The sequence below is a fragment of the Cupressus sempervirens genome, chromosome 7 (assembly GCF_028749045.1).
Source record: "Cupressus sempervirens isolate cs-2001-9-10 chromosome 7, ASM2874904v1, whole genome shotgun sequence".
In the NCBI taxonomy this organism is placed as follows: domain Eukaryota; kingdom Viridiplantae; phylum Streptophyta; class Pinopsida; order Cupressales; family Cupressaceae; genus Cupressus; species Cupressus sempervirens.
The window spans coordinates 775642701-775786879 of NC_143124.1; the positions used below are offsets into that span (position 1 = coordinate 775642701).

Genomic DNA, 144179 nt, shown 5'->3' on the forward strand with positions numbered 1-144179 from the left:
TTGACCATGATATTGGGGTTTGTAGAGGATGAGAGAGTTTTCAGTGCTTTGGGGTTCCTAAAGTCAGAGGTAAGAAATAAACTAGACAAGAATTTGGAAAATTGTTTGAGGTTGTATACATCCAGATATGAAGTCAATAATTTTCCTTACTAAAGGGCACTGAAATTGTGGCAGAAGAGATGTCAAAGAAGAGGTTTGGGCAACATTTCAAATAATGATATCACTAACTCAAGTAGTGGTATTGGTATTGGTAGCATTGATGTTGAAGCTAAGGATTAGGCAAGTAAAGGTATGCAAACTAGAGAAAAAATGGAGCATAATGAAGGACTATTTGAACTTAATGGAAAGGAATCTGAAGATTCACATGATAAGATGTTGTGTCAAGTCTAATAGTTATGGTATGATGTGTCAACTTTGAATTTATTACTTATTAGTAATTATTAAAGTCTACATTATGGATTCTAGACATTATTATCTGAATGCAATCATGATTCATGTATCATGCATAGTAAGTTATATAATTTTCTAAATATTTAATGTCAAACAAACATGTACATTTTATGTTAGATGATGCCATGAATCAAGATTCATTCAAATTTTATGATAAAGGGTGCTCCCCTTAATACTATAAACACATAACATAAACAAAGAAATAATAACAATTTGTGAGAACAAAATATGGGCTTCTTACTATCATCGCAAATGTAGAATTATAGATATGCTAACCCACATGGGCACCTTCATTATAGTAATCTACAAGAAAAAGTTGTGAACTATCACCCAAAGCTACCCTACACAATGTTTGATCATTTCTTAAATAGGCAATTTTATGCTACCCAGGAAGGTTCTAGTCACCTAGAATTAATACCTAAGGCTAACATACCCTAACAATACATATAGAGTTAGCCAAATACATTTTTGACATTTATTTTGGAAGTTTTTGGTAGCCCAACTTCGGAAGGCCATGAATTTTGAACCCTATCTCTGATTGGCTATTATAACCACTTTTCAAAATCCCTAGCTCCTGATCCACAGACTTGGACCGACACAAGCACCCATCTATCAAGTTTTTAAGCCTCATCTGGGCACATTTAGGCCTCCAATGGTGAGTCAAAAGTTTTTATACAAAAATTGCACACCAAAAATTTGTAATAAATCCATGAATACTCATGATATGATACTGAGCCTCAACTGGTAGGTTGATATATCCAAGATGAATACCCACCTCTAAAATTAGGATAATCTGAGCTCGTATGATTGACTTACTAAGAATAAAGCCTCCAAAAACAACAACTACATTGAGACAACCCTTATTCAAGAAAAAAAAAGGAAATCTTTTTGGGTGATGCAAGATTGCTCTTATACCCATGAGGCTCTTGCATCATGATACCATTACTATTGTTTTGTATTTGCATTATTATGCTCATATGCTACATTGTTATGGTACAATCTTTGATGATTTTTATGAAAATTTAGCAATTCAAATGATAAAATTCATATTCATCCTCATTAATTTTTTTACACATGATAATTGATACAATTCAATGAATTCATGTTCCAAAAGTTAAATTTGAATACCCAATTTCATAGTCATGAGTTATAAGTGTAGACACCCAAAAATTGGCAAAGACCCAAATCGCGCAATTTCAATCAATCAATGCAAATTAAAGAGAAAATCAAGAGAAACACAAAAAACTTTCAAATCAAAAATCACATCAGGTCATTAATTATCTATCAAATCGAAAAGACCTAAATCAACTTTAAAAGAGGAGAAAAACAATTCAAATTCATAAAATGAAATTCAAAAAAAGGAGGAGGAAAAAGACAAAATGTTGAGAATAAATAAGATATTTATTAAAACAATAAAATCATTTATCTTCAAAAAATTGAAAATCTCCCTTTTTTCATTTTAAAATAATTAGAAATATCCTCAATTATCCTCAAAACCAAGTCTGTTGGACTCTTCCTCTTGGTCTCTTATGAGATATTTTCAGTTTCACTTTCACCCATCAGTCAAAGGTGAAAATCCTGATTCTTACCCCAACCCCTTCCAAAATCCTATAAATAGGAGGGAAATCCAAGAGGCAAAGGACCCAAATTTTAGGCATCTGCACTATAGGCACATTTTGATTCATCATTTTAGCAAGTTCATAGCATTTTAGCATTGTTTTTATGTTATTTAGTATCATTTATTGCATGTCCATTTTGATAGCATATAATCTACATTATAGTCATAGATCTTGCATGCATTCTTGTATATCTGCATTCTAAGCATACTCTCGTTCTAGAACTATCACTGAGACGCTGGTCTGAGAGCTTCCTTAGTAGTTTTAGTTAGGGAAACATGAGACATTCATAGAATTTACATTTTGATAATGATTTCTTGGGTTTAGTCTAGTTTGTTGTTAGTCTATCTGCATTCTACATTAAAGTTTCATGAAAATGCGTTTACACCGTGTACAAGTTGGCACCCACCGTGGGGCTTTAACTAAAGGCCTCTCTATTTTCAAATCTTTTAGTCTAATCTTTCACTTTTAGCATAGATCTACGTTTCTTGCTATTTTATTGTTTAGATATGATTGATTATAGGTTCTACAATGTTTGGGAGGCCTCATATTAGCGAGAACAACATCCTAAAGCCTTCCCTAAACACACAAGGGCCGGATTTGAATCTTCTGATGCCTTTGAGCTCTATTTTAACACTTTCGAGAGATATTCTGACACTTCTGAACTTTGTTTTAACACATTTAATCTTCTTGAAGTTCATTTAAATAGTTCTATAACACATTTACATATTTTTGTAGTGCTTTTGAAGAGTTCTGTAATGCATATGATCATTTTTGAAGTGTATATAAAGTGTTTTACAACACATTTGATTTTACTATAGTGCATTTGCCAGGTTAAATAGCACATACAAGGCTTTCTATAAAGCATATGAGTATTTCTGTAGTGCATATGGTAAAAATTACATTTTCTTGAATCTAACTTCTAGATCTAAATATTGTTTGCTTATAGGTTCCTTCCAAGTTAACAAAAAGCTCTCAGATTGCAGACAATGCGTGATAGGAATGAAGACCCTCATAAAATGTGCCTAGCCTCTGCTAGCTTTGAATTAGGTAAGTGGACCTCGAATCTTGGTGATTTAAAGTGTGACATTTCTAAGCTCCAAACATAGCTTAATAGAAATGTTTGATCTCATTGATCTGAAATAGAAGTAGGCCTATGATATCAACTCCTTTGAATTGATCAGAATGCCCAACCTTCTATCAAGATCAGTCACAATTGGATGAGGAAAGAATCCACACATGGCCTAACTAGGAGTCCCTATGTCTTCAGTAGTATAAGGGCTGGTAATTAAAACTTTGTATCTATTGTGTTTGATAATTCAAAATAGTAGGGATATGCTCTCATTCTCCATGAGTGATCAAACTCCCAAACCTGTTGTGATTTCCATTTCCTGCTTTCCACTAGGTAGGATTATCTTTACATAGAAAGGCTACCTCCCGAGTTGCCTTAGCAGGGCCGGTGAGAGGGATTGCCTCCCAATCTTGCATTCCCAATTGAATGCAAGCTACCTGTGTTTGGAACATAGCCTTCCTCTAGTAGTCTGATAAGAGATTGTGCCAAACCTCCTTAGCATTGGTGGGAAGCTCTCTGTCACAAGAGAGGTAAATCCGAACATAGCTGGTTAAACACTGAAACCCACTAGTCACCAGCTTTAGATAACCTTGTTAAGAAGCCATTTTCTTCCATTTTCTTGGTGCGTGTGGTTTTACATTTTGTTTTTGTTTTATTGCTATTGTTCTTGGAAGTGCTTTAAAACTTAATAACAAACACCAATGCAGATCACAATCCTTCTAGAAAGACAAACTTCAAACTAGTATTGAGAAACCAAATCCAAAACAAGAGCATTGTTGAACAACCCTAAAGTAGCACATATACTCCATAAAATAGCACTTTTGAACCTTCATGTAACACTTTTAATCTCTATTATAATGCATATACCTGTGAAACAACACATCTAAACCTTTAAACAATGCATCTACCCAGCCAAATAACGCATATGAATCATGGAATGATGCATATGATAATTTAAATAGTGCATCTAATTTAAAAAGTGCATATGATCAATTAAACAGTACATTTGATGGCAAGATTGATCAATTAAATGGGCCCTTATAGTATGGTTGATGGAATAGGAATAGAAAAATTGGAATACGATTTTTATTTTCTGTTTGGTTGATGGAATAGGAATAGAAAAATTTGGAATATGATTTTTATATTCCCATTTTGCCTCTAAAATGAGCTTATACCATTCCAAAAATAGTTGTTATTGGAATAGCCATTCCTATTCCCAATATTACATCCCTATTCTCCATTCCTATACCCGTGACCAAACAGGCCCATATTTTTATTTTTTTGATGAATAGTCCTTTTCTATTAATGAAATATACTAAGAATACAATTCACAAAAAAGGGGCTGGGGAATATAAGATCACCCCGCGAAAGAGTTCACACGACCGAAGCCAGACTTTAAAACACGGCCTCAACCAGAAACAACAACTATTCATCAAAATAAACAAAATAAACAACCTCACACTACCAAGGCAGTGCCAGCCGAGGGAGGAGGATCATCCTTATCAAGGAATCCCCACATATCAGTGGGATTATGGGGTAGATTGGGAACATTCCATCCATCATCAGCAGCAGCAGGATCAGTGGTAGCCTTCGCATCCTTAACCTCTAGCCGCAGAGGAGAAATTGCCAAAGCCAAGAGAGGATATTTCCTAGATTGCGCCCACTAAGGCCCAGGAGGAGGAGCCAGGGACCAGCCAGAACCACTGTAGGGTGGAGAAGCAGAGTGGTGCCTCTGTCTGCCATCACCACCACTGGGAGAGCAGTGGTGAGAAGCTTGGGAGCGCAGCGTGTGCGAGTGGCGGCCTGAGGACTAGCGGTGAGAATGGCGGCCATGAGGCGTAGAGGCATCAGCCGAGGCATCCGAAGGAACTCTGGCAATGGTGCAAGGAGCATTTCCCCAGTGATTTAACAATTCTTGTAAGTGAGCAACTTCTAGGGCAACTTTATTAGCTTGCACCTGGATCTGCATAATTACATTGTTACAAATGCATGCCTTAGTGTACATAGTAATGTTAACATCCAAAAAACTATGAATGAACAGAACAACATTTCTATCTTTCCATAGAGAAAACAAAATTTCCATCCTGAAGGTATGCCAAATCTGAGTGAATTTTCAAGAAATTCTGGGGGAATCACCCAACAGGATCATGTGCCATGAAAATGGTTCAGGCCTGAAAGGCTTGAAAAAATCATGAATCCAGTGCCAATAATTTTGAGCACACTTACTAAACCAAAAAAATGCAAAAGGACTCAAGTTGACCACAGAAGGGGCATTTGGGATCAGGAACCCCAATGTGCTTGAGCCGAGGCCCCAGTGGAAGACCTTGGAAGGCAAGGCACCAAGCAAAGTGGGCAATCTTGGGTTCTGTAATAGCACTCCAAATGGTGTCAAAACGTTTTCTTCATTGAGAAAGTGAAGATTGCAAATGCCACCATTGGTTAAGCGTGTCAACCATCAAAAGATGGGGCGAGAGCCATTTGTACCCCATATTGGGCTTATAATTGGCAAATGGAGTGGCAGGATACCACTTCCAATCATGCCACCAAGGCTGAAGAAACTGAATCCCCACCTTATGAACTAGGTGCATAGGGATGGAAGACAACAGAAGGTCAAAAGTCTGTCGATCTGTACTGACAAGGCGGTACTGAACTTGCATATCTTTCCATGACCTAAAACTCATGGTGACTCTTGAAAAGAGATCCTTAGGAGTTTCGATGCCACGTTTGAAAAAATGCAAAGCACTCGCACCTTGAATCTTGGCGAGAGGAGTACCCTGAATTGCAAACACGGGAGACCACCAAATGTTCTATTGATTCAAGGAGAGCCCATTACGAAACTCATCTCTAGCCCAACGAAGCCACGACTTAAGAGCTTCCCAGGCTTTCCAGATACTCTTAATAACAAATGAGCCCTGAATGGCCACTGGTTCACGCATGATGAGAAGGGTTTGAAAACCAATCCCCTTCCACACAGGCCTATTAACAGGGAAGCCGAAAGAAATATAGTGCCTTACCAGAATCTTCCAGGCTTCATCCCCAGAAATAGCTCGGATAATCCATTTTGCACAGAGAGCAAGGCCCTATTTTCGAGTGGAAAGCAAGCCAAGACCATTAGAATCCCTTGGGAGACAACAAAAAACCCAAGCAACTCTATGAAAACCATGATGGTCAGAACTAGAAGCCCAAAGAAAATCTCTAAGCAAACGTTCCAGCTTGAGATAGGAAGCTTTGGAGTGCACCCAACAGGAAGAATAGTACATGAGTGGTGGCCAGAATCTTAGAACAAATCTGGAATTTACTAGCAAGAGAAAGCGGCTTGGTGATCCAATAGTTAAGCTTTTTGCTAATCTTGGCAAGCACAACATTCCAAAACTCCATAGGAGAGGCCTGGAAGGCAAATGGAATGCCAAGAAAATGGAAGATTTCCCCGTGAGTAACCCATTTCTATTGGAACTGGTTGAGCCAAGGTGGAGCTGGCAAAAAAGACTGGCGGTAGCAGAGCATTTTATGCCATTGGATGGCAGAGCCAGAGGCTTGACAAAAGGTGTCCAAACAATTTAAAGCATTTTTGATGTTTTATTCATCCTCAAGAAGCGTAAGAAAGGAATCATCAGCAAAATGACCATTGACTAATTGGGAGGAAGATTCAGGCAAGGAAATGCCATAAACTAGCCCTGAAGACACAGAATGAGCTAGCAAATAGCCAAAACCTTCAGCAGCAAGGACATAAAGCACTGGAGCTAGAGGGAAACCTTGCCTGATTGAACAAAAAAGTCCAAAAGCCTCATATTGTGAATTATTGATGGTAATGCAAGCATTAGCATCACCAAAGAGCATCTCCATGGACTGAAGAAAATTGGGACCAAAATCCAAAGCCTGAAGAATAGCCAAGATGAAGGGCCATTCAATGCAATCATAGGCTTTAGCAAAATCTATCTTTAAAAAGATAGCCTGTTGCTTGGACTTGTGAGCCCATTCCATACGTTCCTAGACAACAATGATGTTGTCAAGAATATATCTGGACTTGATGAAGCCAGTTTGCTCGGGCCACACAATTAAAGGCAACATTTGCCTGATTTTGAGAGAGAGTGCCTTGGCAATGATCTTATATAAGACACATTCAGAAGGGTAATGGGCCTCCAATTGCATATGTCCTTAGGATCACCAACTTTAGGTATGAATTTGATATTCCCTTTATTTATTATCGCTCCTAAGCTTTTAGTATGATACGCTTTGAGATAGACTTTGTGCAGGTCAAGACCTATTTGTTCCCAGAGGTGTTTGTAAAATTCACAAGGAAAGCCATCACACCTAGGAGACTTGTCATCCGCCATGGAGTAAACTGCCTCTTTAAGGTCTCTGAGGGAAAGAAGTTTCTCACAAAAAGCATGTTGCTCAACTATAAGGTGGTTTGGAGTAACAGAGATACACTTTCTGAGAGCTTCCTCCCGAGCAACTGAATTTCCCTGCGAAGCAAAGATGTTCTCATAATGATGAACAAATGCTTGCAGGATGTTAGGGAGATTGGACATAACAGTCATTCCCTATTTGATCTTTTTAATCCCAACATTGGTATGATGGGCCCAGAGAGCTTGAAAGAACTCCTTCAAGGCTTTATTGCCAACCTCCAACTAGTGGAGACGGGCCTTGATTTGAACTCCACAAATAGCATAGCTGTCAGCAATTTTCTTGTCATGGCGAAGCTTGGCAAGGTGAATTTGCAAATCCACATCAAAGGGGTTGAAGGTGAGCCTCAAAGGCTTTTTTGAGGGTGATGGTGTTGGCTTCATAAGAGCGTTTCCTAAAAATTGCTAGCTGGCACCCATAGATGTGCAGAAACTGAGCAATTCTGGTAATGGCATCATTCCACCATTGAATCCATCCCCGCTGGGATGGCAAACGTGGCTCCAAATTCCAAACACGTTGGATGTGCAAGATGGTGGAAGCATGCAACATCACAGACGTGTTGAGGAAGAACTGAGACTTGGCCACCTTGGGGACAGCTATTTGCCAAGAAATGACAAAATAGATGGGATAGTGGTTGGATAATGTCACATCTGTCAGGGGAATGACAGGAAGATCTCGATCTTCAAAAAAAGAGAAAAAAGATTGCACAAAGATCATATCACAATCGAGACATTTTAAAATGCGGTCAGAGCTAGCTCAAAAGTTGGACCAAGTGTGCCAGACCCCACTACCCTGGCGGCGGTTTGTATTGAGATCAAAAGGCCCAATTTATTTTGCATGTAGTACCAGGATTCTCTTTCCCCAGCTATCCACCAAAGGGGCAGAATGCCATTTTTCTCAGATGCCACTTCAACCATATTGAAGTCCCCACACATGACCCAAGTAGCAGGAGGCAAGTTGTCAGCTAGCCAAACCCACATCTAGGACCTTTCCACAACATCATTGGAGGCATAAACATTAATGACTCCAAAAGAATGATTGTGAATGGAAAGCAAAAGCTAGATAATTCTATGCGTGGGGTCAAAATCGTGCAAAATAATAGCAGAATGAAGGCAAGGTGATAGGAGAATAACTACACCACCTTGCCCAAGTTCATGCCAAGAGGAAAACATAACACCATCCTGCCAAATGAAATGACACGCTATAGAAAGCATGAAACCAGAAATCTTAACTTCTTGCAGGCAGAGAAAATCTAAATTACCAAGTCTATGACGGGTGTCCCGGACATAGAATTTTCTAGGGAGGTCTGAAAGACCTCGAACATTCCAGGAGAGGAAGTTCATGAGAACTCTTCCATAGCATCCTCATCCTCAAGAGAGGAGTAGCTATTCTGCAAGAAGGTAGAAACCGGGTGGAATTCAGATGGGAAATCCTCTGACCTTACAGCTTGTCATTTCACTTCTAGTATCTCTGCATGTCCAGGAGGACTGCAAGAATGCCTTGTTGTTGATGATACGATGGAAGAAACTACAAGAGGAGCACGAACCCCAGCTAAGGCAAAAACCTTGGCGGCTACCTTAATCCCCTGCGTATTAGCAGGGTTTGGAACCTACGAAACCCCCAAAATAGGTGTTGTGGAAGCCACTTGTGTCCCCACGCTAGCCGATGTGGATGCTCCTATGGGAATAGGAGGAACTACGATGACCGTCGCATAAGATTGCTTGGGGGACAAGGGATTCAAGGGAACCTTGCCCTTGCACCCAACAATAACCTATTCTTCCTTTTTTCCTTCGGCCTATTTGGCAGGTGCTTCTTTAGGCATGGGCTTGACCCTAGGCGTAGCCAGAGGGCAATCCTTGATCTTGTGTTCCATAGACTGGCACCTATAACAGGTGTTAGGTAGATTCAAGTAAAGCACCTTCTAGGAGAAGGTTTGAGCTCCAATCTGGATTTCCATAGAATCCTTGAGATCCTTGGAAAGATCAACTTCGATGTAAATGCGTCACTATGGGTGAGCATTAAAAAATTTCTCAAGCTCCTTGGTGACAACTTTGCCAAGGGCTTTGGCAATAGACTCAATGAAAGGCTAGCATGGCAAGGGAAGACCTGAAAACTCGACCCACACAGAAACCCTAACCTTTTTATCATCTGAGACTATGAAGTCTCGAGACCATTTTTGGAAAACAAGTAGAGAGGAAAGCACAGACCAAGGTCCGTTGTTAAAGACCGCGTCTATTTGTGACAGGTTAGTGAAGCGAAAAAAAAAAAAAAAACATCAAGGTGGACTCCATGAGGAGTCCAACATTTGTTAACTCAGTCTCAGAGCATAGCTTTAGGAGGAGTCCTACCAACAAAATAATCTATCAAGGTATGTTGCTCTAACTAGTCACAAGCAACATCAAATTCTTGCAAAGGAAGGATAATGTTAGGATTACCTCCTGAAAGACCTTCAAGACAAACTTGCATGGGTGTTTGTTCTGAGGCGGCGCCATGGCAGTCTGAAGCAGCAACGTGAATACCAAAAACAATTGGTTCACCATTGGCTAGAGCCATTATATCCTAACCTAAAAGCTCCCGCAGTAAATGTGGTTTGCCAAGTGGTGCCTACAAAAGGAAAGCTCAGACGAAGAGTCATACACAAGAAAACTAACAGGCCCATATTGAGAAGTATCTTATGCCCATAAATTGTTTATGCATGCACTGCTTGTAAGGTTGGCTTGAAAATGGTGCCCATAGGGTGAGAAAGGACAACAAGAGGCTTTGTTGCGCGTGTCAACACGTAGCTACTTGGCTCTTGCACCATGGCAGGTACGTGACCTACCAACTGGTGATTAGAACTAGCATCTCATGTAGCAGCAACAAATGCACAATTGCTCATATACTTAGTAAGGAGTTTGGCGTGTACCATAGAACTTTCTGATATTGGCAAAATACTAATCATCCAGTCGACACGGCCAACATATAGGCCACAGAGCTAACTATTGAGCCAAAAAGGTGCTTGTCAAGAATGTGTTGAGACACAAAGATGCTTCTAGCTACTATGACACAATAAAGAGATAATGATCGCAATTGTGTCAGCTATTGTGGAGAAGGGCAATATTATAAGACCATTGTTTCTTGCAAGTACCATTTGTTCCATCATAGGTGTCATTATGATTTGATTTTGTACAATCATGGGACAAATTTGTGATTTTTTGTAATTTTTCTCATAATAGTGAGATGACATGGGGAATTAGCGCTTGGAAAATCTATTGGGTTTTGAAACCATGTTGTGGGTTATTTTAGCTTTGATTTTTTGGTATCTGGGAATGTTTTTTCTTTATGAGACGAGGCTTCTTTTGTACTTCATTTGTGAGCCTTATTTATTTCCTACCATGATCTATAATGTCATTGTTTATATGAGTCTGAATTCCTTAAAAATAAAATATATTATGCTCCATCGAACCTGGGTGTTGTGCCAAGGGTTTTGAATATGTTTTTAATTTTTTTGCTCTACAATATGTTTGTTAGGTGCTTATTATGTAATTATTAAGCCAATAGGCTTTATCCTTATGGGACTTTAGTCAATTTTTTTTTATTTTCTGATGTTGTCGAACACGAAAAAAAGAGATTCGTTGCCACAGTTTGCTTCAGCGGTTGCTTCATTGGGGACAAAATTGTCGCATGCTGAAGAGAAGAAAACCCTATTGGAGAATGTGTTTCTTCACGTTTCTTTTCTTAAGATACTTTCTCACTATTTGTATTGCAATATTGATACTAGTGAAATTTATGGCACTACTACTCTTAACGGTTTGTTTTTCCTTGCTACATCTGCTCAACCAATTTTCAAGAAGAAATAAATACATTTCCAGGCACAAACGCCAATAATTCCAGCTATGCAGGCAACATTAAAGACCCCAATTGCTGCAAAAGATGAGATTTTGTGGTCTGTGAAGAGAAGGGGAAATTTAATTTAAGATTGTGAAACATGTTCAAGACAATCCAAACTTAAATCTGGTATGTTCAATATTTTTTGTTTGGTAAGTGTACGTTAAGTGTACCTTATTTGTTATTATTATATAATGAAAAAATGTAGCATGAATTAAAAATGTAAGAGCTTTGGGCTTTTTAGTACATACATGTTGTGGAGGTTTTGAAGTAGAAAATCCTTTAATGCAAACAGATTTCCACAATCCATGATAGTTATACTGAGTTTTTGGATTAGATTATGTGTAGAAAATTCTATTAAATTGTGCCTATATTTAATGTTTCTAAACATAAATCAAATAATTGATGGTAATTATAATGCATATGTGACTATTTTTTTTAGTTTTACATGTACAAGGTAATCCAATGGTGAGTTACCAACTTATCATACCAAAACTCTATATTGGATTTTTAATTTTTCTTACAAGTAGTACAATATAATTACATAATTAAATGTGTATAATGATAGTTTGAAGTTTTAGTTTGATAAACATTACATAAAAAAAACTAATATCATGGCTGTGTAAGTACAAAGTACACAATTTTTTCTCTTTTAAAAAATTATATAGTCTGTATGTGATGATGGCTTACTCCCTATGGGACTTTAGTCAGAATTTTCTAATTTTCTAGCATTTTTGGACGACGAAAAAAGAGAGTCATTGCTACAGTTTGCTTCAGCAACTACTTCCTCGGGGACAAAAATATAATAAGATAACAATTGTTGCAAATGTTTTGATTCACATGGGCATGCCAGATGTGTTTTTGGGGATTCGAGCCTGATGACTAAGATGACATGAAAGTCAATATGGCAGACCATCAACTTGTTCTAAATCAATATACAACGCTACAACCGTTGACGCTCTACAGATCACTTATAGTGAGATTGGCATGCAGAGAAAGGATTTTGATCTACAAAAAATTGCTTGATTTTTTATGGATTTGATTAGGGTTTGGATTTGACAGTTAAGCAATATCGTTTAGCACATAAACAAAAGATATCTTAACACAGTCCACAACTCAAGTTGGTTTTATGGTAAAGTCTATTTGTTGGAGAATTTTATTATTATTCTGATGATGGTTCATAAAATAATAATAATGTGATATTTTAGATTATGTTTATGGATTATGGAACAATGTGATATATTATCAGATAATAAAATTCTTAGTATTTTGATGATAGATTATGGAAACTATAATAACAAGACGAATGACAAATGGAGTGAGTGATTATAATTCTGATTATAGAATGTCATTTCTAACCATTCATATAAGTATAAGATTTCATTTCATCTTTGTCTCATTGGTCTTCTCAATCACATGGTGTAATAATAGAGCATCAATTGAAAAATCAACCCTAATAGAAAATGGTGCAGGCTAAAACAATGAGATGATTTGATTTCTCAGACTCCATTTGTCGTTAATCAAGTCACTAGGGGCAATAATTACACCACCCTTAAAAAAACATCCCACCCTAAAAACCTAGCAGATTAACACTGACCGACTTGGATGGGAAAAAAAATCATTTAACATGTGTGGTGTTTATATAAATCTATTATATGCACGAGAATGCAACCAAAATGACTTTCCTAAAAAATAAATTATTTAAAAATATGCTTAATTAAATGATATTCTCGACTTAGCAAAGACAGACAAAATTGAAGGATCCCGTGACATCCAAATCATATATTTAATCCCAAATTAATACGGAGTGTAGAAATCACATGTTTACAATTTATTATAAAAAAAACTAATGTGACATTTTGATATATCTAAATCAGGAGGTTCAATTGGCCAAAAGTTCAATCATAAATGTACAATGTAGCATTACAATTTTGGATATTCATAGTTAAATATATTATTTTCAATTTAATATAAGAATATATGCTATTTATTATTATGTTAAATGAGCAAATCACCTCTTCCTAATTTGTGACATGTAATAGCAACAGAGTTATGAATTAGTTCTAACGCATTGAAGTGAAAAGATTATTCATCTTTGTTGAAGTAGCATCTACAAAGATAACAGTTTGATTATTAATACATATTGATTGCATAAGATATAATATATTAGGTAGAAACATTACTTTGTGATAAATAAAAACACCATACCAACTTAAACCATTAAACATCGGACATTGCTAAGAAAAGAGGAAAATTAAGATATTAGAAATTGATAATTCTCCTGTTTATCTAGGTTAGCACCTGCACTATGCCCATTAAACAATATATGCCTTTTTAATCTTCTTCTTCTCTTCTCGTGGCCTTTTTTTCTTTGGAAAGTCATTGATATTTATTAAGAAATAGTGGGATGTATTGGAGAAATTGTACTAGAGATATATTTAGTATGATTAGAGTTGTTTTGAAATTTAATATAGTTGACTTAAGTACATATACATTATCTCTTTGAAATGATAGTTCATCATTTCCTCTATATGATAAAAATTATTAAATTCTAAACCCTCCAAAAATGTAGTTTTCTTTTCAATAAAATAATAAAAATTGACTCAATAATGTTTTTTCATATGATAATAATAATATGATTCAAAGATAATAATTATGAATCTAGAATGAGAGGTAACATATAACAAGAGTTGTTATACAAGAATTAAGATTGAAAAGAAATATGCTTTGACGACTTGATATTTATTTAGCTATATGTGCATCATAATAGAATTTTTTATGCAAAAAACTTAGTCGGTGGAGTATCAATTATTTTGTTCAATGACCTCACACAACTACCCCCTATTATGGACAAACTAGTCTATACATCACATTCAAGTGCTAAGTTGATTTGGGAGCAGTTCACTACAGTTGTTACCTTGCAGACTATCTTTCGAAAACAAGGTGAAACTACCACACAAGCATAATTTCATCATCTTTTACACAATATACGAGAAGCAAACCCTACACAACATGATTGGAAGCTCTTAATGAGTCATACAGACATCCACTCATGGACAGATGAAAATGAAGAATTTAATAGATCTATACATCTACACGCTACAAATGATGAAGTGAAACTACATAATAAGAAAATACTAAAATCATTAAATCATCCAATCGCCACAAGCATGACAATAAATTTTGGATGCAAAGCTAAGAGCGAGGTGTATGACAAACAATTGGAAAAACACATGTACTCCTCTCTATAGGACATCACATCACATCATGCTTACAATAAACATGTCGATAGAAGCAAGACTCATTAATGGAGCAATTGGTGAAATCAATAGTTCATTCATAAACTATTTAATAAAAAAATTGGTTAGTGTTTGATAATGTCAAATGAAAACTTACTAGCCTATAGTGAGCTTTCCAGTCGAAGAAATTACTAGATAAATGAAATATTTTAGAGGATAAGATCAAGGATAGGGAAAAAAGAAATATTATAAGAAGAAGTGGAGTTTATTGATCTATGAATGAGTTGGATTTGGTAAATCAAATGGTCTTCAACTTTTCAATTTTGGGGAGGATCATAGTATAAGAGATAGTTGAACTACTGGTCTAATAGTGGGAATGACAATTTGTTGAAGAGGAGTTTATTGATCTATGAATGAGTTGGATCTAGTAAATCAAATGGTCTTAAACTTTTCAATTTTGGGAAAGATCATAGTAGAAGAGATGGTTGAACTATGTGTCTAATAGTGGGAAAGACAATTTGTATAGGTCCTCAAAATGTGTTTTTTTCCTATTAAGTTTTTGCATCTTACTCACCATTGTAACTATATGGATCATTTTGAAAAAGTAGCCATAGATAATTTTTTCTTGGTTGACTATATATGGCTCACCATTGTAAATATACGGGTCATGTTGGAAGAGGAGAAGCAAAGACAAATAACTATTTATAGCTACTTTGTAAGGGCATTGTTTTCCACAAAATTTGATGACATAATATATTGCTATAATCTAGAGGCAAGAGCATCATCAAAAGTATAAATGACTATCGGCTTAACCCTTGCACTTTCCAAATGTGCAAGCACTAGTTGTATTAGACGCCCCATTTTAAATGAATATGTTGCACATAAAAGCTTAATTTATTTCTTTTACATTTTTCCATATTTGATATGTCTTTCCTATTGGCATTATGTTATATTTGTCATTAGTGACAACACTTATTCGATTCTGAATGCTTACCGAGCTCATCACTCAGTCCACAGTTTATACCGAGCATTCAGTGGTTACCTTGTAAGTTCAACAGTTAACCAGTTCACACCAAGCATTCCTGAAGCTACCGAGTGAGTGTACAGTTCAACAGTGTATACCGAGCTTACAGTGGTTACCAAGCTTCACAGTGTCTACTGAGTCATCAATTTGCATGATGCAAAGTCAGTTTCTATCGAGTAATGGATGTGTAGTGTTTACCGAGTGACAACAAGGTAAATGAAGGATTCAGTTTCTGCCGAGTAACACTATATCTATCGAGTCTCCAATGGCTACTGAGTTCCAAGCTACATTGTGTGATTAGTATGGACTGTGCTTCTACTTCTACCTAGTGCATGACGATGCCAAGTAATGCAATGGACACCAAGTATCAGAAGGTCACCGAGTCAGCTTGAAGAGCCCGAGTTTTCTACTGTTTGGCCAACTCAATAATATTTTGTTTACTTGTGTTTTGGCCGACCTTGCAATCATAATTATTGGAATAGTATATATGTAATGTATTGTATCATTTGCAATGAGACAATAATGAGCATGCTAAGGAATGAACATGTAATGTTTTGAAGAATGAATGCAAATCAACAACAGAACAGAGTATTCAACAAGATCATTAAGAAGCAGCAAAGACATATCAGTCATAAGAGGTGATCTATACTTCAAGATCTATTCAACAATCAAGTTGTAAGTCAGATCTACTATTTCATCCTAACAGGTGAATCAATTTTATAAATCCTTTAACAGGGTAGACTTAACAGTCTTTGTATAAATCTCCTAACAGAGTGCATACTTCATTGTATGTTTGTAAAACCTCTAACAAGGTGGACCTAGCAGTCCAAATTGCTCTTGACAAGGCAAATCATCAGAAGTGGTCAATGTAAGTGCTAACAGGCCAACTTTATACTATAGTAGTGAAGTTTTGTGGCTATCATCCCCACCCCAGTTTTACTTTCTATTTGGAAGGTTTGTGGGTCACCAATATACTGTGTTCATGTGTTATAAATGTTTATCTTTTCTCATGCATGCAGTAGATTATAAGAATGAATGGTGAATGATTTATATGATTCAATATAGGATTGATTTAAAGTTTTTGAGGTTACTGATTCACCCCTCCCCTCTCAGTAACCTAGCTAGTCTTGATTATTTCCAACAATTGGTATCAAAGCTTTGTGGTTCTTAGGATAAAATTTTGACAGCTTGAGCAAAGATCAAGGACAATGGAGATATTTAGACTTGACAAAGCTATTGAGAACGAAAAGCTAGATCTAGAAATGGCCATAGCTCAACTCAAGGAAGCAAAGGAGCATCTTTCCCAATCCCTGAAAAAAAGGAAGGAACTTGCAAGAGAAATGAATGACCATCAGTATGTTGAAGAAAAGATTGAAGACTTTTTTCCCATCAAGCAGTTCAGATGAAGTGAATGAGGCAATCAAAGAACTCCTAGCAAAGAATGGCTCTCTACAAGAAGAGGTAAGAAAATTGAAAAGAGAACAAGAAGTTTAGTCAATAAGAATGTGTGAAATCTTAGAACAAAGGAATAAAACAAGTGAAGACTTGGAGGCAAGGAACGATGCAAATCAAAATCAATCCCTTCAGTAAGAAATTCTTATGAATCAGCTCTCTAATGCAAATGAGGAAATCATGAATCTGAGATTTGAAAATGAAAGCTTAAGGAATGATCTAATCACTGAAAGACAGATCAATGAAAGACTGAAAGCTGATCTAATTTCTGAAAAGCAACTCAATGAAAGGATGATGAAGTCACAAGAAGACATGGATCAATTGAATCAACAAAGTGAGCGGAATCTTCATAGGCAAAAAGGTAAAGCAGGACTTGGTTACAAAGAAGAAGGTGAATCTTCCCAACAAGGTGCCCAAAGGAATCAAAGACCTACTTGCAATCATTGTGGTAAGTTAGATCATACATCAAACAAATGTTGGAGTAATGGAAAAGCAAAATTCAATGGAAAATGTTACAATTGCAGTAAACATGGTCATAAAGCTAATGAGTGCAAAGAGAAACTAGAATTTGAAGGCAAATGTCACAAATGCAAGAAACAGGGTCACAAGGCAACTAAATGTAGATCCAAACCATTCAATCTAGCTGAACAATTTGTCAAAGCAATATTTGGTTGGGATTACAATACTTGGTGCAAATGTCACTATTGTGGAGAATATGGACACATTGGCATAGATTGCACAAGGCATCACTTGAGAAAAAGAGATTCAACAGTAAGATGTTATACTTGCACAAAAATTGGTCACATAGCTAAAAACTGCATGAATATTAAAAGAGTTGAAAATGAAAAGAAAGCTAAAGATGATAATATCAAGAAGTAGATCAGATAGTAGTGGATTCCTAAATCCACTGAGCAAAATAGTTCAAATGATGGCATTATCACTCAAGAAGTGGGTGACTCCACCATTTCAAATTAGATTCTTCAAAGGAAGGATTGGAACTGCATCTTCAAGCTAAATCTTGAACAGTTCCAAATGGAAGAAAGCAGATGATCCAAATTAGTATTTTAGATGCAAAAGGATCACATGAGTTTAGTTCATACCGAGCAAGTTTAGTCTCAGACTCAACCGAGCTAGGTCGAGAGAAGTACAATTTTGTTTAGTCATCGAGTTACAAGTTACTACCAAGCTAATGAGTGGATGATAGTCTGTCACGCACTACGTCAGTATGGTACCTCACATTAATGGTGAATTTTCATCAAAAGGGCAGAATTCGACTCCATTTTTCATCGCGTCTTCAGTATTCATAGAGCAAAGAGATTTCCAAGTGCACTCTAGCAATTCCAAGCAATTTCGAGCGATTTTCTAGCGAAGAATTTGTTTGAAAATTTCTTTCACTTACCGAGCAGCGATGACATCTAGAAGCACTAGTAGTAGCAAGGAAAAGAGAGGTTCGAAAATGTTGGTTAAGGGTGTAGAGTGAAAAGCGCCGAATTTCAAGTTAGTTCTAGCATTGGCGGAGGTACTTGACCTTAATGGTGCATAATCCCAAATTCCACCAAAGGTACTTTTAATTAATGACATTCAAACTCATTTTAAGTGTTCAATTTAGGAGATAGGAACCCTAGAAATGGATAGTGCTTTAGAGGAAATGCATGTTGATGGCTCATTGAAACCCAAGCATAAGAATCTTGAAACAAAAGGGTTGATCCATATCTCACACCTACCAAGAAGTTTCTATATAAAATGGATTAGGTATATTCTTAGTCGTGTGCACAATGACCAATTATGGTTAGAACAACCCATGTTGATCACCAAAAAGATGATTCATAAGATTACTGGCCTTCCCGCACTAAGCAAAGCAAAATCTACCAAAACCCTAGGTCGAGATGAACTCCAGAAGAAAACCCTAGCCGAGTGGGATGGTAGAGGTTTGAAAATTAGCATCATTTCTGATGTGGAGTTAAGATTTGGTATTCATGTAATTGCCCACAAGATTTACAACTCTAGTCAATTGAACAACATATCATGTGAGGCAGTGGACTTAGCATTTAAAGTTGTAAAGAAAAACATGGAATTTGACCTGTCAGAGCTACTACTGAAACAATTGAACAAGAATATGGACAACATCCGAACATCAAAGAACAACCCTTGTAAATTTGGTTCTTTGTTGACGTGTCTTATCTTCTATGTGCAAAAATTCTTTCAATCCAAAGGTTCTGTTATGTGGAGAAAGGATGTTCCCATTTTATATCAGATAAATGAGTTTATTGCGGAAATGGGTGTAAATTTTGACATTATAATGGACAATTTTTTTGAAGATTTTAAGGAAAGAATGAACAATAGGTTCAGGATTCCTCCTAAACTCGTTGAGGATTATAAAGATGATGTTTGTTTTATGGTAGACTGTGATAGAGTATACACTTAAGCAGTCAGGCCCTGAGTTGCATGGGTGAAACCTCTCCCTTATGAGGTCAATATTGATGAAACCAGGGACATTATTGAAGCATTGTTGAATGAGCCTATAGAGCCTAAGCAGCCAGTCTTTGGCACATATGATGAGGCTAAAGCCAGAATTGAACTGGAAATAAAGCTACCTCAAGCAATCAGCAAAGGCAAGAGGAAAATTGCAAAGATGAAAATTGCCACTGGCCCTCTAATGCTTATTGAGGGAAAAGGAGAGGATGATGAAGAAGCAGAAGAAGAAGAAGGAGAAGAGTATGAAGCTGAGAAGGAGGCAGAAGTAGCTTAGAGAAGAGAGAGATAAATAATTTACTATAATTGAGAATGCCAAAAATATAATTACTGAGGCTATAGGTGTTGATGTTGATCCATCCCAACACATTTTGTTACAATTAGAAGAAGCTGTGAATAAGTTCAATGAGGACACTTTTGGCCAAGAGAAGTTCATTGAGAAGGCAGAGAAGAAATTTGACAATAAGGTGCTTAAGCACATTGTGGGAAATTAGGTACAATTATCTACAATTTTGAGCAACCTTGATCAATCCTTCACAAATGTAACATCACCTTTTGGCAAGCTTTGTGATGTTACTGAGTACACCAAAGATATAAAGGAGAAATTGAATAAGATTGATGTAGACATGAAGGCTAGTGTTCAAAGGTTACAGCTTGATCCGAGTTCAAGCTCAACACATCACATTAAAGTGAAATTTTTGTCAGAAATATAGGCAGAATTACTCAGAGAGGAAGCCAGGATCAGGTCTACACTGATTGACATCCAAAATATGATCCTTCTAGTTATGGACCCAAGATAGAAACATATTGCATATTTAAAAACATTGGTCCAAGATAACAATTTTTTAGTAGCAGATCATATGATTAAACTTTCTGCAGAAGTTCAAGTGGCTCTCTCCACCTCCAAAATTTTGCAAGATAATTTGGATAAGACATTAGCTCTTATTCTCAAAGTACACTCCGAATTTCTCTCACATTTTGATGTTTCTATTTGAATATATTGTATATACCCTTTGGCATTATTGTCAAAAAGAGGGAGTATGAGATGAACAAGGGGAGAGAGCAGGGGGAGAAAAGAGACTTGTGGAGAAATCAAGAGAGAAAATAGATTGATATATGTACAGTGATAAGCTATGTATATATTATGCCATATGTATGGGGGAGATATGTAAGATATGTAAATACAACAACTTTATAAAGATCAATTTTGAAAAATAAAAAATTAGAATGTCAGTGTACATAAGTTTTGGCTCATAAGTGTTTTTATCACTAATGCTAAAGGGGGAGATTGTTGGCATCATGTTATATTTGTCATTAGTGACAACACTTATTTAATTTTGAATGCTTATTGAGCTCATCACTTAGTCTACAGTTTATATCGAGCATTCAATGGTTACCTTGTAAGTTCAACAGTTAAGCAGTTCACACCAAGCATTCTTGAAGCTACTGAGTGAGTGTACAGTTCAGTAGTGTATACTGAGCTTATAGTGGTTACCAAGCTTCACAGTGTCTACCGAGTCATTAGTTTTCATGATGTAAAGTTAGTTTATACCGAGTAATGGATGTGTAGTGTTTACCGAGTGACAACAAGGTAAACGAAGGATTCAGTTTCTACCGAGTAGCACTATATCTACCGAGTCTCCAATGGTTACCGAGTTCCAAGCTACATTATGTGATTAGTATGGACGGTGCTTCTACTTCTACCTAGTGCATGACGATGCTGAGTAATGCAGTGGATGTCGAGTATCAGAAGGTCACCAAGTCAGCTTGAAGAGCTCGAGTTTTCTACTGTTTGGCCGACTTAGTAATATTTTGTTTACTTGTGTTTTGGCCGACCTTGCAATTGTAATTATTGGAATGGTATATATGTAATGTATTGTATCATTTGTAATGAGACAATAATGAGCATGCTAAGGAATGGACATGTAATGTTTTGAATAATGAATGCGAATCAACAACAGAATAGAGTATTCAACAAGATCATTAAGAAGCAGCAAAGACATATCAGTCACAAGAGGTGATCTGTACTTCAAGATCTATTTAGCAATTAAGTTGTAAGTTAGATCTACTGTTTCATCCTAACAGGTGAATTAGTTTTATAAATCCTTTAACAGGGTAGACTTAACAGTCTTTGTATAAATCTCCTAACAGAGTGCATACTTCATTATATGTTTGTAAAACCTCTAACAAGGTGGACCTAGTAGTCCAAATTACTCTTAACAAGGCAGATCATCAGAAGTGGTCAATGTAAGCCCTAATAGGCCAACTTTATACTGCAATAGTGAAGTTTTGTGGGTATCATCCCCACCCCAGTTTTACTTTCTATTTGGAAGGTTTCTGGGTCACCAAAGTACTATGTTCATGTGTTATGAATGTTTATCTTTTCTCATGCATGCAGTAGATTAGAAGAATGAATGGTGAATGATTTATATGATTCAATATAGGATTGATTTAAATTTTTTGAGGTTACTGATTCACCCCTCCCCTCTCAGTAACCTAGCTAGTCTTGATTATTTCCAACATTTCTTGCATTTTACCCTTTTCCAATACCTTGATTGCCAACTCAAAGTGATTATTCTTAGAGTTTGACTATATGTGCCTAGCTTGGAGACTATGAACTTTGTATTTTTCTTGGTGAGATCTACTATTTTTTATATCTTCCATCTTATGCGATATTTGTAGATGTCGTGACTTTTCTCATTTAGAATGATTGTAAATATGACATGCACCATTTGAATATTCATTATGAATATGGAAGCTCTTTTAGTACGTGATGAGGGCTTTGTTGATTTGAAGGCATCTCTTTGTAAATAGAAAAATGTTGATTTGAAGACATTTCTTTCCCTGTACATGTTGCTCTGTTTCATTTGATCCTTGCATATTGGTGTGGCTGGGATTAATAGATTTTTCTGGGAAAGGTATTGTAGTGTATGAGTTGAGGCTTCTATCTCACTGGGCATTTCTCTGACCTCCTTGACTACTTTTATTTATGGAAAATGTGGGCTCAATAATTTTTATTTATTTATACCTCTGTCATCTTTATTTATAATGGGCTTTTGTTTGAATTTTAAAACACATGATCTCTTTTTGAAAGTCAAAGCTGGACTTGAACCTATCTTTTGAATCTGTTATGTTGTTCACAGAGTTACCTTGTTATTTGTTTGATAAGTTGTATTTTCCTTTTTAATACACTAATGGCTTATCATTGATGTGATTAAATATGAAACACAACCCCTAGAAGACATCAACTCATGCTTTGATTATGTGAGCAAGTAAATTGAAAATTCCCTAATTTACAGCAAACTAAAATAAACTGCCATAAATATATTTAGTGTATATATTTTAACTTCATGTATAGTATTTTTATATGAAACAAAATATTGATTCAAAATGTATACATTCATAGATATTAGTAGAGTGGAGAAGTGAGAATACTTAAATGTTAACCCTTTTTTTCATCCAAATTATGAATCTGAATAAAAATTTGAAATAGAATTCATTTGATGAATAGAAGATGATTTTAAGATTTTTTATTTATTTTATTTCAAAATATAAAATATTACTTCCATCGAAACATTTTATAGTTTAGAAACTAAAAAACTAGAAAATTACTTCCATTTATTACTTTGAAGGTAAATATTTTTCATTGCAGTAATTGAGAACATTACAGAAATGTCTTCAATGAGACTACACAACCCTAAAGTAAATGGATTTAAGCAAAATTATTAAGAATTTTGCATCATGCTATAAAAAAACAAAGTTAATCATAATACAAACCCTTAAAAAATATGAAAGTATTTTACAAATGATATATTAAATGGATAAGAAAATAGTAGAAATTCAATGTTATTGTGTTCATTTCAATTGTTTTGTCCATAGAACTGATCTTAAAAGTTAAATAAGGATACTCAATTTTGAGAGCTTGAAAACCCCTCTTCAACTTTGAGAATTAGCCTTTCATATGCCTTACAGATCTTCAAAACATAAAACATAACAATATATAAGTGTTATCGTGATTCACTAATTTTTACTCCATGCTCTTTGTGCTGGATCTTCTTTATTGTATGTCAATTTTGATAACTCTTGGCATCATTTCCTTACCTTTTCAAACTTCTCTAAATGCTTTGATATTTTGTATGCAAACAACTTGGATACTTTACTTGTGTAATATTCTTATAATATTCTATTCAATTTGAATGATTCCTATCTTTTCAACCAAGCTGCATTTTATATAGAGTATCCTTGAATTAACAACTTTGTTACACTTGACACAAAAACAAAACAAATTAGCGTGTGCTACCATCTTCGTTTTGATACCTTGTTGTGAATTAACTTTGAAGTTGACGATGATTCGTTGCTACTAAATAAGTTGTTTCTTTTCCAGTAAGTACTTGTTTGATTACAAATTTCCCAAAGAAAAAGCTCAAGCTTGTTTAAAAGTGTCGCAAGCTCATAATGATCAAGCAAAGAGCTCCCACAAATCTCTGTTTCACATTCCACAAAGGACATTTCATGAAAACTACTGCACCTAGGAAGAAATTCTGATTCAACTGTATCAAGTATTTAAAAAGTGTTTTCCATCTACTTGTCGGTGCTGTTGAGGAGACCCATAGCCTCAAGCTTGAATCTTGTGGGTTGCCTTACAATGTCCAATTTTTGTCTGATATGTATATTGGATTCTTCAATGTACTTAGATTGTGCTCTAATCCAACAACTACTCTACTAGTTCTCCATTAAGTAAAATCATGTCACTAAAAGTTCAAATTATTGTTTGACACGTTCAATGTAGCACATAAACACATAAGCTTTAAGCTTTAAGAAGGGTTCTCAAAACTAAATGATCAATAGAACTTAAGAGTTTCAAATAGATGGCCTAAAAACATAACGATGGAAATAACGGATGGCCTAAAAACCATAACAGGTGATATTCTTGAATCCATATCATGGCCAAAGCATAATTTCTCATTGAGGAATATCGAAGTTAGTGCTTTGAGACTATAGAAAGAGTGGAAAGAACATCATAGATTATCTACAATATTTTTTTCAGATAAGAGTAGGTTTCCATAATAGTTGTTATCATATGAATAAGGATCCATAATGCTTATTTTATTTTGATATATTAAATGTTTCAAATGTTGCCATGAGAAAAAATCATCTTAGCAGGGAAGCTGACCAAGAGAGCATTGTAGGCGACTGACATTGAAATAGTTGCTGAGATACAGAGAGAAGTGCATGCTCAACTGCATATGAGGAGCTCATCAAATGCAATCACCCCGTATGCTTTCTTGCATCTTCCAAAATTTATAATATGGATAATGAACCTATGCAAATTACTTCATTGGCCTTCCAGCTGCTCCAACTTCCTTAGCCTTCCTCAACATTTGTTCCATTCGCTCTTTCAGTGACTTCATAGCTTGAGATTTGTGGAGTTTTGCTTTCTTCATTGCCTTCTTTCTATTTGAGAAGCAACAATTTGATCTTCACCGTTTCTCCTTTGACGAAGCCCATCTTAGAGAAAAATGGTGCAAGATTCTACTATGAGTCCTTTTCAGCCATCTATAAATCTATGATTCATAGCTCTTATCCTTCTGTAAATCTCTAGAGAAGAATCTTGACAACAAATCATTCATGGTGATGAACCAAAACAGTGGAAGAAACTAAACCTCTAAAGATGTTCTGAATGTTTAGTAATGAAAGAAGTATACTACAATTCAGAAGATTTGTTTTGAATGGAAGATTGGCCAAACTTTTTTAGAGCTCTGTTGTGATATAGAGACCGACTTCAAGAAATTTGACTAGGAAGGAGTTCCTTCCTGGTTGCTTCTTAAACTTCAAATAGAATACTATAATCTCCATTCCTTGAAGACAATGGATAATATGTTATTAAAAAATTAGTTTATGGACAAACATTAGTTAATGTTGGCTAATTCTTTCATTTAAAAAATTGTGTTTATGGGAGGATCTAAAAGAAACACCACTTTTATGAAGATACTAGATAAGGTGCTTATTTGAAAAATTTAAAACTAATAATAACAATATCTACATAGTTTGTAGTCGAAAACAACAAAAAAATATGGAAAAAAATCACTACGTTTTCATGAATCTGGAAAAATAAATAAATTTGACTTTGTTTTGTCTTTAATCCAATTTGGATGGAGATAAGCCCGTCCCAAAATTTTTAAAGGGAATTAAATTTAAATACATTTTATTGAATATATTCTTACTGGAATATTTTGAAGTTTTTTTTTTTTTTCAAAAATTTATAAAGTTTATACTATTTTAAAAAATAATTCAAATATTCATGTATATAGAGATTACAGTTGTTAAAGACTAGAAATTGCTAAAAAAATCGTAATAAATATGTTAATTAAATAATTTAATTTTATTATCATTATTAATTTTTTTAAAAATAATAATTAAATAATTTAAATTTATCATTAAGAGGAACCTAGAAATTAAAGTTCATATTTTTTGCTTTTAGTTGTATTAAAACTAAAAATATCACTCTCTACTCATGCAAATATATTTTTAGAATTATAGTAGAAATATAGATAGTTTATAAGATTTAGACTAATATTTGAACTAGACTCATTAATGTCTACAATGGTAATTATAAATGAGAGTGTTAAAACATCCTCACAACAAATTTCCAAAATTTTCATACTTCTATAAAAAATTTAAAATATATTAAGAAAATATAATATAATTATTTTTTAGTTAAGAAATGGAACTATTATTCTAATGTCAAATATTAAAGTTAAAAATAAAAAGCTGAAATTTTGAATACCATATTAAAAGTTACAAGTAAAATTAAAATAAGGAACATAAAAATAAAATGAAATCTATTAAAAATGTAAAAGGTCAATTATTTGTTAATGACTTATTTAATTCTTCTCTATATGTATATACTTAAAAACATAAATTAAATGAATAAAAACATAAAAAACATTCTTTTGGAGGATGAGTATAATTTAACAAACATTTCATTAAAGGAGGAGGAGGATGAAACAAACAATGATGAAGAAGAAGAGAAATAAGAAGACAAAGAGGATGTGGACGAGGAGGAGGAGGAGAAGTAGGAGGAGGAGGAGGAGGAGAGAAAGAAGAAGGAGAGGAGGAGACAGACAAAGGTGAAGAAGAAGAGAAATAAGAAGACAAAGAAGAAGAGGGAGAGGGAGAGGGAGAGGAGGATAAAAAATATTCTTTTGGGGGATAAATATAAATTAACAAACATCTCATTAAAGGAGGAGGAGGAGTGAAAGCAAAAGGAGAGGAGAAGGAGGAGGAGACAAACAAAGATGAAGGCAAAGAGAAATAAGAAGACAAAGAAGAAGATGAAGAGGAGGAGGAGGAGGAGGAGGAGGAGAGAAAGAAGAAGGGGGGAGGGGGATGGGGAGGAGGAGGAGGAGGAGATAGACAAAAATGAAGAAGACGAGAAATAAGAACACAAAGAATAAGAGGAAGAGGAAGACGACAAGTGGGACAATGATGGTGAGGAGGAGATGGAGAAGGCACATGAATTATTTGATATAATGTTACAACACAAATCTCATCTCATGGAATGTGATGATTGAATAATATGCATGAAACACATTTGTAGGTAAGACTTAAGAAACTTTCAACCTAATGCATCCAGCGACAATACGACACAATAGGTGAGTGAGAACAAAAAATATAGGGATGAAATAGATTTATTGAAAAAGATTCAAAAATTGCAAGCAAGAGGAGTTGAGAATGGTTAGGCAAAAAGTTGGAGAAGATTGAATGATGTGAGATGAGGAATACTAGGATACTAGTATAAGAAACTATGTGATGAACATATAATTTGACACGTTTATATACTTCCACACATAACATTTTCATGGTCTATTAAATATCATATTTTAACGTTTGTGGAATAGACTTAATAAGAGATATTATCATATATGAATAGAGATCATTAATTTTCTTATGGGAACTACTACAGTTCACCACCAAATATTAATTATAACATTTTAACCTTTGTGAAAAAGATACTTTAATAAGGGATATTAGAAGATATGAATTACGATAATTAAATTTCTTGTCAAAACTACTACAGGTCACCACCAAAAGGAATTCAACATGTCTTCTCAAGAAATCCCATAAAAATTTAAAAATTTAGAATTGAAATAGAACTATCAATATTTTATGTAGGAATTCACATGACTGAGAAGATGATTAAAAAGAGTGTTTCTAGTGAATTAATTCAAATGACTAATAAGATGATTAAAAAGAGTTTTTTTAGAGCAGGTTTATAGCTATACTAAAATTGCACAGAAAGGTTTTGATTTGCTACCTTGCTCCTTAAGAGCCCCATCTCGTCATGTTAGTAGTAGACACTATTTTGTGTCATGTTTTTAGTAGTCAATAATGCAATTATTTAGTTATTTTAAAAAAAACTTATGGAGAAATAGTTTGGTGAATAGGAGAAGACTGTTGCATCAAACTTCAATTAATTGAATTGAAACAAAACTATGAGAGAGTTATCTGGACTAAGTTTATAGCTTTGCTAGAATTGCACAGAATGGATAGTTTTGGTTTTACAATCAGCTTGATCCTTGGACCTTTAGAGTACAAGTGCTAGTTAATAATTAATCTCCACAAATAATAAATAGTTCAGACTTTTGCCTACACCTATATATTAAATTTATTTTGTCGAACCCCGCAATGGAAAATGTAACCCGGGTTATTTCATTCACGATAGACGCACCGTGGTTAAACTAGGGAGAGGGTCGAAAGAAAAATTCAATTCGTATTGCATCAGTCAGGGTAGCGGCGGACGAGCTGTTGGTGCACAAGACCATCGAGCAGAACACTAACCAAAATAAAACCTTCTCTGATCCAGGCAAAATAATAAGAAGACATCAATCAGAGGACATGGGCAAACAGAAGGGCGATGGAGCTCGCAGTAAAAATCGTCCATCCAGCAGCAAGTAAATAATACTTTTGTTCTCTTTTTATTTATCTCTTTCAACAAACGAATGCAAATCCTTTATCTCCGTCAAATTTCGACAAGAGTATTGTTCATATCAATGCACGCTAGAAGGATGAATATCGACAAGAGTATTGTGAATTATTAACATTGAGATTACTATTGCTTCTTCTTCTTCTTTTATTTCGCATTTTATTCAAAATCCTGGACAAAGAACCGTAAATTGTTTTCACACACTCAATCAACATAAATTGAAAAGAAAAGGTTCGGATTTTATATTGCTTTTAGGTACCTTGCGGTGTAGAGAAACAAACGAAAATGGAATTGAAGGTTTTTCTGGGTCTAATTAGGGTGATTAGGAATAAACAACAGACTTAACATGGCGTCATTTCTTCTTAACCTGTATTTTCCATTAAAGTTCAGTTCACTTCGTTAAAAATATGCTGAGATTTATAGTCATGCTAGTTTGCGTGTTATCGTTTTAACACTGTTGAAGTTGATTTTTTTTGAAATTTTATTACAAAGCATTATTCTTTTTCAAATTTACGCTGTTCCCGGAATCTTTTTTTTTTTTTGTTAAGACTGCAGGAGTCGGTGCAACACGGCCCCCCTATAAACTGCAGTGCACCTGGTAAACTTTTTAACGTGACCGGTAGTGCTGGCGCGACACGCCCACTGGTACCATGAGGACGGTGGAGACTAGAACCCGTGACCAACCCCCTGCAACAGGGAAGATTTAGCCAACCGAGCTAGGGCCCCCGCCCTCTCTGTTCCCGGAATCTTGGTATCCTCAGTTTATCACATTTATTAGCCAACGTCTCCCTACTGCATTTGGGTAGCCTGGTCCTCAAGCAGGCATTTGGTATGGTTGTCTTGTTACCCATACAGTTTACCGCATATATTAGCCAGCATCTCTCCACTGCAATAAGGCAGCCTGTCCTCCACCACGCATTTGGCAAGATTGCGTTCTTACGATTATGGCGTTCATTCGAGTGTGATAAAGGTTTACGGTTTTAAGAATGTGGTTGAAGCAAATCGCATATTGCATCATAGGCAGTCTGTAAACACACTCAAGATGTAACAGTAAAAAAACACTTTGTAGCATTCCAGTGTTAACATTATGAGAGATATGGGGATAACTCTAGGAAGAATAAGGTCATTTGGTGGGCTATGGGCACGACCCAGGGTACACTTGGGATTGTACTGCCTAGGGTGGTTGTGAAGCATGTATGTGGGTTCTGAATAATAGCTGGTTGCTCTTGGATGTGCAATAGCTATGAGGGCCAGGACTATTGAAATCTTTGTGGGGTGAGAATGAACATTGCATTCTTTAAGATAAGATTTGTAAACAACTTGATCTTAGAAGAAATTGGGAATATTATGTCTGAGCATTTAATGAGAATATGAATGAATTGTGTGGTTGTGTTGTTCAATTTACTACATTAATTTTTTACTTAGGAATTTTTATTATGTTAATCTTGGGAAGGCCTGATGATCACTTTTTGCCTTATTGTTCTTCATGAATGCAGCGGTTTCCCTTGGCCCAGACATGTTCTTGACCCTTGAGAAACTTGTGCCCCAGCAAACCTTTCACTAAAATTGAACTCCTTATTTAGGCCCCGTTCGTTATGATCATCTTAAGGCACTTCATATTAAGTTTCAGTTTGACCAAGAATTTATGTGTTAATTGGTAGTAATTTCTATTATATTACTGATTGAAGCAAAATATAATAGTCTTTCTTTATTTAATGAATTCTGTGAATGGAACTTTAGATATTTCTTCTAGCAGCACAAACTATCTTTTAGGCTGACTTGACATCAGTGCCTATCAGAAATCTATGGTAAGCAGCAGGTACACCAGAATTTTCTATGAGAAATTTATTTTTAATGATCAAAATCAATTGACTTTTAATTTGGTTTAGTTTGAACCTCAAACTAATTCTATGATATGCAGTTCGCAGACCATAATGTTTTCTATATCATTTAAATAATCAGAGTTGAGTGACCTTTAAATTGATTTAAGGTTTTATACAATGCTGTAGTGATAGGAAGCATAAAATGGTCTTAATATAGATCACATTTGTCATAAATAGACCAACATCCTTGCAGCGCTTTTCCAGATTTACAAATGGTGTGCCCTGACCATTCAGCACAGAAAAGAGTGGGCACATGTTGTTAACTGAATTGATGAATAAAGGGAAGTAACTATGAGCCTAACAAGCTTTCGTTTTAAATTTTCAGCTTTGCTGCTTCTCTCCTACAGTCAGGGGCGACCAGTGTTGGATTTGGAGGTTATGTTGGAAGTTCTCGTGTTGACACGACCTTAACCAAGGAGTCAAATGCTCTGCTGGTAAGCACGTGCTGCATTAGTTTTGACGTGTCAGCTTTCTTTTTCTTATGTGATGCTTTAGTGCAGTAACTTTAGCAATTTGGAAATCTGATTAGTTATTTTTTATTCAATTCCTGTTGAAAAGCCCAAAGTTTGGATTTTCCTACGAAAGATATAAAATAATTACTGAACTTTTGTTATGTTTGTGCCAGGCTTAATGTTTTATTTATTTGTTTATTAAAGACAGACTTAAAGATCAGGGCTGGTAACTTTTTGCATTGTCAATAACTAAGCAGGGTTCAATTGAATTGTTTTGTGAATAAATAGTGTTTACCATTAGAGTTGCTCCAGTGAGGCTCTTTATGTTGTTGTGAGACCTTTTACAGTTCAATTCTGCTGATCTCCTTTGCCACCAGGCTCTAAGGCCCTGCGTGTAAACATGGATCTTTATTTTTGTTGGGAGTGATCTCTCTCTTGGGAAATTCTTGCGTGTATAAACTTGAATCTGCAGGGTAATAAAACATCTTACTAAAATTTAAAAATTCTCTACTGGTTTTGCATGCTAGTGAATATGTAAAGCACGAAATTTTAAAATGATAAGGTGGACAATACTATTGGTAAATGAATGCTTTTGATTTGATACTAGACCTATTGGAGTGGTGTGGCAGGGTATACTATGGTTTTTTTACTTAAAAAGTCTGAAGTTATAGGGACAATATATGGTTAATAGTTTTAGTTGCAATCTAACATTATTTATAAATATCTACCTCTTAGATGTACAATCAATTACAAGGAAAGGATCCTAGAAAGACAAAAATTGTGCCACGCCCATATAACTTAATGGCAAACATTATAATCCATAGCCACCTACACATATCATTTGTTTCTACTAAGTTAACCTGTCATGTTTTTTTGATAATTTATGGAGGGATTCTGTTGGGGTTCTCACCCATGGAAAAACTGAACCAAATATACTAGATGATAATAGAAAATGGAGCCAAATTCAACAACCAAAAACTAGGCTGAAATAGAATCCAAAATTAGGCAGGAGAATAAGCAACCAGAAACAGTCTGAGGAAGAAGGGTCAACTAGATATTCATCACCTAAAAGATCTAGGGTAGGTTTGATATGCTACAGTCATCTAGTCAACCACTGCCTCAAGGGGAGGAAGCCGATTGAGGAAGCAATGCCACCCAAATGTTTTTGCCTGTAGAAGTCAGAGAACCATAATCAGCTAGTTGTGGAAAGCTTACACCATGATACACCAACTTATGATGAATGGAGTAATGGGGGATGCCATATCCCATTTGCTAGACAGTAAGAGCAGTAGTAACCTCTACAATGCCATAGGAGTGGGTAGCCAAGAGGTACTGCAGAGTAAGGTGTAACATTAAAGTGAAACATCTCAAATCCATAAGATTATGATAATCTGCCGAGATTACCTTGTTTAGCTCACAAATATCACCCTTGAAAGCTAATGGTGAAAGAGATTCCTTTGGGAGTAGGAACTGCGCATAGCCTTGCTTATTGTCGGAATCTCTAGCTCCATCTGTCGAAGAAGGCATTTCATTAAATTCAAAGAGTTTGGAGCCAAACAAATAAAAGTAGGTCAAGGGATGTTACAAAACAATGCTGTGGAGGAATAGATCATGGGGTTTTGAACTTTCCTCTTATGGGCCATTAGGACTGGAGCCCAGATTAAACCACAGAAGACAACTGCAAAGCTTGAATGAATCAACAACCTTGCATGATGGCAAAGAGGAAACGACCTCGAAGTGAAGTTCCACATACCAATATTTTACCTCTTGGAGATATCTGCCTCACAACAATTATGGCACAAGGCAACCTGCAATTCATGAAAACCATATTATTGAAAATTTGCGGGTGATGAGCACACTGTTTGTGAAGGATAAGTGGAAGATATCATAGCTTGGCTATACTGGTTGTGGCTCACCTAAGCATCTTATCCCCACAAAGGGGAAAGACTCAAAGGGACTCGTCCAAAATTATCTTTTCTTTTGAAATCTTCCCAAACTTCAATAAACCACCAAACATGAAAAGGAGCTAGGTCAACATGATAAAAAAATCTGCCATTTGGTTACATTCATGGAAGCAGTCAATGAAAAAAATAACTCCTTAAAACCATCACAAATAACAACAGCTACGTCCAGATATGATTTCACATTCCATTTGGAACAATCTCTATTGGTCAACCTTAGAATAACAACTGAAGAATCACCTTTTACAGTTACTTTCTTACAACCTAGCTCTTGAGCTATGTTGAGACCACCTACAACAATCAACCATTCTGCCTCATTGTTTGACACACATTAAAAACGAATCTCCTTTGACAAAAATTCCTTGATCATGCCTAAAACGTATCCTTGTCCCTGCCGAGCTAGGGTCCCCCTTTGTACCACCATCGCAGTTAATTTTAAGGAATACACTAGGTGGCTTTGTCTAATGATCTTTTTCCTGAACTTTTTTTATAAGCACCTAACCCATAAATGGGGAAAAGTAAACTTAAAATGCAAATAGTTCATTACAGTTAAAATTTGGGATCATTCATAAAATTCTTTTAACATACCAATCGTATGTGCTGTGTAGTTTTCCAATTTTCTATATTATTAAGGTCTACCTGTTGGACTAACCACCAACATTCCCGTTTGAGATTCGTGACGTGGATTAATTGCCTCCTGTGTTCTATAAGTCTAGTGGCTGTATCGAGCATTGACAGGTTGATCTTTTGGTACAATGACAACTCTAGCTTGTAACAAGTGGTATCAGAGCTTGGTCACAGTTTCAAATCTCCTCGGGTAATGCTGAGGGGGGATTGTTGCACTAACCGCCAACGTTCCCCTTCGAGATTTGTAACATGGCTTAACTGCCTCCTGTGTTCTATAAGTCTAGTGGTTGTATTGAGCATTGACATGTGGATCTTTGTGCAACGACAACTCTAGGTTGTAACACTAGCTGTCATAGTATGTCAATACATGAAACAAGATGAATTGGTTACCATGATTAAGTTTGAAGCTTGAATAGTTCAAAGCTGGGAAGGATTTGTTCAGTTGTATTTTACTTAAGAAAACTTACAGTAACCTGCTTGGCATGCTTCTGTAACAGTTTCAGTTTGGGTTATCAGAAAGAAGAATAAAAATGTGCCGCACATCTTCATAGAACATGTTTCTTCCATCACAAATGTGCTAAAAAGAGTAACCATTTAAGTGGAGCTACATGTCATTGTTTTATTTCCAGCTGTATTTTAGAAAGGGCAATGAAACTAGTATGCTTCAAAACAATGACAAATGATTGGTTGTTTGGATGTATGCATGTGAGAACTTGGCTTGATAAGCTATACGTGTTTCTTTTATAAATTACCATATCAAATTTAGCGGAGAGGACCTTTTTCTTGAGTAACTAGGATCGCTTCTGCAAATGTAATAACACTGCCATGGTATTGATGTGTTCCAATTGCAAATTAGACTGACTTATAAATATGAGAGGAGACATGTCTTTATGGTTAACCATCATTAATTAACAATTATATATATATATATATATACTATATATATTATACATATATATTATGTTATATATAATATATATATTATATATGTATTATGTTATATAAGTTGATGTAAGAGTATTTGTCTAATTGATGATTTACCAACAACAATTTATTTCATGATCGAATCAATCTAACTGAAGCTACAATCTTAACACTTCCTCTTAGCTAGGGAGGACTGTTATAGAACACATTATGCTCTCAAGCATATGAAGAGATACCATCTCAATAAGATATTCTTGGAATGACATATTTAAGGATATCAACATATATCTATCAACTTAGATGTTATCTTTCAATATAATCCGAAGTATGTTTCAACAAGAAATATCAATCATATGATATCCATCATACCTGTATTCTTATGTGCACTAACATTAAATCCTTGATGCCTACCAATCAATATCTTAGAAAGATGTGTTATTTGATCTCTGACACCCCGGGACAACAACTGAATGTAGTCTATTAGATAACAGCGATGATATCAAGAATAACAACTTAATGTAGTCCATCATGATGAGTACCATGATCTTGAGGTAGGATTTGATCATCTCATAAACATAATAAACACTAGCATCAACATCATGATACCTACCAACAATTATATTATTATATATTCAAAAGGATATGAGTTATTTGATCTCTGACACACTGCGGGACAACAACTAAATGTTGTCAATCAGATAACAACATGATCTTTGTGACATCACCTTAATAAGTCTCCATTATGACAAGTATAATGACCTTTGACACACTCCGGGACATCAACTTAATGTATTCTGTCATGATACGTTTGTTATCATGATAATGGAGCAAGAACACAAGAGCAACAAATATAGTGAAGAACTGGGTATGATCATAAAGTATCAAATAGCTTGTGATATCAGTATGTGGAGAAAATCAAACCTATGCATATATGTATGTAAATGTATATACATATACATATACATAAATGTATGTGTAAACCTGTTCCATATATTGATATCAATTTTATCATATCCAACTGAAGCCATTACTTTAACACTCCCTCTTAGCGAGGGAGGATATGATCAACTTCTTAATCTCATATTCGAGTTTGCATAAAAAACACTTATACACGATTATATACCTTTGAGAATATATACTATCTGATTTCTAGCAAATTCTGGGACACAACATAGTCGATCGGATAGTCAATCTTGGTCTCATGATTTCCGACTAGATTATCATGATTTAATTATTGTCATGCCTTCTGACATAGTCTGGGACAACAAGTTTAATGTAGTCTATATCATGACAATGGATCAAGAATACAACATAGCAACCACAATATCATGATTTCTGGCTCATTTTGGGACAACAATTTAATGTAGTTGATCATGTACATTTTGTTAACATGATTACTGGCACATTTGAGGACAACAACTTAATGAAGTCTATCATGATAACATGGTCAAGCTATTGGTAATATTGACACCTTACCATAACGACCTCACACATATATCAAATGAAAGATCGTCACCTTTCATGACATAACCACTCAATTCACTTCCTGTAGAATCATAACCACTTATATCCCTTGCATCAACACCACCTCAGCCTTAGCAATTTCCTAATGGAATGAGCAGCAATTGTTTCATAACCTGACCACCCGGACGAACTTTCTTTTTTGCCTTCGCCTCCGCCTCTAAAGATAGGGGCCTAGAATTGTAGGGGACTACCTAGTAATCTACCTTTGCATGCATGCATGCACTGGTGCCCCTGATCCATAGCAATAATCTGTTTAGGGAGAATTTTAGGGTAGGGGCCTAGAACATAGCAACATAATTCCCAACCTCCTTGTTCATTGGGATCTACCCTGGTTAAATCATCATTCATCTTGCCTCTGCTGGCTGAGAAATAGAATCACAACAATATCATGTAGTAACTCAAGTGATATCCACCATGAACCAAGTCAGAGGGTGGATCCACCATGGCTGTTCCTAGAGGGTGGAGCATGGATTTTCACCTCAAACTTCTCTCATAGAGGAGATTACATTACAAAGAATTTCACTTCAAACTTCTCTTTTATAGAAAAGAGATCATTAACAAGGGATTACATCGCAAAAATCTCCCTCTGAACAACTATCCTAGGAAGTCAGGTCCTCTAGTTACTCCCTTAGAGGCTCTCTTCGCCCAAGGATGCTTGTCGGACTCCCTTTGAATTTGATAGTTGTTCATAGCCTAGTTGGTAGAACAAACATTAAACCAACTGTGACTTTTTGGTGATAAGTCGTTATTTCCTCATGATGTACATAGGAGTAGGCCCATCAAAATCATATAGTCATACACATGTATTTTTAAACTTCCTCTAATTATCAATCTTCTGAGCTCCTACGTTGCCTTTGAAGAAGTGTCAGATTCCCTCTTAATACAGAAGGGTACTTATAATCTCAATCATCACGAATATTTGCTTCAAGAACCTCACTTTATCCAGCCTGATCATCAAATGACTAATGAATTCTAAATCAAAAATTTCTTTGGATCTACTGTCATACGATTGAGTCCGCACAATATTTGGTAGCATGTGTAAAGAACCAACCTTCTTTTCCTGCAAGAACATCCTAAGACATAAAGGAAAAGATCAAGGCAAATAACTCTTATATTATGCTTAGAATTACAATTAAGAGAGAGACTACAATGAGTAGATAAATTAAAAACTCAAGGATAATAAATACTGATCTGCACATCGACATCCTTGATACAAATTTCTCTTATGAGGGTCCATGTGCAACAAATCAGAGAATGTCTCCATATAAGCATTTGTCAAACAATGGGAATAAAACATTGACTAATATTCCCCCCCACAAAGTAAAATTCCCACTCATTCCATTTGACTATCATTCATGAATTATATCTACCTCTAACTTTGTTATTCATCAACCTCTATGTATGAAGTGACCATCAAATTCCTCAATTACCCAATCAGTCTAAAGTATTTGCAGATATAAATTCTTTTCTCTCAGCAAGATATATCACATCTAATTATCCTATTCCAAATTTAATTCCATTGTCTTCTTGTACGTTCTTGACATCTATTTCCTTCCATCTCTTGTAGTCAAAAGATAATGTGCTTCAAACAGTATTTCATCCCCTTTAGCAACAGACCCTTCAATTGGATTTTGCCTGGTCCTCATAAGAATTAGTGTAGAGAGTCTTCCTTGACAACTTTGTATTTGAACAAGTATCTCACAAGAATTTAAGATTTGCCAGCTTCTCAGGTTAATATACCCTCAAAGATGTCAAATCTCCATGGTCAATAGGACGATTAAACCTTTACATGAAACTTAGCCTAAAGATCACCCATCCTCAAGTTATTGTAATTTCCCTCCACTAAATGAACCTTTATTTTGGTTTTCGGCATTATATTATAACACAACATTTATCAAAAGTTATCTTCACTTATATCAGTGCCATGTTCCAAGCACTCTATTTGAATAGCCAAGTCTAGATCCACATTTTGTGTCTTTATTAGTCAGGGCAATTTCAAATAAGGATAGACATATCTGACCTTGTATTCATTGCTCGCAGATCATATATTCATCATATCTAATTTAATTCTAATTCCTTTGGCATGTTTGTTTATATCCTTTCACCTTTATTATTATTTGCATCTTCTTTTTATCCATATTCTCAAATTGAAGAGTGTTTCCATATGGGAGACATCCTTTGTCCCTTCATAATCATTGCATCCATTTAGTAGTTCGATGTTTCTTGCTCGACAATTGTGGTAACACTAAGAATTGAGTGATTTTAATCATATCATTTATCATTGTAGACTAAAACGTCTTCACGGTACTGACCCTATCTTTAGCCGTCAAGGTCATTCTCACCAACTTGTCTTGCCTAGGCCATACCCAACGTTACATGATGTTTGATCAAAGGTGAAATGTTTCTCTTGATATCTTCTTTAGAATATTAGTGAACTCTACTCCATTTAAGGCATCCAATCAGATGCCGTACTATCATTTTGGTGCAATTCTTAAATATAGGTTGCAATAGAAGCAATGGTCATTTCCATTTTGCTCGATTTGCATATGATATTTGTCATTTCCAATTTGCACAAGAGCTCTGATACCATGTTGAGTAACTAGGATCACTTCTGCAAATGTAATAAATTATGGATTGTCTCCTTTATAAGGTCTTATCTTCCTTTCGTAATGAGTTGCCTAAAAATTCTTCTTGCTTCAGATTGGTAATACTTGTCTATTCAATTAAATATCTAAGTTGTATTCTATTGAATGGCATGTACCCCTTAACACATATCATATAAGATATAGGAATTATCGAGCTTAATCATAGATGGCTTTATTCACTTCCGATATTGGAAAATTGACTCCATATCCGAACATGACTTCTTTTCGGCCTCTCTTTATCTCAAAAACCCATCTTCCCCAGCTTTGTGTTTCACGCCTCTTTACATGGGTGTCCTTTGCATATCACCATCACAATCTTAATTTGTACTGTGGCCTGAAGTTCAATCACACTTCTTCACCATTTCAATTTCGCTTGCCAATAGTCCACTCTTTAACGTCTGCTGTTCTCTAATTTTGTTAATGATTGATTGGTTACATTCTTTAGTGCTTGAAAGATTGATTCAGTGAAATATTGATTTGATTCGATTCCTCTTAATACAAAGTGAGTTAATCTCTCCTCCATTGTTCTGTTATTTAATACATCATCTTTTCTACTCCTTCGTAATTCCCTTCCCTTACATTGGATTGCTCTCCATTGCATTTGCTTATTATATTCTTATATATATTGAATCAAGATGTTTGTATTTGTATGCGGAAGTTACAAAATGCTAACAGCCCTCCCTGCCTTTTCACTCATTGATGCAGGAGCATCACCTCCACCATCAAATTTCATATAGTGAAATCGGGTCAAGACATGGTGATTTATTATTTTTATTGTAATGTATTCGACAAGGAATGGTATGATATTTGTAATTGAAATCATGAATAGACATAAGATAGGGGAACAGTTTGTAACCGCTAAGATAGACTTTAAATAGGCATCTTTTGTAATCAAAGGGGAGGTCGATTAGAAGCAATTGCGGAGTATAGTGAAAGTTAGGAAAATATTTGGGCTCTCTGGTTTCGAACCAGAGAGCCATTCTTAGTTGCAGTCATTTGAATCACGTGTATTCAGATTTGAATTTAATAGAAATGTATTTTTTTGAAGTTTTATGTGTTCCCTTTTGTTTTCTCTGTCATGAAGAGTAGAACGGTGATAAATGAATATATCGGGTTTGATGGATGATTCAGTTGTTATTGTGGTGGAAATATGTCCAAGGTTTGAGTGTTTTACATCATATTGGTATCAGAGCTCAGAAGATTCTGAGCGTGTAGATGGATAGAATCTACACTAGGCAGTGTTGGGTTGTTTTGGATTCTTGTTTTGAGGTTTGTGGTTGCAGAATGGTTCTGGTTCGCTCAGCTGCAATGGGTGGACAGGAGAGGTCTACCAAAGGATCGTAGGAGATGATCCAGGGCCAGAGAGGATGGTCCTTTGTGTGTCGCCAACAGATGGGAGAGAGGCACGATGGGACTCCTAGGTGAGGGACAAGAGGTTGTCATGCGGCATGGACGAGTGGATTGTGCAATGGCTAAGGCACCATTGGAGGCGACTAGCATAACTCCATTGATAGGAGTCAGTTAGAAGAGATAAAGAAAGCGAAGGAGGCATTAAAGCATTGATGGTGAAGAGGTGCAGATTTTCATCAATGCATTTCCATAAGAACATGGAAAGGTTTGAAGCTCGGGAGTATGATGCAGGAGCATCACCTCCACCATCAAATTTCATATAGTGAAATCGGGTCATGACATGGTGATTTATTATTTTTATTGTAATGTATTCGACAAGGAATGGTATGATATTTGTAACTGAAATCATGAATAGACATAAGATAGGGGAACGGTTTGTAACCGCCAAGATAGTCTTTAAATAGGCATCTTTTGTAATCAAAGGGGAGGTCGATTAGAAGCAGTTGTGAAATATAGTGAAAGTTAGGAAAATATTTGGGCTCTCTGGTTTCGAACCAGAGAGCCATTCTTAGTTGCAGTCATTTGAATCACATGTGTATTCAGATTTGAATTTAATGGAAATGTATTTTTCTGAAGTTTTATGTGTTCCCTTTTGTTTTCTCTGTCATGAAGAGTAGAAGGTGATAACTGAATATATCGGGTTTGATGGATGATTTAGTTGTTATTGTGGTGGAAATATGTCCAAGGTTTGAGTATTTTACATCACTCATCTAGTCAGTATGCCATTTTATTCTTATTTTTCTACATTTGCAGTTTGGCTTTGATACCATGTTGAGTAACTAGGATCGCTTCTGCAAATGTAATAACACTGCCATGGTATTGGTGTGTTCCAAATGCAGATTAGAATGACTTATAAATATGAGAGGAGGAGACATGTCCCATGAAGAGACATGTCTCTATGGTTAATCATCATTAGATAATAATAATATATTAACAATTATATATATATATATATATATATATATATATATATATATATATATATATATATATATATATATATATATATATATATAACCACATATATATTTATAAGTTGATGTAAGAGTATTTGTCTAAATGATGATTTACCAACAACAATGTATCTAATGATCGAATCAATCTGATTGAAGCTACAACATTAACACTTTTTGAATCTCATAGGTTTATCTACATTGGTCCATTACCACTAGTATGGAAACATTACATTTTGGTGTACAAGAAGACTTAGCTTATGCGAATTAGCAGTTCCATCTGATAAAAAAAGTTTAAAGCTCTTTTGTCCAGCCCAAATAGGGACAACTTGCAGGATGCAAATTTTCAATACACTGCTCACATATATATGGGCTAAGTCACAAGGTTCGAATTCAAATTCAAGTTCGTCGATCATAAAATTTAAATGAAATCTGGCAAGGGTAAAAGTTCGGAAAAAAAATTGGACATTAAATTTTAGTTATATATATTTATAATTTTTAAATATTATTAATATGTCCACAAAATTGTTAAAATAGTTTAACTAAATAACTCAATATTAGTTTAAAATTAAATAATATTATATTAAATTACAGTATTATATTAAAATTCATAAAATTTGGATGACATTTGGAAAGAGTTAAAATTTGCTGAAATTCGAATCAAAAGGATGAAATTCGGCGAATCCTGTGACTTGGTATATGGGCACATCCTAGAATACTGGTTTAGTTGGTCATGCATGTCCAGATGGTTGGAGAAATTGGTTTCCTTTCCAGTGATTACCCTAATGTTTGGTTAGATGCAATGGGAAAATTACTACAAGAACCAAGATACTGAAGGTAGCTTGCTTATTGTACATCCTGAGAGTTTTTCAAAAGCTTTATGTCTTGAAACATAGGTATATAAGAAAGTGTTTTTGTTGCTTTTGAGTGATGTAGGTGGATTAAATTTTACTGCACTTCTTTTTCTGATGGATTTCCTCCCTTGTGAATGCTTAGGATGTTGATGGTGAAGTTGCCCAGCATTTGCGCAGGCTCAGTAAGAAGGACCCTGTTACAAAGGTATGCTTTTTGTTTGTATTGATGAATGAAAATATATATTAATTACAGTCATAAGTGCCATGTGGATATTTATTTAACATGAATTTTTAACTACTGAGCGGACCTCTGTCATACAACATCATGATGGGTATCATCGTACATTTTGAGCCATTTTACGAACTATTAGTTGAAAGTTCGAGATAGGTTTAGTACAGAACTCATATGCTTGATGCACACTGAGTAATTTTGATTGGATATTCAGCTATTTCAGCAATGTTTTAGAAGTTGATCTCAGTTTTGTAATCCATGCTTAAGCTAGGGCTTATTATTTATGAGATGTTATGAATAAAAAATTGTTAGCCAGAAGTGTAATAAGCACAAGTTTGTTTTCACTTATCATTTGCTAATGAGTGATGCAAACTGAAAAGTAATTATTTTTGAAGATATATCATATAACATGGGCTCTGTTTGGATTTTGGTGTTCCAACACTATTTTTGACAGCTCTATGTGGTGGCCAAAATAGTAAGATAGCTACTATACCATTGCCACTGTGTTGCCACCTATTGTGTTTAAATAAAATAATGATCGAGATTCAACAACATGACATGACATCACATATACACCCAAAACCATAAATACACGACAGGTTATGAACTTCCACAATATGACCCAAATAGTAAAAGGTATATTCAAATCATAAATACTTTTAATTCTCAAGACTAAAATCCCACCCAGGGCATTACGTAATCAAATTAAAACCCCAATACAGACGAATACATTAACGTAGATGTTTGTTGTTAATGGTAAAATTCCCATTAAAAGTAGTTCTAACTAATTTAGACAACTAGCTTATATATATTTTATATATATAAAATAAGCCGAGAGATATCTTTCTCGAGGTGCCTATTTTCATAATCCCATAATTTTCACCATAATTTTCATCATCGCATATATATGTGAGTCTAAGAGGCATGAGGAAATGATTCGAGACTCTTGATCTGCCTCATTTTTCCTTCCGTTTCCTCTCTCTAATTTTCACAATTTTAATTATAATTATATTTAGTCTATTTTTATTTTATTTTTCTGATATGTAAATGAACGTCAACTTTTTTTCAAAATGGAAAATGTTTACATTGAAGATTGCTGCCACTGTAGAAAGCCTCTCGGCTTAATTAATGAAGTCAAATATAACTTTAAGTCAACCTTATAATTTTTTTAGTCTTTATATTATAAATTAATTAGAATTAGTTCTATCTCAAGATATCAATTTAAATACTAAATTATAACATCATATTAAAAATAATTTAATATTAATTAGTTTTCATATATATATTCAACTTTTTAATAAACTAATATTAAATTAAACTAATTTTGAATAAGCTAAATAAATTAATTTCATAAATTAAATAACTTAATTTATAAATTTAATATCAACAATAAATAAAATTAATTAAAAAACATTTAATTTAAATAAGTTTTAATTCAAAATAAAAACAAATAATTACTAATGTTTAATGGGGGTACGTAATTAAGAGGAAAATCCTCTTCTTTCTGGCGGTGCCCATGAGGTGTGACACCCAACATTATATGTTACTTTATATATATATATATATATAATTGTTTTTATTTATAGTATTCTTTTTGAAATAAATAATAATAATAATTTTTTACTCACATTTAAAAAATAATAATTCTTAATTCAGTAAATAAATAACTTTTCAAATATATAAATGATATTTATTTAATTTTGCAATTAATTACATATAGAATGATTTTTTCATTAATAATTTCGTTCCCTTTTTTTAAAATTAAGTATATATAAATATATAATTTCTTTTCTATATTTGTATATATAAAATTTCTTTTCTTCTATGTACATATATTTATGCAAAGAGAGCATGCACATTTATTATATATATATGTGGTAACTTATCCTCTCCAAATATTGAATTTCAATTTCTAATTTGTATAGTATTATTCAATTAATTTGTGATTTTCAATTTGGTTTATCTCAAAGACTTTTTAACCTAGATTTTTATGCAAACCGTAGCTCGTTGAATTTTCACAACTCCTAATTGTTTGTTTGTAATTTTTTTTTGAAGAGCAACATAGGGTTATAATAGCTCTTATTTAAACATAATTTTACCTAAAATGAATTCTAAGGTTTCAAGATCTAGGTTTTTACTAGAATTTTTAACACAAGTTATCTAACAATTTCTTATTATGAAGTAATTGGTAAATACTTGCTTGTTATTAACAGCGACCGAAAGGTCATTATATACAAAAGAATAAAACGATGTTTCTTTAGGAAATGATCGTAAAGAATAGAAACATTCTATTCTAGCTGAAAAAGCTAAAAAAGCTACAACTAACTAAAGCTAACTAGATATTTATAATAGATTACCATTAACTAATAATAGACGATTATCTATTATCGTAATACCCTCCCTTAATGGTTAATCTATCTAGAACACCAAGAGGCTTGGTGAGAATGTCTGCAGTCTGATCCGTGGTAGAAACATACAGCAAGGCTATTGTCCCGTCTTCAACTAGCTAGCATATGTAGTGACAATGATCATCCACATGCATGGTTCGTTCATGGATGACTGGATTTTGGGCTAACTTGATAACGCCTTTGTTATCAACAAACAGAGTAGTCGGTCTTGCTGGTGACATTTGCATATCCACGAGCATCTGGCGAAGCCAAACATCTTCACATCTTGCCTTAATAGTCCCTCTATATTTAGCCTCTGTAGAGGAGAGAGAAAATGTTTGTTGCTTCTTACGAGTCCATGTGACTGCACCAGATCCCAAAATGAACACATATCCAAAAGTTGATTTTTTATCATCAACAAAGCCTACCCAATTTGAATCGGTGAACCCACTGAGTTTAGGATTAGAACTTCGAGAGTACAGAAGTCCATAATCAGAAGTGCCTTTCACATAACAAAGCACACGCTTTACTGTCATCCAATGATCAACCTTTGGAGCTGTCATAAAGCGTGAGATATAGTTGACTGCGAAGCTGATATTTGGCCTAGTAGCAGAGAGGTAGATGAGGCTGCCTACTAGTTGCCTGTATGTATTATCATTAACAGAAGGAGAATTAGACTTTGCGGATAACTTGAGACCTTTCTGCATAGGTGTAGATGCAGGTTTGCAATCCTGCATACGAAATTTGTCTAACAAGGCTCTGACATATTTGGACTAAGAGATGAATATACTAGAAGACTGTTGCCAAACCTCAACACCTAGGCAATAATGCATGAGCTCAAAGTCAATTATATCAAAAGACTGGCATAAATTCTATTTGATGTTGAATTGCCAGTGATGATCAAATCATCCACATAAATAACCAGAAGGATGATTTCATTGTCAGTAGTCTTCATGTACAGATTTGAGTGTGAAAAACTCTTCTTGAAGCCTTGATCATTGAGGTACTTATCAATTTTTATGTACCATGCTCGAGGGGCCTGCTTCAAGCCATAGAGAGCTTTTACCAATCTAAGAACTTGATGGTCTTTGCCAGCAACCTTGAAACCAGGAGGTTGCGTCATGTAGACCTCTTTATGGAGATCACCATTCAGGAAAGCACTCTTGATGTCCATCTAATGGACTTCCCAGCCAAATTGTGCTGCCATGGCTAGGACTAATCTGATGGTACTCATCTTTGCAGTAGGAGCAAAGGTCTCCTCATAATCAATGCCTTGACATTGACAAAAGCCCTTTGCAACTAAACGAACTTTTTACTTATCAAAGTACCATCCGATTTGTATTTGATTTTGTAAACCCATTTGTGGCCAATGGGTTTCTTACTTGGTGGAAGATCAGAAAGGACCCATGTGTTATTCTTCAGCAGGCTCTAGTGTTCAGATGTCATGGCTTGTTCCCACTTTGGAATTCCTTTAGCCTCGGAATATGTTTGATGTTCAAACACACTGTGAATGTTGGCCATAAGAGAAAAGTTAACAGACTCTGTAGGTTTGCTCTTTTTTCGAGCAGTTCTCCCATCAATGAGCTTAGTATCACGAAGATCAGCAAGTATCTTAGCCCACCACTTAGGCCGGAGAGGAGAATGACCAACATTAGTATTAGGAAATGCTTGGTGATTAGGTCCCTCATCAGAAGAATCTGAATCAAACTTAGGCGAAGCATCTACCAATCGAGGTGATCCTGCAAGAGAAGCTGGAGGTGTATGCACTGGTATAATTGAAGCTGCAGGAGCTATTGGAACCCTCCCATCAGGTGGACCTATGGAAGCCGAACTCCCAAATCATGAGCCTTCATAGGCTGGTCTGCTGGATTGGGAACATGAGAAACAGGCATGAATGGTCCTCTTTGCTCATCAAAAACTACATTATGACTGTAGATGAGACGAGATGTCTCAACATTGATCAGGTGGTAGGCTTTGTGAAGACTGCTATATCTACCAAGCATGAGTTTCTGACTCTTGGCATCCAACTTGGTGTGTGATGCATTAGGGATCCAAACAAAAGCAAGGAAGCCAAAGACCTTCAGGTGACTAACTTGACTAGGCCTCTTCCAGAGTTTTACCTTTGCGTGCTATCGTGGGTGACCGGTTTAACGGAAAAATTGCAATTTTAACTGCTTCTGCCCAAAACTTCTTCGGAACATGTCTGTGTTCGAACATGGATTGAACCATCTCGGTGATTGTCCAGTTTCAACGTTCAACTACACTGTTCTATTGTGGCGTGTGGTTAACTGGCGTTTGATGCCATGTGTATCCAAGAAGCTAGAGAAAACATTAGAACAAAATTCCCCCTATTGTCTGATCTAATAGTAATAATAGATATCCCAAACTCTTTTTCAACTAAAGGTTTAAACTTCTAAAATACAGGAAATGCATCTGATTTCTTTTTAATGAAATACACCCACATTTTTCTAATGAAATCATCAACAACAGAAAATACCTGGACCCAAGAACAGAAGCAATGGCCATAGGGCCGTAGATATCGGCATGAACAAACTGAAGTACTTGAGAAGTGTGCCATGAATCGCCACTAGTGAAAGGTGTGCGATGTTGCTTCCTAGCCTGACATGCATCACAAACTCCAAGCTGTTGAGTCCGAATCTTTGGCAATCCAATAACAAGCTCATCCCGAGCAAGCTGTGAGAAATAATGCACATTTAAGTGCCCATATCGTTGATGCCAAAGTGTGCTAACAGAAGACTGTCGAGCAGCCATAGCTAAGTTCCGAGAATCACCAGAATCAGTAAGTCTGAAAAGACTATGATCCTCAAGACCCACTGCAACTGTAGATTGAGTCGCCCAATTAGTGATGGTGCATTGATGTGAATTGAAGGTGACATCCAAGTGTGGAAAATGTCACAGTAGCTGACTGACTGAGAGTAGATTTAGTTCCATCCCTGGAACCTAGTACACATCGAGGAAAATGAGATTCCTCCTAGCAAATTGAATCTGAATGTTTCCTTTTTCGACAATCGTGTACTCTTCTCCGCTACCAAAAATAATAGTTTGAATAAGGCCAGTAGTCAGTAAATTAGTCTCTGCGGTGAGTGAAATGACAAGAGACACCTGAATCAATGTACCAGGTAGACGACTTCACATGATTTGTAGGTCTTTTAGCCATGAAGGCGTAAAAGGAAGACTTCGTATGTGCAGAGTGCTCTGCACTGTTTGCTTTGGGCTGCGAACTTGATTGCTTAGATTGTGCACCTAAGCGTTTCTGACATTCAACCTTCATATTTCCAAACTTGTGGCAATAGTTGCATTGAATGTTCTTCTTTCGGGAACCATCTGATGCTAGAGTAGAAGACTTTTGCTAAGATGGCTGCTGAAACTTGCCTTTATCTTTTTGAAAGGATTTTGCATCAAAGGCTTGCTCTGTGGAGGTGGAGGTGGAGGTGCTACTAAACTGTTGTTTCCACCGATCTTGCTGAAGCAAAAGTGTGCAAAGATCAGTGAACTTCAAATCAACACCAAAAGACGTGATGTTGAGAGTTTCGATAAAATGCTCTTAGGACTTTGGTAAACTCTGAAGAGTGATAACCATAATATTGTCTTCCTCCATCTTGCGACCGATGGCAAGCAACTGATTAGGGATTTCCTGAATCCTATTCAGGTGTGCTCGGAGTGAGGTTCGCTCATCCATGATAGTAGAAAATAGGGTGATCTTCAGAAAGAAAGCTCTTCTTTTGTCAAAAGTCTCATGAAGACCTTTGAGATGTGTCCAGATCTTGACAGTTGTCTTGCCAGATGGAATCTGAGAAAGTTGATCATCAGCCACGGATAATTTGAGAAGCATCACCGCCTCTCGATTATTCAGATCCCATGTATCTTGATTAGGTCCAGGAGTAGTCGGACGCTTCGTAACTCCCATAACAAGTTGATCGGTGTTCCGATATTCAAAAATTGCGATGATCCGCTACTTCCAAGTGCTGTAATTTCGACCATTAAATTTGGACTTGTGCTTGAGTAGAATGTTTGTTAGAGATGCCATGGCATGTTATTCGAGGCAAAAAACTGGAAGACCCACAAAATTTGGAGAGTGACCTAGAAGAGAGCTTGAAAAACCAAGGAATATGTTGTCGTTTTCTGAATCTTCTAGTTCAAAAATTGAGACAAAAATTGAGGCACCCAGAAAAAACGAATGACAACCCAATTGAGCTCTTGAAAAACCCATCAAGAATCTGTTATTAGAAAAAATTTTTGAGGCCAAAATCTAGGGTTTCAAGCAAAAAAGCAGGGTGGCAACCATGGGGGAAAATAGCAGAAAAATGGTGTTTGCAGGCCAAAAAAATGACAATATTTGGTAAATAGCAGATTGTCTCTGGTTGTTTTTGGCTTTGGTGTTTGAAAACGGCAGCCAAACCAAAAATTGATTTGCAGATGTTTGTTTGTTCCAAACACAGAAAAAACACCCAAATCCGAGCTGCTCTAGAAGTGGGGATTTGAACAAAAACACGGCTGTGAAAAACGGTGAGCAGAGACGAGAAAAAGTGGTTTGAAAACACTAGCAGGAAAAACGACCAGTAGTTGATGGAAATCGCGATTTTTCTAGTGGATTGGCAGAGAACAAAACACATGATTTTTCATAGAGGGTTCAAACCTTAGCTCCAGATTGAGGTTTGATTTTCATTCGAATTTCTCAAGGTACAAACCCTAGGTGGGTTGTAGAGAAATTGATTGAAAATGATTTTGAAAAAATTTAAACAAATAATTTCAAAAAAGAAATTATAAATTTTGTCGATTTTTTTTAAAGTATTGGCTCTAATACCATATTACGAAGTAATTGGTAAATACTTGTTATTAACAGAGACCGAAAGGTCATTATATACAAAAGAATAAAACAATGTTTCCTTAGGAAACGATCGTAAAGAATAGAAACATTCTATTCGAACTGAGAAAGCTAACTAGATATTTACAATAGATTACCATTAACTAATAATGGAGGATTATCTATTATTGTAATATTTCTTCTCCTCAATTTCTCGAAACACGTGGAAAAATACCAAATGTATTCTTTTTTTCCTACAATTTACAATAGGACCAATTTATAATCCAATAGGACCAATTCATGCACAACCTAGTAGACACGAGGAAGACAATCTTTTGAAAAGGAAAGATTACTAGAGGTTTCAAACCCTACCTCAATTCCATTGGCTGATATGAGACAACAAAGGCTAAATTGGAGATTTCCAAAATACTCTAGCTTTAAACTAATTCTTTAACTTCAACAATCTAGACAAAACCTGTAACTTGTCTCCCAAATTTAGAGAAATCCTTCCAACCTAAAGGTGACCAACCCCTAAACTGACAATCTCAACTAATTAAAAAAGAATCCAAAACCTAAGATTTGGATCAGACAAAACCCTAAAAATATAATTAAACTCAACTTTAAAATCAATAGAATTTAAGATTTATGATTGGTTAAATTATAGAAAGATATTGCTCATTCTATTATTAATTTCCAACTCAACTTTAGTTACTCAATTGAACATTTAACTAAAGTTCAATTTTGATTTATAAATATTTGTGCATGAATTCAAACATGCAACTTTTGAAAATAAAAACAATGTTAAAGTAATTAATTACTAATTTGCACAGTTAATATCTTTATTTATTTATTTATATTAACTAGATCTTCAATTAATATTTTCATATTTTATGATTAAATTAACTAATAAATATAGCTACTCAATTAATATCTATTAAATAAATAACCATATATTAATATTATGACATTATAGAAGGTTTAATTATTTAATCTTTATAATTAACCTTCAATTAATATTTTACTCATTACAAAAAAATGCAACATTGACTCACATGCATGCATACTGAAAACTGACTAAATCAAAATACAAAAAAGATTAAACAAACATAAGCATGCTCAATCTAGGATTTACGAATTCACATTGCCTTTATGAATCCAAAGAAAGTAGTCAATCGGATGCTTTAAACCAATGCATCCAAGAGGTTCAGTGCATCTATTTTATTAGGAAAACATCCATCAAACATGCCACCTTTGCCTAATGTATCCACACTGTTTTAGAAATTTAACTTCATAGAAAAGATGAAGTCCTCATACTACTACTTGGCCACACATTTAGCATAATAGAGGTTAAAGCAGGGTGTATAGTCGGGAATTAAATAGAACATCTACATTAATATAGAGGCCTGCTTATGAAAAATTTCTAAAACAAAATGAAGGGTTCACAACGTACTCCTTCACTCACTCTTCTCTCCTCTTCACCTAACTGTGGAAAAATCAAAACACTAAATTTGAGTAAAAGAGAGGATTTTTTAGTGCTTTGTAATGGCAATAGAATATTTTTGGGGCCTAGTGCTTTTTGGGTTTGTTCTAAGATAGTAAAATCAAGAAAAACGATAAAAATGAACTTTTTGATACCCTTAAGACGAGAGACTTCCCAATGTCCCTGAGAAACTTGAGGAACTGCTAGGCATCTCCAAAGACGTCCCAACGTCTCTGACATCTTGAAAACATGGGATTTGGGGGGTGCGTCCAAGTGGTTCACTACATTTACTTTATTACGAAAACACCTCAGTAGGCATGCCACCTTTGCCTAATTTATCCACCCTGTTTTAAGAATTAAACTTGATAGAAAATATGAAGTCCTCATTCTACCATGTGGCCCAACATTTAGCATAATAGAGGTTAAAGTTGAGTGTATCCCAGGCAACCTAATAAAACATCTATTGCGATATAGAGCCCTGCTTATGAAAAATTACTAAAGCACATAAAAGAACAAGTAGAATGTCCAAGTTAGAGTGGAAGAAATCTAAAACCTTCTAAAAGGTGTTGGACACAATTGATGTTGATGAAAGGAAAAGTGAGTTGGATAGAAGTGATGCTAATGAAGAACAAGGTCAGAACCGAGCTACAAAGTGTATGTAGAAGAGTTAGATCAGTTGTTATATTGTCATTGATGTCAAACTAATTAACTGCACTAATTCATGTAAGTTGCAATCATCTAAAGGATGTGATGTTGGATAGAGAAGTGGAAGACAAAGTATGAAGATGAGATGAAGAAGTGATGTTAAGTATGTGAATGTAATTGGGCAACTGATGAATCAATCTATGATATAATAATGTTGGTTTGATTATTTTACATGATTTCGTGAAGTGTTAAGATGATGTTCAAGCAAATTGGTTTGGTTGATAATTGAAGAAGATGAAAAGTCTAGTGTTAACCGAGTGCAGTATTAACCGAGTGATAGAGGTGTTCGGGAAGGAAGATCACAATTCGATAAAGATAAAATAGTTTGTGAAAAATTGAGTAAGGGACCACATAAAGTGAAGATCTGGACTATTCTAGAAGATTAGAAGATAAGGACGAAGACAAGTACCAAGATCAATGAATGGAATAATTAAGTTCATAACTGATGGTGAAGATTTGAGATGTGTTTTGAGATCCAAGAAAAGTTCAAGTTCCAAGGTGGAGTTATAGTTGGCAAGATCCAAAAATTGTTTTACCTAGTGCCAAATTCATTGAACCTGAGATAGTGTGGATGAGAGGATTTCATGGAAATTCTAATCCATGATATGAAGCGGCAAAATTCTATCTATTTAAGGAAGAGACAAGAAGGTAAATGCTGCTGGTCCAATTGATAGTCAAGTTGATGTGAAGTTGAAGGAGATCCTATTGAGCATATCAAAGTGCGGAGTCGAAGTGAGTGTTGCTGTGATGGCCAGTCGAAGTAGAGATATTGAGCAAAATGGAGATCTGAACAAGCAAAGTGAGTTGCATATTTATCAGATCATTTAGTGTTACTCTCTAATCATTGTAGCAGAAAAATCGCTCAACCTAGTGGACTTAACAGTCTTTTTATTTGTAAATCCTTATAGTAAGGTGACATTCCATCGAATGTTTGTAAATCCTTTAGAGAGGCCACTCATTGAAGGGTGACAAGGTCTAGATGATCTTTGGTGAAAATCCCCTAATAGGGTAACACCTAACAAGTGTGTTTTTAACCTTAAATTGGGTTGACTTTTAATCGAGCTTACTTCAGAAGAGTGAAATTATTTTGGGTGACTAGTCTCAAGTGATTTTTTCCCTCATCGGGTTTCCATGTTAAAAAATCATGGTGTTAATATGTTCATGGACGTTTTGCATGCTATTTTCTTTTACATGTTAAAGCCATTATTTTTATAAGTCGGTTAATGAAGCTAATACTCAATATAGGAAGTGAAATCTGTTTACTGCATAAGGCTGATTAAGTTTACTGTTTTTACCGAGTGGATTACTGATAAGTTAAGGCTGGTATAAGAGTGGTGATTTGTTTAAAAGGGCACGTGGATAACTGATTCACCCCCCTCTCAGTTATCTAACAAAAGGAGCACTCAAACTTGAGAATCAAATGATCATCAAAGAATGAAAAATACTCTTGTAGTATGAATTGACCAGGTATATAAAAGGTCATGTTTCAGAATGACTATGTTAAATTTAGGTGCTTGTTCACCACTGGCAATGATTTGCCCTCCCAACCATAGAAAATCTTAAATTGTCCCTCTCGAGCATTGCATCTCCTTGATAAAGCGGACCATATATTTAACATGCTACGCTGCATGCAAAATAGACGAAGGTTGATCTTCGTTTATTTCAAACAAATAGGATCCAAGAAGGGACACACCCCTTCCAAAGTTTGGGCCCATAATTGACATTATATTATAATTTAATATAATAGCATGGCCCACAATAATATAATAAAGTCGGGTCCTCTCAAAACATATAATTATTATATAATAATAATATTATAAAGTAATTATCACATCATCTTACAATAATATAATAATTATATTACTGATATGATTATTATTTTGTTATTAATCATTGAATATGATCATATTATACTATCTCACAATATGATAATTATATTATTGATATAACTATTATATTATCAATCACAATATTTAATATAATTATTGTATCGCAAAGTTATATTATCACCATCATTATTATATCTAAGTCAACCAAGAAGGGATCCAACCTAGCTACCAAAATCAACACTCCCTCTTAGCTAGTGGGGATTCGTTGTGAACAATCGAGTCACATGGTGTTAACTTAAGTCATAGGGTTCGCCGAATTTTTGGCTTTGGGTTTGAAATTCGGCGAACCCATAAAAACTAAAATAAATTCGTAAATTTTCACCTAAAATTTGTTTGCGAATCTTCAACATTTTTGGGCTTTTGAAATTGCAGACTCTGCAAATCGTGGACGACGACTATTGGGCTTCTGAAATCGTGGACTCTCTACAAATAGTGGATGACGATTGTCTCTGCAATCTTGCTCTTGTCTGATGTTTCTATGACTTTTGCAACTCTTGTCCATTATTTTTGTGTTTACAATGTCGACTCTGTTTGTTGTTTCTGTGTTTTCATAAGAGACATGTCCATCTCTTTGCAATTCCCCATCGACGTTGTTCAGATCGTGTTCCGCTGACGACCACCAGGTTATAAACAAACAAGATTTTTGTTGTGCTTTTAGGGTTGAGCTTATATTAATAAGATTTTCATTAATTTATCTTAATTTTATGTTAGTGTAATTTCAAATTTGTTATTACATTTACAATATTAAAATTTAATACAATTAAAATATTCTCATTGATGTTACAATATTTTATTAATTAATGTTTACTATTATTAACTTAAATTTACAATTAAAATATTAGTAACTTATTTCTTTATCTATATCAAAATATTACAATTTGTTTGTAAAATATTAATAATTTATTTCGTTATCAATATTAACATTTTATATTTATTTTGATATAATGAAACTCAAACATATAATAATTAATAACATATATTTATATTTTTTTGAAAATTACATAAAGCAAATTTAATGTCGATTTTTTTTCGAGTTTTTTGACTCAAATTTCGTTTGAATTTTATAGTTGTCGAACTTGAACTCGAACTCAATCTTGAACTCGAACTCGAACTCGAACCTTGTGACTTAGGTGTCAACCATTATAGTTGTTGGTCCATCATGATTTATTACCATTGATGGAAATCAAATAAACCATAAACATAGCTACTTCCAGAGGAAGAATAAGCACAAACATGTAAAGACATCCACCATACCTACTTAGAGATCTTACACATCAGACTTATCCCTCTCAGAGAAGAATTCATAAAGTACCTAGAGATTACCTAAATGCTAAGACTTCCTCTTAGCCGAGCCTCCCTCTAGAACTGAAATCAACCTTCTGACCTCCTCATATAAGGTTGAATAGTCAAACTCCTTCTAAATGGAGTCTCCCTCTCAACAAGGACAACATTCTCCCAACATTAGAATTTAATATGCTAGAATTTCTTCTAATTTCAACATTCCCTTTTAGCTAGGGAGGATTAAAAAATATACACATCATCACCATGACACTCTCAGAGGGTGATCAAGAACATCATGGACTCTTTTTATGATATCCATCTTGCATACCCGCTGAGGATGGAGAGGTCTTGCACCTCAAATCTTCTCCTCGAGAAGACTACAACATCACCTTGCATTGCCCGCAGAGGGTGGAAGGGGTCGTACATCTCAAATCTTCTCCTAGAGAACACACCATCACTTTGCATTGCTCGTAGAGGGTGTTTCCACCTTGCATTGCTCGCAAAGGGTGGAAGAGATCTTACACCCCAAATCTGAAGAAAACACTACTACCTTGCATTGGCCGCAAAGGGTGGGAGATACATCTAAGTGTATCATACAGTCTACATAATCTCTTATCTTCTCATTGCATCCTATAACCAAGAGAGATTAAAAGTCAGATTATCATAAAGATCAAATGGAAAAGGCATGCGCTTATAAAAAGTACATAGACATGGAATACTTATCTCTTATGAAAGGAAATTGCTTCCTAGGTGATCAGATTTGACATAGGTCCAACAGTGACAAGCCTCTATGCTCTGGTCTTATGCCAGCATTTTCGAACCATGTCCACCAATGTGTAAGTATGAACTTGCAGAAACATGACCTTTAAGCCCCTGCGATTCTATTACTTCTTTAAGAATACAACTCACAATCCAACTACTATAGTAGTAAGAGCTCATGCACACAACAAATGCTAATATCCTAGTCCAAAGAATATTCACACACCTAAAAATCAGAGAACCCCATGACTGATCATACGGTACAACCACAAGATACGAGTATCTGAATCTGAATGCTGATGGAAACCAGATAATAAAGATCGAACCTGCTGAACTTGACACACATGAACCAAGCATGATATTTCCAGCCTTACAAGCAAATATAAGTATATGCATACATTAATAAGATTGAATATGCGACTCTATAGATGAAAACTTCTGACTGTTATCACACAGTTCGATGATAACTGAATTCCCTGCAATTCTCTTGGTGCCATCCTCGGCTCTTGATGGTGAGGATATTCTATCGTTGACTTGAGTAGCTGCGATGCAACAATAACCGGTTTGTTTAACTGTCTGCATAACTGAACTACTTGCTGTTGAACAAAGGGAACCTTATCAAAAGAAATTTGTGGACCAAGATCCCCTCATGCAACCATGGTTCCATCTGAAGCCCAAATGATTGCATCAAGACACTTCAGAGAGTCAACACTTTCAAATTTGGCAATGACACCAATATCACCATCACCAGATTGAGCTCTCTTACACAGCTTTTCAAATGTTGGATCACTTCAGCTCATTTGACAAAAGAAATTGCAATAAAATCCACACCTTCGAAAATTCTAAAATATTTATCAAGCCAATCCTTGAAAGATATTGGGGGCAGCATGGTGTTCCTCACTCGCAATGATCTACCCTGCCTTCTAAATGTTTGGCATGTGGTAACAGCAACCCAGGATCAGTACAACAACACTTCACATTGGGTCCAAATTTTTCAATCACCTCAAATCTCACCATGCCACCATTCACAGGCAGTTCATCCCCAACTTCAACATCCTTTGCAAAGCCATCATAATTGACTTGAGTAGTGTGGTCTAGCATAGGCCAACTAAAAAAAAGGATGCATGGTGAATGCCCAAATTTCTCCATCCTTGGCTTCAAGTAAAGGAGCATCTCCAAGATTGCCCATATGAATCTCACTCCCCTCAATATCCATCAAAATGGCAACGGCGTAGCCTTTCTCCTCATTCATTTTACTCACATTCCTAATCACATTGCAATGCCAATCCCTGGTGCTGTAGCATATATTAAGTCTGCAAACATCTATTCCACACGTAGCAATGACTTCGAGTTGCTCAAATTCACAAGCAGCAGGTCTGATGGTACACATAAGCTTAGTTCTCCTGGTGCTATGGAAACTGCATTCCTTCAGTTCGGTTTCAGTCACTGTAACTGCCTCAATCAAACCAGACTCCACACTCGGAAATTGAATGGAGACAGAAAGTCCATTACCTGCTACAGAGTGTCCAATAAATGCTGCAAATTCGGAGTGATTAACCATTACTAGAGAATTATCCATCTCAGACACAACGGAAACCCTGTTCCACTGTCGTTTTTGCTTCACGTCCAACTGAAACGGTCTACTAAGCCCGAATTTCGAATGAAAACTTGTTGTTGATGATCATTGTGGACTGCGAGGGAACAAAAACCAAACCTCGAATTGCCTGTGCCATTTTTGATGTTTGAAAGTTGCAAAGGCAAATAATTCAAATTTCTTAGTAAATAACAAAACCAGAACTCACCTCCCGTTTTTAATTCTATAACCTTAAGTCTCTGAATTCATATATCTTGACCTACTTTCAAACAATTTGAACCTTGCTTGCTTTTAGATTGCAAAGGTAAAGTAACTGAAATAGGGCTAGTTTCTTTTCCAGAGCCTTAACTATACATCCTTTAAACTCTCAAATTCTTCACAGAGCATTGGAAAACCTTGCTTGTTTTCTGGCTTGCAATGACATTTGACGATGAAAAAACAACAAAGAAAACCCCACTAGTTTACACTTCAACCCAGCCCCGAGCCTTTGAATTCAAACCTTTCCACTTATTGTCAAGGAATTTGAAGCTCACGAGAAAAGTCTTAGCATTTTCTCCTTTCAGGCTCAAATCCAAACCTTCATGAGTTGATTTGAGGGCCACGGAGACAAAGTAAGATTCGCACCATTAATGACAACAAATTCAACAAATGCTTACTTTAATCACCCATCCTTTCCGACACAGCTTCAAAACCCTAGTCTGACATGTTTTAGTCAAGACATGTCATAAATGTCTGGAGGTTTGATCGAGACAAATTGGTAACCTACCATAGGCCGACATAGATGGTTGCCTCCCAAAGCTCAGATTGTTTGTCACTCTCTTTAAAATACATTAAATTGAATCACTCACTCCAAAAGCAAGTTTCGTGTATCATCAAACTCCAGCAGGGTGGAGAAAGTCGTGCATATCCTCCATTTGTAGATCGTCCATTCAACTCTCTCTCTCCATTCATTAGAAGCAACTGTTGCACAGTGAACACGGATACTCAATGCAAGTTTATCAAAAGTCACAACAACATTAAAGTGGAAGAGCATGGCTTCTTGAATCTCAATGGCTTTCTTGTTGTCTCAGCTGCTAGGCATAGCAGATCGGAGCCACTCCCTGTAGGCACAGTGCAATCTGGCCAACTCTACTAATAACCCCATTACTGTGAATCTGCTGGACATATTCAACCATTGGTTGAAATTATAAGCCCGAAATTTTACCATTAAGCTAAAATTGCCAAGCATAGGTTGCGGATTCCCTAGACATTCAAGCTAGGCTCTGATACCATGTTAAATTTAGGTGCTTGTTTACCATGGGAAACGATTTGCCCTCCCTACCATAGACAATCTTTGATTGTCTCCCTGGAGCACTGCATCTCCTTGATAAAGAAGACCATATATTTTCCATGCTATGCTGCATGCAAAGTAGAGGAAGGTTGATCTTTCTTTATACCAAACAAATAGTATCCAAGAAGGGACACACCCCTTCCAAAATTCGGGTCCCTAATTAATATTGTATTATATAGCAATGGCCTACAATAATATAATAAAGTTGGGTCCTCTCAAAACATATTATAATTATTACATAATAATATATTAATTATATTATAAAGTAATTATCACATCAGCTCACAATAATATAATAATAATATTATTTGATATGATTATTATATTATTGTTAATCACTGAATATAATCACATTATACTATCTCACAATATAATAATTATATTACTGATATAACTATTATATTATCAATCACAATAATCAATATTATTATTGTATCGCAATAATTATATTATCACAACTGTTATTATATCTAAGTCGGCCAAGAAGGGATCCAACCTAGCTACCAAAATCAACAGACTGGGTTTGCTAAATCATGCTAGCGAAATATGTGTTGAATTTGGGTGGTTAACAGGAAGATAGTTTGCCGACAGATCATAGTTGCCTTAAGATTTTGGAGATGTTGGGCACACCATGCTTTCTATGAAGGTTCTGAACTTGATTGAATGTAATGAGAACTGTATCTTGTGGTTGATGGAGAATGAGGGTTTTCTCAGGGAAAGGATGAGCATACATTGAAGGATTTTGATTGTATATTTAAAATAGACGTGCTGGAGGGGGTACAGGGTTGAAACTTTTTCACCTGGTGAGCTTTAGCAGTACCTGCAGTGGCTGCTATCTCGTGTGGATGAAGCTTATTTGAATTAGGAGGTTATTGTTAATTGATTTTAAGTTAACAAGATGTACGAGATTAACCAGAAAACTAGTCTGTTGACATTAGCACAAGTAGATACCTTTCATATTTATTGTTATTTAATGTTTCTTTAGATTTAGTGCACATTGTATGTCTCATGCATTCATGCACAGCTCTTTGAATGAATTCGTTTATAAATTCCATTGTTCTGATTTTCAGTCTTTTTGTGATTGAGACTTCTACATTTATAATGGCAAAGGATATTGATTCATGCATCTTTTATACTGGCTTTGCCAAATGTGTTACTAGATATGAATAACTCTATTACTAATTAGTTCATGTTTGATGCAGGTTAAAGCGTTGACATCATTGAGTAATCTTTTCAGACAGTGTTCTGCTAGTGATCTGTGTCATATAGTACCACAGTGGGTATGGTTTTGCATAAGTTGTAGTTTTTTTGGTTTTGTCATATTCATTAACTGTTTAGTGTTTACCTTTTTCAATCCCTGCTTGTGCTTATTATCATCTGAAATTTGACATATCTTATACTCTTTGCGTTGTAGGTGTTTGAATATAAAAAACTCGTACAGGATAATAACAGGCAGGTCCGTCAGACAGCACATGACGCAATGGCCAATCTTTCTATTACTATTGGGTTTGTGTAAATACACTTGCAATATTAAAGTTTCGTTTAGATTTGTTGTGAGAATCCATTGTTATACTTGTGGATAATAACTTTTTGTTTGCATATTGCTTTCAGTTTCTGAATTTAAATAATTAGAGATGTTCTAGATGATTCTTCTAAGTTGTTTTCTCAATCTACCTATTAGGAGTTTAATTTTTAATCTTTTTTGATTATTCAGGAGAAGTCTTGCCCCACACTTGAGGTCTCTAATGGGTGCATGGTGGTTAGGTCAGTTTGATCCATATTCAGAAGTAGCTGAAGCTGCAAGGCGTTCTTTCCAGGTTATTTGTAATCTTAATAGATACCCAATTTATTTTTGTAACATAGGTCTCAACTATGGTATTTGTGCTGGCAAACAAAAGTAAATAAGAGAGGTTTTAAAACATTTGACATACATTTGTTTTGTTTTCTTAGGATCGCTGCAAATGTAATAGCACTGCCATAATGTTTTGTATGTGCTTTTCAAATGGAAGCCATCTCTCTAATATAGGATGAAGTATGGATAGACATGTCCCTTCACGGGACATGTCTATTCATTAGAATTTAATTAATATAATGACAAATAAATATCTCATATATTTAATACATCAATATATATATATATATCTGACACTTATATATATAATATATATAATTGAACTATAGTTTATCCAACTAAAGCTACCAATTGTTAATGATTTGAGCAAAGAGATTTAGGGAAAACAAAAAAAAAAAATATTTTAGCTTAGTTGCCGATTCATGACATGAATCCGATACGGGCACATGAATAGGATCCGTGGATTCGGGATTTTTTTTTTCTCCAATTATGATTCGTGGAGGATTTGTGCATATATATATAAAATACATATATGCATTATATATACTAAAAAAAAGAGAAATATACATAATTCTAAAACTAAATCATTTCATAGTATGAATCTATGATTTTAGTATGCATCTATGAATCTAGTATACTTGATCAATGACTATAAAGAAAATCAACACATTCACATTGAATTGCTGAAAGTGAAAGTTTGTAACATTCAAAACATAGATCATTAAACTTAAAGTTTGTAACATGATTTACTTATAAAAGAGTCAAGAGTCGAGACTAAAGTTTTTGTTTTAATCATCAAATGGATTTTCAAGAAAATCCGCATTAGAGGGGGTACTGATGAGCTGCATCTGTATCAATAGAGGAACCCAAACCACTAGTAGTAGAGGGGATTGTTAACTCATAATCCTCCTCCTCATCATCCACATCAATCAAAGTGGATCTAGCAAGATCCTGGATGGTCATATCTAAATCAGGAGTCTCGGGTGCTACATCCCAAAGCTTTTCGGGCACCTTCTTGTACTTAGGATGCTTTCGTGACAACAAGCGCAAATTGTTGTGAATGAACACAAGGTCTTCTGATTTTTTTTGGAGCCAACCGATTGTATTTGACTGAGTGGATAAAGGAGTAAGTACTCCAATTCCGCTCAGTTGTAGAAGAGCTGGCAACCTAAAGAGAAATTAAAAATTATCAATACAACAATCAAGATAAATAAATTAAATAATGAATTCAAGGAATTGAGAGTGTTAACCTTAAGCTTAATTTTACAAACTTACTTGGGATAGGACCTTTATGGCAAGAGGTTGGAGGTACATGAAGGTACCACCATTTGATGGCACCCATCCTACTTCAGTCTGCTATGGCAATAGGGTGGAAATCCTCACCTGAGTTGAAGGCAGCAAATTCACTCCTCACAATTGCCCCAATCTCTGGATCTTGGAATATCTTAGCTAGTGCCCTCTTATACCCATTTGTAACTTCTGCATTTCTAAATTGTGGCATTCTACTTGGAAGGCGAAGTACATCTGCACTATAGTACCTAGGGATAACAAAAGACAATTGAACACTATCAAATATCAATAGCACAAACATTGGATAAAATAAGCACAAGCATTTGATAAGAACTACAATACCTTGGGGATAGAGCATATGCAAGGAGGTGCAAAGGTGTGGTCATCTTGTTCCATCGATGATGAACAATTTTTTCCACCTTCTTATAAAGGGTGTCCTCAGGATCATTCTCCCTCCTCTGTATGACCGATGATATGAAATATGAATAATAATTATAATTAGTGAATATGTCAATTTAAACTTTAGAATCTAGATATCTCTCAAATAAAAAATTGTTGTAAAAGAGCGTAAAACTTACCATTTTAATTTTTTCCAGCATACTATCCATGGAATTATAAATATCCCCAAGGCATGGCTCATCACTGTCTACGAAGTGAAGCATTGCCATTATTGGATCTGTGATTTCCAACACATAACTTATAAGACCCCACCAATCCTCATCTAATATCATTCTTCTCACATTTAAGGCCCTTGCTGTATTGGAATTCTTCCAAATGCCCCATTGGGGGCTAATGACCATATGTTTCAATGCTTCTTTTACCTTCACAAGTCGTCTCAAGACGATTGTGTGAGAGGCAAAGCGGGTTTCAGCAACCTAAGAACATGTTAAACTCAAGTTAGTAATACATTTAAAAATTAAAACATGTTAATATCAACAACAACAAAAATTAATAATTATGGAATCCAATAATATTCAATTATATATTAAATATACAAATTTACCTTCAATAATTCCAAGTCCGAGAAACTTCTAAAAATTGCTTGTGACATGTGGTGATTTGTCACAAACATTTGAATCTCTTCAGCTTCCTCATATATCCTTTTCACCCAATCTATTTTGGTGCCAATTGCTTTCATCACTAAATTGAGAGAGTGGATGGTGCATGGTGTCCAAAAGATATGGTCATATCTAGACTCTACAATTATTCCTGCAGCCCTGCAAACTTTTGCATTGTCCGTGACCACTTGGACAACATTATCAGGACCCACTGACTCTATGGCATCAATGAGAATGCGTGAAATAAATTATGCATCTTTCACTTGCCCTTCACAATCAACTGCCTTAAAAAACATTGCCCCCTTAGGGCATACAACAATAACATTGATCAATGAACAGTTTCTACAATCTTTCCACCCATCGGAAATAATAGACACACCCGATTGAACCCAAAAATCTCTTATTGGTTGAAGTTGAGCCTCTACATATTTGCTCTCATCATGTAATATGGTAGTGCGCAACTTCTCATAACTAGGCAGTTTGTAACCATGGGGTGCATCATTTATTGCTTCCACCATCTCTCTAAAATAAGGTGATCTCACAAAATTAAATGAAACACCATTTGCAATTAAACAACGTCCAATTTTGTGATCAGCAATGTCTCTCTTTTCATTTTGGAATGCCCTATCTAATGGGCCTCTCTTGCAGGTGAGTGGAGATGGGTCTTCATCTTCATCATTTGTAGTTGGCATAGGCAAAAAAGGATGTGTTCATGTGTTTGTTTGATCGGATGATGGTGTTGGTGTATTTGTTCTTCTGGAAGCACCACGTTTTGCTTTTGCAACTGTTCTATCAGCATCCTCTTGCTCTTTTGCTAATGCTGCTATTTGTGCAGCTGGTAAACCCTTCTTATCACTACCTTGACACATGTTAATTCCTTCACCCGCAGGGCCCAAAAAATGTAGTTTCACTCGGGAATAGGAGCTTCTATGTTGTATGTTGCAATAATTACATTTCCATATGTATGCCCAAGCCCCAGGACATTGTGCGACTCTTGTGTGTCTCCATAAAGGACACCTCTTATCAATTTTGAAGCTTGGTGATGCAGCCCCAGCCCCACCCACTGAGCCTTGACTACTCATTGTTCTATTTTTGCAATCTAGAAAAATAAAATGAAAGAAAACCATGCTTCACACTTACACAAAACCTTGAAAATTTGGAAAACTAAAAATAAATCAATAATCTATGAAAGAACTCAAGAATATGGTTGAAATGCATACCTTAAACACTTCTTTCAAGGTATTTGGAGCTCCACAACCAATCTCCTTCGAATCCAAGCACTTTACTTCAAACTAGCAAGTATGAGAGAGCAAAATAGAGAGTAAATGAACTTGCATTGTGACTTAGAGGGTCTTTTTTAGGGTTTACGACCTTTAGGAAAAAATAAAAATAAAAAAACCAAGTTGGGCCCACTTTTTTTCATGTTTTATTGGGCCCTGCTGCGGATTCGCGCGTGGATCCTCGAGGATCCGCGGGCCGCGGATCCTGACGGATCCACAGGCAGGATTACGGATCCAGCTTGGATTCTCATGGATCCATGTGCGGATTTGGACCCAAATCGGACCCGAATCCGGATCCGAGGGTATATGGACGAATCCAATAACTATGAATTTTAGTAAAGGAAACACCCCAAAACATGTAGTTCATAATTAATTTTTTCGTTAAATGGAAATTTTAGATTTTGGTATTACATATAACAGAATGAGTCTGATCAAGTTAACAGAGAGATTGGGTGAACATAGAGTGCACATAATAGACTCAATTTTTTCTGAGTGCCTCCAACAAAAGTTTACTTGCAACAACATAACTTGCTGCTTTGTCCATCACCACCTGAATCACATTTTCTTCTCCTACCTCACTTATGGCTTTCTCAATAGCCTTAGATAAGTATATGACATTTTTGACATGTGAGGAAGCATGAATGAACATTAGAAACATGGTGGATCTTGAAATTAAAGTAAAATAATAATCAATCAATACATCATAAATAAAAAAATTTAAATATTAATCACTAAATCAAATTCAAATTATTCAATGCATTTAGAGAAATAGAATGATCAATCACCTCCATAGGAAATAGGAAAATTTTGGAGTGTCCTATTCCTCTTATTAGTTCAACTGTTCGTCATGATGGCGCAACACTTTTTTCTCCCAACACTTGGCTGTCCTCTAATTCAACTTTGATATCTTAACCATTTCTAACAAGAGAGGGCCACTTAACTCGGACCAATAGGGGCTTAATGTAATGTCCCCACTATTAGGGTTAGTTTGTGACACGTAATACCTGCAAAATGAATGTTAGAACTTAAACAACAATAAATCTAACTACACTATTCTACCCTCTATTTTAAACCCCAACCTTAAAGGTGTCTCCAGATCAGGTCTCATAACCCTTAGTTATTCCACCGTCTTCTTTGAAGCTCAACCCTTAAGATTCTTCTTGGACAAGACATCCTCAATTCAAGGCCAATCACATATGCATATGTTGACATCATTAGAATATTCTGGCACATGGAGATCATCCATTGGTCCTATTCATGGTGGTTAGATGGAGACCTTAATGCCTCACATACCCATGCTATGGATTCCCTTTGATCTCCATGTTGTCAGTCCCATGGACTAACACAACATTATCCAAAATCATATATAGAAATTATATTCATTAGTCCAAATATAAATCATTCATATTACTCAAATAAGAGATATAAATATATTTTCATCTATATTCAAAATAATAATTCAATATAAATATAATTTCTTATATTATAACAATAATATTTGCTACATTTAATCAGACCTTGTACTTATTGTGTGGGTCCATGCTTCATCACTCTTCGTTCCAATCCAATGCTCAAACCACGTCACCATTGTGCCTCATACCATTGACTTTGGCGTATCCTTTCAATTGGTGTGAACTACCATTTCTTTGGTTTTGCCCGACACCATTTATTTGGTCTTTCCCCCCATTTTGTGATTGCTGACATGAATAGTTATATTCTGATAATTCCCATATTGACGGTGGGTCCCTTCGTGCTTGTGTGGGACATAAGTCTTTTATTGCTTCATTCTTTTGCCTATGTAAGAGTGGTGTCCTTTAAGCTATGGGTTCCGCTCCATCTCATATCAAATCGGTTGCCACGTGTATATATGGGTTTGATTTTGCTACGATATGGTGATTCACCCTTTCTTCTTTTCCTTCCTGATATGATAGGCGGTAGATATATTTCGTTTGCTAGCCAAGGTGGCAAGGTGTTATTAATGGTAATATGTTCATGTTTAAATACTTCACATCCACTATGCAATATGATTCATCTTTTCTTGTTTGACCCGATCGGTGGATGTGTGCAGAGTCTTGTGTGTTGACGTGTCATTGCTGGCATTTGTTTCAAATAATTGTAATGCATATTCAATGCCTCGGTTTCCCTTTCCTTATATCGCCCATTTAATAGAATCCATGTGGGAGCTCTGGTTGCTTCCTTTTCGGTACGTGTATTTTCTAAGGTGGATCCTATATCCCTCTCTCTTTTATTTGTTTGGGTATTTATTTTATATACGCACTCTCTCAAGGGTCACGGTGTTTGATTTGTTTCTATGCCAATGCTTACTTCAGTTAGTAGGAATAGATTAACTAGTTGAAGTTATTAGGTGTTAGTATATGGTTTGGGATATATATAGTTTAGGAGTATATATTATTATATTTATTGACAAATGTAATAATTATAAATAATATTTCAGCCATTAATATAATTTATAATGAAGTATTACATAATTATAAATCGTAAATATCATAATCTAGTAATAATTACATTCTTTTAATTAATTATTTATTTATTTCAAATAGAGATTTTGATTATTTAATTTGAATTTTACTATTAGAGGGGGATATGACACTTAAAACCCCACCCCATGATGGTTATGCCATCTATCACGCCTTCCCAATAAGGAGACCTCACAAATTGATAAAATGGGTATGTGTAATAAAATTATAACTATTCATTAGACAAAGCAAAGTTGAAATTAAAAGCAATCAAATAAAAAAGAATTATTGGACTGCAACAAATGGAATATTGCCAAAGTACCAGAACTTGCAAATTGATTTATTTGCAGCATCATGGACCTCCTTGTTCCAAGCCATGCTCTCAAGCAAGGGCTGTGAACCAATAGTAGTGTGGCCCAAAAATGTTGTACAACCCAAATTTCTGAATTCTAGGAGCAAAGCTAGCAGTACCACTAGAAGGAGCAAAAGTAGAAGCACTAGCACTAGCAGAAGCATGAGGATGAAATGGAGGCATGAAAGAACCCTCTCCAACACAACCTACGGATCTGGACAAACGAGAAGATATAACTCCTGTTTTTGCCTTATTTGTTTCTATTAGTTCTTCAAATGTTTCTGGTCGCACATTTCATGCATGGACAACCTTGGGAGGTGTAATGCCCCTTGGGAAGCTTAGACTAGTTAATCATAGATTTGTCTAACTTTCAATAGGATGCATTCAAATTTATGTGAGGTAGTAAACTATTTATATATGTTTATTAAAAGAATAGGGATCTTATCACCCATGATTACTAAGTTTATGCTAATCTTATTATTATTTTGGTTTAAGAAGGACTCTTTGGATGTAATCAGGTTGCTTAGATGCCTATCCTCAATAGGCTTTCCCTCAAAATTTGCAGATCCGAGCCCTTAAGCCTTTCTTGGTACAATACTCTCAAGGCTCTCAGGGTCGTTGATCCGCATTCTATTTTGGGAATAACCGATTGGTTGGAATATACACTAGCCTCTCCCAGAAGGCATCCTTGATTTCCCTCCTTACATAAAATTATAATAAGTCTTAAACATGCATATCCTACTGTATTCATTAATTAGTGTTAACTATTAAATAGTAGTCTCTAGTCTGTGTACATATCTTGAACAAACTTATACAATTTTTAGATGTAATATCCCGAGACTTGTTCTTATAGCTCAGAATGCTTTTTGATTAAAATATCTATAGTAATGGTGCTGACTTAAGACTGACCATATGAGTCTTATGTCTCCCTTTGAGTCTTCCTCTGCCAATGTAATTCAATACTTCTGTTGTTGATATATATATATGTGTGTGTGTGTGTGTGTGTGTGTATTATACACACATACAGATTATGTATGATCTCTAACGTATATAAATATGAAATACAATAACTTGTTTATGTATATATTTTCCAATATTGTATTGCACATAATATTCCTTCATGCCTAATATCCTAAAATACCGATTCGTCTCTAAATCAGGTGGATTCAAAGGCGGATACGTTCGTATTACGGATACCGGCCAGAAGCCAGCCTTCTACTTTGCTTATTGATTCAAAGAGATTTTATCAGTGCTTCTCCTTTTCTCTTTCCTTTCCATCTCCATGTATGTCTTCTTTTGTATTTGTTTGGTAGATGGGGCATTAATTGGTGGGATTGTTGGAATATGTAATTTGTTTGAAACGGTGCATATACTAATCACTGATAATGAAGGGATACAATTATCGATGGAGAGACGTGTCTATCCACCAATATGTCTTGCCAAAACATATAAATATTCCAATGCAGATTGAATCATGACAAGTACCGAAATCCTTGAGTGTAAGTCATAAGTTTTCAATTTATATATCCAGGAACTTGTTCCATAGTCTGAAATAAATGAAGCATTAGTAGGTCAACAACATGTGTATCATTACATCTCCATTCTTATTATAATCTGCAAAGAATCATTAGTCAATAAGGATATTGTGCAAGAAATAGAAAATTAAAAGACATATATATTCTAATCTGCAATAGATCTGATTCACATTAACATGGTATTAGAGCCTTGCTAAGGAAGATCCTATTGGATTTTAGAGTACATATTACTTAGAATATACATTTTCTCTTGAGAATGTAATCACATTCCATTCTTCATAATGTCAAGTGTAATGAGATTTGAGGATCATCTTGAAGGACCATCAAACTTTGTATCTTGGAAGTTCAGAGTTATGCTAATATTCAAAGAAAATAAACCAGATTCATTTGTGAAAGGAAACATATCTGAATCGGAGAATTATCTTGAGAAAACTCAATGGATCAAGAACAATGAAAAGGTTATGAAAATAATTGTGGATGCAGTTAGGGACCATGTAGTTCCAATTATATCAAAATGTGATACTGCATACCAAATCACTTGAAACTACATATAAAATAAACAACACCAGCAAAGCCCTCACATTGAAAAGACAACTCCATCACGTGAAGATGAGTAAGGCAGAAACTGTCACAACATACTTTATGAGGATCACTGAATTAAGAGATCAACTTTCGACTATTGGTCATCAGATTGACAATAATGAGTTAACATTGGTGGCTCTAGGTGGCCTCCCACCATCAAGGGAATCATTTATTCAGGGAATAAGTAAGTGCACAGTCAAAAATCCCTAAACTTGATAGGTTAAAAACGGTTTTCTTAAAAGAAGAATCCAGAATGATCACCAGAGGGAACAACCAAAATGCCATAAATGAAGATATTCATGTATTAAACACTAACTCATACGAAAGGAAAGAAGACGAATTTCAAAGGGAAGAAAAATTCCTATGGAAAAGGCTCTTCCAAGATAGGGAAAGGCATATATCTCAAATACAATGTTTTAGATGTGATCAATACAGACATTATGCCATAAAGTGTCCTGATAGAGCAAAATAACAAATCTCTTTTGCTGAAGTTGGAAAAGCTAACATAGAAAATGATTCTTTGAAACTTGTCTTCAATTCAGCCTTGTCAAGTTTCAAATAAACTCAATACCTGAGTGATTGATAGTGGATCCTCACGTCATATTACAGGATTCAAAGAACATTTGGACACTCTGATGGGAAATTCTGACGAGGAAGTAACTATTGGGAATGATTCTAACTACCAAGTAAGAGGGGTTGGAACTTGCACCTTAAATTTGAAATGAGGCATATCTGTTCAACTCATTGTAGTATTATTTCTAATAACCTTCATAGATGGAAAAGTTGTGTCATGGGCAAAGAATTCCACAATCAAGAAAGCACATACTATAGGAATAAGATACAAATGTCTTTACAAACTTTACACGAGTTCAAATCAAGTCGCGATTCATGAAACTTCTAACTCAAATGAGATTTGGCACAAAAGACTACGGTATCTTCATTTTCGTGCCCTATCTTCTATAGAGAAAATGGTGACTGAGTTTCCTAAACTAAATCAAACTCATAAAGGAGCATGCAAAGGTTGTGCTCTAGGAAAGAGTACAAAAGGAACTTTTCAAAATAGTATTAGTAAAACCAAAATTGTACTTGAACTAGTTCATTTTGGCTTATGTGGACCCATGTCTATAGCCTCCATGGGAGGATTCTTATACTATACAGTTTTTGTAGATGATTTCTCTAGGAAAACTTTGATATGCTTTCTTAAATGTAAAGAGTCTAAAGAAATCCTTAAGAGGCTCAAGGAATTCAAAGCTCTTGCAGAAAACATGTTTCAGAAGACAATCAAAACATTAAGAACAAATAATGAGATGGAATACACTTCAGACATCTTAAAAGAATATTGTGTGAATGCTGGGATTAAGAGAGAGTTTACTGTACCTTATGATCCACAACATGGAGTAGTTGAAAGGAAGACTATGACCATTATAGAAGCTACTAGATCTATGTTGTATGATCAAAACATAGAAACTTTATTTGGGCTGAAGCCTCTAGAACAACTGTCTATGTCCAAAATAGATGTCCTTTTTCACTCCTAGACAACAAAACTCCTAAAGAAGCATTCACTGGCATCAAACCTGATATAAGTCATCTAAGAATCTTTGGGTGTCCTGTCTACATTCATGTGCCTAAAGAAAAGAGGTCTAAGTTAGAACCATCAAGCAGGAAAGGAATATTTGTGGGCTATAGTGAAACATCTAAAGCCTACATGATATACATATATAGACACAAATTTATTAAACTTAGCAGAGGTGTCATCTTTGAGGAAGACATTGCTTTCAGGAGCTCCAAGAGCTCCCACGAGATAGAAGATCAAGGTCCTCCTAAAGATATGGAAGAGGATCATGTTCGTGAGGTTCAGAGGTGTTGTCGTTAAAAACTATATTATAGCCAACATGATTAGTTAGTGTCTGAAAGGTTGCGTGGTAGTTGAGCCACTCCTTCGGGAAGTATATGTACATCGTCCAAATGGATCTATGAATCATCGTTGTAATTGGAGTTGCATATCTGCTTATATGAATAAAGTATCTTGTTCTGTGTTACATTGTAATCTCTTAATGCAATAAATATCCATTTACCTTGTACGGTAAACATTCTAAAAGAATCATTCCAAGACAAAATTTTTGATGATTTTAAAAGATCAAGGTTTTGTCATACATAATGTTGAATCCTATATATGCAGATTAAAGAAGGCTTAATATAGACTTAAATAGGCCCCATAGCTTGGTATGAAAGGATTGATCACTATCTTGTGGGACTAGGGTTTCGAAGAATGATGTTGATCCAAACCTTTATTTTAAGGTAATTAATCGTGATAGGTTAATACTTATTTTATATGTTGATGACCTACTAATCATAGGAGAAGATCACCTGATCTCTCAATGTAAGAGGGATCTAGCTCCAATATTTGACATGAAGGACTTGGGCATTTTACATTACTTTCTTGGATTGGAAGTCTGGCAGTAGTCAGATGGCATCACTCTTAATCAATGGAAGTATACGATTGACATTCTAAAGAGGTTTGGAATGTTGGAATATAGACCCATGTCTACACCCATGGAAACTAATTTGCACAAATTGAAGGAAGCATAACCAAACTCAGAATTTGCAAATCCCACTCTTTATAGACAGATAATTGGATCCCTGATGTATTTGGTCAATACAAGACTGAATTAGCCAATTTATGTGATCCAAAGGAGATACATCTTGTTTCTGCAAAACATATTTTGAGATATCTTTGAGGTACAATTGGATATAGACTTAAATACAAAAACATAGACCTAGATCTACATGAATACTATGACTCAGATTGTGCTGAAAGTGTAACTGATCGAAAAAGCACATCAAGATGTTGCTATAGTTTAGGATCGAAAATGATCTCATGTATCAACCATAACCAAGCCTCAATTGCACAAAGCTCTACAGACGCTGAGTACATTGCAACCTCTACAAGAGCAAGAGAAGTAGTACGGCTTAGGAAATTGCTTGTGGGGTTATTTGGTGAGCCCCTAAATCCTACTATTATCCACTGTGATAATTAGAGTTGCATCAAGCTTATAGTGAATCTAGTGTTCCACGATAGATCAAAACAAATCGAGATTCCTTGTCATTATGTTAGAGACATGGTAGAAAGGAATGTGATTCAGTTGGAGTATAATAGTAAAATTGATTAGGTAATAGACATTCTCACCAAAACCCTCTCCAGGGTAAAAGTTGAACACTTTTAGAATAAACTTGGTAGAGTTGAAAATGTAAGTCAAACTTGAGATTGAGCCTCAGTTATTCTTTATTTGTACTGATTTATAAAATATGTTTTATGTGTAAACTCTTTTGTTGTAATGTGTGTGACTCCACAAGTTTATGGGCCCTTTTGAACATTATTGAAAAGTGAGGACTTTTCAAATAATGAACACTTGTATTTGACATTGTAATGTGACGACTTTACAATGATTCGCCTCACTATCATGATGGATATCATGTGACTTGATATCCATGGACATGTCATGATAGTTAATATCTCTTAGACATTTTGATAGATATCATGAGACTTGATATCATTTGGTAGATCATAATGATCTTTAAGAGATAATCATGGTCGATATTTTATTCATGGATATACCATGATTTATCATTCACAATGATCTTTAAGAGATAATCATGGTCGGTATTTTATTCATGGATATACCATGATTTATCGTTCATATGGTAGACATCACAAGACTTGATGTCAATGCACATACCATAATTTGGATTTTTGAGTTATGAAGAATGTCACGTGACTTGATGTTCTTAAGTATATCATATCTCTTGATTTAATGAGTAAGGTGATATCTCTTCTGATGAGAAATGGATTTCTTGAGATATATACTTGGATAGATTTTTTAAACTTCCCTAGCTAAGAGGGAGTGTTGAGTTGATAGCTTTGGATGGATGATAATTATCAATAGAATGATATATAATTATATGCATGCATATATATCAATATACATTGTGTATATCGATATATATACTTACATATTATATATATCAATATATTGATCATATTTGTAAAACTAATTATCATCCATAATGATCTGATTATCATTTATATTATTCCAAGTATAATCCAGATTTTCGATCTGCATTTTGATTCATATTGATTAAGTATTGTCATTTCCATTTATAAGTATTGATACCAAATCAACAAAGAGAAAAATAGCATTGATTAAGAATCAGATTCGAATCTGATTAAGCCTTGTAATTCTGCCGATAACTATCTAGCCAATAGATCTTATCTACATTAACAATAGACGATCGATTGCACCATTAGTTCATCCCATACCGTCTCTTTAGGGACCTCTCTCTCGAGCTTCCCTCTGCACATACTGGTCAACTGAAACATCCCACACACACAAGTCCTCTATTAGTTGATCCTCTTGGGTTTCTTCCCTATTGTCTTCAATGTCACTTTCACTTACCAATATTTGTTGGTTGAACATGTGGCCCATTAGTCTGCCATCCTGCCTGTAAGCCTTCCTTCAGATCTCCAGGTTCGATCAAACAACGCCAAAATGTTTTCTCCTTTCAAGGTACGTATTACTCAGAGCAAACCAAAGCATAAATATAATATGATAACATAAAATTCAGATGACACACATAACAAAGTAAATTGGTAGAAAGATATATCATTGCATTTCAAGTGTAAAGTTTTTATCTAAGACACCTGAACTTATTCCGAGTCAGATACAAATATTGCTTGACGGTTGGTTAAGGCTGCCAATTATCAGCAATTGACAACTTTTTGGAAAAATTTACACTGCCAGTTGTTCCTTAACTAACAAATTCTTATTTAGTTACTTGTGGCACATTTGCTGTCTACAGTCTCTAGATTAGACTAAAAGTCTGTTGTCTTTGTTGCTTTCTCCTAGAAGTTCCAAAATACAAACCTGGTGCAGTCTGCAGTTCTATAAATTGATCCATGGTTCTGTATGTGAATAGATTATCTTCAATTAGTTTATTATGAAAAAAGCTATTTTATGGTGGTCATGAAGTCAGAAGTAGAATCTAATTCTACTTGTTTGTTTTATAATTTTCTATATCAAGTAGAATCTTGAATTGGTTGCATTCTTAATTTGAGTTCGCTCAATGGTTTTTAACTTGTTTACTTTCACACTCATGTGCTATTTTTCATTTTGATAATGTTAACTATTCATCTTGACAGATATTTGTGCTTGAGGTTATACTTCTTCACAAGACATCCTCAATCAGGAACATACTGAAACTGTATTTGAAAAGGAAATAATTTTGGAATTTACTTTCTATTTCAAATTATATTATTTCATTTCAGTTGACTTAGGCTAGAGTAGCGTCTGTAATGGAAATGAAACCTTGCCAATGGGAGTGATACTGTTGTTGCCATGAATTATTATTTAATTTTTCAGGAATAGGCATAAATGAATCGTTGATCATAATGTGGAATATGTGATTTTCTCCCTTAATATGCCAATCAGTTCTGATTTGTACAAAATGTTTATCAGGTAGCTTTCCCAGTGCAGGAGAAAAGATTAGAAGCTCTTGTTTTTTGCGAAAATGAAATTTTTATCTACCTGGATGAGAATTTGAAACTGACTCCTCAAACAATTTCGGACAAAACAGCTCCAACAGAAGAATTAGAAGAAATGCACCAGCGTGTAAGCATCTTCACTAATTTTTTTGGCACCAGCAACTAAAAATAGTAGTGATCTATGTGATTAAGATTTGTTGTCTTATAATCCTGGTTCATGTTTTATGTCTAGCACTGTATGCATTTTTTAACGAAAACTCTTGAAATTTAAATTTGACAGACACCAGTTTTTTTAAGATCGCTACAATGAAACATGATGTGCACCCCTTTCCCTGTAATGTAAATACCTTGTTCAGAATCACACTAAGAATCACCAATCCTCCACTCTTTTCTCCAAGTGCATTTAATCAAACAGTTGTGCACTGCTATGCAAATGAAACAACTGTGTTCTGGTTTGATGTTGCTGATTTGAATATGCCGAGTGTTCTGAAATTTAATACTTTCAGATAGAATATACGTAATGATTACAACACTCTGCCCAAGGAACTATAGAGATTAAGCATACTTTACCATAAATATTCCAGTAATAAAGATATTAATTGGAGTAATCAAAAGTTAATGACAGGAGGGAAGGTTTGTTTCAGACCCCTTTTAGATATGATTCTTTATACAAAGTTAAATCTGTACACTTAATACCCTGTCACAACATCTGAAATATAGGAAGGAAGATGCATGCTTTACAAATTATAAAATTCTGATCTTGTAAAGGCTGGTAATAGTAATGCCTATCCAATATATTATGTTCTGAGAACTTCAGTTTACGATTTGTTCAGGACCACAGGTTATACAACATCGGCTTACTCCAGAAGAGCTGATACAATACAGAAGACATGAGAACTATCAGAGCCTCAAGAAATTAAAACCACATAGTAATTAGGAAGATGAATTTGTTTCACTTGACTATGTACCCAATATCAGGGCTGTTTTCTCCCAGCAGTTTACACATTGCCAACCATAAAGACCTTGTCACATGAGCCCTCAGAGGTTACTACCTTTGACTGCTCCCAGGTAACTGTGAATGAATAGAAAAGTGACCTCAACACCTGAGAACAGGCATCCAAAATATTGTAGAGTATCCCAATGATAAACTGCTGGGTGAGAAATAACATTACCTTAAATCTCATGGGCACTGTGTGTAATAACATTTGATTCTGGTGAAGGATGAAATAGTCAATGCAGCATAGACTGATAAGCCCGATGCAAATAAGTCTGAGAGTGTGTATTAAAACTCAATAATTTGATTGCTTCTGTATGGTCAATGTTGAATTTGTCTTCCAAAACTCTTGGGTGATTATAGAGAATTTTGGTAACAATGTGGGCCTTTTGCTATACCTCCTTGACCCATTCAAGTTTTCTAGTGTCCTTTAGAGTTAGATCAAGACAATATGCTGCACATGGGGTAAAAAACATGGCGGTATACTTGTCCATTAAGAGTCTCCTGACAACAAAACAAGCAAGAACATTGTTTGTAATAAACTGAACCACGTTTTGTGGTTCCACTTCCATGGTCGCTAGGTCAAATATCTCAAACAATGCAACTGCAGATTTGATCATATTTGATGCATCCTTGGATTTAAAAAATATCATGCCAATATCATGAGAGCCAAGGAAGTTAATGACTCATGAGGGTTCAGTTCCTTCTATTTGTCCATCCATTTAAAATAATGGGGAACCACTATTAGTCCTCTCTAATTGGTGTTTTTAAATAATATTTTTAACATCTTGTATTTCATCATTGAGCATACCAACTCTCAACGTCCTGCGGTTTGAAACCTATAACTTGCAGCTGCAATATCATTCGCCATACCTTGTGAATATGGAGACCTAGCAATGCAATGAAAAGGTAGAGTATTACCAAACATTTGCAATCGCCTTGTTTTCTTGTTCATGGACATTCTTGCTCCATCTTGTGTTCTCCAAAGTGGTTCATAATCTTGGTGTAGTATGATGTGTAAAGAGAGCATAAATGTTGCCTCCACCTTTGTGTGAGCATAAATTAAAAATAATGTAAAACTTATAATGCATATATTTATTATTAATATGTTCAATTTTTAATATATTATATGTAAGATGTTTAGTTCTATCATTAACATTTATCTTCACCTAAAATTTTAGTTGCCAAAACCAGTGTCTTACAAACCTTTGACTTCAACTAAACACGTGTCTTTTATTGAATCCCACCCCACTATGGAATATAAAGCATTGCAAATTGTGGAATATGATTTGATAAAGCTTTCTCAAATATTTAATCACCCGTTCAAAACTCTTTGCCTCAATCACAATGAAACTTTTGCATCGCTTCAAAATGGTTTCCCTTTAAATAAATTCCACTTTTGATAATTTCTAATGGTTGTAGGATTGACGTTTGATAGATTTTGGTCTTGGTTATTGTTTGACACAAAAGTCTGCACCCATGCTCGACGTGTTATCTCCGAGCAACCTTGTGTAACATGGAAACAAACTCCAATTGTGGGACTTGCACTTTGAGGTTGAATCTTTGGAGAAGGCCGGCTTCCTTTTGATCAAGATGCACCTAAACTATTGCTTTTGAGGAAAAGAGAGAAGGATTGCATGAAATTAAAATGCTGAAAGGTAAAGTGGTGACGCACTAGCTTGAAACATGGTTACACTCTTCCTATAGCTGCACTGCACATCAATGAAACACCCAAATATACACTAGTCTCAATTCTAATCTATTTCCCATGAACGTTATGCAGATTAGAACTGATCAAATGCTGAAAGGAAAGAGAATTTTCACTATGCAGCAACTGCCAGCAGGTTAAACACGACACATTGATTTGAGAAAATGGAAATGGAACATTCAAAGCAAGGCAATAAACATGCGCAAATTAGTGAATAACAAGAAGAGATAAGAATAAAGATATTTCATTAATGGAAGACAAAGAATACACTTGTAGAGTATACTGCTGCTGCAAAATGCTAATAGAGAAGAACCCAAAAAATGTCTACAAGACAATCTTTTAAAGAGTTTAAGCATAACTCAAATGTAACTTTGAAGTTCAAATTCCAACAACTTGGTTTTAAGTTACATGAGGAAGCAATAATATCTGAAAGAAATATGATCTTGTATGCAACTCAATCTTGGAACTAACAAGGAAGACACGTGGAAAGATAAATCTGACAGCTCAAATCTCCTCAAGTAATAAATAGTCATGATACATTGGCATCATGAGGACAAAGCCCAAAAAGTTGCTCAACATTGAGTAAACAGTCCTCGTAATGTTTTGTGGCCGCAACAAAACAAAAGCTGCCTGTTAGAAAAACTATCGGGTTGGGATAACATGAAGTGTTAGCCCACTTGCGTACACCTGTAGATAACTAGTTGAACTTTGTTGTTTTGCAAACATGTCTATCAAGCTTTTGCGAAACGACAAAAGAAACCTGTGGTCGTTGATCCTTGGAAAGATGCATGCCTGAAAACCTTGAGAAACATGACACAAGCATGGGGCCACAACATCTGTCTATAGAGAAGCCTTAAAGTCACGGTTGACACAAATCCCCATGACAAATGGCATGAGAAAACGCAGGAAGGAATAACATGAAATGTTAACGCCCTGCCACGTGCCACAACCTTTAGTTCCAACAAAAGGAGAACACGTTGAGCATTCAAATTGAATTGGTTTCACTATTTCACAAAGGGCCAAGAAGAAACCCTGCGAAATAGCGAAAAGGCAGTTATAACAGGAAGGTTTGCTGTTTCGCAGAGGGCAAAAAAGTGGTACTGTGAAATAGAGAAACATCGATAACAAAAAGGTTAGCCATAGTTTTGACGTGTTAACCCACTGTGAAAAAAATCCAGCCCATTGAAGTTCTCTCAAATTGGTTATCTATGATGAGCTGAATGGGGGAAAAAATAGCCACCAATTACCTCATAAACTTAGCTAATATTTGATCTCAAACTTAAAAAACTATTTGGCTACTGGGCTTTTCAAAAGTTTGATAAGTTTTGATCTTAGTTACTTTGTCATACCCCGTCAAGGAAACTGGAAGGATTTAGCTTTAAGTTTCTAATTTTTTTTGGAACATTCCTTTATACATATGTATATTTGTCCTAACAGGTTCCCTAACATTAGAGATCCTAAATTCATTTCCTTTAGATGTTTTCATGGATTTTATCAATCCATATACTAAGATTATCATATAACTTCCTTATTGCATTTACAAAAGTGAATTCCACATTAACCTTGCATAAAGGAAGTAATAGAATACAATTGAATAATTTACTTTCTCTTATTCATAGCTTGAAACATCTTTTCTAAATTGATTCATTGCACATACACTTTTCATTAAAGAAATGACTAATAGCATTTGCTTCCATTAAATTTTATAAGAGAGAGAAGATAAACATCAATAATATTTACGTAATCATTTCCCATAAATCCCTTTTTCCTAAACTGCCCTCCCTTTTACATAGCTTTCATTAGTTACAGTAATACATTTCCCTTATAGCCTTACAGGGTTATCATTTTTTTCACATGAATAAGGTGCATCTAGGGAATACATCGAGTATTGCATCCATTTACATCATCTTCAAAATGTCTTGAAAGCATCAATTAATCTTCAAAGCAATCCAACTTGAACCACGAACAAGCCTCAAAAAGTTTTGCCACCCAACCACATGCAACCATAAGGAACCACTCCCCCGAGCTAGGAGAGCTCACTTATTACCAAACTCACATGGAGAGCTAGTCTGTATAGGGCTCTGGTCTCTAACACATAGGATCCTCTAACGGCCACTTCCGAGCCCTAGCACCTATGGTGAGCCACTCACCTATGACCTCTACCCTATTAGAATACTATAATGTTTCTTTAATGGTCATCTTAGTTAGTCTTTAGCTTATTAGGTAGTTTCAATTTTCGTCTTTAGTTCATGATTGTTTCTTTTAGAAATATTGTCTTTGTAAATTGCAACCCTGGTTGAGGGTTTTCATTGCACGATTTCTTGGTTTGGGCAAAAGTCTCTGATTTTCAAAGCTTGCATGTGAGTTGCGTGTTCTTGCATGCCCTTGCATGTTGCTTGCATGTATTGTTTTACCATGTGAAGTCTCGTGTTTAGCCGCATGAAGATTTTTCTAATGGGTTTTCATAATTTTTTCCCTCTAAAAAAAATAATAATAATTTTCTCCCCAAAATTTATTTAGTGGGGTTTATAATTTTTCCCCAAAAATTATCTATTGGGTTTTACCGTTTTTTCTCAAAACCAAATTTTTGTATTCTTTTATCCACGTCTCGGATTCTGTTTGGTTTGATTAATTTTTCACCTTAGAGATCATGCTGGGTTTTGATCAAATTTTCACCTCAAAATTGTGTTGGGTTTTTGTTGATTTTTCTCCTAAAAAATCGTGGCTTTTTGTAGTCTATTTTGGGGTATCATGCTCACCTACAAAGTTTGGAGGGTTTGACTATTTTTCCTTAAAATTGTGCTAAATGTTCTTAGTATTTGTCTTTGTCTCTAGACGAGCAACTTTGTTATCCGACATTAGGTTGGATGTTTTTGTAAGGATTTCTAGTCAGATGTTTTGTTGATTTTGAGAGGGTTAGTGGTAGAGTTATCTCGATGGCAGAGTCTGTGGCAGGTTGTTGTCTCTTGTTGCAAAGCATTTTGAAGAAGGGGACACCCTTCTTTGTTCTTCTATGGATGAAATTTATCTTCTTGGTTATTAACATTTTGCAGATCCAGGGAGGGTTTCAGCAGCAGCAAAACATTTTGAAGAATTTGAGACCAAAAGACAACAGTTAGACAATGGCCATTTTGGGAGGGTATTAGAATATTATAACATTTCTTTAATGATCATCTTCGTTACTCTTTGGTTTATTGTGTAGTTTCTATTTTCGTCTTTAGTTCACGATTGTTTCTTCTAGAAACACCATCCTTTTTAATCCATATAAGGAGCTTCCATCTCCTTTGTTGAATACAACTACAACATCGATTTACCATAACATACCCTACTCACAAACAACATCACAACAAGAGTTTAGGGCACAAATACCTAGGGTCCCACATAAACAAATGGAAATTCCTATATAGCATTTAATATTTGAATACAAAAAGAGACTAACATTCATTCCAATAAGCCACAAAAGTCCGAAAGCTTCTGGTGATCAAAAGATACAAATTGCAAGTTCAACCAAATCAATCAGGAAGGAAAAACTGATATGAACCCTAAAGCTGCACATTTATACAATACACTTGCGCATACATAATGCAGAAGTGCACATTAGTGCACTTCTATCAAGCAGATCTGCGCATGTGCTCAGTACAATTGTGCTTATGTGCAAACTGGACAACGACAAGGTTAGCATAACATTTCTGCGCATGTGCAAGAAAACTAGCATTACAATAAAACTGCGCATTTATGGCCTAAAGCTGCGCTTTTGTGCAAGAGTGATTGTCAGACAACCTACTGGATGAATGTGCAGAACTGCGCATATGTGATGCATTCGTGCACATGTCTAGTATTCCTGCACATCTATTCCAGAGAATTCAAAAAAACATGATAGAATGTGAGGAATTGGGCTTCTAGATTGGATCTGGGCAAGTAGGTGGCTTGGTTCATTCCTGAAAACAATCTCTAGACAGCAACCTACTTTTACCCATTTCCTGAGGGAGTCCTATTCCATAACATTCCATTTAAACTAAATGTGACACCTATAAAAAAATCAACTTCATACAAAAGAAGGATAACAAATATAATGTTGCACTTGCAGACGATATGGACGAAAACAGATAACACATTTCATTATGCTCATAATTCTTTTATTATTTCCCAAAGGAAATGTGTGTGTGTGTGTGTGTGTGTGAGAGAGAGAGAGAGAGAGAGAGAGAGAGAGAGAGAGAGAGAGAGAATGGCCTTCTTGTTTATCCTTGAGAATTGAAGTTGCAGAAGTTTAAGATGCCCTGTGCATGCCCAACTTTTCCTTGGAATCTTCCTTCTTCCTGCCTTCTACTCAGATCCTTGAATGTTTCTCCTAGATTTCCAAATTGTGAGAGAATTTTCTCTATAGTTTTCCCCCCGTAGCCTTCTCCCTCAAAACTCCTAGAAATGCCCCGGATTTATAGGATGCAAAAATAGTTAAAATGGTTGCAGCTGTTGCAACCGGCACCCTTATGGTTTGATTAATTAAATCAAATCATTTTTTTAACATTTATTATGTCACGAAGTTTCCATCCCAAAGAGATGACATGGTCCAACGTTCAAGTCACTCCTCCATCCATAAGGTCAAGGGTTGAAATCCCACAATCTTTTGTTATCCTAATTTATCCTTTCATTATAATTTAAAACCCATTTTCCCTTCTAAGGTCTTCGAAGATCATGTGTGGAAGGATGGTAGGTAGTGGGTTTGCAAAGGGAAAGATCATGGGTTTGAGTTCTCAAGAGCGCCTAGTTTAGTTCTTATTTGATGTTACTTTTTTTTTTGGTTTTATTCTTATTTTTTTATTTAATTCATTTATTCGCAAAGAAATTACCTACTTAACCAAGACTCAATCATTGCATTTGAACTAGTATCACACATAAAGGTATATTTATTTGGGCATATATACTTAGATAAATATACCCGATTGACCAAATCAGAACACCGTGAAATCTAAATCACAACCATACATAAATCATAAATGAAAATACCAACTATAAAATCAAAGATAGAAATCCCAAAAGTTCCCCAATCGGGTAGCTGACTCCCTACTAGGATCTCTAGGCTTAGGGTGCCTACATGGATCACGACATCATCTCCTAATCAATGGAATATTTAGAGGCATAATAGTACCTGTTTCTGCACACACCTGCATCACCGACTGACAAGATACATACATACATATATTATATATATACACACAAACAGTAACAGTAATAAAAGCACATGGTGGGTTAGCAAGGTTAGTCCAGTATCATAATATATAATCCAATAATCACCTTGGGAAATAACAATCATCTCCATATTAAGAACATTTGAAATGATATAAAATGAATCTCAGAAAATATCTCCATAAACATAAATTGTGAAATGCCATCTATCTCCTATCTACTCGATAAGCAGAACATGTAGTCATGATTCTAAAGATCTCAAAAGTGAATCCATATTATGTCTCAAAATATGTCACTAGGTTGGGCATTACATACTTTATAGACTTGGCTAATATTTGATCTCAGACTCTGACAGCGATTTGGCGACTGACCTCTTAAAAAGTTTACTGAACATTATGCATATGTAATCAGCTATATGGATATGAACAAAAGAATCTATTTTCTACAATTCATTTTGATCTCAGGTACTTTATAGATCTGGCTAATATTTGATCTCACACTTAGGCAACTATTTGGTGACTGCCCTCTTAAAAGTTAACTGAATATTTACCTCTGCAATCAACAATATGAATATAAATGACAAAATCCATTTTCTACAATTCATGAGTTCAATTCTATTTTATTTGCTCTCTATATCTCTATGCTATGGAAATGCCCATAAGTTTTAACGAAAAAACAATTGTCTCCTTTCCACATTTTCTTAATGTCACCTACCACTTAGCACCTCCATTTTGAATGCAGTGGGAGTTCCTATGCATTTTTGTTGGCTCCAAACTACCTTATAAACTCAAGCAATTTTTCTCTGAATACTGCACAGAAGGCAAGTATAAGATAAAGGAAAGGTAGCAACAACCCTGGCAACTGAGCTGAGTGGACAAAAATAAAAAAAATTAAAACAATAAAAAATCCTCAACAAAAGATCACCATATCAAACACAATGCGTAACACCAGAGATCACAAAACACACTAAGAATGCCCAAGAACACAAAAGAAATGAACAAGGAGCAGGAAGGAGGAGAGCAGAAGATTACTTTTTGGCATCCACACTAGAGCTCCTCTGTAAAATTCTCTCCAATACATTGGTTTTTGGATTAAAGGGATCTACAATTAAGCCCAAGTTGTTGTCTAGCTTCATTTGTTGTTTATCACAGCAACAAGGTTAATTATTCAGCTTTTTAATGATTCTTATAATGTTTAATTTGGTATTTCATGTAGCGGGTATCATATCGCTGATACCCTGATTCTACTATATTAGACAATGGGCAAATGTAATATATCATAGAAGCACACAACTCTTGTGCCAGATCAACATGTTTAAGTTATCCCTGTACCTGTCTATTGGTTCGATGTTGGCTAGCTTTTTTGGTCTTCACAAGTAATCATATCAGAAAGATATATGCTGACATCTTTGTCTGGTTATAACATATATGAAGACACGCCTTTCAGTGATTATGTTTGTTCACATGTAAATGCTTAGAATGCAAATTTTCATTCTTTCGATTTGTTCACATCTTTCTTTCTGCAGTATCTGGCCTGATCGTGCTGACATGGCAGGTTGTGTCATCCTCAATCCTTGCATTGGCATCTCTTCTTGATGTATTGCTTGGGCTTCCTTTGCAAAAGTCGACATCTGAAAATGAAAATCTTATTGGTCTTGATTCAAAGAATGGTGCAAAGGTGAGATCTGTAGCTATTTCAGCAACAGATAAGATTTGTCATGCACACAATTTCTTTCAGGAATTCCTGAAGTCTCACAATTCTAGAGTTCGTTCTGCTGTTTATCAAGTTTTTGCAAGTTTGCTGAAATATATACCAGAAGTTGTCAGTGAAGGGAACATGAAGATTTTAGCAGGCATTGTCCTTGGGTCATTTCATGAGAAGGATCCAAATTGTCATTCTTCCATGTGGGATATGCTTCTGTTATTCATGAGAAGGTTTCCTGAAGCTTGGAAAATTGCTCCTGTTCACAAAGTGATACTGCCTCGATTCTGGTGTTTTCTTAGACATGGCTGTTATGCGTCACACCAAACATCATATCCTTGTCTACTGCCCATGATAGTTTCTATCCCTCCGACAATAATTTCAGCAGAACAATTTTTTATCGAGTTCTTCCAAAATCTCTGGGCTGGGAGATCTACATTGTCAACTTCACCTGCTGATCGTGCTGCTCTTTTTGCAGCCATAAAAGAATGCCTTTTGTGGCTTTTAAACAATGCGTCAAGGTCTGTCCATCTTTTTGACCATTGATGTTCTTCCTTTGGTACATTAAATAAGCTTATTTATTATATCTAAGCTTGCTTGTCATCTTTAATATATTGCTGTTATTCACTTGTATTGAAGGGATTTTCTGTGGACATGAATAATTATTTCTGTGATAATACAGGTTTGTGGAAGGGTCTGGTTGCGTTGAACAATTTTGTGTCAAACTTGTTGAACGTATTATTTTTAGGCTGTTGTGGTGTGATTACATCACGTTGGGAAAGTCAAATACTGATAGCAAAGCGACAAAAGATACAGATGATAACTTAGCTACAAAGAAGATTCATAATCCTAAACAAGATGTCCAGAGTAATCTAAACCTCAAACATCTGGAGGATTTCAAGCTGGATTTAGGGAATTCTATTATAGATATATTATCAAATATTTCCATTAAATACCCTAGCTTGCTTAATGTATTTTGTACTCAATTCCAAATAGAGTGCCTAAAGATGATAGAACAAGTGGGAAACAGTGTATTACCTGAGGGTGATCAGAAAATGAACAATCTTTCTGATTTTTTTCGTTTATTGGGAACACATTCAATGAACAAGGGAGAAAAATGGCCATTGGTTCATCTTGCAAGACCATTTGCTGGAAAGTCATTTACAGTGATAAAATCAATGGTATGGATATGAATTTACCTATTCTTTATGACTTATTTGGTATTCATCAGATTGCAAATTAACTACCATTTTTTTAAATTACTGCAGGCCTTACCAGAATCTATCAAGCTCTTGTCGGTAATTATTTCAGTATTTGGAACAAGCGTATTGCCTGTTGAATCTTTTGTTGATGAAGAAGGTGAATCCCATTTGCAAATGTCTACTTCGTATGATCACGAACCAAAGCCAGAAATGCTGCTTCAATTTTTCAAGGCTGATATTGCTACATGGTGTTTACATGGGAACAATTTCTCAACCATTTCTAGGATAGATCTCTTACTTTCTTTCTTGGAGGATGCATACTTTCAAAATGAGTGGGATTGGGTGGTTGGTTGTGCAGCAGGAATGGAGAATGGGTTGGTGCCGAAGGATGATAGATATTTAAATAATGATCACATTGCTGTGTTGGCTGCTCTCATGGAGAAAGTGAGATACAGATTCATTTACAGAAATGTATCAAATAAGTCAAGTTGTAAACCAGAATTTGAAGATAAGAAATGGCATTCAACAAGATTAGATACTGTAGCTATTAGGATTGCTTGCGATAAATCACTGAAAAGGCCTTCACATGTTTTTCTTTTGAGGTAGGATTTGCCTGAATCTTTTTTGAAATTGTAATTGTTCTCTTTTCACGCCCCACACAAAAGTTCAAGAATTTGTCTGCCAAAAGATTTTGTTTCATTGAAGTTGATGTCAGAGAAAAATGCTTTTCTCCAATAATTAACTAATTTCTTTGGTTTTAGGATTCGAACATTTTTGGATGCTACAGATGTTCTTTATTTAATTAAAATTTGTTGAATTCATTTTGAATATTTAACAGGTATATCCTTGGAGGAACAGAACCAGAGGATACAGTGTCCCTTGTTTCCATAGAAGCCTTGAATCTTATTATGGAGGAAATTTTGAGGCAACTTGTGGGAGTGCTTATAGGATCTCCCAGTGCTTGGGCAAAGCATGCAGCTTTGTTATTCTTGTGTGATGGAATGGAAGGTCAATTAAAAACGGATATATCAACATCAGAGGAAGCATTGCAGTTAGCTAGCTTTGCTATACAAGTACTTGGGGGGAGTTTTTTCTCTCTTAAAATTTTAAATGGCAATTTTCAAGTTGTTCCACATATTCTAGCTGCTTCTATTTGTCTAGATTGGGAAACAAAAATGTCCAGAAAAATTGGTCAAAAGAGCAATTATTTGACTCCATGGGAACTAGATGAAGATACCAGGATTTTTGATGAGGGAGATACAGGTTCATATTCTGAAGGGGAGAGCATAGATGAATTCGTTACTGAACAGGCTGATGAAGGGACCATTCTTGATGTTGCACATGAACTGGAGGTTGCTTTTGCAAAATCAATGCAGGATCTTTTGAGAAAAATTGCATTCTTTTCCAAATCTTTCAGCTCGGCAAGTTGTAAACGTTTGAGATCATTGTTAGTTGAATCCATAAGTTGTTGCATTTTTGAGGAAAATACATGTGAAGTTGAAAGTGTTATTGCATTGTGCACAAAGTGGATGGTAGAAATAATGGGCTATACTTGCAAAGATCAAAATGAAGAACAGCAGTTATTAGACCATTTACTGTTATCTCATGAAGCTTGGCCCTTCTGGGCCAAAACATCTGTTGTTGGAGAATCAAAACCTGTTGTCCTGAAGACTGGAATTGCATTCAATGATACTGAAGTAAGTCTGAATTGCAAATTATCTTGAGTACAGCAATACTATATTTTTTATTTTAAAGTTGTTTCTACTGTATTTCAATTTGAAGAATACTAATAATAATGAAGCAGTCGCCTGCATGATGATCAGTACTGCATGTTGATGGTTACCCTACAAGTGTATAACTATGCATAATGCCTAGAATCCAATCGAGGTTTAGATGTAGTGAAAAACTAGAGAAGGCTTGTAGTGATAAATATTTTAGCAGTCATTGACAAGGTTGATGATGGAATATATCTGGCATATACACAATAGTTCTCTTGCTCATTAATTACATTTAATGCAGGTCTTTACTTTAATCTGAATAGTAACATCTCCCATAGTTTGCATTAATTCTTATATTGTTCACACATTGTTGATTGGACTTTTAAATTATCCTAGTAAGGAATTCAATGAATGGGACTTAAAGGCTGCAATAGACTTTTAGATGATTTTCTTGAGTGCACGTTGGTCAACATTAAGGTTCATTTTGGAAATACTGATTCCAAAATCCTGTGTAGAAAGACCACATGTAAATCAGTTATTTAGACAAATTTCTAGTTTATCTGCATAGTTTTGCGCTTTTCTGAAATGACAACGGAGAGCTGAATTGACTGAAATTCAACATAAGTTAATACAGTGTCTTTACTTGATTCTTGGAATGGCAACTATATGCACGAGCTTGAGGTATTTTCATATAGTCCTATTATCATAAAGAGTTGGTTTTATTTTAGACTCACTTGGACCTGCTACTAGTTCTGTTCTGCACAGGTACTGAAAAGTAAACTTTAAACATGGTTAAGAATTCAAAAATACCACAGCTTGATACATGTAGAAAAATAATAGATATTTAGAATTTGACCAAAAAGGAATAGAGATTTTTCCAAATATCTAAATCCACGGCAGAGATGAAAAAATAGCCTCACGGTCTTTTAGATAGATGAAAGAAGCTACATGTACCTAAAAGTCAGGCATGCTGCGTGAATAAAATTAATATATAAAAATGATTCATGAATAAATTTCTTGGTGGAGGCACTTGCTGTTTTCTATGAACTAATTAATGCTGGCTACCCATTCTCACAAAATGACTTTAATGATCTACCAAACTATACTATTCTCTTGATCTGGTTTCCCATGAGGATTTTATTGATATTTCTAGAGAGTAGAAGTTGTCCCAACTTCAAACCTAACCAGTTACAACTGCAGGATGCAGTTCTGCTTTGCTACAATTATTAAAAAGATCTAATTGAATCAAAGATATCTTTAACGGATCTATCTAAGCAACGCTAAGAGACATTAATCTCAAGTTATATTATTTGCTTAAGCGTGATTTAGTTTTAATTTTATTTGCTACATACATGTATAGATACGTTAGTAATAATTTTTGAATAAGATTTATTCTATTTGATTTGATATTGTTTACTTGTTTTAATTTTGTATGTAATGATGTATAATTTCAGTTTTGAAAAAGCCATTTTCATGACATCATTTGCTTCTCCCATGCTGCCATTGTAGATTACAAATTCTTGGCATAGTAATTGTTTAAATTCTTTTCTGAAGCTGAAGTCTAAACTGCATGGTTTTCAATTAGGCTTGAACATGGAGATATTTTACTTATAACACAAGGAGATTTGTCTCTCTATAATTGATCAAATTTTTATTTCCTTCCTTATCTGTCATCTACTTTTTTCAAGACCCTCGAAGGGATTACAATCGACAGGTTTGTTTTTAAGGGAATACTTGATTAGTTTGTGTACCATTAGATGAGCAGGAAAGGATGCTTCTAGCAGTATACATTTTTTGTGTGGGTGAAGAATACATGCTTCAATTTCATTCCAAAAATCTGTGTTTTTCTTGTAAGTTTGTAACCATTAATTGATGATAAGTTCTAACAATAATATTCAACTTGATGCACATATGTGATTGATTTTTCATTACTGGAATAATCTTTTTTGCCATAGGGGTCCATGAAAGATGTTATAGCTTTAGTAGCTCTATGGTTAACTTGCATGGAAATAATAGTACTCTCTACAATGATCAGCTTAGGTGGTTTAGTTGAACTTTATTTACTATAAGTTTATTAGTGTCTTGTAAAACATTTGCTATCTATTGAGGAGTTATGTACTCAATAAACCACAATTTGAGATTTGCAAATTGTAGAACGAGATAATTGTTACTGCTTCTCAGTTTCAGTCGGGATTATCCACTGATAGATTTTTGTGAACATTATTGCAGAAAGCTTTGCATATAAGGTTTGTAATGTTCGTAGAGAGGATTGGTTCCATTGTTGGTAAAGATAAATTGTTTATTGGTTCGCTAACAAAATCCTCTCAGATCACAGTGGAGCACGTGAGCAATCAGATTTGTAACAAAAAACCTTCTTGTAGAATTTGGTTGGCATTAGAGGTCTTGTGCACTTGGAGGTGGCCTGGAGGTAGTGCCACAGAATTTCTTTTGCCATTCTTATGTGAATGTGCTAAAAGGGGACCTGGATATCCTGAATGGATGATGGTGAATTCTATCATTGATGTTTTGTTTTTAGGTGCATTGAAAAACAATATTTCAAGTATATTCTACCCACCAAATGTTTGGGTTACCTGTGAAGACGAAGTAGATAAAATTGAGGAGCCATTCTTGCGTGCTTTAATAATGTTGTTGATAGTGCTGTTCAAGGATTGTAGCATCTGGAACAGTGGAGATGCTTCAAGAATATTACAAGATCATATCTTGAAGGAGGAGTTTTTGAGCACATATACAAATACTTATGTAAAACTTTTACCTCATATTCTAAATGTCCTTGCTCCGGTAGTGTGGAAGAGAACTGTGGAGTTGGAGGATTGCAACAGTGTTCTTCCCATGGCTGGAAAGGATGAAAGCAACATTGAAAAGGCTGTATGCCAGTGGTTAGAGAGAGCTAATTCTGGACCACCTCTCATTTTATGCCAGAAGGGTCAGTCAGGTAAATAGAAACATCTCCATATAAATAAACTGTGGATTTTTTGTGGTTCCATTTATGAAATCAGGGTCTGTTAGTGATGTTTCACAATTGCACCTGTAACTAGTTTGCATAATGGTACCAAGCTTCTATTTTGTATCAGCTTAACTGTCAATGTGTTTGTCTTGTAGATGTGGAAGATTGGGTAAACGTGGCAGTGTCTTGTTTTCCACTTCATCGTGTGGGAGGAGTGTGTGCACTAACCACAGCATCTTTGGCTGACATAAGTACTGAGAAAAGAAAATTGCTTTTAGGTTTGTTCCAGAAGCAAGCTCAGAAAGCTATATCTGAATATCGTGCACGTGCAGCTGAGCATCGAGCTTCATTGGAAACATCATCAGATGCAGTTACTTACTGGGAACCAACCACAGAATTGTGCCTGACTAAATTAATGGCAGTTGCTGTTGTGTATTGTTGGCAAGAATTTAGAGATGATGATTGGACATTTGTGCTTTCTCAGCTGCGAAAGTGGCTAGATGTAGCTGTTAGCTCAATGGAAGATTTGGCAGAGGGCATTAACGATGTCGTGAAGACAACTGATCCTCATACAAGTTTAGAAATTGATGGTACACTAAAAAATATAGAAAATGTGGTTCAAAGTTCAAAGATCAGTTCCGTGGAACTTACTGAAATGGCTGTCTTCATTTTCTCTCTGCTTCGTGGACTTCACAATTTAGATGGAGATGGATTGAACTCCTCAAAGCTTGTGAATTGGGGAAAAGCAGAACCACGAGCATTTGAAAATATACTTCGGCTGTTCTTCGCAACAGGCATAGCTGAGTCAATTGCATCAAGTTCTTGTGCAGGAAAGAAAGCTGGAGCCATTGTAGCGCTATCACGTCAATGTAATGCTCATTTTTGGGAATGTGTAGCCAACGTTGTGGTTGATGCTCCATCTCGAGCAAAGGAAGCAGCAGTGCATGCAACTGAGTTGTGGGGGCTAAGTAAAGGAGCGATAAGTGCTTTATATGAGATTCTTTTTTCAGTTGATCCTATTCCAGCTTTGCAATTGGCAGCATATCATTTTCTTTCGAGTGATTCAATTCAGCCGCTTGCAGTGACAAAAGGAGTTCTTAGTGTCCGGTTAGGTAAAAGCATCATTGAAAATGAAGAGGCTGGTCAAACTACACACATGCATTCATCATCAGATGAATCGTCTTCCATTAGGGAGGAGCTTTCTTGTGTCCTCCAGACATCTTCAACTGATCTTCTTGGCAGTAATTTTACTGAGCTTATTCGGGTAATAAGACACTGTTTTTGCGCCAAATTCTGAAACTTCAACTACAGGGATGGTTTTATCCACTTTGAGACTCCTACTTTGTTTTCTGAATGGAAATAGAGTTGTAGTCCATGTATCTTATGTGTATTATATTTATGCAGGTACAATACCTATTGGCATGGTCATTATTCTTGACTCGTCTTCAGGCTGTACCTTCGTTATCAGCAGCAAGAGAATGTATGGTACAATATGCACAAGATTCAGGAAGTACTTCAACATTGTTAGATTGTCTGTTTCAGCACATACCAATTAAGCAAAGCGCACCATCTAGCTCAAAGAAATATAATGCAACAGCAATTGAGGCAAATGGCCCTGCATCTGCAGCAAAACGCTCTGTTGCTACAAGTTCTTTATATTTTGCTGTGGAGGCATTATGGCCAATTGATATAGATAAGATGGCTGATCTTGCTGGTGCAGTTTATGGATTGATGCTTCGTGTTCTACCTGCATATGTCCGTGATTGGATTATCAATTTACGGGATCGCCCTGCAGCAAGTTTTATTGAAGCTTTCACTACAACATGGTGCAGTCATCAACTACTTGACGACGAGTTCTCCAAGGTGTGCTTATTTACTTGGATGGTTAAATAATCTAGATAAAATATGTAGAGGCATCTAAATTCGAAATCTGAGTATTTTTGTCTAGACATCTTGATATGAGAACATGGTTTTGGCAAAAGCTTTCCTATACTGTTTCTTCTACAAGATTTTTAATTATGACAGTGCTCTATTTAAAAATAATATTTAATAATAAACAATCAAATCATCAATAGTTTTTAGCCTGTACAAAGGCATTCTTTTTCTTCAATGTTTCATAGACTGCTTTGGGAAATGTTACTTCCAGATTGGTCCAAGTGACTTACAGTTTTTGCTCTCTTCATCGTACAGATCCAAGCTGCTGGGATAACAGATGAGAGCTTATCTATAAGAGCGAATCGATCAGCTAGAGAAGTGACTGCAATCTATACAAAAGAGGAAGCAGTAATGGATGTTGTTATTCGATTGCCTTCTTGTTACCCTCTACGGCCCGTTGATATGGAATGCACCAGAAAGATTGGTGTTAATGAAACAAACCTGCGAAAATGGATGCTCTCCATGACATCTTTTGTTCGTAATCAGGTAAAGGGGCACTTTTCTTCCTACTTTTTTTTTCCTCTTTTGGGTAAGGGAATGCTTAAGGAGTGGAATGAGTTTTAGTGATAGGAGAGAAACAACTGAAGGGAACTAGTCACTCACTCCTAATACATTCAAATGCCTATTAGGCTGTTTGTGCACAAGAACAGAGTCCCAGATGCTTTTTTATAGTTATAAGAGACAATTAAATTTTAATATATAGAAACTATATGCAAATGAGGATTTTCTAAAAGAGCTTGTTTGTGGAGTCATTTTGATTAGTTTTAGGTCACAACAATACAAATTAAATTCTTTGTGAAGTCTTGAAGAATTTTTCTATCAAATTGAATAAAAAAATTTGCTGAGAAAATGGAGCAGGTTAACTTATGTTATTTAATGGTACATGATTCTTCTTTGAAAATGAACTCAGAAAAATAATAATGACGAAATTAGATTAGGTTCTAAGTGAAAATACCGTTCAGAAATTTCTTCGTAATTGCCATAAGCTCCTATTACTTAATTATGACATTAACATATTATAAAGTACTTGTAACATTAATAAAGTACTTATTTTGATGTAACAAGTTTTCATGCAGTTGTAATACCTCTGAAATGATTTTAGTGCATACCTTCCAAAAAGTAGCAAGAAAAATAGTAAACTAAATGAACTGAAGTCCCTGGTGTTGTGTTCAGTGGTATAAATCGGTCATGAATTCAATATTCTATGTACACTAAAGCACATATGCAGTAGTCAGCATTACATATGTAAAAGTGAGTGCAAAGAAAGGAAGTGGAGTTCATCTTCCCCACAACATAAGGAAACAAAGCCTATGCTTTTACAAAACAATGTACAGTGTACTGATCTACATGTCAATGATAAAAAATCATTTAGGAAGTAATAGAAATGCACGGCAACTTGCTACATGATAATAAATGCTTTATTAATGTTACGTGTACTTTATGATATGCTAATGTTGTAATTAAGTAGTAGTAGTTTATGGCAATTAAAAACAAAGTTCTGAAAGAAAGTTTCATTTAGAACCTAAACAAAGAACTTCCTAGAATGTTTCTGAGCCACGCAATTGACTTGTGCATAAATGATGTTCAACATTTGACTTCTGCTGAACAATGCCATCATTACTTGCTTCTGCATGATTTTGAACCCAAATCAGAATCAAAGATAAAACCAGAAGCTAATGTGGCTATCTTCCAGTAAGTAGCTGAATAAATTGTAAGCTAAATGAACTGAAATCATCCTCAATGACAAACGACTTTAAGTCTTTAATTCAACATTCCAATGTTCAATCTTGCTGATAATAATGGCATAAAGTGAGAAATGGTGATTGCCAGAAAACATCTTCACTTCTGGTGGTGTCTTTTAATCTTGAATGATACTTGAGCATAGTTTATCAGCAACCAAAAACTGAGTTGTGTTTCTTCCAAACTTTTAACCATAGACAACGCAGTAATTGAATATTTTTTAATGAAAATCCAACACACTATTAATTGAATCATCTCCCTTATTGGTAGTAACTTAAGTCCGAACATAACTAATAGAAGTGTATATTTTTAATAACTTCCTTGTAGTGTACAAACTAGGATCAGTTGAACTGCACTTATATTGTCAATAGATGCTAACCTATCACGGTGGGCTTCAATTATGTCTGATTATATTTCTTCTATCGATGAAAGCATAGTTGTCCTTTTCAAAATAGATGGATATTACTACTGTTTGGTTGACTTACCACATAGAAGTCGCCTTTGATTTTATAGTTTCCCAATTGTATACTTATTTGTATTAAACCCATCAGCTATTCAAACATTTAATCAACAACTCCATGAATAGAGAGATATATATTCACTGCCCACATAAGACTACACAAATCCTCAAAAGATTCATCATTCTAGAAGCTAGAAAGTTGGTTCTAGGGTACCTTAACTTTCTTTCACTTCTTCAGACTCTTCTGATGTCTGTTTTTTCTTATTTTGTTCCAAATCAGTGTCTTGTGATATTTTTTTTTTGTAATTCAGATTCTTCAGCCGAATACACATCTAAATCATGAACTGTTGCTTTCTTGAAACACTTATGGCACGGTGCCCATCGTTCCTTGTATGTGGAGCACAATTCTTCCTCAACTCGTTTCAGAGGTCATCATCCATTTTTAATGAAAACTTTTTGGATTGATTTTATTCCTTGTGAAAATGTTGCTTGTCCTTCTTGTTTGGAAAGTCTTGGTTGGAATTTGCTTCTCGGAGAAGCAAGATCCATGCTCCCTGCCTTTTTGATAGTCTCTTGGAAAGTTGGAGGGTCAAAATCTTTTACCCACCCTCTAAGTGGTATAGTTATCCCTTCATTCAAAAGGACTACAAGTCTTCTTATCTGAATGTTAGGCATCATCACTGATAGTCTCTAGAAATCAACAATGGTGGATAATCCTACGCTGTCTCAGTTGTGCCAATTCTCTAAACTGCAGTTCAGGGTCCTTTTTGTCAGGCCTCGCAATGAGATTATTGTCCTCATAGGTGGTGATGGGGCTATGACCTTGGATTACCAAGCCATGGTATCACCATTTGTGGGTTACTCTGTGTAATGTGGATAATTTGACTACCTCTTCTTTCCGCATTTTGTACAACTTTTGGACTCGAAACTTGATCAATACACTTATCAGTCCTGTCAAAATGAACAAGAGTCACCTTCTCAAGACCTTGCCAATAATCCCTTTGCAATACATGACCTTTATTTTCTATTCTTACACCAACTCTTCTAATTGATTGATTGATCAAATGTTTAAATATCTTGGATGTACAATAGAAGTGTCACATATTCAGCATTACAGCCCCTTCATCTGCCATAGGAACTTGAGCTTGTGGCAAATTGAATGTCCTCACTATGAGTGAAATTAGGGTGGAGATCTCTCAAAACAAACCTAACAGCAGAACCAACAGTGTGGCCATTATTGTTTTGTCGATATCTGGTGTAGGAAGAATTTTCCTCGTCTGAATTGGAGTTGTATTTGGTACATTCCTATTCATTTTCAAAGCAGTTTTGACATCATGTCAGGTATGATGTTAAACTTTCTTTCTACTCCAGTGTTCAAAGTACTTGGTAGAGCCATTCCCTTGTTTTTTTCGGCATGTTCCCGATGAAACTTAAATGCCCTTGTTGATGTGTTGTAGCTTTAGTTGGATAAATACTGAGTCAAAACTAGTGAAGGTGTGCATATATGTTAAGCATATATGAGATATATATGTATACTTAACTCATATATATATATATATATATATATATATTATGAAAATATTAGAGAAATTAATATAATAGTGACTCGAGATATTATGTATATACCAAAGTAACGAGAATCGGAATTGGCAAGGCCGAATCGAATTGAGAATTGGCCATGAATTACTCATGAATCAGCGATGAATCAACAAATTTGAAAAAACCCTTTAAATTTAGAAATTTTAACAATTTAAAACTTATTTCATGCACCTTTTATTGAATATAACTTAAACACACTATAACATCATCAAATAGAATTGTAGAAGTTAAAACTTAACATACATAAACATGGAACATAAAATCCATCACATACGTAAGTATGTTATGTAAAATGTAAATTGTAGGCTAGCTGAAGTAAATAGAAATCATATGATCATAATGATTCAAATCATAGAATGTATGTAAGATGAAGATCCACAAGACATCAAATCATAAATGTATGTAAGAATCTAAGATGAAGATCTATGAAACGTATGTCTATCAGTATCAATATCTGTAAACAAAATGAAAAAACAAGGCTCTAGCTCAAGCCTCATCATCATCCTCAAGCTCGACCGCAGCCTCAGCCTCAACCTTTGAGTATCCAGTCTGCCTGCTAGAAAGGCGCCTAAGGTAGGTCATAGAGGACCACTAAGCCATATCCCCTGCATGTAAGATGGGCTCATGAACAACATTGCTACAGCCTGTGTCTGTGTGTGCGTGTGTGCATCTACCAGTGCCTGAACATGCTCTAGTTGCCTCCTCTGCCATGGCCACAACCTCAGCCTCTATATCCACTTGGTCAACCCACACACGGTCTTCCTTAGTGAAGACTGGATCTACAGCCTCTGTGAGCCACTCTGATTTTGGATCAATCTCCTCTAGAATGATCGGAGAGGAGTCAGTGCCCAAAATCTGTCTGATCCTAAGACGAAGGTTGTAATGAACAAAGACAAGATCATTCAACCTCTGCACAGTCAGCCTATTTCTCCTCTTCGAGTGGATGTGCTCGAATATGGACCAACTGTGTTCACATCCAGAAACGTTGCTTGGCTGACTCAGAATACGGATGGCAATTTTTTGAAGTTTTGGGGTTGTGGGCCTAAACATTTGCCACCATCTATCTGAAATAAGGGAAAACAAAAACAATTAGTCTCATTTACAACTTAAGAATTACATAATCAACAATTAAAATTTAAAATGCACAACTTATATAAGTCATAAACTTTAGATTCATGAATATATTATTTAATTTTTACCTGGCTGTATTGTTGCCCAAGCATCTATGGCCATCTTGTTAGAGAAAATTGGCCCTTCTTTATTATTGAACTTGTCGAGTTCAATGATTGTAGTTGTGCTATCCTCATCACTACTCAACCTCTGTATCACTGTATACAAGCCGGTGAGAACCTCCTCATCCGCCTTGAAGTCAGGACGGAAACGAAATGCCGGATTCAAAAAGTAAGTTGTTGCATGGATGGGTCAGTGGAGTTGATTTTGCCATCTCCTATCAATGATATCCCAAATAGGGGCATACTTCTTCTGCACTCCTACATATGGGCTCTAATTGTCTCCTTGGCCCTATCCATGCCCTCATATAGGTAGCCCGTAGAGGGCTTCTCCCCATTAGCAGTTCGTAGGAGAGATACAAGGGGCTCAGTGACCTACATATAAAGTAAAACGAAAATTTGAGTCAGAACTTAAATATAAAATAATATAGCTTAAAGTAAAACTAAATCATTAAACAATTAAATATTAAATATTAAATACTAAATAGTAAATTGTAAAATACTAAATGTTAAATTGCAATAAATTTATCTTAAGGATTTCTCGAGTAGGTTTCCAAAAACCATCATCATCAAATATGCAATTCACCACATTTACCCTTGCAGTGGTCGTAGCATAGGAAGATGAAATCCACTCCCGCCCAACAAACATGCTCCTCAAATCGTCCCTTGATGTCAACAAGGATTGCAGTGTCATGAAATTCGAGGCAAACCTCATGATGCTTGGACAAGTTAACTCCTTGCCTCCTGTGTACTTCCTTATTGTGCTAAGGACAAATGAATGATTATAAATAAACTTGCATATATTTTTTACCCTTTCAACACATGACTTGACCCACTCAAGCTTGCCAATTTCTTCCAACATGAGGTCAATGTAGTGTGCCACACAAGGGGACCAAAATATGGTGGGGTGCCTCTCCATCAAAAGTTTACCTACAATTTTAAGTTAATTAGAAATTCAAACATGTTAGGAATTAGGAAACTTAGAATTAGAAAAAGTTCAAAATTCAAATAAATTTATTTTCAAAACTTGAAAAGTTAAAAGTTTACCTGCAGCAACATAACTTGCTGCATTATTCGTCACCACTTGCATCACATGTTGTTCCCCAACCTCTGCTATGACTTCCTCGATAGCCTCACATAAGTATGTGGTGTTTTTTATATGAGCAGAAGCACCAATGGATTTGGAAAACATGGTATATCCTACAAAACAACAAATTATAACGGATCATCAACAAATTAGCAATCAACAAATCGAAATTTGAAATTTTCAATCACGATTCACAATTATGTATGTAGGAAGGTAGAATGATCAATCACTTCCACAGGATACAAGAAAATTGAGAAGTGTTCTATTCCTCCTATCTGTCCAACCATCAGTCACGATGGTGCAACCCTTTTCGATCCACTCTTTTTGGTTCTCCTCAAGCTCAACCCTCATATCCTCTACCATATCATCCAAGAGGTATCCACTCAACTCAACCTTAGTTGGGGCTTTAAACCTCGGACCACAAATAGCAACTGCATCTATCATGTTTTGCCAATAAGGAGCCCTGTCACAAATAGATAATGATTAGAAATTTAGATGTCAAATCATTATGTAAGCTTGTAAAGTGAATCTATGATTAGTCAATGAATCATCAAACAAGTAGATATAATTAAAGTTTTACTTTTAAGTTTAACCTTAAAGAAAACAAAGAAAAAAGAATCAATTACCTGGCTGCAACAAATGGAATGTTGCAAAAGTACCAAAATTTGCAAATCTCTTTTTTGGCAGCATCATGAATCTCCTTATTCAAACCCATGCCCTCAAGCGTGGGTTGTGAGCTAGGAGTAGTGCGGGGCACAAAGTAACTATCCATTTTGTTTTTCCGCACTCTAGGCTGCAATTTGTTGGAGTTGGACTCAGTGTCAGTATAAGATTGACTAGCACTAGCACTCGCATGAGCACTAGAACTAGGACAAAAACGAGGCCTGGAAGAACCCTCTCCAACACAACCTACAGATACATAAGCTGATGCAGATGTAGATGCGGCTATGAGAGCATGGGAGCCAATAGCCCTTAACCCTTCAAGTTGCATTTTCTTATTCAATTTCTCTTGTTCATATTTTTCTAATGCCACTAAACGAGTGCGTTTTGCCTTAGCAGTTTGTTGAGTGCAAATTGTAAAATCATGTCCAGGTATAGCGACAATGTGGTATTTCAATCTATAAATACCTCTAGAATTTTATTCTTTACAAAACATACATTTCGTTTGAAATTTGCTTCTTCCAAGAAACTCTTTGCTATATTTCCAACATTCATCTTTTTTACCCATTGCGGAAAATGAAAGCAAAGGGCTGCTGCAATAAGAAAATTTATGTAAAATATCAAAGTTTGAAACTAATAAACAAAAGCTACAAAACAACAAACCCTAGTTTGCAATTTAGTAAAACTAGAAAACATTCAAGATTTGCAAATAAAAGCTAAAAAAATTTAAGAAAAAATTGCATAATACACTAACATGCAAAAAAATAAAATCAGCACTTACCTCTTGCAAATGAGTTGAGGAGTGTTGATATTGACTCCTTAATGCTCCCAATGCAATTTATGGCCTCCCTAGATGGACTTCTGATCTCTTTGGTGCTCTTCCTTCTTGTCAGTTGGAAACCTGTGGTTTTTCTTTTCTCTTCTTCTCTCTCACTTTTCCTCTCGTCTACTCATGCTTAACAATTAGAAGGCACTTTAGGGTTAAAACAAAGAGGAAAGGCCAAAAATAAAAGAAAAAAAAACATGCTTTTTAAAAAAAAAATTCAATCCGACTTTATTGCTGCCGCGGTTGATTTTTAGTACCAATTCAAGCGATTTTTGGCATGAATCGCCTGAATTGGCCATTTAGGCGATTCATGCCAAAAAATCGGGAAAGTCGATTCACGATTCAAAAAAAATCGCCTGGGTTGAATCGAATCGCGATTCGTGTGATTGAGGTGGTTTTCAGGTGATTCTCGGAACTATGGTATATACATATAGACACACACATATATACATAGTTATATTAATGAATAGACATGTCCCATGAAGGAACATGTCTCTCCTTGATTCATTCTCAATATAAATTCAAGAGATCTATGCCTCTGGAAAATACATACATCATAGGCAATGCTTTTACATTTGCAGTGATTTTAAAATCAACATGGTACCAGAGCTGGGCTACAAATGTAAGAAAACAAGAGATGCAACAGAAATACATACCTTAAGAATGGGATAAAACATATGGAACAATACATGCGAGAAGAGAACATAAACTCCTTTACGTTGATCTATGACAACTTATATTTTTAGCATTCAAAGCAGGCCATGTGAATAAACACTCTCCGTAGCACGCCATGTGAATAAGTGGGAGCTTTGGATCAACTATGAAATCAGAGGATTATACAATACCATCAAACAGGGATTAATTAGGGAGTGGTTTAGTTGAGCGAATACCAAAGCACTCCATGTAAATAAGGTAAGACCGAAACTAAAGGCCCTCGGTCATACAATCAAGATATACCCAAAAACAAGCACTTGTGGAAATCGGGACTCCCGACTATAACATAGAGTTAAAATGTGACATTTGACATGGAACCCCATAATACAAAAAATGACATATATAGCCATCCAAAAAGTGAGGATTAGGTGGTAGAACACTTACCATGTCAACAATATGGGAACCAAAGAAAAGCAAGTTTGAAACATGAACTCCTTGTAAGTGTAGACATTCACATGCCATGAGGAAATGGTGGACCCACCACCATTGCAAGTAGAATATTAAATGGACGATTATCAAAAGGAAAGATAAATGAATAAAAGTAAAAGGGAAAACATGGAAATCCATGAGCATGTTTAAAAGAGTGACACCTTATTGGTGCAACCCATAAATACATTGAGAAGACAATGAATGACATGGGGCACGAGGAAAAGTGTGTGTTCAAACTGTATAGCAGCGACAAAATAAAGAACTACAAACAAAAGAGAAATGTATGAAAGAGCGAATCAAATATATGAGAAGAGCGAATAATAGACATGGAAAATATTAAAAACGGTGAACATTTCGATGATTTGACCCATGCACAAAATGGAAGACGATTTGACACATGTTATAAAGTGATACAATCAGGTAAGGTGGAAATGAACTATTAATTATCCACCTTACCATCAAGAAGACAGCGAATGACATGGGGCATGAGAAAAAGTGTGGTTGGACTGTAGCAGCGACAAAATAAAGCACAACAAACAAAAGAGAAATTTATGAAAGAGCGAATCAAATATATGAGAAGAGCGAATAATAGACATGAAAAATATTAAAAAAGGTGAACGTTAGAGTGATTTGACCCATGCACGAAATGGAAGACGATTTGACACATGCTATAAAGTTATTCAATCACATAAGGTGGAAATGAACTATTAACTATCCACCTTACCTTCCAACGAATGTCTCACGTGGACACTCCCAATCTGCGATCAGACTCCCATAGATTTATGGGGGCTAAGGTCAAAATACCTTAGTATTATCAACACCTGGTAAAAGTGATTGAATCAATCTTATGCAAAACTAAGTTAGCGTTGATTGAGACAAGACTGGTTAGATACAAAATCATGAGGGGAGATATCAAGAGACACTACCATTGTTCCAAATTTGAACCATCCTTAGTAGGGAAATGATTCAAAAGAGATGTCTCTCAAGTAATCTCAAAAGGCATTATTTCCAATTTGTTGTATACGGACCTTCATTGAAGCAACTTGTATCAAAGATGTGCAGATAAGTATTTATTATCCTTAAGTATTTCATTTATCTACTTACTGTAGTCTTTGTCTTAATTGTATTTCTATACATGTTATAAGAGCTACTTGCCTTGATTTTTTCCTTTCTCATCGGGGATGTTCTTACAGGAAAAGGAAGATTGATATCAAATTCAGAGGGAGTTTGACAAGGAGCTCAAAAGATTGATATTTAGAGGGAGTCTGAAAATCCATGTGTGTTACTGCATGATTTTAGTGGGCTTGCCCCCTGTGTATATCACGAGGAAGCGATGACTTCCAAATGACTATCAATTGTATTTGTAGAAGTTATTGAAAGGTGACTATCTTATAATAACTTAATCTTCTATTATGATGGATATCTTATGTTGTCTAAGTAGATCATGATAGATTATATCTTGCATGGTGGATTAATTTCCTTAAACAAATCGGGAATATAATGTTCCTATGGTAAGTATTATTGAGGATGTGTGCACGTACTTTTGGAAACTACAATTGAAGCAATTGTTATGTTGTCATTGATGTCAAATCTACTGATGAGACATGTTTCTATTTGATCTAAATGTCATATCTATTTGATTGATGAAGAGGATTTGAGAAGTTGCTCATAATAGAAGCACCTAGAAGAAAGGTTGAGTTATGAAAAGGAAGCTACAATGGATGTTTGATTAGTTAGACTTTGACAAGATAATTTGATTGTTTACATTATGAAGATGTGAGAAACGACTAATAGATTGCATAAGCCTAATCGAGGAATACGATAGAAGATCAAAGAACTTGAAGTTTATGCCGAGTGATGCCAGTGTCAACCGAGCCACAGTAAGTGCCGAGAAAATTCAGTGTTAATGCCGAGCTAGAAGCTCTATAACGGCCGAGCACATCAGTGACGACCAAGTATTAGAACCTAGTGAAGGCCGAGTGACAATATTTAGATTGCGTATGAGAAATCGTGATTTCTAGTTGACTCAGTTGATTTCTTGGGATATGGAAAGCATGTTGAAGATAAGATTGATGAGTTGGATCATTTAATTCAAGGTGAGGATTAGGTAAGATATCTAATGAACGAATTCGATGAGAAGCTTCTAAAAAAGAAGGGAGATGAACAGATATAATGAATTTGTTGGATTGAATCACAAACCCTAAGATCTACGGTGATCGTGAAAATGGAAAAGGACTAGATTTACCTATTTAAGGAGGCACAAAGACAAACTTAAGAAGAGAGAAGGGTCAGTGTGAATGAGATATGTGAAGAAGAGAACAAAATAGAGAAGTTGTGTGTGTGAGAGATTTCTAGTAAGATGGAACAAATTTGCTGATTATTAACTTGTAATCATACAGAGCAAACCCTAGTGTTTTCTTTCTAATCATTGTAAACAATTTGTATCGAAATCCTTTTAATCAAAGGTTGACCTAACAATCATTAAGGACTTAATAGTTTGTGCAAATCCTGTAACTGGGTGACATTCTAATGGAATGCTCTAAAGTCCTTTGACAAGGCCACTCCTAATAAGGTGATTAAATCCTTTAACCAAGTCACAGTTAACAATGTATATTGTAACCTTTAATAGGGTTGGCTCCTAATAGGGCTCACTTTAGAAGAGTGAAAAAGTGGTGACATGTTGCTGGTGGTTTTTCCCAAATTGGGTTTCCACGTTAAATCCTAGTGTCAAACTTGTGTTGAATGTTTTTATGGTGTTTTATATTTGAAATGTTTACATTCAGCAAGTTTGTTATATTAGGACAGTGAACTACTAGTTAATATTGTTATTGAGATTTCAGTAGAGACTGAGTTACAACAGGATAAGCAGAACAGATAGTGTTTAATTGTTTATTTGTTCAATTGGTATGTATGGACCTTGAGTAATTGATTCACACCCCCCTCCCCCCCCGTCAATTATTCTAAATAATCTAACACATACCTTATGGTCATTTTGAGTATTTGGTGAATATCATGTGACTTGATATTCAAGAGGCCATTACTCAAAGTACTTTGTGAATATCATATGACTTGATATTCTGAGACCATTACTCTTGATATACTTAATCATGCCAACTTGATATTACATTGAGGTAATATCTAACCATGTGTCTATTGATTATTCTCCCTTCTAAGAGGGAGTGTTGATGTGTTGTAGCTTCAGTCGGATAAATACAGAGTCAAAACTAGTGAAGATATGTATATATATTTAGTATATATGAGATGTATAATCAGTATATATATATATATACACACACACAATAATCACATAATAATGAATAGACATGTCTCGCTTTGACTCATTCTCGATATAAATGCAAGAGACTACTGCCTTTAGAAAATACATACATCATAGGCAGTGCTTTTACATTTGCAGCGATCTTAAAATCAACAGTCTTCTGCCAGATTTTGATGATATGCCAGAACACCTAAAAAGTGTCTTCAATTACGGGTTTTGGTAACTGATAAAGTTGTCCTCTTTGTCCTCTATTATAGCATCACCTCTCCTCCACTCATTCAAAGAGAGCAAGCTGCATGAAAGGGTTAAAAGTTCCAACTGTAATAAATACCCCTAATGGAAGGGTTATAGTATCACCAGCTTTGATACCACTGTAATAAATACCCCTAATTGTTTTTCAGAAAATAAGTTCCAACTGAAAGTAAGATGCAATGCAAGTTCCTTTCCACTTTCTGATCACCCGATTCTCAATATGGGCATGGTGTGAGCATACAATGTTCAATATTATACAATTGAACTAAAATTTGGAACCAAAAGAAAATGCACCAAGGGGCAAGTTAGTTAATGCCACCTATTCAACTTGAGTGCTTATGCAATGCTGAAAGAAAACACACAACAACTTGTTTCTAAGTGCAATTCTAAACATCCATTTATTTGGTGTACATATAAAGGGCACTTCCACTTATGCAATGGGAAAGCAAAAGGGAACTTCCACTTGTTCGGTGGTAATCAATTTAAAGGTACCACTTTCCAAATGGTGTGTGTACAAGAAAACAAGAGCTATGGCATAACATGCTTGTTGTATTATTAATATTATTCATTGTTTGCAACATTTGCTCACATACAACAATAAGAAAACAGAAGTGTACCCGCTATTACAATATCACAAAGGGCACTATTTGCAGGGGTGGCTATCCTTGGAATGGCCCTGCATTGCAAAATATGCCCACCTCTACACCAGGTAACTATCCCCTACCAATTCCAAGGCAATTGGAGACACATGCATGGGCCCCCCAAGAAAGAAAAAAAAAACATTTTAAAAATCAAGTGAAACTCTATTAATTTTCAGTGTTACATGGGGACTCGCACCCCCCTCCCAAACCTTGAAGTACCCGTCCTTGAGATGTCCGCGCACCAGGTGCTTGAGTACCCAAGTATCCCCACCTCCGCCATTCCGCAACCGTACCGCCGCTGGGATGGGTACTTGAATTTCTATTTGAATTTTGATTTTTGAATGTTACTATTGGGTATGTAATATCTTACTACGTTGAATGTTCAATAGTTCTAGCTCATGTTGCAATTTTGCTATGTTCAATTATTTTAATTTGCTATGTTCTATTGAAACATCATGTCATAACTAGCATTTCAAGTTCAATGTGTATACTATACAACACCCCTCCCTGCCCCGTCCTGCCTTTGCCGCCATCCCCCTGGCGCCCCCCAGACGTCCCGAAAATGAGGCCCATTTTTCCCACGTCCCGGAAACTTGTCCTGCCACCTCGTCGTATGGTAACACTTTATTTTCAAATTATTTTCTTTTCAAAAATGTTTGAATTTCTGAATCCTCATTACTCTTTTCTCAGAAGCACAGAAAATGAAAACAGAAAAAATCTAAGTTACCGGATTCGCACCCTGGAGCTCGGGTCCGGGTCCGGATTCATTCGGGTCCGGATCCGAGCCCGGGTCCGCGACCGGTCCGGGCAGGGTCCGCATTTTGGCCTGCGGGTCCTCCCGGGTCCGTGCAAGCACGGACCCGGGAGGACCCGCAGGCCAAAATGCGGACCCTGCCCGGACCGGTCGCGGACCCGGGCGAATCCGGGCGGACCCGCGGCAGGTGGGGCCAAAAAGTGGCCCAAAAAAGCAATAAAATAATGTTTTTTTCATTATTTTTTTTGCCAAACCCTAAAGTAAGGCCTATTAGATGCATTTCATTCATCTAATCTCTCATTTGCTTTGTCATTTTGCTCTCTCATTTTGGTGTGGCCATTTTGCAAGTTTGAAGAGAAGGTTGTAGAGATTATTTGTGGAGTTTCAAATCCTTCAAATAATCAGTGTTGAGTGTTCCAGGTATGCATTTGATCCTTCCTTTTGCTTCTTTCATAGTTTGTTTTTAGTTTTTTAAATTTTTTATATTTATTGTTCTAAATTTTTATCAAGTTTTGTATAAGTTTTGAAATATTTTTTTAAATTTGTTTTTATAGATTGCAAGAATCCAAGAATGAGTAGTCAGGGTTCAGTGGGTGGGGTGGGATCCCAAAGATTTAAAATTGATAAAGGCTCTCCTTTGTGGAAGTATACAACAAGAATTGAGCAATGTGCTGGTGGGGGAGGGTATATATGGAAATGCAATTTTTGCCAAAACCAATATAGAAGCTCCTATTTCCGGGTTAAACATCATTTGATAGGTCCACCAGGTCAAGGGATTTCCATGTGTGAGGGGCCCCCAGAGGGAGGTAAAAAAGGGTTGTCAGCTCCTCAAATAGCAGGCATGTTAAAAGAACAAGAAGAGGCTGATAGGTTAGTGTCAAAGGTAAAAAAAGATAAGTCAAAGCAAATACCACCAACACCACCCTCTCAAACAATTAGTAAACCACATCCCTTCCTACCTACCCCATCTATGGATGAAGATGAAATAGAAACACCCGCATCCCGCAAGAGAGGCCCATTAGATACGGCATTTGAAAATGACAAGAGAGAAATTGCTGATATAAAGGTTGGGCGTTGCCTCATTACAAATGGTGTTTCATTCAATCTAGTGAGATCCCCTTATTGGAGAGAGATGGTGAAAGCAATAAATGATGCACCTCATGGTTACCAATCCCCTGGATATGAAAAGTTGAGAACCACCATATTGCATAAGGAGAGAAAGAATGTAGAAAACCTCCTCAAACCAATAAGAGATTCTTGGATCCAAACGGGGGTGAGCATTGTCTCTGATGGATGGAAAGATTGCAAAAACCGTCCTTTAATAAATGTGATTGCTGTTTGCCCCAAGGGGGCAATGTTTTTGAAGGCGGTTGATTGTGAAGGGCAAGTAAAGGATGCAAATTTTATTGCCCAACTTCTCATTGAATCCATAGAGTCCGTGGGAGTTGACAATGTTGTCCAAGTAATAACGGACAATGCTAAAGTTTGTAAGGCTGCAGGTGCTTTGGTAGAAGCACGATATGAGCATATCTTTTGGACACCATGCACTGTCCACACCTTGAACTTGGTGATGAAAACAATGGGCAGCCAAATTGAATGGATGAAAAATGTGTATGAGGAGGGTGAGCAGATCCAAATGTTTGTGACAAACCACCATATGTCACAAGCAATTTTCAGAACTTTCTCCCGCTTGGAATTATTGAAGGTAAATTTTAAACTTTATTTAGCTTCATTTATCATATTAATTTTTGTGTCATACTTTACAAAATTTAATACATATTCTTAAATTTTTGTGTTATCAACTTATCATATTAACTTACAATTTGAATTAACATGGTAATAGGTTGCTGAAACAAGGTTTGCTTCACACACAATCGTCCTTAGACGACTTGTGAGGGTGAAAGAGGCATTGGGTCAAATGGTTATTAGCAACAAATGGGGTGGATGGAAGCAAGCTGATACAGAAAAGGCCAAAACTGTAAAGGATTTGATCTTGAGTGATAATTTTTGGAATAGGGTGGAATATGCATTAGAACTCACCGAGCCCATCATGTCTATGCTTCGGTATGCCGACACGGATGAGCCTTGTTTGGGAAACATATATGATGCCATGGACTCTATGCTAGAAAGAATGAAATCAGTAAGTTTAAATTTTTATACAATACTTTATCCTTGTTTATTGAGAGATTTTGATTTTTGATTTTAATTAAGTTATTAACACTACATCAAGATAACTTACATGTACATCATTTGACATCCCAGGTCATTCAGAGGAGAGAGCAGGATCCTGATACCTTGTACACTAAGGTGGAGAAAATTGTTCTACATCGTTGGAACAAGATGACTACACCTTTGCACCTCTTGGCATATGCACTTTCTCCTAGATATTATAGCAGTGAGATACTTGCGATTCCTGGTAGAGTGGCACCATATAGAGATCCTGAAGTTGCTGCTGGGTATAAGAGGGCACTTAACAGGCTCTTTAGTGATCCTGATGTGGCATCAAATGTTAGGAGAGAGTTTGTTGATTTTGTCTCAAGCAAAAATGCAGAGCCTGATGCAATCAATGACCAAAGTAAATTGGATGCCATTGGATGGTGGTACTTACATGGGGAAAGTTACATGTACCTCCAACCTCTTGCCATTAAGATCTTGTCACAAGTATGTATTTAAGTTTTTTTTCCTTTTCTTATGGCTACTTAGCTTGTCGAATTAGCACTCTTAAATTCCTATTGTATTGTAAAATTACTTAGCTAATTTTTTAAAATTTGTTGGTTGTCTCTCTAGGTTGCAAGCTCTTCTGCTGCTGAGCGGAATTGGAGTACATACTCCTTTATCCACTCAGTGAAGCGTAACCGGTTGGGTTCAAAGAAAGCAGAGGACTTGGTATTTATTCACAACAACTGGCGCCTCTTATCACGCAAGGATCCAGGATATAAGAAGGGACCAGAGAAGTTGTGGGATGTACTACCTGAGACTTCTAACTTGGATATGACTGTCCAAGATATATCTAGAATTGCCTTGCTAGATGTTGAGGAGGACGAGGAGGAGGATGTGGCTGCATCTGGGGCTAGTGGAACCGGTTTGGGTTCCAATGATGTGGAAAATGTCAATGATATAGATGAGGATGAAGCCATTGATCCCTCATATTTTGATGACCCATTTGACCCTTGAAGGGCATTTGCATCTTTGATAAACTATGTTTAAACATTTGTCATTGACTCATTGAGTCATTTATGATTTATCACTATGTTTCACAGTTTCAAACTTTATTAAGTCATAATTTATTATCTATCAATCTGATGAAGTAGTCTATGTTTTGAAATTCCATTTTGCATTTTAGTAATTCAATGTATGATTTTATTTACAACATTAGCATAGATTAATGAGTGAGTATTTAATGTTTATCTTTGACATTTGGCATTGATCAATAATCAAGTAACATTGATATATTCATACTATGGAATGACTCAGTTTTACTTTTACAACTATATGAGTTTATATTTTTTTTGCATATATATATATATATATATATATATATATATACACACTAACGAACCCACCCACGAACCCAAATGGGGAAAAAAAAATTGCCCGAACCCACGAACCGAACCCCGAACCCGAACCCGTCCCCGAACCCGAATCGGCAACTTAGGAAAAAATATAAATAAAGAGAATGATGGTATACGAGTCTATATTTCTTTTAAGCAATTTTGTAAGAGTAAATTTTGTACAGATTTCACATGCTTCCACCATCATCATCGTTCAAAAAATAAAAAAATCTAATTTTTTTTCATAAAATAATAAATAATATTAACTAATAAAGTATATAATATCTTAATTGTTAATATATTTAGGTTCATTTATTTATTATCAATTGATAAATTGCAAATTTTTAAAATTATTTTTTCAAATACTATATTATATACTATTTCTCTGCTGTCCGCAAAACTTGAGAAAGAATTTGCTATTATAAAATCCCTCACCACATCACCTCATTCAGAAACTCTGAAATACTCATGGTTAGAGAAAACATACTTATATTAGTTGTTTGTTAGCTAATGTTTGATGTGTAACAAATTGTACTCCGGTATGAATTTTTATAGCCATTGTATTTTCTTCGCTGCTTGAGTTCAATTTTAATGTTTAGTTCTCTTTTAAATGCATATAATGTAACCATGAGTTTTAAATGATTTGCAGAATGGAGCTGTTTCAGAAGCAATACAAATATGGAAACGACATATTAACCGTGAATTTGAAGGTGTGGAAGAGTGCCCAATCTGTTACAGCATTGTCCATTCAGCGAATCATAGTCTTCCTCGTCTTGCATGTAAAACCTGCAAACACAAGTACCATGCTGCCTGTCTTTACAAATGGTTCTCAACATCACTTAAGTCAACTTGTCCGTTGTGCCAAAGTCCATTCTAAGTTCTTCAATGATAGAGAAGTCATGTATTCAATCAATAATATCTCAACTTCAATAAAAGTTGACATTCTTATAGCTAAGAATGAATACTAATCCTCCTGGTTCATGAAGATGGATAGTTCAGCTGCTTGTATGGCTGAATGGTGAACATTTTTGGTTCACGATTCTCGTTCAGAAAGAAAATTGATAGTGAAATTAGCCATCCAAATATACACCCACAAGAAAACATCATTCTGATTGTAAAGAATCTGTGGTGGCAAATTTGTCTGTTAAATAATCTTTTGTAAATTATTATCAGCATCATGCCATGTTAATATCAAGTATCTACGTGCAAAATGAATTTCTGAATTTGAATTGTATAATAAATTTAACTTTAAAATTTGTAAGTTAACTAAGTTCTATCTTTTATGTCTACCACAATACAATCAACTAGTGATAAGTCTCTTATGCTCTGTATAATTCTTATACAAACGCAAAATCTGACTTGTTTTCAAAAGCCTTGTTTGTGAGTGGTTAATCCTGTAGAATTCTATATTTGAATTAGTTCATTATAACCTACTCCACAGTGATGTTATCCCATTGCAAAGAGGGTTATCCTCTTCTTACCGGACATTATAACTGCTTAATTAAGCATCCAATTAGCATAAGAGAGATATAGAAAAATCGCATTTGAAGTCAAAACTATGGAATGATTTTTAATAAGCTACTTCTGGCAGTGTTTTCATGGTAACCTCAAATATGGTTGTCTCAGAAATTTAAAAAAACTATTCAACTAGAAGCATGGCCCCAAATTAAGGGTTCAAATCAGAGAGATTAATTCAACCTTGCAACCATCATGCATAAGAGCTTGTTAGGATCCAAAGTCACTGGTAGAAACAACTATATTTCTATAAGTCACCCGTTCTTGAAGTTGTGGCTACGCGTACAAGAAGTTTATTGTAAGGAGAAATAGCTGGAGGACTATGCCTATGTAAGAGATGCGCATTCTATTCATAGCAAGAACAATGTTGAAATGTGTAAATAAAGGATACTCTAATATGTCTAGTCGTAGCAATAGGTTGGTGGAAAGATGAAAATTGTAATATCTATGCCATTCCCATTTGGTCTCGTGTCAAATTCCAGAGTGCCTTTCAACATTTACATAACGATATATGAAATAATTTTTTGCAGAGTTTCACCATATCATTCGCCTTTCCATTCTCACACATTACAATAGAGTAGATATGCTCTCTTGCCTCATCTGGGTATAGATGTCTGGATATATTCATTCTTGTCGACACATTAATTGCATCTATATCCATAATCTTTGTGTATATGTTAACAAGCTTAATATGACAGTTTCTATTTCTTGGGTAATTTTGAGTTGACATTTAAGAGGAGCCATTCTAATCAGATACGTTTAATAAAACCATTCTAAGGGAGGGTACCCCTTAGACAAGTCAACTCATATAAATAACGCATAAATTGATAGGAAATCACAAGACTGTTGCTTTCTGTTGATTTTCTATATAATGAAATCTGAGTCAGCAGCACTTGCAAGTGAGGACTTAAAACCATACAAAATGCTCAAATTTGATTTCTTCTCAAAACTATTTCTCTACCTTAGACATGCTGAAGTGGTGAGTAACCTCTGTAGTTGAACAACTAGAGGCTGGTAGCCCGACAAAATCCCACACCAAGCATGAAGGGTAGCGCAAAATGAGAAAACCATGAGTATGCACATTTGTAATATCCCCTTTTTAAATTTAATTACAAATTAGGTACAATTAACTTGCACAATCAATTGGAAGACACTTCTCTTTTAAGTCTCAATTAATACTAAAAATGATAATCGTTGATACTACTTATAATTTTTTATTTTATAAAAATGATATAATCTTCAAATGACAATATCATTGTTTTTATTAAAATCAATAGTCTAATGAGGGTGTTGACCCTTACACAACTATAATTGGAAGACATTAAAGAAAACAATAACACATTAGTAGGGGTGTTGACATTTACAAGTAGAGCCCACCAACGACTCACTAACAACACATTGACAATAAAGGTGCAACACATTGACAATAAAGGTGCTGGGTCAAACAAAATACAAAACATAAATATCACACTAGCATAAAGGGTAGTTGCTCTCCTCAAGAGTCGATGGCAACTCAATCCCCACTTGTGGAGAAGGATGTGAGTTCAAAGAACTATTCTTCCTATGTTGTCAAGCAATTGTTTAGGTCATGTTGTCCTTAGGATCCCAACCACATGAAGCAACTAATGAAAGTCTATTCGAACAATTGTTAGTGTAGAGATTACAATGTTGAGAAAGTTGTACATTGTTAGTTGGAGATTGGAGTAGAGTGATCACAATAGGTGAAGAAGGTTCATCAAGGCCGGAAGGGATGCACCAATACACACAAGAGAAGTATTCTCATGGATGACCTAATTTTTAGTAGAAGCATCACATAGATTTGTGACACAAGCTTCCTCAATGCAAGTTTCCATTAGAAGAAGAATCAAAAGCTAGGATAATCAAATGCTCTTCACAAACATCTTTCCATCAAGTGCCAACACCTTTACGCCGTCGGAGAGAATAATCGACTGTCAATTGACCATTAGAGAACACTGGTAACATCAAGAAAGGATGCCTTCTAAATCTACCACTTGAATCCATGGCCTATCCCCACCATGAGAACCACATCTCCAGGGAGAGGCATGTAGATATTGATGTCAACAAAAATTCATGAAAAGGTAAAGAGACCCATAGTTGTAGTCTCATTCACCTTTATGAAATGACCAATAGTGTTGTCAATGGCCTCATTACTATTATCTCTAATTTGAAAAATTGGATATATGTCAGGTGACCATGTCTAAATATAAATAATGATAAGATTATCGTGATAATATGTAAATAACAATAAGTGGATTGGATGGTAGATCACTATTGTATTTGATATTAATTTAAGGATTATGCAAGATTAAGATGTTCCAAATTGTAGATATAGTAGACATCTTTGCTCTTCTTGATGTATCGATGTGAGTTATGAAATAAACCTCCTTTTGATCATACCAATAATGCTACATAGTGTTGTATCTGATACGGTGATATTACTACACAATTATGAATATGCTGCTATGTTTCACTTGGGGGGTATCACTTATGAGTTGTTTCTCATATGCATATATAATCTTGCAACAATAATGGTGTTCTCTCTAATTTTGATCTCTAGATGTACTCAAGTGTCTTTGACACTCGAGCTAAATTGTATAAAAGAGAAATCCAAATATGATTAATAAGAGAAAATATTTTGTAAATTGATGATGAAAGGAATGGATTTAATTACCATCTTAATATGTTGCAAATCGAAGGGATTGTACCTCTTTCATTTTTTTATGAGACACATCTCTTACCAATTGACCTTCTTCATAACAAATAGGTTTATACCATAGTTACACTGCCTCGGGGGACGACAGAATGGGGGGACAGAGGAGCCTTAATTTGGGGATGGTGGGGGACAAGAGGGATTGTATATACTAAACATACGGTACTTAAAATGCTAGTTATGAAAAGATGAATTGCAATATAAGATATAAATATGTAAAAGAGTAAATACTTGAGCAATTGCATTGAATTGGAACATCAAACATTCAACATGATTAATCGAATCAACAAATAGTCAACACCGGGATGTCCCCCCATCCTCAGTGGAGGTGGCAGAATCTGGTGGCACTATTGGGGATGGGGGAATAGAGTCCCCAAGACCCTAGTGCGTCCCCATCTCCAAAACATGGGGCAAAAATGGGGGGGTGGGGAGGTGGGCCAAGACGCGTCCCCATGTTACTAGGGTTTATACAAAAGATACCAATTACTTTACTTACATAGTTGTTATCTTTGTGACTAGGATAATTATTGTCATTAGTGGTGCTTAACATTAATCTTAATCATGTCTCTTCATGTTTTGTTTAGAGACATTGCTTGCTATAATTATTGCTTCGTTACTAATGTCAATGTGTTGTTAATTTCTATAGCTCGGATAGGTATCTCCATTCCCACGAATAGAAAGTGGTTTGAATTTCTCTAGTGACTTTAAGTAATCAGAAACTTTCAAAATGTACTTGATGAAGTCAAGATAATCTTAGCCATTAAGATTAGATGTTGCCATTGATTATTCAACAAGGAATTATAAGAGGGGATCGATGGTCATTTGAAGAAGTGAGATTCAAAGAAAATTTTGCAGTATTAGCAAGAGCACAAAGATAGAGTTAACAAAAACACTAGTGGAATTTCAGCAATATAAATGGGAAGAATCTCTTGATTTTCTTTTTTGAAGTTTAGTAAAAGTTCCTCATCTACTAAACTAGCTTTCTTCAAGATTTTTCTAAAGGTAATTTGTTCAAAAATATTATGGTTATTACTTAACATATGTTCTTCTCTATTCGTATGATTTTATTTGTGAAAAAGCAATTATGATCTTTGTAATATTTAGAGTGAATTAATTTTCTAATGTAATCTTTTTAGATATAAGCTAAATAATCAGTAACTGCAATAGAAATTTTACGGCAATGTCTTTGCCGATATCAAAACAGTAATTTTTAAATAAATTTAAATTCAAGACACAGTTTTAAAATGATTTTTAATTTAATTTTTAAAATCAATAAATTTCCGATTTGATGCCGACAGACAATTTTTACATGATATTAGAACAGATCTGAGGGCAAAAGAGGTTCATCCGAATTATTTTGGATGTTAACTTTTTTTTTGAAATGATCTCAATAGATTTAAGAAATCACGATAGATTGAATCGTAACCTCAAATGTTGATGTCTAAAAAGCCAGAATTTCCTTATTGCTAAAAGAGAATGGTAGAATTTCCTTCTTGCTAAAAGAGAATGGTATCAGTGTTCGCCTAAAATTTTGTTGGCCTAAAAGAGAATGCTAGAATTTCGTTATTGCTAAAAGAGGTTTGAAAATACTGGATACAATTTTGTGGTCTTCAAATTAAGATGTAGTGTTCAATCCAAATTTAAAATACTTGATGAAGTTTCCAAGATGACTATTTCATCAGTCAGAGTTGCTGCATTAGAAACTCTGATCAAGCTGTACTCGAGATTTTTTTTGGGACTTATATAAGTTATATTCCCTTTTAAAATTTTATTGTAACGATTAAGTGTCCACATACAAATTCTTAATTATTTATATGATTATGTGAAGTGTAAGATTTTGATATATTAAAATTCAATATATTATAAATTGGCAAGAATTATTTATTGTATTATATGATTTAACATTTTGATATGAATAATTGAAAAAAAAAAAATTTAATATGATAATTGTATGTAAATATTAAAATTTTAATAAAATTTAAAATCTATACACTAACTAATTATTTAATTAAAAGTAAAATATAGAAATAAAAGTTGATTTTAAAATACATATTTAAATTTATACAATATATTAATATTTAGGTTGAGTTAATAACTATTCAACTATTAGCTTTTTTTTATAATTTGCATGATTTTTTTCATTTGATTTATATAAAATTATGAAAGATTCTTATACTTTCAAATTATCATCAAATAAAAATTCTTTTGACGATTACATGGTTCTATTTTTAAATTATCTATATATCTTTTTATAAATATTTGCAAAGCATCCAAGGTTGTAAGCATCTATAATAGTGTACATAGAGAATGGAAATATCTTATTAAATATTTTAGAAAAATATTTTGTTATATCTCTATTTCATCTATTTGTTCATTACTTCTCTTTACTAAGTAAATGAATTATATTTTAATAACAATTATGTGTATATATAGGTTAAAAATATGTTAAACAACTCGTATGATCATATTTTAACAAGTGTCACATAGTAACATAAGTTATAATTAAATTATAACTTTTATATAATAATGGTAATATTTAATATAGTTTTTTAAAGATAAAGGAGGGGTGAAAATTTATTCACACTGAAAGAGAAACAAGTACAATCAGAGAAGGGCATCAGACAACCCTATCAAGATCAACCAAGTGATCAAGTTGATTGGACAAGCCCATCGGAAGTTGAGTCTTATCAACAATGTTCCAATTACATGTCAGAAGCCCACTTCGCCAAACAATCAACAACACTATTCCATTCCATGGGAATATGAGTGAAAGTAACAAACTCTAAAGAAGTAGACAAATTATGAATCTGGTCTGCAATCAAAGCTAACTTCCAACTAACAACTTCAGAATGTTGCTGATTCAATAGACATATCACCACTTGTGAATTAGATTCACAGATAAGCCTTCTCCAACCAAGGTCACACACAATCTTTACAACATACAAAATAGCCATGGCCTTCATCAGGTTGGTAGTGTGAAGACCTTTATAAATAGAAAACATAATCTGGATATCTTCCTTACTATCTCTACCAACACCACCAATGCCAATAGAGCCTGGATTTCCCTTGGAAGACCCATCCGTGTTGATTTTAAGAATACCTTGCGGGGGGGCACTCCACTTCCCACCCTATTTATCTTTCGCAAGGGATGTGTACACATCTTTCTTAGTAGATTTCCATGTGAGGGGGGTATATTCAAACAATTTTTGAAAATATCCTCCCCTGTTTCCATGGCCTCATAAGTGTCACATTTTGCAGAAATAGTTTCCCCCAAAGAATGGAGAATTTTCCACCATAAGTGAGGAACCTCTAAAAACTCATCCTTAAAGATACGATGGTTCCTTTCCAACTAGATATGCCAAATAATAAAGGAGGGTCCAAGAGTTCGGGCAACTTGAAGAAATGAAGTCTTGACAGGAGCCTTACCCCAGCGAGCAAAGAATTTTGCCAATGAGGAAACATGCCAATAGGATTGGTTCCACACATTCCACCAAGAGTGCCAAATATGTCTAGTGAAAGAGCATTGGAAAAAGATATGAGAGATATTTTCTTCACTATTCCGACATAGAACACACATTGAGTGTCCTTGGAAGCTACACTTGCATAAATTATCCCATGTAAGACATCGCTTATGGACCACCAAGCACATTAAAAAATTACATTTGGGCCTAGAAAACTTGTACATAGTTTAATTAAGTAGAGTAATGATAATATTTAACATAGTTTAATTAGTATTTTAATATTTATCAAAAAATTCTAGTTTTGAATTTAGAAAGATTAAAAAAGTTATTGCTATGTTTTAAAATTATTTCATATTTATATATTTTAAAAATAATATATTTTTAATATTAAAAATATATACCATTAAATATAATTTCTAATTTACTATATAAATTTAATGCTACTATAGCTTAATTGTATTTATTGTATTAATGTTTAGTTTTATTATATTTAAATTGAAAAATTCTTATTTTTTTTAATATGTTCCATATATTTTCACAATAATGGTAGTGCTTCCTAGAAATCCACCTCTATAACACCCCAAATATAAATATTTGAGCCAATGAAATTGAAGTAAAATAGTTTTTATTAATTTTAAAAATTAAAATTTTCATATATATACATTAGAAAAATAAAAAATCAACTAGTCTATGGAAAATACAATGAGTATTTTATCAACTATATTATAAATTTACTAAATATTTGCCCATAATATTTTTAAAAAGTAACTTTTAATAGATTTTAAAGTTGCTCATTTTTAAATACATTTGACTATATTGAAATTATCATTGGATCTTATGGTAAACTCTTTAAATATTTTTTTACTTTACAAGGGTAAAAACAATTTATAATAGTATTTTATCAGTTTATTCGTTTGATTTTGTATTCCTCAAATAAAATAAGTTTTGTTTGTCTTGAATATAGGATACTAGGTGGCATAATATGTAAAGATTATGTTATATTTGTCTTTAGTACACTTTTCTTAAATGCTAAGACATTTTCATATAGAAGGAGGATATGAAGAACATGATAGATTATTTGTTCAATTGTTGAAGAAGGGGAAGGAGAAGCAAGACACCAAGAAGAAAAGGATGAGGAGAAAGAGAAGAAAGGGAAGAAGAAGGAGAAGGATGAGGTGAAGTAGAATGCCAAGAAAAAGAAGGAATGTGAAGGAGAAGAAGGGGGGAATATGGAAAATGGGGAGGTTGAAAGAGCAATGAAGAAGGAGGAGAGGAAGAAGATGAAGAAAAGAAAGAAGAATAATTAGAAGAAGGAAAAGGAAAAATAGAAGGAGAAGAAAGAAAAAAAGGAAAATGAGACAACAAAAAGGTGAAGGAGAGGAAGAAAAATAAGAAACTGAAGGCGAAGGAAGAGAGAGAAAAAGAAATGAAAGGGAAAGGGAAGGACGAGGAGCAGAAGAAGGAGAAGAAGTAAATGGAGAGGGAGAGAGATGAAAAGAGGGGGAACGAGAAATAGAAGAAATAGGATGTAGATACATAGGAGTGAAAGGTATAGAGAGGTAAGATAAGATAGAGATGGGGAGGGAGACATGAATGTCTATGTGTGTGAATAAGAGACATATAAAGATGGGGGTAGGGAAGTAGACAATGCAATTATATGAATAGTTACAAAATGATAATTAGAGGGGTGGGGTCATATAGGGATGGATAAGGAGAGATAGGCTAGGGGAAGTGAATAAGATGAATGATACGAAGAGAATAGACAAATAGAAAGGTGATAAGTTTGGTATTGATTAAAATCAGGGAGGGAAATACAGTGAGAGACTATGTGTGTATGAGGGAGATGAATATGATGGGAAAGACAAATAAAAAGGAAGGAAGATGGAGAGGAATGGGACGAGGAGAGAGGAGAGTAAGGAGATGAAGAGATAGAATCAAGATATTTGAGGTGATAGATACTACAATGTTGATATACGTAAATCGTTAAATCATAATTAAATAGTAGAAAATTAAATAGTTTACTACCGAATTGGCCAAATTTGCTATAACTCTCTTGCATAGTTCTTTTAATGGTGGCATCTATCTCATTTTGACGTCAATAATGGTAGTAGGGTCAGGTAGAATATTGTCAGGTTAATTTTATTTATGATTATGTTTTAAAAAAAAACATTCTTATAAAAAATTTTTAGTATTCTTAAATAAAAAAATATTTTAATAATTTGTGATATATTCATTAAAGAAAAAATATTTTAAAAATCTTAATTATACAAAAATATTACAAATTATACTTCGCTCATTAGTCTTTATTAATATTACATCTTCAACATCCTATTCAATTGATACTTGTAGGAGATTTTTTTACAAGAAGTTAAATATTGATATTGGTATTATGATTCACCTATGTAATTTTGTTGATTCAGAATCATTGACCAATATTTCATGAGTAGTGGTTCACAAGATCCAATCTCTAAGGGCCCGTTTGGTTGTTGGAATATAAATTAAGCATTGGCATTCATAATGCTAGCTTTAGGATTCTGGAATTTGGAATCCAGATTATGATTAGGGAATTCAATTTGGGATAGTTTGGTTGACCAAGAATTCATTGTGAGAATACAGATTTCCTCCATTTGGTTTTACATTGTGGAATTGGAATACTAGACAAAATAACATGCAAAATAACACAATTAAATGATTCTTGCATCTTGGAATTACACGATAATCTGTATCCTCTAATGATTTATAAATCTAAAAAATTATCGTCTGTCATTGCAATTGGAAAAAAATATTTTTAATTTCCATTGTAGATCAAAAGACAAATTATCCCCATTTTAAACCGTAAAAATGAAATAAATCATTTTTTGTTTCTATTGTGACTAAATGTGATTCTCACCAGTGCTATCATTATCACAACTAAAGCTTTAATTGTGTTTCAACTAGTCTCCCGTTGAATCATTAATGTACACCCAAATGATTTCCAAAACACACCTCAAAAGCTTCTCCTTCACAATGAATGTAGGTGGACATATACAAAATCCTCTACCATGAAAATAGAGAGCAGAAGGACAAATTGAAGGTAGATTCTCAACCAAATGCCAAGTTCCTCATTTTTGCAACATCCTTGCTTCACCTTTTCAGACAGAGAAACATTGATTACCAGATTGTGGATCTAGTGGAGAATGATGCTAATAAATAGTCAAATTTGAAATATACTATGAGTCTCCTATACATTGATGGAATGAATCAACAACCAAACACAACAAATAGATTGGCAAGTAATAGCGGAAATTTTCCCCTCCATTTAAAAAAATTAAATTTAAAAAAATTTGTGCAAAAATAGGTGCCCCCAAATGGGCATCCGGATGTCAAACCTAATTAAATTTTACTTTAGTTACAAATCCTCATTTTCAAAAGATGGGAATTAAAACGAGAATTCCAAATAATAAGTATTTTTGAAGGAATTTGGAATACTTGTTTTGGGGATCAAATGTGGATACCAGATTCTACTTTTTCCCAATTCAAATTTTGATTGTGCGGACCCAAAGAATGGATTAAGTTTTTCTTTAGAATTTTGATTGCTAATTCCATTTTAATTCCAACTACCAAATAGGCCCTAATGGGAACATGAAACACTTAATGCTCATTCCATCCATGTGATTTTTATAGAGGTGAAGTGCATAGATTTTGTTTTGATGCATTCACAATTGGATTATTGAAGATTTTGTATTAATTTCCATGATGTGTCATGTTTTTATCCATGAAAGTATTTTTAGAAAAAAACAAAATGGACAGAAAATAATTTAATAAATACAATGAGATATATGTAAGAGGAAATATGGATAAATAGAGATAGAGATGCAAATAAATATATACATACAAGTCTAGGGAGACACAGAGGCCAAGATATAATAAAGAGAGGTAGAGGGATAGGTCAAACTAGGAGGTATGGAGTGGAGGTAAAGAGATAAAATTATAAAGATCTATAGGATGATAGATGGATAGTAGATAAGTGGATACATTTATAACATTAAAGAGAAATAATAGAAATAGGATATAGATAAAGAGAGGTGAAAAATCAAATTGATTGTTGTCTTAGCCATAAATAGAAACAAAACATCATTCATGCAAAGTTAATCCCCATGGAAGAAAGGGTTTCATCTACCACTACCTAGTGTTTAATGTTAATTTTTCTAACCAAAATTTAAAAAATGGCCCTACTATGGTTTTTTTAAAATATATCATTTCATATTGATCCCTAACCCCTGTGCTCTCCAATCATCACTAAATTTTGACAAATTAGATAGAAAGAGGAAAAAATGATGATGACCAATCAGAGAATAAAAATTATGACCAATCTTTTCACATAAAGAATAAATGAAATCATTTAATATATATAAAACTATCGGCACCCTTGCACCCTTTAAAGGTGCAAGTGCTAGTATACTTACGGGTCAACCAACTCACAACATGAACACAATCTTAAGAAAAATGGTAGCAAAAGTGTGTGGTGGATGCACAATTAATAAAAAACAAGAGTGAATGAATAAGCGATACACAACTTTCTTTTGTAATAAATTCCACATCTTGCAACTTTCTTCTTATTTATTTCGAGTGCATCTTAATTTTTATTCATTAAGAGCCATAAATCAAGTCTCTCACATGTTCAACAATCTTTCATTGTGGAAGATTAAGTTGGTACATGGAAAATGACTCAGAGATTACTTTGGTAATTCAAGATATTCTCAATAGCCTCGCTTCAAATCCAGGGGAAAACAATGTGGGAGAGAAACCCCCAATTTCCCCTATTTTGGCCATTGATTTAATCTTTTGTTTATGTAATTCAATGTTATTTACAATTGGTTAACTATTAAGTTTGAGTAATAGGAACAAAGATAGTCCAAAATTTGTCACCTTTTTAAATTACTAATAATGTTAATACAAGAAGGCACTTTGCATGTATTTTACATTATATATTCCTTTGTTAGTATTTTTGCAAAGTCTTATTATTTTAGAGGTCGCTTTAAAATCTAACAAGATATCCTAGTTCCTAAGTTAGTATGAGTTGTTTGAATGCATATTTCAAGGTAAATAGTGAGAAGATATAGACCATGAGAAAAGCATGAGAATACTTAATTAAATAGTTCTCATTCTTCTTTTTATAGTTGGAGGTTGATTGGGATAAATGACGGTTTATTTCATATTGTAAGCAAAAGAAACTCTCCAATTAAGGGAGATCACTTTGGAATCTTCTTCATATAATCAGAGGTCCTTGATCATTTACTTATAAATGAAAAGCAATACACAGAGCAAGAGTAAAAACATAGTATATAAGGAACAAACAAAGTCAATCAAAAAATATACAGAACCCACTCAAGAAACTAATTACATTTTTATTGTTCATTCAACATCATCACTCTATAACGTGCCTTTCAACATCATCACTCTATAACATTCCTTTCATTGCATATTTAAAAAAGACATATTGCATGCATAAATTTCAAGAGTAATAAAAAAAAGGGTGCCAAAAACCAATTTGAGAGTCTAAAATGGACACCAACGTCTAGAAAATTCATAAAATTAAATTTTGTAATAAATTCTTCAACTCCTCACAATCAACTCTCATGTGTGTGGTTAACACATTTAGAACCAGTCTAACATGATGTTAGCAGATTGAATGTACAAATTATGATTTCATTTTCTTCACACACATGTAACATTCTCCCACTTGAAGCGAATGAAGTGATTTTTAACCAGAACTATAGACATCAAATCATCCCAAACCTGCTAAATCTATACATAGTTCATGTTTTTCTCTTGGAAAAAATTCCATGAATATATCAATAGGGTTTTCATCTATAAGAATATTTTCTAAGTGTGATAGTCCTTCCTCCAACACCTGCCTAATTCAATGGTCCCTCAGGTCAATATGCTTGGTTCATGAATGGAATTTTGGTTTTCTGGCCAAATGATTGGCACTCTTTGACGTTCCCTTTACTAATTTTCCAACTACTTTTTTCAAAACGTGTGGAGTACCTTTCATCATCCAAACATCCCATAGATATTAGAATCGTATGCATCTTTGGAACATGCCTAACCGGTCTTAGTAAAATAATTTATCCATCCTTTGATTTAATTAGGAAATCTTCAACTTCAACAATATTATGAAAATGATCATCTCCCAAATGCACTCGATCGTGATTACTACGATTATACACAATCAAGTTATCATTATTTGGGGTTAAAGTACTATATCTAAAAAATTTAGTGTTAAAAATTTGTTCAGTGCTCCCCTCGGGATTTGTAACAAGGGCTTAACAGCCTCCTGTGTACTATAAGTTGAGTGGTTGTATCAAGCATTGAAAGATCAGTCTTTTGATGAAAAGACAACCTTGCTCTAACAAGTGGTATTAGAGTTTGGTCACAGGTTCGAATCCTCAAACCCTTGGGTAACACCGAGGGGGAAATTGTTAGAAATTTGTTCAGCACTCCCCTTGGGATTCATGACAAGGGCTTAATTGCCTCTTGTGTACTATAAGTTGAGTGTTGTATTGAACATTGATAGATTAGTCTTTTGGTGCAATGACAACCCACTCTAACATTTAGTTCTTGTTCATGCGTTGGCCATAACTTGCATCAAAATATTTGAAATTAGAATCTTATTTATTTTTTAAGTGTGTAGATTCAAGGTGGAACAAAAATATGTAAAGTTTTTGGAATTGGTCAAGTAGATCAAAAGTTATTAAAGAAATGATAGACATGTGTCTGTGAGGCTTGTCAAGACACTGGTAAAGAAAAATAAATTTCGCTATGTTAATGTTGTCCAAAAATTGGAAAACTTTATGGTTAGAGAAATAAGAAGACATGTGAGATTATGGTGGTAACTTTAGAGATACCTACTTGATCAATTGTAAACCTAATGAGGATGAAGTCAAGAACTAATGTTGGAAGATGAAAAAATGTGTAAAGAAACTAAAATGGAGAGGAAATGGGCTTTCAAGCCTTAGGGTCTTTTACCAATAGTTTTTCGAAGCCTAAACTATGATCGGATTTTGATGTCCATCATAACACACTTAGGTTCTGAAAAGCACAACTTGCATTTGTAGTTCTCCATAATGTAATCACATTTTGGAGATGTAAAGACATCTCTCTCTCTCTCTCTCTCTCTCTCTCTCTCTCTCTCCATCATTAACTAAATTTATCTCTATCTTATCTCTCTACCTCTCCCTCTTCTCTTTTCCTCATATATCTCACACTCTTCTCATTCTCATGGCTCCCCCTCTCTCTCTCCCCCCCTACCTCCTCCCCTCACTCTTCCCCTTTCCTCTCTCTCCTCCTCCCTCCTCGACCCTCTCCCCCCTCCCTCCATTCTTGCCTTCCTATTTCTATAGAATGTATATGCATTCTGGGGAAAATGTTAATGTTGGTTTTAGGTTTCCATAATGCAAAAGCAATGAGAGAAAATATATACGATATCCTCTTAATAACCTAGAAACCAACAATACAATTTGTTTTAAGTTACCATTGTTGTTTGACAGGGACTGTAGCAATTAGGTTTGCAAATTTATTTTGTTACTTTTGCTTTGAATTGATTAATTTGTGTTGTTTTTTAGTTAGTTATTTTATATTATAATAAAATGGTGCTCGTTTTTATTTTTCATTTTATTTGATTGTGGATTTTCATGATCCAAAGTAATTAAATGAATGTATGTCACTTCATCTAGATTGTTGTACACTTACATGATCAAGTGACATGCATTCATTTAGAAGTTTAAATGCAACATCATTAGCTATTTATACTAGACAAATTGCATGCCTTTTCTCTTTTTGGGTTGACTAATGTTCTTGTAAACATTTGTAAATCCTAGATACATACTAACTTCCCAAAGAACTACAAATCAACCAGAGTAAAGCATCAATGGATTTTGACCATATAGTGACCTTAGTTGAACAAATTAATTTCTCTATTACGTAGGTTAAATCAATTTAAAGCTCAATTTATTAGTTCATTAAATGTTGACTTTGGTATTAACTTATCATTCTATTTAATACAGGTCATGCATATGTAGTAATTGTAGATGAGAAGAATGAAGAATTAACAAATTACTTTTTGTGTCATTGTATTAAAACCAAAAAGGAATTGACAACTACAATAATTGATGGAGAGGAATACCTACTAGGATTTTTGTTGTCATAGGGGCATGGCTTAGATGATACTTAGTAGCTAGTGTTAGGATAAAACCAATGACATAAATAACAATTGCATGCAAATATAAAAAATATCAGAAAATAATAGATCGCACAAAAGAGAACACAAGACACCAAGATTTAACATGGTTCACCCAACCCCCGGGCTACCCACCAAAAAACAAGTCCAATATTCTTATGATCTAGTGACTACAACCTGATTACAATTTGTAATCCCTTACAGCTCAATACTGTTGCAAGAAGCAATTTTTGCATCACACTCTATGAAAAACCCCTAACCCTAAGCTCTTTTATACAAGTATTTTTACCGCTTTAGGATTATAATTAATTATTACATGTCAACCCAAAATTCTGATAAAATAGGACCCAAATTTTTTTTGCCCCAAAGAATTATGAAGTATGTACAATACTTCCTTGATCAATCACCACAAACTAATAGCTGGATCCATTGTATGTGTACCTCTTAAACTATTTTTATCACAAGTCTTGCATTAATTTGGGTATTAAACTCATTTTATTATTCTATAAAATGCAGGTATCCTGTCAAGAATTATAATGCCTTATTGTTTGAGGACTTTGAGATACATAGACATATTCTTTATTACTGTAACCTTATGTTGTAACAAATATTCAATTGATTAAGTCTCATGGTAGTCCTCTTAACAAGAATTTGTGAAAAGTTCATGAATCTGACCATGAGGAAATACTTGTCAAAATAAGGGTTAGAGATGATCCAAAAGGTTATCTTGATTAATTTTGGAAATCTAGAAGAATGATTATGCAATACGGTGCAATGATTTTGAAAATTCTATGTATATCTTCGAGGTTCTCTATGTACAGATTTAGAGGCCAAATTTTGTATATATAAATGACAATGAGATGCAATGTGCATATTTAAATGTCAAATTTTGTATATATAAATGGTAATGAGCTACCATATGCCCATTAGATGCAAAATTTTCTATAAAAGGGCAATGAGTTGCCTTGTGCATATTAGCCAAATTTTATGTAAAAGGGGCAATGAGTTGTCATGTGCATGTTATATGCCAAATTTTGTAATAAAAGGTGAAATTGACCTAATTAAAAAATATACTATTGAAATGCATGTATTAAAACCTCTCAATCCCTATCTTTGAAGAATATGGCATTTAGTTTTGATCATTTTGTCTTATAAGTTCATTTGGTGATGCGAAGGGAAAATTTCCACACTAATGTTTCAATGATTTGATCATAGCAATAGTTCAACTCTTTGAGACTCGATCCTTTACCCTCTTTACAAGGTCCCTCAAACCACTCAAACTCATCTAGCAACTTTAATTGTTCTTCTTGAAACCTTCTAAAGTATTCTCACACCTTATTCAACATGTTTCAAGGGTTCTTGAACTCACATTTACCAAAATTGGCATCAAAACCCTTTACCTAATTACAACTAGGCCTTATTCCCTATTAGCCCTTTATGATTTCTTTTCCCCACTTTTCTCAAATATTTTCCACAAAACTTCAAAAAAATACATATTCAAATATCTTTTTGGAATTGACATGACATATGCTAATGGTTCCTACCACTCTTTTTTATAGTATGATCCAACATGATATGTCCCAAAAATCGGCCTAATTAGGCCACTTTTACAAAGAAACTATGAACAGACATTCAAGACAAACCCCTAAACCTTGAAACAATCTCAAGATCCCAAACAAAGGATTTTCACACTTTTAGGACCAACCACTATTCGGTTGACCACAAAACCCTCCTATTCAGGGCCTAAAAAGTATGGCTTTTCTTCAAACTATGATCTCCCAACACTTCTAGAACCAAACCAAGGTGGATCCATTGAATGTTCAATGTATCCAAACATATACTAACATAAAAAGTTTCCATTATGTGGATAGTTCCTCCAATCCAATACTTTTAACCTCATTCTGTGTACCCTTTTTGAGCAATTTGACTCACAACCTTGATAATAACCATCCAATATTTCTATTCTTGCATGAATTATGATAGTACAAGTTTATGACAATGTCTCACATTCATCCCACAATGTAATGTCCCCTTTCTAGCATTCATAGCATGATGTTGTCATTAGCCTATTTCCCCACAGTCCCGTAGGCTAACTAGGACATTAAAGGGGCTTAGAGGCCATTTGGCCTAGACAGTTTCAGTTGCAGGTCTTTTTGAGGGGTTCTGGGGCAACTTTGGGCATACTTACTATTTATAGTAAGTCATCTTGGACATGGCCGGACATTCAGTCACAGTGGTATGTCGATGGTAATTGTTTAAAATCGACAGGAAAACTTATTTATCATTGATAAGATTTGTTATGCATTGATAAAGCCATTTTATAAAGTTAAATTTAAATATTTAACTTTATTAATGCATAGACTATAGTTTGTGGGAAATATTTAAATTAAAAGAGTTCCCTTTATTTTTATAACACATTGGAGACATAAGGTACATAAAGGGAGTTATGTTTTATCCCACATTGAGAAAACGAAGGATTGAGCTCTTGTGAGAACACTATAAAAGAAATGGAAGAGCTTTTTTTTTGTATGCTTGGATGAAGATTAATGTTATGTTGCTGGATATCTGATTATCGGGCTTGGAGGACTGAATCCCTCTTTGCTAGCATTCTCTTCACTATTGGAAGACACAGTCAGGAGGATCAAGGGTGTTTTCACTTCAGGAAACACACTGGGTTTCATTTGGGGCATTCGCATAAAGAAATTTACAAGGGTTTGAGGTGCAGATCTGAAGTTAGTTATTGCTATAGTGCCGCATGAACAGTATTTTGCTACAGTCGGCATGAACAGTATTTTGCTACAGTACGGCTTGAACAGTGTTGGTATCAAGTTTACTTGTTTTTCTGGCTGATTAGAAGTTTGGAGGGCTGCCGACTACATCTGCAAAATACTAGGGCAACTAATTCCAGGTTTCTTCTATCAAATTTTGATACTTTGCATAATAATTGTTGAATACAAGTCGGAATAGTTGTTGCAGCCTTTAAGGTAGCTATAAGTGCACATCTACATTTAAAAATCACCCTTTTATCAGCAGATTGAAAGAGTTTCTAGATTTTTCATATATTGTTGAATGTGTGCCAAGTGTTTGTGAAAATGTTATGATGTGTATTATGCATTTTAATGTCACTTCATAGTTGTTCGTAAATCTACTCATTGGAAAGCAATTTATTGAGGAAATCAGATTTATGAGTTTGCATACAAAGTGTTTGACAATATTCCTTAAGTTAAATTTCTACAAGTCAAAGTTCAAATCAGGGGAGGATATTACAGTGGTATCAGAGCTATAAGTCCTGCCATCCTGTGGAGGTCTTATAGGAAATTTGGAACTGGTGGATAGAGGGGAAAGTGTTTGATGAAATGTCAAAACACTAAAATCAGAGCATTTATGTTTGAGCATGCGACAGGGGCCTTATAATTTTCGCAATACCAGAGCAAGACAAAGTAGGAGTTCAGACTTGCAAAGCAAACAGTCTAGTTCATCCGTACAGGGGGGTATAGAATCTAGCCATACAGACACAACGGAGGTATTCTTTGATCAAGACAACAATATGGGTGATCGAGATGACAGGAATACAAGATTAGGTGGAGGCGAGAATGCCGGTCCAGAGCCTGGAGAGGAAATATTCTTACAGTTATTAGAGACCTTGGTATAGGGTCAGCGAGTAGCAGAACAAAGGGCACAGGAACAGAATCAGAGATTGGATCTTATGATGCAGATGATGGCTCGTCAAATGGGGTTGAATGCTAACATGGGTGGAGGAAATAATCAGAATGGTAACAATCAAAATGGAAATGATCAGGATGGGACACATAATGGAGATGAACAAGTTGGGAACAATTTTGGTCATGCACCCCAGCGAGCTAGGACAGTGAGTTCAAGGCCCATGATTCCTACATTTCCTCCTAGAGCTCCAGAGCAGCTCATACCAGAGCCCCAAATTACTGATATACAAGACCAGTTGAGGAGAGATTGGGAAGCCGGAGGGCCAGATTTTACTGCTGCAATTACCTTTAGGGAGTATATGGATGTGCGGATGAAACATATGCCACGTGGACATGACAGGAACCAGAGCTATGAGCTATGGAAGAAAGTAGAGAGACTTGAGTTACCATATTATGATGGCTCAAGAAATTCTACAGCAAGAGCTTGGGTTCAAAAGCTTGACACATACTTCCAATTGAACCCTATGCTTGAGGAAGAAGCTATTAAGTATGCAGCAATTCATCTGGATGGGTTAGCACACGAGTGGTGGCATCATGGTATGGTCACTATGGGACATGCACACATTACCTCATATGTGGAGTTTACAGAGAGGCTGATTGAACGTTTTGATAGGAAGGATCCAGAACTCCATTTCAAGGAGTTAGCTCAACTTAAACAGTGGGGATCATTGGAAACATACATTTTAGAGTTTCAGAAACTTGTCGTGTTAGTAACAGATGTATCTGAATGGAGGATACTAGTTCTATTTATGGATGGGTTAGCTGATCCGTTGAGAGGGTGGATTAAAGCTCTCAACCCTCCCACTTTGCAGGAAGCCATTAAGAAAGCTCGTGACATGGATTCCTCTTCATCTTCAAAAAATAAATTCCAGGCAAAGAGTTTCCCTTCAAGGAAAGATAAGGACAGGAAACCTTTTCATAAAGAGGTTCAACCAGCTAAGGATGAAAGTAAGAGGTTGGACAATGAGACACTTAATGATCTTAGGAAGAAGAAGCTTTGTTTTCATTGCAGGGAGCCTTGGGATTTGTCACATAAGTGTCCATTGAAAGAAAAAGCTAAGCAGATGGAGTACTTTTCAGCCGAAGAGTCAGTAGACGGAGATTCAAAGCAGTCATCCGAATTAGATGGAGATGATGATAGTTCTTCACAGGAGGAAGCACGCGGTGATAGCACGATAGCTCAGTTGTCAAGTATACAGGAGGCCGTCACTTTTAGAGTTAGGGGAACCTTGGATGGACAGAGAGTTGTGGCACTCATTGATACAGGGGCGACACATAACTTCATTGATGAGAAGTTTGTGACATGCAGAGGGCTACATACAAAGGAGCATAGGGGATTTAAGGTGATGGTTGCCGATGGCTTCAAAATTGAATGTACCAAGAAAATCTCCAACTTGCAGCTTCGTTTGGGAGATTATGACATGATAGGAGATTTCTTTGTGGTCAACATTGGTGATCAGGATATGGTGCTTGGGATGAACTGGATGAAGTCTTTGGTAGAGTTTACATTTAACCTTGAGAAAATGGAAATGAGGTTTGAGGCAAATGGTAAGAAGATAGTGCTCAGAGGTTTGTCAGATGGGAGACTTCGAGTGGTGTCACTCAAGCGGATGCAGAGTTTCTTTAGACATGATCAGGTGTAGTGGGCAGCAGAGTTTAGAGTAATGCCTGAGATGACATAGCATCATAAACAAGAGTATCCACCTGATGTACAAAAAATAATAACCAAACATACTAAGGTGTTTGGTGAGATACCTCCAGGGAGACCCCCGGATAGGGGAATCGAGCATGTTATTGAATTAGAGGAAGGGGCTAAGCCAGTTATCATCACACCTTACCGCCATCCGAAGAGATGTAAGGATGAAATAGAAAAGGCAATTAAGGAGTTGATTGACATGGGGCACATACGGCCAAGAAAAAGTCCTTTCGCTTCTTCAGTAGTATTGGTGAAGAAGAAGGATGGTACAATGAGGATGTGCATTGATTATAGGGAGCTAAACAAGAAGACAATCAAGAACCGATACCCTGTCCCACGCATTGATGAGCTTATTGATGAATTGCATGGTGCATGCTACTTCTCCAAGATTGATTTGAGATCCGGCTACCATCAGATACGGGTTAGAGAGGTGGATGTGGAGAAGACAACTTTTAGATGCCACTATGGACATTTTGAGTTCTTAGTCATGCTCTTTGGGTTGACAAATGCCCCTGCCACTTTCCAATCCTGTATGAATAGAGTGTTCAGAGATCAGTTGAGGAAGTTTGTGTTGATATTTTTTGATGATATACTGATATACAACCGTACTTGGGAGGAACATTTGAAGCATATTGATACAGTGCTCAGTATTCTAGAGATGGAGTCATTATATGCCAAGATGAGTAAATGTGAGTTTGGGATGACAGAGTTGCTCTATCTAGGGCATATTATTAGTGCAGGAAGTGTTCGGGTTGACCTAGACAAGATCAGGGCCATTCTAGATTGGCCACCATCGAGGAACACTTCACAACTCAAGGGATTTCTCAAGCTTTGTGGGTTCTACCATAGATTTGTGAAGGGATTTTACAGATAGCAGCACCACTTACAGATTTGACGCGGAAAGATAGTTTCAAGTGGTCAGAGAGGGCTCAAGATTGTTTTGACAGGTTTAAGGAGCTGATGAGTACATGTCCTATTTTAGCCATTCCAGATTTCACCAAGCCCTTTGAGCTGCAGTGTGATGCCTTGGGAGAGGGCATAGGAGCTGTTCTCATGCAAGACAAACATCCCATCGCATATGAGAGTAGAAAATTACGAGGTGTGGAGAGAACCTACAACATCTATGAGAAAGAGATGCTAGCAATCATGCACACGCTAGCTAAGTTCAGGCAATACTTAGTGGGAAGCCGATTCACAGTAAAAATAGATCATAATAGCTTGAAACATTTCCTTGGACAGAAGGACCTTAATGACAGGCAACCGAAATGGGTGAGTAAATTACAGGCCTATGATTTTGACATAGCCTATGTCAAAGGGAAGAAAAATATTGTTGTAGATGCTTTATCTAGAAGGCCTCATTTGGTTGCTGTTGGGATAGTCATGGATGATTGGAGAGAGATGATCTTGGTAGAATATGCTAAGGATAGTTGGGCATCTAGCATTATTGAGGGAGCTATTCAAGATAGTCGATACACTGTCGTAAATGATCTGATCATCTACAAGGAAAGGATTTATTTAGTACCCGGGTCTGCTATGAAGCAGAAGATTTTGAGGGCATTTCATGATTCACCAATGGCAGGACATCCCGAATTCTTTAAGACATATCGACAGGTGAGAGAGCGCTTCACTTGGAAAGGACTCAAATCAGAGGTGCTTCAGTTTGTGAGGGAATGCCCTGTGTGTTAGCAGAACAAACAGGAACATTCTTTTTCGGGTGGTTTACTATAGCCCCTACCCATACCAGAGAAGAAGTGGGATAGCATTTCCATGGATTTTATCATAGGCCTCCCCAAGGCACAGGGTCAGGATTGTATCTTTGTTGTGGTAGACAGATTGACGAAATTTGCACATTTCTTTGCAATTTCGTCTACATATTCAGCAACACAAACAGTAGAACTATTTTTTCAAGAGGTATTCAGACTATATGGGATACCACGGAGCATAGTCAGTAACAGAGACAACAGATTTATGAGCCACTTTTGGCAGGAGTTGTTCAGGTTATGTGGAACAGAGCTCACTCTGAGTACCAGCTACCACCCCCAAACTGATGGGCAGACATAGATAGTGAACAAATGGGTTGAGGGGTACCTTCGAAACTACATTGCACGAGAGCAGAAGGCTTGGGTGAAGTGGCTACATCTAGGGGAGTACTACTATAATACCTCTTTCCATATGTCTATTCAAATGTCCCCTTTTATGGCACTATACGGGTATGATGCTCCTAATTTTTTGGATTTGTTATTTGGGGACAGCAAGGTGCCTAAGGCAAAGGATACTTTGCAGGAGTGCCAGGACATTATGCGATCCTTGAAGGAAAATTTGCAAAAAGCACAAAATCAGCAGAAGCAATATGCTGATCAGCACAGGGTTGAGAGGTCTTTTGAGGTGGGAGATATGGTGTACCTCATGTTATAGCCATATAGACAGTCCTCTCTCAAGAAGAGTGGAGCAGAGAAATTGAAACCATGCTACTATGGACCGTTCAAAGTAATCAGGAGAGTGGGCAAAGTAGCTTATGAATTGGAGTTGCTTGCAGACAGTAAAGTGCATAATGTGTTCCATGTGTCACGCCTTAAGAAGGCATTGGGTCACAATGTGGTGCCTTCAGTAGTATTTCCACCTCTTGATGATGAGGGAAAGCTTATCTTGGTTCCCGAGGCCATACTTGACTCCATGGAGAGGGTGCTTCGTAGGAGGACTATCAGGGAGTATCTAGTGAAGTGGAGGAACCTACCTGTCGAGGATGCTACGTGGGAAAATGAGCAGATATTGCAGCATCTAGAGCTGAAATTGATTGAGGACAAGCAATTTTGGGAAGGGCAGACTGTAATGTCGTCTTTCTAGTATTCATAGCATGATTTTGTCTTTAGCCTATTTCTCCACAGTCCTGTAGGCTAACTAGGACATTAAAGGGGCTTAGAGGCCATTTGGCCTAGACAGTTTCAGTTGCAGGTCTTTCTGAGGGGTTCTGGGGCAACTTTGGGCATACTTACTATTTATAGTAAGTCATCTTGGACATGGCCGAACATTCAGTCATAGTGGTATGTCAATGGTAATTGTTTAAAATTGATAGAAAAACTTATTTATCATTGATAAGATTTGTTATGCATTGATAAAGCCATTTTATAAAGTTAAATTTAAATATTTAACTTTATTAATGCATAGACTATAGTTTGTGGGAAATATTTAAATTAAAAGAGTTCCCTTTATTTTTATAACACATTGGAGACATAAGGTACATAAAGGGAGTTATGTTTTATCCCACATTGAGAAAACGAAGGATTGAGCTCTTGTGAGAACACTATAAAAGAAATGGAAGAGCTTTTTTTTTGTATGCTTGGATGTAGATTAATGTTATGTTGCTGGATATCTGATTATCGGGCTTGGAGGACTGAATCCCTCTTTGCTAGCATTCTCTTCGCTGTTGGAAGACACAATCAGGAGGATCAAGGGTGTTTTCACTTCAGGAAACACACTGGGTTTCATTTGGGGCGTTCGCATAAAGAAATTTACAAGGGTTTGAGGTGCAGATCTGAAGTTAGTTATTGCTATAGTGCCGCATGAACAATATTTTGCTACAGTCGGCATGAACAATATTTTGCTACAGTACGGCATGAACAATGTTGGTATCAAGTTTACTTGTTTTTCCGGCTGATTAGAAGTTTGGAGGGCTGCCGACTACATCTGCAAAATACTAATTCCAGGTTTCTTCTGTCAAATTTTGATACTTTGCATAATAATTGTTGAATACAAGTCTGAATAGTTGTTGCAGCCTTTAAGGCAGCTGTAAGTGCACATCTACATTTAAAAATCACCCTTTTATCAGCAGATTGAAAGAGTTTCCAGATTTTTCATATACTGTTGAATGTGTGCCAAGTGTTTGTGAAAATGTTATGATGTGTATTATGCATTTTAATGTCACTTCATAGTTGTTCGTAAATCTACTCATTGGAAAGAAATTTATTGAGGAAATCAGCTTTATGAGTTTGCATACAAAGTGTTTGACAATATTCCTTAAGTTAAATTTCTACAAGTCAAAGTTCAAATCAGGGGAGGATATTACACACAAGAAACAAAAGATACAAAATATAATAGAGATTTCATTCCATTAGGATTTCACTAAATAAACAAAAAACTGTCAACACTATATATGACCAATCAACAAATGGAATAGAAGAATGGATTGAAAAGTCATTGTACCAATGTTTTTGAATGAAGGAAACACTATATAATTATATGCAACAAATACCAATGGGTTCTTACTTCAATAAAACCAATAATAATTCAAAGATTAGTAGAATCACTTCATTTCTTAAAAACTCTTGTTATAGTCCGTATAGTAACATTGGATGATGCCTTACTTCATTATTCTCCCCTTTTTCAAGGTATTAAATATGTTATTATAACTGATATTCAACCTCCCAAACTAACTACAACTACCCAAGGTTAACAAAAAGCCTCCAACTTCTTGCTTTTTCTAAGTAGTCATTATTTAAATTCCTTGAATTGCCTTGAATCTCGCAATAATGATTAGAATCACCTAATTCCCCTTGCTAGACCCATCAAATACCATGTTTTTATTTGGGCAATTTGACAATATTTTTCAATAATGGCATTTTTTGCAATATTTGATACTTGATCCTAATTATGATTTTACATATCATATTTCTTAATTTTAAATTTTAGTTGACATTATATGCATCATTTATCCCTATTAAGACCTACTCCATTCCTTGAAATCCCTTTTATGGAAAATTATGTCATTTGATCATATGGTCCTTATTAGGACTATTATGATTTACATTTACTTTAATTACATCAAATTCCATGATTAGCTTCAAGACATAATAGTTAGGTCCTTTAGACCCATTTTTCCATTGATCAAGCCTTAATGGCTTATGGGATCTAATTTCTTGGTTGGGTGCTCTCACATCATTTGGTCTATGTGTAATGGAATACATTATGATGTTCACTTGGTATTTTGATAGATCATGAATGTAAAATGTTAAAGTATTTTCTTAATAATTCAATCATATTGATTTAATTATTAAGTCACTTATTATCTCTAGTTTACTTAAGCTAACTTTGGGCATATAATAATAATTTTTTATTAATTATTATCATGCAACTAGGTTTTATCTTTTATGATTTTGATCTCCTTTATAAGGATTGATCTCTTTGTAATAATTATTTCATTCAATACAATTTTCAATTCTTTTTTGCACATCAATAATGTCTTATTTGTGGATCTCTAAATTCTAGCCTCCATAACTTTTTCTTCTCTCTTTCTGTAACTAGTGTTTGCATGTAGATGATTCTTGGGAGTTGTGGGGTTGATCTTTCATCAAATTCAACATGGTATTAGAGCTTCAAATATTCATGTCCTTGTTTGATTCTTGAGAGCCGCAAGTCATGATGTCAGTATTTGCTGAACCAAAATTTGAGTGCCATTCGCCCATCATTGTTTGACTTATTTTATCCTAAAGACCTATTGGTGGTTTTTTTTCATGTCTTGGGCATACAAAATTAGTTTTTGAAAAATATTATATCATCCAAAATCTCTTTCCAAGGCCATCATGATGGTGCAGGACAGTTAGATTTTTGATGTTGTTTGGTTTCTTATTTATGCAGTAAAAGCCAAAAGTTCTATTTTGCACTCTGGGAGACATATCTTGAGCATTTGATCTTTGATTTCAAAATTATTTATATTGTTGGAAAGGTATTTATGTACTTTTTCTAGTGATGCTAGTTGTTTTTCCAGATTCTATTGTAGGCACATTTTATTCAATTTTTTGCTTTTTTACACTTTGATGGATATCTTGGTTGTTTCAAGTCCAGGGATTTGATTTCATTGCTTCAGATGATTCATCATGAGTTGTACTATCTATTATACCATCCTTATGTATCTTCTTGTCTATTTAGACATTATTTGTATGCATTTTTTATAAATGCATTGAGATAAAGTACCACTCTATTGCATTTAGGGATCTTGCACATCTTTGTGTTTTGTTGTACTCATACTACATTATAAGTGCCTTGGGGGGTTTCATGTTGGCCATATTCACCATCTTCCTTTGTAAAGTGAGTGTTCCTTCCATGAAATTAGCCTCCTGATGTGTCAATGACACATGCCATTATAGGTGTTTAAACTTCTTTTGCACTCTCGATGTTCCTAGTACTTTTTTCTGTAGGAGATATTGCATTGTGTTTTAGTGTCCATGTCTTGTTGGAATATTCAAATAGGAATAATGCTTCTGAGAGGGGGGGTGAATCAGAAGTATTGCACTTTGACCATTAAAACCTTTTAACTAAAAATAGATTGCATGCATATAAACATATCAAACAACCATGAAAAACTAACATGTACCACCACATAACACTTGAGATTTTGGTAACCTAGAAACCCTCCAGGAATAAGAAGGTAAAATTGGGGTGGGGATGATACCCACACAATTATTGCAGCAATAATGTTTGACCACTTTTGATGGTCTGCCCTGTTAAAGGCCTGCCCTATTAAAGGCTTTACACTGTGTCAATAGTGACCTGGTTAAAGGATTTACAAACACTTTACATGGAGTGTTACCTTGTTAAAGGATTTAATCACCTATTTAAAGGATCTACAAAATAGCTGTTAAGCTAACCTATCAACATAGGATTTCCTTTCTAATACAATGGCTAGAGAGTATTAGACATAATAAACCTGATAGCTTACAATCCTTTGATTGCTGAATACAGGCACTTGTTCTGCTTACTCTGATCTTGATCCTTTGAAATCTGATACTCATTTGTATCCCTTGCTTTTTTCTTGATCAACCAAATATTTTACTCCTGCTCTGTTCCTCTAAGCCTTTTTACTCTTCCATTCCGAAATCCAATATAATTTCTTCATACACTCCTTCATTTGTCATCCTGATTCTATGAGATTTCGTCTTCCTTATAAAGACATTCAAAAACTTAGGGTTAGATATGGATCTATGATCCATATTATATCTATGTTTCCCTTCTTATTCCTTGCACTTTTCTTATTGGTTGCATGCCTTCTCCATTTTTCTTATTAGCTGCATGTAGATTGCATAGGAAATACAAAAGATTTGATCTTATAATTTTAATCTTTCAAGATTCATCATATGTCAGCCATGAAAATGATTTACATCTAAATTAGTGAAGTTACAGATTTATATGTGCATTCTATGTTACTCGACACTTACTGATTCCTGATGCTCGGTACATATAACAAATTGGCTTACTCGGCTCCTGTTGTATTTCTGTTTTGCTTAGCATCATTTGTGACTCAAAACTTAAATATTACTCGGCTCCTATATCATGCTCAACACCTAAAGGTTGCTCGGCACTAGAAGATCACTTGGCACCTATTAGATTTCCTAACTTGACATACATAGTGTGCTCGAATCTAATGTAGAAAGTGGTTAAGTGTGTTGGCACTCAAATGTCAAAACCATTCTAAGACTAACATGTCATACCTCTCAAAATTATAGGGGATTATGTTGGTTATATTAATTTCTTGGTTCGATGGAGTGATCTATGTATTTAGTATTTGATCCTATGTACTAGGCGATTGCAGTAGCTAGAAACCTATGCATTTCGATGAGATGGATCATTTTCCATATAGACATTCCTTCATTCCTATTTCTAGAGACCATAAATATACCTTCCATCTTTGATTGATCATCTTTTAAGACATAGTCTTCTCTACCTAGTCATGTTCTATACAATGGAGGTTCTTCATATCAACAATTTGGCAGTGTTTGCAACTTCATGCTTCAGTGGTGTTCTTTGTAATTATCTTTTGTTCCTATCTTCTGAGACATTCCCTAGTTTGGAGACTTCTTCAGTCCTTCACTAGTTCTTTTCAACATTATTTCCATCTCTTTTTGGAGTAGGGTTCTTTCCATGTGGTTTCTCTATTTCTCCTCTTTTCAGATATTTGGTTGTGCTTGGGTTCCAGAAACAAATCTTGATGAGGAACCCAAGAAAAACCTATCAAGCTTTGTTTCCAAAACCCAAATTTACTTTTAGTACTAGTTTCTAGGTTTTTAGCTACTCCCTAAGTTTATCTTAAGAGGGGTGTTAGAGTAATAATGTTTTTTTCTTATTAATTAAATCATATTGATTTAATTATTAAGTCACTTGTGATCTCTAGTTTACTTAAGCTAAACTTTGGGCATATAATAACTAATTCTTCTATTAATTATTATCATGCAACCTAGGTTTTACCTTTTAGGGTTTTTATCTCCTTTATAAGGATTGTTCTCTTTGTAATAATTAATTCATTCAATATGATTTGCAATTCTTTTTCACATATCGAGAATGTCTCATTTTGGATCTCTGAATTCCAGCCTCTACAAATTTTGTTTCTCTTTCTATGATAGGTGTTTATGTTGACAATTGGTTAATGAGGGTATGTAATTGTTGTCATTTATGGTAACACATGATGTACATGTTCATAGGAAACCTCAAAAATAAAGATCCTTAGCTTTTGGCACTCTGAAAATTGTCTAAGTATAGAATTTGGTATACAATAATGTATTGTTTTGTTTATAACTTGTTTTTGATGTCATATTATGACTAGAAAAGTTATATGGAGATAGTATACATGTTGATAATGATGTGTATAACCTAAAAAATTAGTATAGACTCTACAAAAAAAAAAAAAAAAGTTTTTGAAGCGAAATAGGACAGCGAAATTAAAGGAAAGGATTATTTTGTTTATAAAATAATTACTTGTCCAATTAGGGCCAACATCCTAGATGTTTTCTCTAAGTTGAAAAAGTGTATTGTGGTCTTAGCCAACCTAGCAACAATTTGTGTAAAGGCATGCTATTTATGCGAAGGACATCTTGGAATGAAAAGTGTAATTGTGATGTAAGTTATGCGAGTATTGAGATATGCAAACTTATTGTGAAAGCAATAAATGCAAAGTTTTGTGAAGCTATTTTGTGATATGAGATCGAGCTAAATATCAGAGATCAATCGAGAAGGAAGTTGCAATATCTATATTATAGAAGTCTGATTACTTGTTTGGATAGTGAGCTCTTCTTGTAATTGGAAGTGCATGTTTGGGCAGTGGGCTCATCTTGCATACATTATACCACAACTCCTAACAGGGTCAGAATCTCCTAACAGGGATTCAAAGTCTCCTAACAGGGACTCCTTATACTAAATTTTCTCAGTGACTCCTAACAAGGTCCATCCTCTAACAAGGAACTTATATATTAGTATATTATCTAATGGGTATCATCCTCACCGAGGTTTTTTCTTCTCTAGGGTTTCCCTAGTTAACAAAATATGGTGTTGTGAGTTATTTTTGTGCATGGTTGTTGTTACTATTTAACATTTCTTTATTACTTTGTTATGTATGGTTTAAAGTAAGAAATAATATCCAGTTGGCAACTAAAGTTTGTAGATTACTGATTTACCCACCACCCCCTCTCAATAATCCCTATTTCTAACAATTGGTATCAAAGCATAGATACTAAAAAGAGGCTTAATAACTTGAGTAAGATCCCTATGGATATGGAACAGTTGATGAAGAACCTTGAAGAGGCACTTGAACAAATTGATCTCCTTACTGAAGAAAGAGATAAGTTGAAGGACAGATATGAAGACTCCAAAGTATATATTGGATAATTGGAGGAAAAGATTGAACATCTCAAATTCAAACCTGAATCTACTGAATCTGAAACTAGTGATGATTTTTTGAAGCTAAAATAGAATACAAATTCTTGAAGCATGAATCAAAGATTACAAATCTGAAGTTAACTTTGAGGAGTGATTCTAGCAAAGTTGAAACTGATTTGAAGACTGAAAATGTCGATCTTAGAGAAATTCTGGCAAAGGAGACATGTGAGATTGAAAAAAGATCATGAAGAACTTCAGAAATACAATACTATTGTGAAAGGTGAATTAACTTAGAGCAAGAAACAAATTGAGAAGCTTTATTCTAGCAAAGAAAATATCGATAACAATACAAAGACCTACTTATGATAAGACTGGACCTCTTGGTTATCTAGTTAACATATATGCAAAGAAACTTGAGATTAGATTAGATCTGAAAGAAAAAGATAAATATGATGATAAGATTGAATCGAATCAATCTTCTGATAAACCTAAAAAAGTTGGACAAGACAGGGAAGTTGAAATATCAGATGAACCAAAGCAAGTGAAATTTCCTAAGGGAACCAGGTATGATTTTAGAGGTAAGTGTTTTTCATTTAATGAAATAGGTCATATGAAAAGAGATTGTACAAATAAGTCATTTAATCATGTTAAGGAATTTTATTGTCATAATTGTCATGGTATGGTTCCTAAAGCAATTGATTGTACAAAATCTAAATATGATAATGATAGAAGGAATAGTAGATTGTCTAGAAATACTAACCCTGTAGATAGAAGAAGATCTAATGAAAGGACATCGAGAGAAGGAAGACCTTATGAAGAAAAAAGATAGATCATCTATTATAAGTGTAACAACTTTGGACACATTACTTGGAACTGCCATGCACCTGATGATCAATAGAATCCTAGAAGGAGAACATCAGTATGTTAGTTATGCAATAGTTTCAGACATACAACAAAGTATTGCAGAATGGATAGAAACTTCGGAGAGAGAAGGAATAATGAAAGAAACTTTGAAAATAGAAAGAATGATGGAAGAAACATAAAAAAAAGATAGAAGGAAACATGAAAGCAACTCTGGAACTAATAAAGACAATGAGGAACAATAGAAATGTAATTAGTGAACTTTGAGAGGAACTCAATGAGGCATTTGTAAAAGGATTGGACATCTCAAAGGATAAATTAGATGATGGTGACATAGGAAGATCAAAGTTAGTTATCGAGTTTGATTCAATTAAGTTGAATTAAGCTTGTTCACAACACCAAAATTTGAAAATTTTATTCAGAGATTTAATTAGAAGTAGTGAAGTTAGGAAAAGTTGTATCAAAATAAGTTTAGACAATACCTAAGCTTACTTGTAATTTGGAACTTATTTAAACTAGTTATGAAGGAATTAAGAGTTACTATTATTATAGAGAAAGTTAATTCTATGGTAGAAGGTGAAAACTATGTTTTTGCATAGAATTTTGTGAAGCAAAGTCTTGTGGAGATTTTTTATGATGGAAGAAAGATATGAAAAACTTTGGGTGGCATCTGAAGATCGGATAGATGATCTTGAGTAGTTATTTTATTTTAGAAACAATTGATAACTTTTTCATGTTTGCAAAGTATGCAATTAATGCAAGATCAAGTTGATGGAATAAATGGAGTATAGACTTGATTTCCACTTCATTGAGAATACATTTGAAGTAGAGAGCACTTAGAAGTGACTTGTTAAGGCAATTTTGAAGCAAACCCTATTTTTAGAAAGAGGTGTTTTATCATTTTTCTACAAATTTATTTGGTAAAAGTTTATATTTGATAGAGTCATGGATATGTTAGTTGTTCATAATGTTGAGAACAAAGAAAGACTTAAGTTGAAGGTTGTTTGCATGAAACCCATAGAAGGAAACCCTAACCCAACATTATCCATTACTTCAAACAATGTAGTATATTTGGAAGATATAGGAAGTTATCTTACCAACAAGTTTGAATCTATTGGGAGTGAATATATGAACAAGGATATGGAATTAGTTTCCAATCATGATATGACCATGAAATCCAGATTTGAATATTTGAAGGAACTAGACCTATTAAAATATCATTTCTACTCTGATTTGGATACAGATGAGTGGACATAGATCATACTAAGAAGAATACATGATGGGAAACTATGGTTGCAAGATAGTGTAATTGATATCTTAGCCAACCTTATTCATGAGGTAACTAGTCTTTGTAAAAAAGGTAGTGTACCTCTAGGTGAGAAAATGGTTAAGAATAAAGTTGAGAGTTATAAAAGTAGTGTATAATGGAAAGGCCATGGTGATCAGCACCATCAAGAAAGATGATGTAAGATTCTTGAGTAGAATCATCGCCTACTTAGTATGTGCGAGTTCAAAGATTGATGAATTGTCAACCAAATTCATCTATGCAACACATAAGATATGTATTGAGAAGGAACAAGTAAATCTTAGTGAAATTATGAGAATGCAACTACTTGAGAACCTAGAAAAGATCAAAATGACTAAGAATGGTGTGTTTAGATTTCAGTCACTGATTAATCACATATTCTTTCATGTACTTAAAATATTTCCATATTTATCAGTCACAGAGATAATGAGCAGTGATAGATGTACAATGGAGAAGATCACAGAAGTATGTAGAAGACATCCAACAAATAAGATATTGGATAGTGAGAACTGGATTATGAAGACATTTCAGAATGAAATAAGATAGAGATTCAAAATTGCACTTACAATTGTAAACAAATTTAAAGAAGACATTTGTGTTATGGTTGATACAAATTATACTTATATTCAAGCAGTAGAACCTTGGGATAATTCTTGATCCCTTAGGTTATGAATTGAGTGATGATATAGTAGTTGGATATATTAACTTACTATTGAAATTAGAGAAGGACAAAGTTGAATACAGATTTGGAGCTTATGATGAGATTACCCAGTCAGCTCTTCAGACATCCTTAGAGAAGACATCTCACAAGAAGATAGAAACTATAATGAAAAAAGATTTATCAGAGGTTGGTATGACTAAGAATGAGTCACAAGAAGTCAAAAAAACCATAAATCAAGGTATACTGAATGTGCAACCTTTGTCAGTATCTATTGTAGAGACATCTTCAGAATAGAGCATTCTATATGCAACTGTATCAGATGTGCAATCAAGTGAACCATAGATAAAATATGAGAGATTAAATGAAGTTGTGATCACAAAGACTAAAAGGGTAAAACAACAAGCCACTGGACAAGGCAATAGAAAAAATACATTTTTGACAATTGTTGAGTCTAGTGAAGAAGAAGAAGAAGAAGCCAGATAGACAGAGAAGGTAATAACTTCAAAGTAGTTAGCAGGAAAAGCTCAACAACCTTGGAAGCCTAAGATAGAGAAGATAAACTTAGCTATTATTAATGAGGGAAACTTTTTTCAGATGAACAAATTCTATGATTTTTCTAATAACTTTGAGAAAGATTAGATTGATATCTCTACTATGAGATATATTATAGAAAATAATCTGAAACTAAATGATATTGAAGGCATAGTGAACCAAAAGGTCTATGACATACTTATTGAGAAGAATGCTTCAGAAAGAGATGAAGATTTAGAACTTCAAAAGTCTATGCTAAGGACTATTTGCAAGATTGATGACGAAGAAGAAATTAAGAGATTGTTGAATAATCTTGCACTATATTTGACGAATAAAGTGAGACCATTTTTGTTTATGGTGGGTGAGAAAGACAAGTTACAAAGTGACACTATGATAGCAATAAGTTAGATGTTGAAAGAGTCTAAGGCAACATCTTCATCAGCACCCAGAACCTCAGAAGTGTTAGTGAGTGGTAACATAGTGTAGATAGATCATACCAATGTTACCATCAATATCGATGATACAAATCCATTTGAAGATCTCAAATAGAATGAACCTCATACCAAAGATATTGAAGACAAACTAAGGCAAATTGAAGAGGAGAAAAACTTACTAGAAGAGGAGAAAAATAAAATAGAAGAGGCCAAGAAAAAATTGCTTGATGATGAAATGAAAAGAAAAGAAGAGGACGAAAAGAAAAGAGTTGCCAAAGAAGAATTAAGAAGGAAAATAGACGAAGACAAGAAGAAAATGTTGGAAGAGGAAGAAAAGAAAGAAAATGAAAGGAAGGAAAGAGAAAAGAAAGAGTAAGAAGAGAGAAGAGTCAAAGAGGAAATTGAGAAGAAGCAAAGGGAGGATGACACTAAACCTTCTAGTTGATCTACTCTGCTTTCACTTGCCATCGTAGCAACTGATGATGATGATGATCAAACTAACTTGATCTC

General features: G+C 35.0%; 2 protein-coding genes and 1 pseudogene across 2 annotated transcripts; 2 read left to right on the top strand and 1 right to left on the bottom strand.

Moving 5' to 3' along the window:
• The first annotated feature begins 28346 nt into the window (after positions 1 to 28346).
• On the top strand, positions 28347 to 110114 carry LOC149549620 (HEAT/U-box domain-containing protein). The gene is made up of 16 exons (XM_089792936.1): positions 28347 to 28553; positions 30794 to 30902; positions 41961 to 42023; positions 59503 to 59580; positions 59715 to 59812; positions 60015 to 60117; positions 74240 to 74392; positions 83706 to 84373; positions 84535 to 85033; positions 85121 to 85656; positions 85893 to 86751; positions 89002 to 89725; positions 89893 to 91001; positions 91142 to 91600; positions 91928 to 92158; positions 109541 to 110114. The coding sequence occupies exons 1-16, from the start codon at positions 28498 to 28500 to the stop codon at positions 109766 to 109768; spliced, it is 5973 nt and encodes a 1990-aa protein (XP_089649062.1). The 5' UTR covers positions 28347 to 28497; the 3' UTR covers positions 109769 to 110114.
• On the bottom strand, positions 55799 to 57109 carry LOC149549621 (pyruvate kinase isozyme A, chloroplastic pseudogene; annotated as a pseudogene).
• On the top strand, positions 105841 to 108638 carry LOC149549622 (uncharacterized). Its single transcript, XM_089792937.1, has 4 exons — positions 105841 to 107045; positions 107184 to 107480; positions 107603 to 108001; positions 108128 to 108638. The coding sequence occupies exons 1-4, from the start codon at positions 105912 to 105914 to the stop codon at positions 108512 to 108514; spliced, it is 2217 nt and encodes a 738-aa protein (XP_089649063.1). The 5' UTR covers positions 105841 to 105911; the 3' UTR covers positions 108515 to 108638.
• Positions 110115 to 144179: the final 34065 nt, after the last annotated feature.

Bases quoted from the DNA above. Each gene is read 5' to 3' on its own strand.
- LOC149549620 (XM_089792936.1), top strand. From the start codon at position 28,498: ATGGGCAAACAGAAGGGCGATGGAGCTCGCAGTAAAAATCGTCCATCC. The intron at 30,903-41,960 runs GTAAGCACGTGC...GTGAATGCTTAG, and splicing joins AGGAGTCAAATGCTCTGCTG to GATGTTGATGGTGAAGTTGC. The intron at 84,374-84,534 runs GTCTGTCCATCT...GTGATAATACAG, and splicing joins CTTTTAAACAATGCGTCAAG to GTTTGTGGAAGGGTCTGGTT.
- LOC149549622 (XM_089792937.1), top strand. From the start codon at position 105,912: ATGAGTAGTCAGGGTTCAGTGGGTGGGGTGGGATCCCAAAGATTTAAA. The intron at 107,481-107,602 runs GTAAGTTTAAAT...TTGACATCCCAG, and splicing joins TGCTAGAAAGAATGAAATCA to GTCATTCAGAGGAGAGAGCA. The intron at 108,002-108,127 runs GTATGTATTTAA...TTGTCTCTCTAG, and splicing joins CCATTAAGATCTTGTCACAA to GTTGCAAGCTCTTCTGCTGC.